This window comes from Silurus meridionalis, chromosome 17 (genome assembly GCF_014805685.1).
Source record: "Silurus meridionalis isolate SWU-2019-XX chromosome 17, ASM1480568v1, whole genome shotgun sequence".
Lineage (NCBI taxonomy): Eukaryota > Metazoa > Chordata > Actinopteri > Siluriformes > Siluridae > Silurus > Silurus meridionalis.
This window is the reverse complement of record NC_060900.1, coordinates 17,995,246-18,139,424: the sequence shown is the minus strand read 5'-3', so window position 1 is coordinate 18,139,424 and position 144,179 is coordinate 17,995,246. Positions and strand designations below refer to the sequence as shown.

At 37.0% G+C, this 144,179-nt stretch overlaps 3 protein-coding genes across 5 annotated transcripts; 1 reads left to right on the top strand and 2 right to left on the bottom strand.

The window, feature by feature from the left end:
• Positions 1-44,768: 44,768 nt before the first annotated feature.
• On the bottom strand, positions 44,769-47,673 carry dmrta2 (DMRT-like family A2). 2 transcript variants are annotated; one of them, XM_046870437.1, is made up of 2 exons: positions 46,611-47,673; positions 44,769-46,374 (listed from the first exon to the last, which is right to left on the bottom strand). In XM_046870437.1, exons 1-2 carry the CDS (start codon positions 47,059-47,061, stop codon positions 45,575-45,577), a joined length of 1,251 nt encoding a protein of 416 aa, XP_046726393.1. In that variant the 5' UTR covers positions 47,062-47,673; the 3' UTR covers positions 44,769-45,574. The 2 variants fall into 2 exon arrangements, with proteins under 2 accessions (XP_046726393.1, XP_046726392.1); XM_046870436.1 differs by having other exon boundaries at positions 44,769-46,422; positions 46,611-47,668.
• Positions 47,674-57,760: 10,087 nt separating this feature from the next.
• On the bottom strand, positions 57,761-125,997 carry faf1 (Fas (TNFRSF6) associated factor 1). Of its 2 annotated transcripts, none has more exons than XM_046871187.1 (19): positions 125,508-125,997; positions 124,432-124,500; positions 117,243-117,289; positions 110,669-110,904; positions 105,289-105,380; positions 105,024-105,115; positions 93,322-93,427; positions 87,969-88,055; positions 83,139-83,234; positions 80,975-81,101; positions 80,816-80,879; positions 79,316-79,397; positions 75,362-75,516; positions 72,615-72,751; positions 71,913-72,001; positions 68,740-68,820; positions 68,577-68,654; positions 64,683-64,898; positions 57,761-58,197 (listed from the first exon to the last, which is right to left on the bottom strand). In XM_046871187.1, the coding sequence occupies exons 1-19, from the start codon at positions 125,562-125,564 to the stop codon at positions 58,114-58,116; spliced, it is 1,995 nt and encodes a 664-aa protein (XP_046727143.1). In that variant the 5' UTR covers positions 125,565-125,997; the 3' UTR covers positions 57,761-58,113. The 2 variants fall into 2 exon arrangements, with proteins under 2 accessions (XP_046727143.1, XP_046727144.1); XM_046871188.1 differs by having other exon boundaries at positions 80,975-81,098.
• Positions 125,998-131,343: 5,346 nt separating this feature from the next.
• On the top strand, positions 131,344-136,304 carry cdkn2c (cyclin-dependent kinase inhibitor 2C (p18, inhibits CDK4)). The gene is made up of 2 exons (XM_046870379.1): positions 131,344-132,800; positions 134,696-136,304. The coding sequence occupies exons 1-2, from the start codon at positions 132,669-132,671 to the stop codon at positions 135,065-135,067; spliced, it is 504 nt and encodes a 167-aa protein (XP_046726335.1). The 5' UTR covers positions 131,344-132,668; the 3' UTR covers positions 135,068-136,304.
• Positions 136,305-144,179: the final 7,875 nt, after the last annotated feature.

Sequence of the window (144,179 nt, the reverse complement as noted above, 5' to 3'; positions counted from 1 at the left end):
CTCTCTCTTTACTTCCTTCCCAACTCTCGGCTTTGAGGCAAAATCCTTCTGGGTCCCAATTAAGACTCAAAGCTGCTGTTCTCTGTATGATAACAGCACCAAGTGCTGACAACATGCTACCTGTCAACAAGAGCATCAACAGCCACCATCTGTTCCTGGGAAAATTGTCTTTATTACACACAAACTCCAGAATGCAGTTCACACATGCACAGACATCCCAAATAGCAGATGATTCCAGGCCAAATATGGCTGAGTTCAGGCACATAAGGGCCAGTTATGGCAATGGAAAGTGAAGTGTGGGCCAAAAATGGGCCAACTATAAGGAGCTACAATCTGGGGAAAAAATTGCTCTTATGCATTTTAGATGTATTGAATAATACTCAGATTGGGCTGAGAAGGTCTGCACTGTAAATACATGTTCATGTATCATGCAGGAGATATTACCTCATCAAGATAGAATTGTGGCTAGCCACCTTTTATTCAGTTTATTGCCATCTATCCACAGGGGTATATAAGCCATAGGAAAGTAGCAAATGTGGGCAGACACTGGGTTATTACTCATTTATTATCTGGAATGCATATACTGAAAAAAGAGAAAACAGCTATTTAATTACAACAATTTTCTGTCTACTATATATTTTCTATGAACTATACCTTTAACATGTTTGTTTTGATTTGCATGGTTATTTCAGGGGGCAGTCTTTCTCATAATGCATCTGCAATTACTGACTGTGAAAAAAAGACAAGTCCCTCTTTGCAAATGGTAAAACAACAACTAATTAAAATACAGCCTTGCATCATAGGTAACCACAGTTGCACCCTCACACCCCTGTTACTCATAATAGCTTTCACAGTTGGAGCAAATTATCGTGAAGAGCTGATAATAGATTTTCTCCTCTAATTAAAACTGATTTTTTTCCCCTCTCTGGTCTATTAATCAGAGGATGAAAATGCTTTGTAAGGAAATATGGAGGAGCCACTGGCTCTAAATGGGGAGACTGCTCTCATCTCACCTTATAAAGAAACACGCAAGGAGGCCAGGCGAAACTTTTTATCCTTTGCCTTACTGAACAAATTAGTTTCAGGAGACTTATTTCACAGCTTTTCACACTTCTTACTGCCTACTTTTATATTCAGCTTCATGAAAAAATGAGTTTCAGTACTGACAAATGAATCAGAAACAGCACAATCAGAACATTCAGGTACTGTTAATAATAAAACTAATGCAGCTTTCGCTTATTTTTTGTAAGTATTTTTTAGAGGTCCATGTGCCTGGTGCTACTGGCCCAATGGAATATTGTTTATTCATGTGTAACCCATCTGATTAATCACTAAAGCAAAATAAAAGATATTTACCTTTACAAATATGCCCTTTACTTAGTTGTATCATTCTTTTTGCAAACATTCGGTGAAGTTACAAAATAATAATTGATTGAAAAATATTTATATAAAGATTTCTTTATTTTAAAGAAAATAATGACTGCAAAATAACACTAATTGAAAGTTTCTGAAAATGTAATGTAGTGAAACAGAGCTCAGACTAGATAGGGCATTCTTAGAGTGGTATAAATGTAAGCATACCACAGAGCATTTTGCTCTCAAAACATTTCACAAAATGGAAAATAACTATCATATAATTTTCTATTCAAATCAAATCCTATCAAATTTTATTTGTCACATACACATACATACCGAGTACGACATGCAGTGAAATGCTTTTTATCACGGTCCGGCATGGGGGAATAGGATGGGGAAAAAAAATAAACCAAGAAAAAAAGAAGGCAGATAAATAAAGAGTATAAACTAAATAAAATATAAAATATATATTAAAAAATATATATATATATATATATATATATATATATATATATATATATATATATATATATATATATATATATATATATATATATATATATGAGAAAAAAAGTGTATATACAAGGATGCTTATGACAATAAAACAGTAAAAATTTGAGGTGGTATTCACCTGATTACATTATATTTTAAACAATGTAAAATTATGTAAAATATTAGCTTTTTTTGTACTTTTTAGTACACAGGAAAAATTCTGCATAAATTGATAAATTTGGAGGTTAAATCCATAAGTAACCTGTATATAACAGTGTAATGTGTGGTATATGTTATTCTGTGTGAACTTTATTATGGCACTTCGCAACCAGATACATGACAAAAGTCAAAACAAATAAGTACAAGAAAGCAGGACATTAAAAATGAGACTAGGATTTATTGCTACTAAAATCACAATATTTGTATGTAATGAAACAGAAAACAGAGGGCACACATAAACAAATGAATCAAGAAATAACACAGTAGAGCATTAAACCAATGACAGGACAGGAATGTGGTCATGACTAACACAAAAAATAAACCCAGGCTTGTGACTTTGTCACTCTGGAAACCGAAAATTGGAAAACCTTTACACACAGTAGTGGATACTCTAAATTGAAAAGGTTATGAGCATGGATGAAAATTAAAACTACTTCGTTATTGTACTTAAGTAGATTTTTTGGTATTGGTACTTTACATCACTGTTTATTTTTCTGACAACTTTTTACTTTTACACATTAAATATTTACACAAATATCTGTACTTTCTACTTCTTACATTTTCAAACCAGGCTTGCTATTTTAGGTTTAATCTTTTTGGTGACATGATAAATATTTTTTCCTCTCACTGAGTGCTGTTTTCAAAGCATCAACCTATTTAGTGTCATTGTGTGGTTTTTTTAACCTACCACTGGTGTATCATTTCCTGGCTCTTACGCAACACAGACGTAGGTTATCTTACGAAGCTAACAACAAGCAAGGCAGAAGGTCTGGGTTAACATGGATGAGACAGAGGGAGTCAGCGATGTTAACATAACTGAAAACAGAGACATTCCTTATCAGGTTCCCTGAATCCCAATTAGGTTCCCTGGTAGTGGTTAGGATGTGGCACTCTCACCGCTGCGGCCCGGGTTCGATACCCGGTCAGGGAACCAACCCCAGCCATTAGTGTTGCACAAGCCTTAGTGCCGGTCCCAAGCCAGGATAAATGGGGAGGGTTGCATTAGGAAGGGCATCCAGCATAAAAACATGTGCCAAATCAAACATGCGGATGGTCCGCTGTGGCGACCTCTAATGGGAGAAGCCGAAAGAAAGGTTTTAGAGACATTCCTAATCACCTGATCATGTTTTCTCTGCTTGTTTTCCAAATGGTGGTTGTTCAGCCTGGATACATTCATTGGATAAAAAAATGTGAACTTTGTACTTAAGTACATGTCAGAGCCCAAAGTTATTTATTTAAACTTGAGTAAAAAAGTGTAGTCAGAAATAAAAAAAAAAAAACATGACTATCTCTACTTCTATTTGAGTGAAGGATGTGTGACTTTTGCCATCTCTGGTTATCAGCAATATCACTATATAAGTAGGGCTGATAAAAGTATTGGAACACCTGAGTCCCCAAACTTTAAATACATAAAAATTTCCCTTCACTTGAACTAGAAGACCCAAACCTGTTTTAGCATGATAATGACTTGGCACAAAGCGAGCTATATAAAGATATTGTTTACATGAGTTGAATTGAAAGATCTTAAAGACTAAATGCAGAATATGATGTTCAAAAAGTACATACAGATTTTATAGTCAGGTGTCCACAAACCTCTGTCAGTATAATGTGTGTTAAGGCATTAGCTACTGTGAACATGTAAAATGTAAAAAAAAAAAAAACAATGCCATGTCTGACTTTAAATGACAAAAGTAGATTAAAGAGTACCAAAAAATTATTTTTTCACCCAAAAACATTCACCCTATTGTCTGGTGAGTTCAAATCCCAACCATGCCACAACAATTCATATAGCTAGGAGAGCAATATTGACCTTGCTCTCTGGGTGTCATGGTGGTCAAACAGAATGGCACTGTGTGTGTGTGTGTGTGTGTGTGTGTGTGTGTGTGTGTGTGTGTGTGTGTAATGGTTTAGGGTTATGAGAAAGAGTAGACCTGATGAAGAGTAATTCAGGCATAATAAAATGATTAGTTTTGTGTGGTTTTTGTATGGTTTTAGAACAATGAATATAGTGGTGTATTAATCAATCAAAAAATAAAACCAATATAATATTAATCAAAACATATTTAACTAATATCTTGTGTAATAAACATATTTTGTACTCTGTAAACTATTAAGATGTGCAATATTAATAATATTAATATAATGTACAAACCCGATTCCAAAAAGTTGGGACACTGTACAAATTGTGAATAAAAAAGGAATGCAATAATTTACAAATCTCATAAACTTACATTTTATTTACATTAGGATATAGATAACATATCAAATGTTGAATGTGAGACATTTTGAAATGTCATGCCAAATATTGCCTCATTTTGGATTTCATGAGAGCTACACATTCCAAAAAAGTTGGGACAGGTAGCAATAAGAGGCCGGAAAAGTTTAATGTACATATAAGGAACAGCTGGAGGACCGATTTGCAACATATTAGGTCAATTGGCAACATGATTGGGTATAAAAAGAGCCTCTCAGAGTGGCAGTGTCTCTCAGAAGTCAAGATGGGCAGAGGATCACCAATATATTAGAAATATCAGAAAGGATTTTCTCAGAGAAAAATTGCAAAGAGTTTGAAGTTATCATCATCTACAGTGCATAATATCATCCAAAGATTCAGAGAATCTGGAACAAACTCTGCGCGTATGGGTCAAGGCCGGAAAACCATACTGGATGACTATGATCTTCGGGCCCTTAGACAGCACGGCATCACATACAGGAATGCTACTGTAATGGAAATCACAACATAGGCTCAGGAATACTTCCAGAAATCATTGTCAGTGAACACAATCCACCGTGCCATTCGCCGTTGCCGACTAAAACTCTATAGGTCAAAAAAGAAGCCATATCTGAACATGATCCAGAAGTGCAGGCGTTTTCTCTGAACGAAGGTTCTTTTAAAATGGACTGTGGCAAAGTGGAAAACTGTTCTGTGGTCAGACGAATCAAAATTTTAAATTATTTTTGGAAAACTGGGACGCCATGTCATCTGGACTAAAGAGGATAAGGACAACCCAAGTTGTTATCAGCGCTCAATTCAAAAGCCTGCATCTCTGATGGTATGGGGTTGCATGAGTGCATGTGGCATGGGCAGCTTACACATCTGGAAATGCACCATCAATGCTGAAAGGTATATCCAAGTTCTAGAACAAGAACAACATATGCTCCAATCTAGACATTGTCTCTTTCAGGGAAGACCTTTTTAAAAAAAATGACAATGCCAAACCACATACTGCATCAATTACAACATCATGGCTGCGTAGAAGAAGGATCCGGGTACTGAAACGGCTAGCCTGCAGTCCAGATCTTTCACCCATAGAAAACATTTGGCGCATAATAAAAAGGAAGATGCGACAAAGAAGACCTAAGACAGTTGAGCAACTAGAAGCCTGTATCAGACAAGAATGGGAAAACATTCCTCCTCAGTCCCCAGACATTTGCAGACTGTTATAAAAAGAAGAGGGGATGCCACACAGTGGTAAACATGACCTTGTCCCAACTTTTTAAAAATGTGTTGATGCCATGAAATTTAAAATCAACGTATTTTTCCCTAAAAAAATTATACATTTTCTCAGTTTAAACATTTGATATGTCATCTATGCTGTGTTCTGAATAAAATATTGAAATTTGAAACTTACACATCATTGCATTCTGCTTTTATTCACAATTTGTACAGTGTCCCAACCTTTTGGAATCGGGTTTGTATTTGTGGCATTCAGCGTGTTGGCTAAAAGTGACTTAAAAGCATCACTCTATATATTATGTTCGTATTAAAGTCTCGTCATGCGTTGAGATCGTGTCAATCATACCTGCTTATTCTACCCATTTATACATTAATAGTTACAGAGCAACTTCGATAGCTGACATCTACTTTTTGGCTTTAGTGGACTGACGCTAGCTCTTTAAATACCATCAAAACCCTAATGGTAGAAATCCTCGAATCTATCTTTAATGTCCTCCAGAATCATGCATTTGCCTACTTTACAATGAATTATGCATTTAAACTTGGGTAGCATTGTAGCATTGTAAAAATTCTATCCCCTAGATGCCCTTGTTCTTTGAGATGTCCTTATATGAGTTATGGATGGATTGCAGTGCCAAATGGACCGTGCAGGAGTCAAGCGCTGCGTTCTTCAGTGAGGAGTAAAAAGGAACACATCTGGCTGCCCTGCCATATGGAGAGCTCCTTGATTTTAATGCTCACGCTTGATGTTTTGGCTTCACTTCGTCCTTCACTGAGTGTTACTTTAAGGGGGTCAAACCTGGTGGGTTGGCAGTGTTTTGTGTTTTGGTTTTAAATACTCTTTTGTTTCTGTTTTTCCTAAATGCTTACCATGGCATGCTGTGTACCTCAGGATGTATGTTCTGTATTAAATCAAATATTTTTTTAAGAATATTTAATTTAGTACCACTTCTTTCCTTGTCATGGTAAATATATCCGAGAAGATACATCATTTTTACTTGGACACTTTAGAATTACCAATCCATCAACTGGTATGTTTTGGGAGGTGAGAGGAAACTACAGAACCTGAGGGAAGCCCATGTAGACATGAAGAGAACTTGAAAAAAACTCCAGACAGACAGTAACCCGCATGTAGGATTAAGCTCCAGGCCTTTTAGTTGTAAGATAGCAGTGCTACCTGTTGCAACAGTATGCCACATATTAAACATAAATTGCTTGCAATAATGTTTTATCTTAAAAAAATCTTACATTTAATCCATGTATGCAGTATTTTGGACTAAATGGTACATAGGAGGAGTTGTATGAGAAGTTGGACACAAAGGAGGGAGAAAAGGATTTGTTGCATTGGCCAGGCAGAGGGACTGAGCTGGAAGAATGTGCTGTTAGAGCAATAAAGGATGCAGATGAAAGTGTGTTGACTAGTGAGGAGACTGTGTTGAGAAGATGGAGGGAGTATTTTGAGCAGCTGATGAATGAGAGAGAAGGTTGGATGATGTGGAGATGGCGAGGTAGGATCTGGGAGCAGCTATTAAGAGGATGAAGACTGGAAAGTCGGTAACCCAGATGACATACCAGTAGAAGAGATGGCAGTGGAGTTTTTAGCAAGATTGTTTAACAAGATTCTGGAAGGTGAGAGGATGCCTGAGGAATGGAGAAGGAGTGTGCTGGTACCAATTTTTAAGAATATGGGAGACTGCAGACCTGCAGTAACTACAAGGGAATAAAGTTGATCAGTCACACCATTAAGTTAGGCTGAGAGGAGAAGTGACCATCTGTTAGCAACAGTATGGTTTCATGCCAAGGAAGAGCACTACATATGGAATATTTGCTTTGCTTCGAGGGTGTAAAGCGAAGGTCAAAAGAAATTGCATTGTGTGATTGTGGATCTAGAGAAAGCATACAACGGAGCAGCTGAAAGAAAAAGATGCCATTTTCATAAGTATAATCATAAACAATGTGATGAATGGTATATATACAGTATATGTATTATTGTATATGTGAGGACATTAAGGCCTAATACATATTAATTATGCATTCCTAAACACATGCTTTGGTATGAAAAAGCATTGCCTTCTTCTGTCAAGAAATAAAAGTAATGAGTTCTGCAGGTTTTACTGTCACAAAACAGAAATGTTGCTCATTGTAAATCTTACTATTGTTGTGACATTCTTATAAACACTCCCAGGACGATGCGGCAGGTTAACACGTTTTATGAAAAAAAATCTCTACATTACTTTAGCCTGTTTTGTGACTACATGCTGATGAGAATGGCATTCAGTTACAGTACACTGAAAACAACAATCAAGGGGCCTCATCAATATGCAGCAGCCCTAGTTCCAAAACTATTGCATGAATAATGAGCTAATTGGGCTGATCATGCATTACCGCTCATTCAACATCTGTTAGGGTATTTATATTTAGATTTTTTTTAAAGCTAAAATAATGCAAGACAATAAGAACATATGGGAGAGGCATAGCTGTACTGAATAGATAAACATGCAGGGTTCAGTCAAAATGTTTTACAAATACATTTATTTTTGGACTGCTTATGATTTAATATAATTGTGCTTGCAGCAGAGATTCACATTTATGGGGTAATTTTAATTCCTTTGGGTCAGACAGATTTTAAATATAGTATTATCTGTGTATGGAATAAACCCAACTGCTTCAAGGCAAAGATTTTTCTTTGCATGTATATAGTGATTAGCATATCAGTCAGATTAAATACAATTTATTTGTCTTTATAAAAACACGTTGATGACAACAACAACAGCAACAACAACAAAATATGTATTACTGTTTGCAAGCTTTAATGGTCCTTTTGCATATTTGATTTATTCCTGCTCGGCAATACAACATTAAAATTAGTCATAGGAATAAAATTGTATTGCTGTAGTACATAACTGTTGAATTCACTTCAGGGACACTTAGACCACACTATGATCTCACGCTCTTGAGCTGTAATAATTCATTAGCTAGTAAAAAATCCTGGCCTTAGTAACCTCTTCTAGGAGTCTCACTTTACTGCCATGCAGTAAACTCATTGGAACATGTCATTGCTTTGGGATAAAATACTATGTGGGTGGCCATAAATGGTGGGAGAATGTCCTGAGGTTTTCTCGATCTCTTCTGTCTCTAGATCTTATTTTTAATTAAAGAAAATGTAGCCCACTGCAGACATCCTTCACCGGCTTACATCGATAGACATTTTTATATTTTGGTCACTATTAGGCTGTAAAACTGGAGCTTGTATCTGGTCAGAAAATGGGAAAATACAGCACAGTGAAGGATTTTTTTTTTTTTTGAAAGAAGCAGCTCCAGCAGCCTTCTTCCCTCACCCGCTCCCTCCCCCTGTCTTTCTTTTCTTCCTACAATCGCTTCGATCTGTCATCCACTGGCATTTACAGCGCATTTCATTCAACCATTCCTTAAGGACAATTGGTTTTCTCCAATGATTCCATTAGCATAAAGTCGAGGCAAGGAGAGATGAGAGCAGTGCAAGAGCAGGAAAGGAGCTTACATTATACTTTAAACCTGCACACTTCATTCTAATGGCCTCATGTGATGATGCCTTTAATAAAAGTAAGCAATATTATACAAGATTCCCTTTGATTCTGACCATAAAACTTTCCTTACCCAAGTCCTAATCTTTTCAGTTATAAAATAAGCAAAAGTGTAAACGCAAAAAGAAAAAAAAAATATGTTTACTGTAAATGATTTTTTAATATAATTAATAAATGGTTAAAAATGTTTCATCTAATCTTAAAATAAGGTTTAGGGTTAGATTAATTAACTAAATATTAAATAATTGTAGTAAATATGACAATACACTGAGTGCTCAAATATAAAAGAAATTGTATGTAAAGTCTTGTATACAACCCAGCCTATATGGTTGCACAAGCCAGCTCTTAGTGTAGGTGCACACAGGTAGACTTTGTTCTATGCAGAAGATGCAACCTGAAGGAGATTGGAGACTGCAAGGTGTTGGCAGGGGACAGTGTAGCTAGACAGCATCGGACGGTGGTCTGTAGGATGGTTTGGAGGTAAAGAAGAAGAGAAGGAGAGCGATGGCTGAAAGCATAAGGAGAAAAAGGTTAGCAAAACAGGATTGGGATTGCCAGATGAGAAAAGTAGTAAGGAGTACAAGGAGAAGTGGCAGGAGGTAAAGAGGGATGTGACAAAAGCCAAGCAATGAGGAGCTGTATGTAAAGTTGGACACTCAGGAAAGAGAAAAGGATTTATACCGATTGGCCAGGAAAAGAGACAGAGCTGGGAAGGATGTGCTGCAAGTTAGAGTAATAAAAGATGGAGATGGAAATGTGTTGACTAGTGAGGAGAGTGTGTTGAGAAGAGGGAAGGAGTATTTTGAGCAGCTGATGAATGTGAAAAATGAAATAGAATTGGGGGGGGGTGGATGGTGAAGCAGAAAGTAAATAGGAAAGTACACTGGAACCCACTTATCTCGACCTCGGTTAACTCGCCAACCTTATTAAGTCGACGTTTTTAAAGTGGAACCGCCAAATTCTCGCTTTGTCTTAGCATTTTCTCATCGGTTATGTCGAATTTTTTATGTCGCCGAACCCTAATATCTCGAGCACAAGGGGGGGCAAATTTGCCACTTAACGTCGGTTATGTCAGGAATCCCCCTGCCACGCCCCCTTCGGCGGCTGTCAATTGCTGGCATTCCCCAAAGCACCCTGCTTCTTCTCCCGTGCGTGCCCCGACCACACGGAGCTCCTTGCAGTCATGCTGATCACACACACACCTGACTCTCATTCACACGCTCACCCCATCTTCTATTTAACCTCCACACACTCGGGTCCGTTATTGTTTGTGCATGATCGTATGTGTTGGTTCATGGCGGTCTGTGTAATCGCGTATATGTATTCCGCTACGTACACTTCTTCTCGGACTCTGCATTCTCCCCGGATTACCCCGATCCTGCTGTTTTCCATGTTCACGCTGTCTGCACCACGTTTATCCGTTGCTGCCCAGCGCTGCGCTTTCCATAGCGCGGATCCGTGGATTCTCTACACGAAATGTCTCTGCTTTCACAGAACTTTGTGGACCACGCTCCCGGAGCGCACCACTGGATATTACTGCTTCGCTACAAGTATTGGAGGATAATCTCCTGAGTATTCTCAGTAAACTTTGTTTGCATTTACATCGGCTTCCGCCTCCTTATCCGCATTACAGGTTATCTCGATCCGCATGACCAATCAAACAAATTGCGGCAAAGCTGTTGTGAAAAAAACCTCCAAAAACATGTGCATGTACATTCTTATTTAATAACGCACATCATGTACTACAGAAATTTCAAGCAAGTTAATATATTGCCGCCATATTGGTTTTTGTTTATCTCGATCATCGGTTATCTCGACGCTTTTTGGCTACGCCCCTAGGCCGGCGACATAACCGGGTTCCACTGTAATGGGAAATAGGAAAGTAGTAAGGAGGAAGTGAGAGCAGCAATTAAGAGGATGAAGACTGAAAAGTCAGTAGGACCAGGTGACATACCAATAAAAGCGTGGAGATGTTTAGGAGAGATGGCAGTGGAGTTTTTGTCCAGATTGTTTAACAAGATTCTGGAAAGTGCGAGGATGCCTGAGGAATGGAGAAGGAGTGTGCTGGTACTGGTTTTTGAAAATAGGCAGATGTCCAGACCTGCAGTAACTACAGAGGAATAAAGTTGATCAGCCACACAATGAAGTTATGGGAAAGAGTAGTGGAAGCCAGGCTGAGAGAAGAGGTGACCATCTGTGAGAAACAGAATGGTATCATGGAAGGATGAAGGTGCTTCGAGGAAGAGCACCACAGATGCATTATTTGCTTTGAGGATGTTGATGGAGAAGTATAGAGAAGGTCAGAAGGAGTTGCATTGTGTTTGTGGATTTAGAGAAAGTGTACGACAGGGTGCCGAGAGACAAGTTGTGGTATTTTATAAGAAGGGTCAGGTATATGTGAGGGTGGTGCAGGACATATATGAGGACTGTGTGACAGCAGTGTGCAGTAGGAAAGACAGACTGGTTCAAAGTGGATGTTGGACTGAATTAAGGATCGGCTCTGAGCCCTTTCCTGTTTGCAGTGGTCATGAACAGGTCGACAGACGAGGTAAGACAGAGTATATGTGTGTGAATGAGAGGGAGGGCAGTGGAGAGGTGCGGTTGCAGGGAGAAGAGATGGAGAAGGTGGAGGAGTTCAGGTACCTAGAATCAACAGTGCAAAGTAATGGAGAATGTGTTAGAGAAGTGAAGAAAAGAGTGCAGGCAGGGTGGAGTGGGTGGAGAAAAGTGGCAGGAGTGATTTGTGATAAAAGGGTATCTGCAAGAGTGAAAGGGAAAGTTTATAGGACTGTGATGAGACCTGCGATGTTGTATGGTTTAAAGACAGTGCATTGAGTAAAAGACAGGAGGTGGAGCTGGAGGTAGCAGAGCTGAAGATGTTGAGGTTTTCGTTTGGAGTGATGAGGATGGACAGGATTAGAAGCGAGTTTATTAGAGGGACCGCACATGTGGGTCATTTTGGAGACAAGGTGAGGGAGGCGAGATTGAGATGATGTACAAAAGAGGGACATGGGGTATATCAGTAGGAGAATGCTGAGCATGGAGCCACCAGGAAGGAGGTATAAAGGAAGGCCAAGGAGGAGGTTTATGGATGTGGTGAGGAAGACATACAGGTAATTGGTTTGAAAGAGGCAGATGTAGAGGACAGGGGATTATGGAGATAGATGATCTGAGAAGACCAAAAGATGAAAAGAAGAAGAAGAAGACGAAAAGAAGAAGAAGAAGAAGAAGAAGAAGAAGAAGAAGAATTTAAGTCTTGTATACAATTCAGAAAATAATTTATTATTATTCTTAAAAACTTGGCAGTTAAAAAATTTCTTGACTGATTATGATTTTTACATTATCATACCAATTCATGCTTTTAACTATGAGTCAAGAAATTTTGTAACATGAGTGAATTCATTCAAATAAATGTCAAGCAAGTTAATGTATCAAATATGTGAATTCATATGTCCAAGAATATATTTAAAACATTTTTAAATTTTAAAATTGTCTCTTAGCGATGCATACCTAAGTTAACTAATCTAATGTAATCTATTTATGTACATATTTTAATAGTAGTCAATTGCAGTATAAGTAGTATATGTGTATCAATACCCCATGTCGACAAACTGCATTCTTAAAATTACAGCACAAGTTGATCAAAAAATCCCTCAAAAGTACAATTAAAAGACATTCCATGTATATTTAAATGAAGCTTAATTAGAATTTAAACATATTTAAGTGTTACCTTAAAGATAAATTAGAACAACATTCATCATGTATTATTCTATGTATAAAGTAATAACATGTACTGGTCATATTACTTATTATAATTGCTTTTTAAAAATACACTTTTCTTTTACCAGAGTCTAAAGCCTAGAGAGACATTTTGCTGCATACTGAATGAAAGTCTGTTGTTAATAAATGTTTTTACTTTTTTAATTATAAGGACATTGCTGATCCAATTTCATCAGCTTTCACAATAGCTGTTTGTTTCATAGTAATTAGGGTAAAGCTTAGGAACAGGCCATGTTAAATAAACTCTGTATTTCACCAGTAACTTCTAGTGACTTCTTGTAAAAAAAAAAAAAACTGAAAAAAAAGGGTTGAAGGGAAAACACATTGTAAAGGTGAGGGCTCATTAAATGCTTGCTAAATGCCGGTTAGCTGAATAAGGCTATGAAATCAGCAGCTGATGTAGGTTGATTTTAGGTGAAATGGTCTAGGCAATCATATTCCTTCAAATTTAATCGTCTCATACTATGACTAACAGTGTTTTGAGAAAAAGTAAGGTGATAGTGAGGTCAGTAAACTGATCTCATGCTCAGGGTGCCCTGGACTTAATGGCCACTTGTGACAACACATGCACTCATGACAACCTGCTCCTAGAGCTCTTAGCATCAGATGAGGGAAGTTGGAAGTGTGCATCTTGTTGGCCATGATGGAAGTAATTACTCAGAGAAATGAAGGCATGAGAGTGAACGATCTTAAATGCTACAGTCCTCGTACTTTCAGCCTCACTGCCTAAGCAAATAACATTCTCTCCCTGCCTAATCAGGCACTTCCCTTTTCCTGGGAGCTCAAGGAGAAAATGGCCTTGCAGGGTAAAAAATGCTTAATGCGATACAGCTTTTTATTTCAAAGTGGCATAAAAAATGTCGAGACAAATAAGTGGCTTACCATTTTAATGGCATTCCCTCAGTGTGTGGAATAAAAATGACACATTTCAATGCATTGAAACATCTTAATGCACAATTTATCTGTCAGCTGCACTCCTGGCCCCAATAATAATCTTGCGGCTGCACAGGGAGCCAGCAGGCCTAAACTCACTTTATTCCAGGTATTTTCAGTGCACAGTTAAATCCTGCAGATGATTACCTAAATATTTTTATACTCTGACTTGCTCTGTAAAATTAGCTCTGGAGTTAGATTTTCTCATTCTCTTGCATACAGATAGTCAGCGTCTCATTGAGGATTTTGGGAGAAAAGAGACAATGAGGAAATATAGCGAAAGAGAGAGGGAGAGAGAGAAAAGCGAGAGAGAGAGAGAGAGAGAGAGAGAAAGAAAGGGAGGGAGAGAGAGAGAGAGAGAGAGAGAGAGAGAGAGAGAGAGAGAGAGAATCAGGAAACATAAAAGATGTTGAGAAAGAAGAATAAAGTAGCCAGTTTTGACTCAACATTGGAGGAAATTTTCAGCATCTCTCATGTTATCAGCATGAGATTAGGTCCTTTCAGACAAGCAGAGACTACAAATTGTTATACACATTCCTCTGTAAATTTTATAGTAGGAGAAAGTAGGGCAGAGTTGTGAATACTGACTTTTTTTCCTGAAAATCATAGGCTAGGTAGGTAAAGGAAGCAGGAAACAAACATTCACTTTTCAACCTCTAAACAATGAATCCAAACTAAAATGTGGTATGTAGGTATAAATAAATAAATAACCTGAGACATTACTGAATGATTATTTTCTATCAAAATGCTTTGTCTATAACCCTTCACCATTGCTTATGTGCATCTATCTTTCTGTCTATGCTTCATGGCATAAACAAACTTCACTGACTGGCTCAAGGTCTATTGACAAATCCTCTGTGGATTTGACTGAGTATTTTCAAAAACTGGGCAAGCAATATGAGGCTATTGATTTTCTGCCATATTCAAAAGGATTAAGGCTGCCATAAAGGCAACAGGAAAGGACTTAATGGGGTCATGTGTGCATGCTAAACTTTGATATCTATTACTTTTCCTTTTATTCAAACCCATTCATCATGGTTGTGCTCCGGTGGATGGATGGTTGATACCTGAAGGTTATCTGTCTTATAGATTTCAGAGGCCCAGCTCCTGCCACTGTGTCCTCAATAAGAAATGTCCATTATCACAGCTGAGCACAGCTTCACTCAATCACCACACGACAAGGTGAAGGAACTCGATCAAGGTATTAGGCTTTTTTTTTTTTAACATCCAAAGAGCAGTGGTTAAATCTTTGGATTTAGTACGCTCAGAACTTTTTAGAGCACCACATTTTGGTGTCCTAATGTTTGCATGATATATCTAATAGACTTCGAAGCAATAACTAAAATTGTGATGCCTTTAAATGCTCTAGCTCTTGCCATTTTAGAGATGCTTTAGATTTTGCTGTTACACGGTCCACTTGATATGAACTTTAAGATGTGCCAAGTGTTTAATGCATCAATATCACTGAGGAGTTCCACTTGAGCCACCTATACAGCCAGATCACTCTGAAGTGTGTGTGTGATTTGTTAAGGGGATAGTTGAGGATGGGGGGTGTTTTGCTTCTGTGTGCTATAATGCTGAGGCGCTGTAGCTCTCTGCTTGAATTGGTCTCCTTCGGCAGAACATGTCCAGTGCTCCATGAGAATTTGTAAACTGTTAAAAGGGATCTTTTTTGCTACAGGGTTGAATTCTGCCCTCATTTCCTGCCATGTAGTGACATTCGCACGCTTATGCTAAACTTCTCAGAGGCACACAAGGACAGGACCCCCATCCTTGACAACACAGCTGCCATCTGAGAAACAAAACAGCTTTTCTCCGCTTTAGATGCATGCCCAGAACCTAGCATATGGGAGACTAGAACACAAAACCCAGTGACTTACAGAAAATCTACTAGGGAGAATGAGTGTATGTGTGAGAGAGAGAGAGACAGAGGGAGAAACAGAAGGAGAGAAAGAAACAGAATCAGAAGAAAGAGAGAGAGAGAGAGAGAGAGAGAGAGAGAGAGAGAGAGAGAGAGAGATTGAGAGAGAGAGAGACCTGCGGCTCCCCCTGCAGCAGTGCTGTATTTTGTGGAAGTTGAATTGCAATATCTAATCCTATACTGCTGTCCCTGCTCTCTTGCAGATCCCCAACTCAGTCCCACACTGCCTTCCATCATCCATTCCAGCACTCTCCAGTTGAGATTAAACCACGGAGCCAGACAACTAATACTTCAAATAACTCCAGTACAGTGCAACAGTAGAGGATCCGGTTTTCCATCTGCTGAAACATCGCCTCCTTTTCCATCTCTGACTGGCTAATGAGGGATAGGTATGCCTCTCAGTAATGAAAGAAGCTTAAATTGCGTCAGCTCCGATTTGAAGGGTATCAGCGGCGTCTTTCCTTGGGTTTATACGGAAGATGTGTGCTCAGGGTATTAGAGTTTTGTTGAAGGAATTGCTCCTTCCTTTTCAGGGAAACTCTGAACACATACAACCAGCTGACACCCGCCTCCTGTCACTAACTTCTCTTTTCTCTGCTGCCTTGGCAACTAGGTGTGTGTGTGTGTGTGTGTGTGTGTGTGTGTGTGTGTGTGTGTGTGTGTGTGTGTGTGTGTGGAGAAAAACTGAGTTTTTCTAAAGCTGGCATCTATCCTATCAGACCACAACAGCTTCCATCCTGGTGTGCTCAAACTTAGCGCTTTCTCTCCTTTTTTTCCCCTCCACATGCAAATGAATACAAAAATCCCATTAAAAATTTCTGGCAAAATGTTGCAACATCTCAATTGACCCAAATGGATTAAAAGTCATCAGAACATGTTTATGGTATTGCCATGCTCATTTCCTCCAGGGTCGTGCCAAAAAATTAGACTGAGATTTCGAATGTGATGAGTTCTCCACTGCCTAAGTCCCTGCTGGAAGCCCCCAAAATATTTACTATTAGAATGCTTGGAGAAATCTCTCAGCTATGTGCTGTGAAGGAGTAAAAGATTTCATACAAGCTTCATGTCTTCAGATATATGAAGACATGGATATCCAGCTATTGGAGATTGCAATATCCCTTATTTGAGTTATTTTATAATATATTCATACTCCGCCTCTCACCATGTGAAACAGTTTGAAATCAGAGACAAATGTTTTGTGCAATTTTTTGGTAAATTTTACATATAAATTAGGTTCAACAAAACAGTTTAGGCAGATGGTATAGACAAAACGATAAGAGATTAATTAACAAAATATGAGTTGTAGATATAAATTTATGGTTAACAAAAAAAAACATCGACTTCTTACATTAAAAGCTTGTGTACTTTATATTGCTATGAAACTCTTTTCATCTTTGAATCATGTATACAGGTGCACTTTGCAGATAAACCATTACTGACTGTGGCCCATCTGTTGCTTTGAACAATTTCTCAGCTGTACTCTACCTTCACTAGTAGCCTAGAAAGCAACACAAAGAAATGCAAATCGCTATGTACGTGCGCAACACGGATTTCAGGGACAGCCGCATGTGACGAGTGTTATTAAATTGAAATTATTTAATTTTGATGCAGTGTAGTATAATGGTGGTTAAATGACACATCCAAACAATTGACTCAAATGATCCCTTACTTCCAACAATCCAAACTTTTGCCTTAATTAGTTTTGTGGTTTCATTTTATGATTAAGTAATCATAATAATAAAGATACATTACAGAGAAAAACATAGCTCAAGAAGCACTAATAGCCCAATAATCTATGTATCATGCATAACATTCAATATTCACACTTCACGCATTATTAATACACTACTAAACTTGTTTTATATATATATTTTTACATTTACATATATTTCCTGTACACATACATGTATATAGGCACAGGGCCTGTGTCTGTTCTTTGCTCAGAAGAGGCGGCTCTATGGCAACAGCGCAATCCAGCATTAGGATTCAGCTGATGTTCTAAGTGCCACAATACAAGCCACAGGTTTCTTGGGGAATCTCCTCCAAGCTGAGCTTCCAAGGTGAGCATGCTTGTGCGTCAGGAGTTGGGAATCAGAGATAGCAGCAAGAAGCTATTAAAATATGGGCAGGAATTTCTGTTATCAGCCTGACGGGCAGTAGCGAAGGAGGCTTTGTGTTATTACCAAGATAAAATGCAGCACAGGTGCGCAGACAGGAGCAGTGCAGACGTAGGAGGAGAAGGAGGAGAAGAAGAAAAGAAGAGAAGGGGGTGGTTGGAAGCCTAGATTTATAGAATGAGCAAAGCTTAAGTTTATTAAATCTGAAAATTACCAATGTGTGAAATTGTCCAAGTTTATTGTTCTGCAAAGTAAAGTGGTTTGGTGAGTATTAAACAGAGGGAATTACAGGCCAGTAATATTCAGGATTATTATCCCTTTGTTCTATGTCGCTTTTCTATTGTCTTTCTCCCTGTACTTTAATCTGTAAATGAATCTTATAAAATATGTTCTTAGTAACATTTCTTTGGTCCAGGCTCATTACATTTTCTTGCAAATTACAAGACCACATTTCAACTGAAATATCATGGATCCAGGAAATATAGTATATATAAAACATGGTTTAACATACTGTAACTCAGAAAAATGCACAACACTGGGATTTAGGCATGCCAAAATTATTATCATCCATCATCCAAATTAATATGTTCCATTCAATTTTGCAGTGTGGTTGTGGAGATTTGTGCTCATTCAGCCACTAGGACATTAGTAAAGTCAGGTACTGATTTAGGGGGTAGAGGCCTTGGGTGCAGTCAATGTCATAACAAAGGTGTTCACTATGGTCAGAATTCAAAAGCAGGCCACTCAAGATCTTCCAGTCTAATCCATATACCTTCATGCAGCTGGCTTTGTGCACAGGGGCATTATCATGCTGGAACAGGTTTGGGTCCCCTAGCTCAAATGAAGGGAAACTCTAATGCGACTACATCCAAAAGAACATATTATACAATTGTGTGCCTGCAACTTTGTGGTAACAAGTTAAGGAAGAACCGCATATGACTGGTAAATATATAAACAGTATAGCTACACTTTTTAAACTGATGGCATTATCATTTAAAGTTTAAAACTTTCCTGAAAGTAATCACAGAACAATGCATTCTTTACAATTCTTTTGGCAGCACATGGAATGCATTTATATATTGTTTGCATTTACTCATACACACAAATAGTGTACACACCAGGTACACATACTGTACACATACTGTTTATTCTGTAAATGAATTTATTAGCTTACAAATAAGCATAAATGTTTGGTTATTCACATATGAAAATTGTATTTGGCACTTTCATTTATTTATTCAGGATGTGAGAGTTCTATACAATAAAAAGGTTCCATACAAAGGTAAAGTGCTCCCTCCAGTCATAAATAACAAATGGAAATGCCTGGAATAGGATGCAGAGTACAAAAAGAAAGCATGTTTTCTCTCTCTCTCTCTCTCTCTCTCTCTCTCTCTCTCTCTCTCTCTCTCTCTCTCACACACACACACACACACACACACACACACACACACACACACACACACACACACACAAAGGTTGTGATACACTGACTTAGTAATTAAAATTCAAATTAAAACCTATGACGATATCTACACCCAACCAACGTAAGAAAATCTGTTCATGTTTCACAAGGTATGTGTGTGTATATGTGTGTCTTTGTGTATCAACTATATATAATTGTTCTATATTGTTTGTTAATGTGAGGCATATAGACCTTATAGGGCTTAAATGTGTTCACATGCATATACTATCTCTGAAGGACTTAAACAAAACTTTTTATTTATCAGCCCACACTTCTAGTATATCTGTTTAAAGGTGTCACACTCTTGTCATTACTACCTGTGTACATAAGATTAATACACACATATGACTAACCAGAGATAAAAAACAGGATTAGATGGGATAGTAGTAGCTCTGCATCCAGCATGTAATCTCTGACTGCTTACTAATAAAGCTTTTTTTTATTAGGATGCTACATGCAGGATGGAGAAAGCAGCAGGCTGATTCAACTCAGGTCACTGTTTGTGGCTTCTGTGTACGAAATTGTTATTTTATTGATTCAAGTAAGAACTCCAGATGAACCCCTAACTGTGACCTGAGAAAAGTTTTCAAATATATAAGAGGACTGTGTGTACGTGTGTGTATATGTGTGTATATGTGTGTCTTTGTGTATCAACTATATATAATTGTTCTATATTGTTTGTTAATGTGAGGCATATAGACCTTATAGGGCTAAAATGTGTTCACATGCATATACTATCTCTGAAGGACTTAAACAAAACCTTTTATTTATCAGCCCACACTTCTAGTATATCTGTTTAAAGGTGTCACACTCTTGTCATTACTACCTGTGCACATAAGATTAATACACACATATGACTAACCAGAGATAAAAAACAGGATTAGATGGGATAGTAGTAGCTCTGCATCCAGCATGTAATCTCTGACTGCTTACTAATAAAGCTTTTTTTTATTAGGATGCTACATGCAGGATGGAGAAAGCAGCAGGCTGATTCAACTCAGGTCACTGTTTGTGGCTTCTGTGTACGAAATTGTTATTTTATTGATTCAAGTAAGAACTCCAGATGAACCCCTAACTGTGACCTGAGAAAAGTTTTCAAATATATAAGAGGACTGTGTGTACGTGTGTGTATATGTGTGTATATGTGTGTGCATATGAGTGTGCATATGTGTGCATACGTAGGGGGTGTATGTTGACAGGGGAATTAAGGCGGAATTTGTTTACGTGCAAAACCTGCTCTCAGGCTGCCATCTCAAGATCCACTTGTTAATTTCTGCTGCTTTACTGAAGAAAAATTCATTAACCCTACAGACATCCAGTCATTTGGTGAAATGTGCATGTTTAATGTGGCTTAAAAGAGCTTTTTAAAGCTGTAAACACAGGCTAATTAGCAGGACTGTAAGCAGCCTGCCACATCATACACACCAGCTCACTCCTGAAGAATTGCTCCTGTCCACACGGTTTGCTCTGTACATGTCTTTAAATGTACACATAAATGCACACAAAAGCACACATCGTCGGGTATACACAAAGTATACGTACACATAAAACTGCAGGTGATTTTTGCTTTTTTTCATCAACATTGTACACAAATTTTCTAGAGAAACAATGCAGCAGTAAGGCAATGTAGTGAGGAAACATAAGGAAAGAGAGCTCATCTACATTATGGACCCCCCATGGAATTAATGTCGTGTTTTGACAACAGCTATTACACCATCAGCCATTTCAAACATCCAATAGTTTTGCCTCCTGCAGCCTTCAAAGCACTTTGCTTGCACAGCTGATAAAGGATTTTAGCATTAGGCTCCATTTTTTATCTATATTTATACAGTATATTACAGTATATTAATCCTTGAAGAAAACATAATTCGTCTTGGGTATTTGAGTATTGTTCTATGAGTTTATTAACTAAACCATACCCCATAACTAACTAAACCTTTTTTAAACCTGTTTTTAAAATGTCACACACGGCGTCATTAGTGCTGTGTTGTAAGTTGACCTAGCTATATTCAAGCTGGAACAGGAATATACAATACATATAATAATTCAGACCTGTGTTTTGCAAGTGCTTAATTAGATAAGAAACGATCATTCTATATCTTTGGTGGACATCCAAACAGCCAGAATCTTTAAAATAAAGTTCAAATAAACCTAAATAGAGGAACCCCAATACTGATTACAGGTTTTTCTTAAGTAGATGTCTAATGTTTTTTTTTTTTTAAATATGATTAAAACATATTGTCAGATGATGTGGTGTCATGGCATAGCACTTCATACAGCTTTTGACTGGAATGAATATCCTGCATGAACTTCAAAATCCTAATACTGGATACCTCACATATCTCTGTTTTGGGTCCGGAGTTAATTCTGATCTCAAAAACATAATGTGCACAAAGTTGCTATTTACACCTGAACTCACCCTGCATATGTCCCAATAGCTGATCCAAACTTCTCTTTCAACTCTGTATATACATGTAATGCTGTTTCCTCTGCATAGTGCACTAAGAGGAAATGAGTCACAGTCCACCACATATATGGTGCAAAATGCTTCTACTGTGGCACATTAAAACATAAATTCCCTGCCATTCTAAATCCACTCAGCATGTGGGCAAGGTCAAATAAAACCAACCGCATCCACAGAGAGAGAGAAAGAGAGAGATAGAGAGAGAGAGAGAGAGAGAGAGAGAGAGAGAGAGAGAGAGAGAGAGAGAGAGTTACTGAGATTGTATTAAAATTTAGGGGAAAAAACAAACAAACAAATGTACTGGTTTAAGGTTTGAGCCCTAGATCTCACTATAAGTCAATTGTGTGGCTCATTTGATTGACAATAAATGAAAGTGCCTGTTTATCCAACACTATAATAAGAGAGAAAAGAAAAATCAGTCCTTATAAATGTATTTATTTTAGTAGCGCAGGTTGTGAAAGGAGGTTTATTTGTATAAACTGAAAAAGATTTTCAAATATAATTTGTACTGCATTAGAGAGAAACTATAAAAGCAACTAATGTATTTTTGTCACAAAATATAATTTGTTGCACTGCTAAGGCCATCAGGTTACTGAAAGCAGCATTCTGACTCCTTTATAGTCAGCTTTTTATTTCATTTTGATTGTTTTCCAAGTAGGCTTCGCTTTGTTTTCTTGAATGTGCTTTCAATTCTGTCAAAAACAGTACTATTTAAACAATGACTCAGTTGATTTTGCACACTTATTAGTTGGTTATTTACTAGCAAAAGGTAAGAAATCTAAAAATGAGCATCTCAATGAGCATTATGACATATAAAAAATGCAAATGATGAGTGGATCTATAACAACAGAAGGAGGCTGTAGGATTTTTTTTTTTTAGAATCTTTATATAAATTTACAAAACCTGAGATTAAAGTAAGAAGCCAGTTTTTGAAACAATTGAGAGTCTTAGCATGGTCTTAGAAACAATCTGATTCAATGATTCAATGCAAAATTTAAAATTGGATTTAGGAGTGTAGACAGCATTTACACCATGTTTATTCATATATATAAAATAGATCAAAATGAAATCACGTAAAATTGATATAAATTATATATATATATATATATATATATATATATATATATATATATATATATATATATATATATATATCAATTTATATCAATTTTTACAGTTTGTATTTGGTGTCTGTGAAGTTATGTGTTACATCTGTAATTGTCTACTACTGTGACAAAAAAAATCCCTTAGAGATCAACAAAGCAATGGACTAAGACTGGGACTGTTTGTGTGTGTGTGTGTGTGTGTGTGTGTGTGTGTGTGTCAGAGGACAGAAGAGGCTGTGAAAGATTTAGGGACACTTGTTTACAGCAGTAAGGTGTTTGTGTATTCTGCTGTTTATGAGATGAGAAAAAATGGGTCAAAACAGGGACTGATTACCACAGTTCTAATTACGCTAATGGTTTCATTACAGGCATTAATTTAGCCCTCATCAGTCTTTTGCCAGTGATTAGTGTAAAGCCAAGGAGATGTTCAGTATGCTGTTCTCATAGAATATCATTTATTTAAATAAGCTAATTATTTACAACACATTTGCTTTCAGTTCACTAGAAAGTTATAAATGTCCAACTCTAATATTATTAGATATTATAAACATTAATTATATATGTGTGTGTGTGTGTGTGTGTGTGTGTGTGTGTGTGTGTGTGTGTGTGTGTGTGTGTGTGTACTGCAACACTTCCTGTCAGTCTGTTTGGTTGTTTTCAGTTTTTTTTATTTTAAACTTGAACTGGTATAAAAACATGAATTAACGACACCATGCACACACATTCCCACTGAGCCACTCTGTAGCCTATTCATTACAGAACCACTCCTCATATGCAGCACTGCTTTAGACACTGTGGTATTCCATTTTCTTTTGCAGGAAGCTCAAAATGAAAGATAGATACAAGAGAATGTGCAGAATAAATCTACACACACAGAACATCAAAGAGCTGACAATAAGCTCATACACATACACACTAGCATGTGCAGGCCTGAGAGCTCCTGAAGGGAAGCCTTTTCTCAGCAACAAATAACCCACACATATTTTTGTTCTATAGAGATTAGAAAATCCTTGTATAAAGCATGCTTCAAGAATGCTATTTGTTCTTGTATTCTTTAGTTGTTTACTAAAATGATAATATTACATCAACATAATGATTGATGCATGATCACATACTGTACATAACATTGCATGTTAAACAGAATGTTGTTCTCACAGTAGAAACATCACAAGCATGTTAAAAAATTATGAATGATCATTACTCTTATTGTCATATTGTTTTTTATGCACAGGACACTCTTTATAATAATGTTTGTTTGTATGTGGTGCATATAAAAAAGTATCAGACTTTTGATTTTAGATTGTCCACAGTTTATCTACAGCAGCAGGACATTGAAATTCTATATTATACTTTTGATTCATGTTCAAGCATGACTGTATGTGTTGTTATAAAAAGATAATCAGTAATCTTTTTCACAGTATTTTACATATTGTTCCATAAAACAGTGGCGTATGTTTTATTGAATGCCTGTAATTATAGAAATGAGCAGACTGGACAGAAACGATCTTAAAAATGCTCACATTTGCAGCACACATTTCATATCAGGTACGGTTAAATAAACTATTGTTAACAGTGAACAGGCCCATGTTATGTGTCAGGTGTGTGTTCAAGTATTTGCATTTGCTAAAGTTTGCTAGTAGCCTACCAAAAGTTTATCTCACCATTTAGGTAGTAAGCTAGGCTGACATTAACTAGTATGTCCCTATTCAGCACATAGTTATAAGCATCTAATGAGATATATATATATATATATATATATATATATATATATATATATATATATATATATATATATATATATATATATATATATATATATATTTCATATATATATATATATATATATATATATATATATATATATATATATATATATATATATATATATATATATATATATATATATATATATATATATATATATATATATATATATATATATATATATATATATATATATATATATATATATATATATATATATATATATATATATATATTTATATATATATATATATATATATATATATATTTATCAGAGATATTCTGTCGTTTGTAAGTTTTTAGGAGCTTTAATTAGCTTTTCAGAAGATAGCTTGAGAATGCTAACTGGACAGTTCTGCGCAAGAAGATAGAAGAAAAATCTTTAGATTTTTTATTCTGTGTTTTTCTTTTGTTTATATATAAGAATTACAACTAATTTGTCAGCTTTTATTTGGACATAAAAGGAGATTTAAATGGTTGCTCAGTGGTTAAGATGTTGGTCAAGCCCCTTAACCCTCAACCTTTTTATGCTGAAAAGCATAAATAAGATATTGTAAGTAACTGTGGATAAGGGAATCTACCAAATGCTGTAACTGTAGTATTTTATTTTTCTTTGCTGAAAAAAAAAAGTTTTGCTATGATGCAATTTATAATTATTTAATGACAAACAGTTCAATCAATAAGTATGCAATGAAAATAAATTATTACAGCATTCCTCTGTAAATAGAGGATGTATTGCTGTAGACAACACAGTATGCTGTATTTAGTGATAACAGTACTATTCTGTAATAGATTGGTGTGCTAAGAGTAAAATTTGAGTCTTTTCACATAAACTGAGTTGATTAAGCAAATAATCTTTTGACAAAAATGATAATAGGAACATTAAAGCCGTAATAAATCATAGTACTTTGGATGCTTAAGTAAATGTAAAGGCAAAAACATTTGAACTTTTACTCAAGCGAAAGTTTAAAGGGAATGCTTTTACTTTTATTGGAGTTACATTTTACTGAGTACATCTTAAATTTAACTCAAGTAGATGGTTTGTGTACTTCGTCCACCACTGATGATTATAAAAAAAACCTTGTAAGAGTTATTTAGAAATCTAGCCAACCTTTCAACTTAATGCCACATAACATAATGAAAAAATATATATATTTCTAAGGTTTTACAGACTAAGCTTTATATATCTGTCAATTTGACATGAATAATTGCTGAAAAGCAACAATATTGTTGCTTAAATATTGTTGATTATCTTGTCTTTTGTGTTTATTATAGGATAGCAAACAATCATACTGTATAATTATTTATTGTTAACAATAACCCAGAAACACTTTTTTCACTCAGCTCTATTTTGCATTTTTAATTTTCTTAATAATCTGTATACACACACTTAGATGCATATCTGTCATTTGAAATACTATTTAAAAACCAAACTTTCTATGGGGTACCTAAAGAAGGCCCTCAAAACTCCATCGATTTTCTTGGCCCAGCTTTAATACATTCCTTTAAGCCCAAATTCATCTCCCACCTACTCTCTCTCTCTCTCTCTCTCTCTCTCTCTCTCTCTCTCTCTCTCTCTCTCTCTCTCTCTCTCTCTCCCTTTAACTCTCTCTCTCTCTCTCTCCCTTTAACTCACTCTCTCTCTCTCCCTTTAACTCTCTCTCTCTCTCTCTCTCTCTCTCTCTCACTCTATCTGCCCCCATATTCCACTCTAAATCCCGATTCATCATTGTCCAGCAAATCAATAATCAATCTGCAGTGGGCTCCTCTGCTCTCAGTCCATCCATCTCCATTGGCCAGTGTGCTCCTCTCTGTCTGGATGGATCATAATTTGGTGGGCTGTAATTGCTAGTCAGATACGGGGAAGGCCATTAAGGTCAACACAGGCCAATGCTCCTCTAATCTCTTCTCTTTTTAGCTCTCCATCTTTCTATCTTTATTTCTTGGTCTCTGACTCACTTCATGTTTTCAATTACATCTTTTACTCACTCTGGCCCTCCACAAAACTGGTCAAGTATCAGTAAGAGAAAGTGTTAAATAGAATAATGTCTAAAGCAGGTAGAAACTTAATAATATAAATATGATTAATTATTATTAAAATACTGTATAATTAACCAGAATGATTTAGAGTAATATACAGGTATATGCTCATACCTATCTATAGCATTTATAACTACCATGTAATAAAAATGTAATAGCAGTATTTTACTATCATTTGTAATTAACCATATTTAAAACTTTCTTTCGGCTTCTCCCATTAGAGGTCGCCACAGCAGATCATCTCCATGTTTGATTTGGCACATGTTTTTACGCTGGACGCCCTTCCTAACGCATCCCTCCCCATTTATCCAGGCTATCTGGCACTAAGGCTTGTGCAACCCTAATGGCTGGGGTTGGTTCCCTGACCAGGGATTGAACCCGGGCCGCAGCGGTGAGAGTGCCGCATCCTAACCACTAGACCACCAGGGAACTAATAAACATTATAAACAAATAAACATTTTTCAATATTTGTGTTTAAACAGATATATTACTAAATGTACATTTTAAACTAATTAAAACACATCTGACAGAACATTTGTTTTTGCAGCTTGATAGTGTATTTTACAAATAGGAAATCATACAGCAGTGAGGAAATACACTGTCCATCTTCAGCTATTACGCAGCACATTATCACCTTTAAAATGCCGTTTGCATATTCTTGGCTAAATTAAATGCTGCCACACCTCCATTTTCAAAGATCTTGAGATGTAGTGTTCATGTAGTGTTAGTCCAGTGGTGAGAACCTGTCTTAGTATTGTATGTTTTAATCAGCTTCAAAGAACCCAATGAAAAGAGGTGCTGAATTGTTGCAGTAAATTATATAATAATAAACTTTTATAATTGTTGAAATGATCAGCCCTCGGGAACACTCACATTTTGGGGTCCAGGCAATTGCTTGCCTTGGCTGCCCTGTAGCTATGCCTCTGAGAAAAAGTTGGGTACTTTTATCATTTACTTAACAGAACAATAACAAGTTGTTCCCTCACACACATCTCCACACATTCCCAAAAAATACAACTTGTTATGTCTTCTGTCCTGAGGGATTTCCCATGCAGTGACCATTGCAAACCAGCCAATACTCCATCTATAAATGTAAATATATGTTTTTTAACAAATAACCTTACATTTACATGATTTTCTTTAATTGGCATATTATACGTTGTAGGTTATGTAAAGCATCCTCTGTACAATTCCCTTTGTATGAGCTGTTACTATAGTAACAAAAATGAGTTAGAACAAATGCATTAACATAAACTTTATTGTTCACAGCCAGAAATACTGTCTTCGCCACGCAGTTACACAAACACAATGCCCACCAATCAGATTTGAGAATTCAACTTTGCTGATGCTATAATTTGCTAGAGTGCATAGTTTCCAACTAGATTTGTTCCAATATAAATATTTCTGTATTGCAACAAACACAAAACTGTGAGGTTCTGGCTCTAAGCCTGTGTTGAATGGTCTGCTGGTGGGACTTCAGAATGCTTTCCTCGGAGAGCCATTTTTTCTCTGCTGTGCCACCGGGGGAAACAAAATCAGTGTGTTCTTTTCTGAAGAAGTGAAGCATTCAGCCACAACCAGTGCGTCAGCAGAGTGATGTGCTGTTAATTAATTTACTTGGAGAAAACAGCATCCCAGCACAGTGATTTTCTCACTGCTGTTGCCCATGCAAACACACAGCCTTACAAGCACCAATATCAGGCGTATTATCACATCTATAAAGGCTACTGTTGGATACAATATAGACAGGACAATGCCCAACATTCAAATGCCTTCTTTTTCAACTGCTCCGTTTTATACTTTTTATAAGGATCTATATATTTATATATTTCCTTTGGGTTCTGTTCAAACAGCCATGGACATCTCACAAAGTGTCCACACATGCACAGCTTCCAAGCTACGCAGCTGCTAATTTAACACCAATGAGTAGGAGAAGCCCTGGCCTTCACAATTCCTTCACAGCTAATTGGCTGCGACTAAAAGAGGTCCCCCAAGGAAAACAAAGGGCTTTTGAAATATTAATGCCCTTAACAAGTTTTGGAAAAGCACCCACTCCAAAAGCCACTGCCATCCAACTCCCACCCACTTTTTAGCTCTTTTTTCTTACTCTCCAACTCTCCCACTCTCTTTCTCGCTGTCTCTCACTTGTTCTGTGCACAGCTTGGGAGCCCAGTGAGTCATTGCAGACCCAGTACTGGCTGCTAAAAAAACAGCAAGGTAACATATGCCATGTCAGTGCACTAAGTATGCTATGTAGCAAGCCCCATATGCAGCATTGTAGACTTTTAGGTTGAAAGGATATCACCAGCTCAAGAACATTCACACATTTCTATTTGTCAAAAAGACAAATTTTTGTTTCAGTACCTAAAATATTTATCCTCATTTCAGACTGTATAAATTCCTTTTATTTTATTGGATCACCTATTGACAGAACAGTTGATATACATCTTAATTTAATCCCCTCATAAAGCAGGTGCAATGAAAATGGCCCATTCAGTCAAATAAAGTTTCACTATCAATCATCAGCTTTATATTTAAAATTATGAATTCATGCATCGAACAAAATGTCAGGCGCTTCATTTTTTTGGGGGGGGGTATTGTTTTAAAGCTTCTTGCTGTTACTCATCACTGCGTTCTGCTGAAATGTACTGTTTGCAATATGCAATTAATGAGTTGTTGAACGCTTTGAACGAATCCCATTCTAAATGTAATTGTCTCTGTTCCCCAGAGGCACGAGGACAAGCCTGGAGACGAAGCTGTCAGTGAAAAAGAACTGTCTTTAATCTTCATTTGATGACTTTCACTCACAATCACAAGCCATGCTATAATTTAACACAAGAGAGCAGTTGGGTTGTGTGGTGGGGGATGTTAGCAAGGTGGTGTGTGTATATGTGTGTGTGGGGGGTGGGGGGTTGTTGGGGGTTGTTGTTTGTGTATATGTGAAATATGTAAAGGAAAGAGAGTGGGCTTTAGGCAAGGAGGATGTTTCAGACAGACCTACTTCTGTCAGTCATGCCCCTCCTGCTTCCCACACTTAGCGTGGAACTGAAAGGTTAATTCTGAAAAGGTATGAAATTGTCCACACTGCTTATAATATAAAGGAGGAACTGAATATGAATACTTCATTTAGATTGAATAGATGTGTTCTAGTCAAATAGACACACAAATACAAATATAAAACACTATTTTTTTAGAAAGCTTGCCAGAATGGTTCAGAGACATCTGGTTAATACTAAGGTGTGCATCAAGAATGAGATCTCATAGCAAATATATTAAACAAGAGTTTTGTGCACACAAGAGAGAAGTAACATGAGGTTTATTGGTCAAAACCTCATGAATGTATGCACTCACTGCACAATGCATTCCCCTGTTCCTTAATTCCTTCTTAGTAACTACCCGGTCAGGCTACTAGTTTGTTTACATTTTGGGGAAAAAAATATTTCATTAAAAAATATAACTTGCAGGTAAAAATAAAAATAAATAAAACTATACATTCAGTATTTTAGTTTTGTCAGAAACACAGAGTCAGAAAACACAGCCCATGCCTACATTGAATCTTCTAATAATTTATTTCATAAATAAACATTTCGAGTTAGACTGTGCCCACTTCTTGTTTAAATCTGCATGCAAATAAATATACAGCTATTTGCATCACTAAACACATAAAGATCTATGGCATTTTGTTACACCTCTACTATAAGGATGAATGCAGGACAGAGTTGTTGGACTTCGAAATAGTAAGATAGGTGGAATGCCCCCAGAAAACAACCAACAAAACAACCTACCACCTGAATTTCCCAAAAGCATTGTAAATTTAACATAAAACCAAACTAAGAGATAGATTGTTTAATGCCTTCACTCACTACCATTTTATAACTATCTTTCTTCTGCATTGCTGTTTAGGGACTGTTTACACATTTTTTAGGAGATGGCAGGCTGAAGGTTTGTAAACAGTTGTTTGTGCATGTACAGAGAAAGAGCACAGATTATTGTGGATGGCAAAAAGATATGTAAGGACACTATATTCTGGTATACCTCAGTGGTAGGACCTTCATTTCTTTGAGCAGGTATTCACACACACACACACACACACACACACACACACACACACACACACACACACACACACACACACACACACACACACACACAAACACACACACACACACCACACACGTCTCCTTATCGGCAACCGCACAGTTGACAGTGGTCTCACTCTTGGAGTGAATTAATAACCTCATGCAGCACAGTCACAGCATGTCGTCCATTTAATCCCAAAACTCCAAGCAGCTTCGTTGCTCATGCCTACAGCCCTCCTTATCCAACCCAATGCTGATTTTATGACATTTAGATGGGGTCTGGATTCACAAAGCTTAAAAAAAATCTACTCCAGTAAAGTAGGCATATAAATCCTGCAAAAAATATGATGAAACATAGCAATGAAGTAGCTTCAAATTTTTCACAGTGCCTTAGGTGCTAAGGTATAAAACTACTCCTGTATGTGACTGAATCTGGTTCCAGCCAAAACTCACATGAACAAAATGTCAGTAAGTTTTACTGTGAATCACATTGATTTCTAATAATTGTCTCATTATTTTGGCATTTTTATCTGTACTGTGTTTATGTTTATGCAAAAACGCAATGACAATGTAAGCAGCTCCAAAAGCCCCCACGCTGGGAAGTGACAGAGAGAAGCGAACAGAAAGACTATGAGCCCGTGATTCATTCATGTAAGACTGAGTGGGAGACAAAAAAGATGGATATCTGCCCTCCTACTTCTGACAGTCTACAAGACCAAAGAATTAAAATTCCCCTACTGGTTCTCAGAGGACAGAACTAAAAACAATTTTTATTTTGAACAAATAGCAGTGTAGTACAGTTTAATATTCTAACCCATGTACTGTTATTGATTTTTATCAGATAGCAGTTTGTATATTTGTCACTGCATTGCAGGGCAGCCTGGTATAAATGGGCTAGAGGGGCTAAGGCTCTCTCTCTCTCTCTCTCTCTCTCTCTCTCTCTATCTCTATCTCTATCTATCTCTATTTCATGGAAAAATATCAATTTGAAGTTCCACAATTCAAATAAAAAATGGTTTGTTTTAACCAACCAAAAAAAAATTCAATGAAATGTCTGTTGTGTACATTTTCATTTGGTAGAAACACAGAAAAAGTTATAAAAATTACACATATATTGTACACATATATATTTTCAGTATCCATTGGGGCTAATGTATTTTACACCCATAAGCTGTTATGATTGAGAAAACGTGAAATAGTGCACTTTGTGTGATAAACACAATCAAGGTGGATTACTTTAGCATTTTTTCCATAGAAGTCAATATACTAAGCACATGTTGTCCACTCAAAGTGAAAAGGTTACCAATTGCTAAAAAGAAATTATAGTAAGTTTGTATTGCTTAGTTTAAATAAAGGCTGGATAATGGCAAACACAGCTTTTTTGTGTTGTGCCTGCTTTTCGAAAAAAAACCTTGTAGATTAAATACTCAGCTACAAGGCTCAACTCTAGATTTCACAATAGCATGGATTATTAAATAGTAAAATTGGTTTTAGTTCTCTCATTCAATATACCAACCAGACATCACTGCCTCCTAGAACATAGCATTATAGGGTTACATAAATGAAGTGCAGTGACATGCACATTGAATTGCAGCATGCATTGGGACATGACTGCACTGTATATCAGCCAAAAGACCAACAAGAGAATTGAAAATTGTTTTGTTGTTTTGCAGAAGGCTTCTATTAAAAAGGCCATGTTGTGTGGGTGAAATCAACAGCCCAAGGCATATAGGCATGCACACAACAGATGCTCTAATGAGATGCAGACCCCACTGGACATACAGGAGTCATGACTCTGAGCATTGGTCAGCTATAATACTCTGTATAACTAAACAGCTGACAGCGAGAGAGAGAGAAAAAGAGAGAGAGAGAGAGAGAGAGAGAGAGAGAGAGAGAGAGAGAGAGAGAGAGAGATCCAAAAGATCCAACAAACGTTTTCCTAGGGGCTGCGTTGAATTACTCCCTTAAACCAATCTATCAAATTAGACTCTTCAATCAATATTTGTCAAGATGTAACTATAAAAAGACTCAGGGTGCTGACCTCTGTTCACTCCGACTCTCTGATCTCCTTTCTTACCAAGACCCTTCACATAACATCTCTCTACAGCTTCTCTCAAACCCTATCTGAAACAGCAGTAATAGACACTGACAGAACTCAGCTGAGACCAAAAGCTTTGCTCCAGGAGGAGGACTTGCAAAGCCTCAGGCCTGCACACAACCACCTTCTCCCTGGGGACACAGACCACTTTTCTGCTATTCTTCATCAAGGCTGGTGAAAAGTAATTGTATTCTTTTTGTTTGTTTGTGTGTTATCTGTTTGTTATTCAGTGTGGACAGTGAAGGCAGCTCTTAGAGTGAAAATGGGTTTTATGTAAGGAGTAATAACCTAAATGGATTTCCTCAGCACCAGCAAGGCCTGTGGCTATTTATCTCCCCCCTACACTAATTATTCATTACAGCTCTGCCGGAGGAAAACAGGCAAAAACCCACAGCCAGATAACGGCACGAACAGCTTGCAAAAATTACTTTCTGCTTTCGCCTCTTAAAAAGATTCGCGCACTTCAGCGCCTTTCGTTCCAGAAGAGCTTTCTCGAGGAACGCCCACAGTTGATAGCTCTAACTTCTTTTCTCTATGCTGAGAAAAACAGATTTGCATTCATCACACAGACGCAAAGGGGGAGAGACGCGGTACTTTTCGTGATCGCTACCAGTAGGCTTAATGTGAAATGCGCACATGCTAATTGCCATCAAGCAAAGCGATGATTTGTTTAACTGTGTTCCAGCATCAGCCTACAGTGTAGCCTGAAGACATTGACGCTGTGCTATTAATCTCCACCCAGAAGGTGGAGCTGCTGCGCTGCTTTCATTGCATTGACTTGCTCCAACATTATGATTAACCTTCACCTCATGGGCCAAAGTGTGACTACTCTGACAATTTTGTCCGGTCATGTCCTCTGACCCTTGTGTAACCTTTCTGCGAAACACACACAAGTCCTGCTGCACCAGATACACCAATCAGCTCAGTGCTACAGTGTTGTCAGGGTGACAAATAGACATTGAGGGCTAAGACTCTACAGTAATAAAGTACTAAGTCTATGTTATAGAGATATGCCAGGCGATCTGTCATTTATGTTAAAGTAGACATGTATGATAATTTTTTTATCTATTTGAAAAACATACAAGACCATTAACATTTACTGACCTTGACAGTAAACTGCAAAAGACCTAGAAAAAAAAGAAACAGGCATTCAGTGCTCTGTCCCTGACACCAATGTTGATGCCTATGCTGGGTCTAGATTATCAAAATTAAAGTGAATGTTTGTGTCCTTATGTTTTAAGCTGAATTATGCAACATTGTAGGGAAAGCCTAAACAACCTGGCTACATGAGTCCTCTGAGAGGACTGACATCAATAACAAGCTTCTGGCAGTATGAGTGCTTGATCACCGTCCATAAAGCAGTGAACCGCAGGTATTTTCGCTGAACACAAGGTTGGGTTTGACCTTGTCTAAAAGCTCCTCAACCAGCATGAGTGCAGCTCTGTAGTGGACAAGTTTGCAAATTGCTCTCATGTAGCAATTCTGCCATCCAGTGTTTAAAAACTGACCTGCAACCATAACCATTATGCAGCTATTTTCTAACCAATGCATTTTAATAGATACAGTTTTTCACGCATGAATTGTGATCAGTATTTTGAAAATAAAAAATACAAAATTCATAACAGAAGTGCACTTGGTTATATAGTTTATATCCTAAATCAAATCTATAAAAGCCATTTGTAAAAAGAAATATTTTTGCCAATGTTCAGGAATATACTAACATATGGTAAATTCTCACATAATAATTTCAATACAATTCGCTGTACGAAGAAATTAACAAATATTTGTTTTGGGTTTTGTTGATTCTCTCTCTCTCTCTCTCTCTCTCTCTCTCTCTCTTTCTCTCTCTCGCTCTCCCTTTTTTAGATGCAATGTGTATGATTTCGAATATCACATTTAAAGCAGCAAGGACCAGCCCCCAAATGTCAGGTATGGCTTGAAAGTAAAGCCTTTCCACTTAAAGTATCTTTTAACCAAATATCTAATAAGAATCAGCCACAACAACACAAATATTCCTGCATGAAATAAAACGAGTTGTTCTTTCACATGATGGACATTCTGACAATCAAAAGACACGCACAAGATTTATTCTCAACATTTGTAAAGACCTGAGTGCCTTAGTGGTGTTCAAAAATGATGTCTAGGTAGTGCAGAGAAAAGAGTTTGAGACATACATTTTCAGTAAATGTTTATTACTTGACCCTCAGATTTCAGATGAAACTGCATGGTGGAGAAGAACAAGTCACAATCAACATTACAAACTCGTCTCAACAATATATTCACTATTTAAATAAATGTTTAACTTTCTTTTCTGCCTTTTAAACATTTGAGGCCATTTTTAATACAGTTTTTAGTTAGAGATTAATGTAAAAAGTAAATATTGTAGAGGCCTTTGTTGACTACATCTAAATGTTAAGTCAATATATCATTTTAAATATGAATGAAAATTGTTGCCAACATTGTCCTCAACGCAAAATTTCTAGAGGGAGGGGCAATTAGAGTATGAACTTTGAATGTAAGTTCAACATTTAACATTTACATTATTCAAACTACATTAAATATAATATTTAGATTATGTGCCATACATTCTATAGCAAATTGTTTGTAGACATCTGACCATTATACCAGTAAGAGGGCATTACAACTTCCCTTTGCTGGAACTAACAGGCCTTAATGTGTTCTAGCATGACAATGTCCCTAAGCACAAAGGAAGGTCCATAAAGATTTGCTGTGGAAGTGGAAGACCTCTAGTAGCTTGCTCAGAGCCCTGACCTCAACCCAACTGAACACCTTGGGGTAAAGTAAATAATCAGCATAGCCCAACCTTTTGAACAGACATCAGTCTTGAACTCACTAATGCTTTTGTAGCTGAATAAGCACAATTCCCCATCGCCACAGTCTAAAATTTAGAGGAAACCCTCCTTTGAAGAGCATGGGTTATTATAACAGGTCTCAGAACTCTGTTTCTCAGGTGAGTAAATCTGAAATGGGATGTTTTATACATTATGGCCAGGTGTCTAAAAACAGCTTGGACATTTTAGCAATATTATATAAGCAAAAAGATTGTTTGCACTTAAGCTACAAACCCTGTCCAGAATTAAGCAACAGCTGATCAAAATCAGCTATTCTGAGAAAACATTACACTTAAAAGATTTATGAGAATAGAATACCAATAAGGGTTCGATTTTGTTCAACACAACCTACCTTGAGCCCCTACTTTTAGCAAAATGCATCCTTTGAATTTAAAATGTAGGTTGTTATATGCTACAGGGTAGTAAAGTTAAACCACCACATTAAGACAATGTTGTATATTTAGTCAATGCTTGTGTCCTTGCAGACAGTGTTAAACATATTTTAAAAAATCTGAACAAGCTTCATGTTGCCCATTCATACGCTAGCTGATACAGCTTACAGCAAGCCTACACTATTGCAGTCAGTGAGGGGAACACTGTTATTTATTCATTACTGTATTCATTGCAATCCTGCACAGCAACACTGGATTTCATTAGGAAGGCACAACAGCTCTCAGTGCACAGAACTCAATTGTATACACTTGGATTAGAGTTTAATTTAGGAAAGCCACAAGGCCTAGACACTTGCTGCTGATGGTATATGGTGCAGGCAGTAATTGCACAGCGACACAATTTTAGTTGTGTTCTGTGCTCCAGCATATTGTATTTGAAATGAAACAATAACTATAGCGTTAATGTTCAAAATGTCAGTTTTGAAATTGAAAGTGTACACACAAATGATGCACAAAATGTGCACCAAACCCACCCTGGCTCCCTGGGGTTGATTATACAGTCTCTTGAATCAAGCAACACAAAAGTATATCCGTTAAACCCATGCATTTCTTTTACATCTAGAAGAAAAGGCAATATTTTTATTAAATGAATTATTCATTTCCTTTCTTACTCTTTTCCTTTAAATGTAGAAAAGTGTTGCTGTTCTTTGCACTGCAACATAAAGTAAGAGCAGTGCTGATCTAAGAATGACAGTCTGTGTGTATACACGTAAGTAGTCCGCCTACACATTTTTGTCGTAGGCAGACAGAACTGTCAAGCACCTTACTGGGCTTGGAGGAGGAGACCAGGAACTGTCACAACTATTTCAATTACCACTAGCTTCATCCATCACATAGCACTAGGACACCAGGACTGTCAACATTTGTGACTTGGTGTATCTGTATGCAAGCCAATTCACAGACAAATTTATTGAATGTTTTATGCAGTCATTTTTTAGCATCACATTAACACCAAAAAGACTGTGGTATATATAATATTAATAAGTATATTTAAAAAAAAGGTAAGAACACAAAAACATCCCAAAGATTTAAAAATCAAAAACTGTTTTTATTATACATTAAACTTCATAGTTTCAAATGGTGTAGTAATATACTAGTAAAAAAATATTTTATCAATAGTTTGATGATTCATAGGAAAAACCCTTGAACTGTTTAGGTTATTTGCTTTCTGAATACATTTTATATAGAACCCTTTCTAATAGTGAAACTGTAGTGACACTGTAGGATTCAACACAGAACAATAAAAGGTCTGTCCAGAGGAAAACCCTAAGTATCAAAGGGGATTCTAAATTGGATATTTCATCGGTTATCAGATGTTATCAGTTTTCTCCTCAATTTGGTTACCTGCCAAATCCTCCAATTATTAACAACCAGAGTTCTCTATCATATGACATGTAACAAGCAAGAAAGTAAGAAAGTTTAGCCTTTGAATAATTTAAAAGACACATCCTTTTGAACTACTGCTAAAGCTACGCCATAGGGCATCATAGCACACTCAGAGGAAAGTGCTATCTATCTTCTTCCACATGTGTGTGCTACAGTCACCTAAGATTGGCAGGTGCCATTCTGATTAAAAGGTGAGAAAAAGTAAGCCATCGATGCCCATGAAGACAGCAATAATTTTACAATTCTAAAACCATTTTTTATTAGACAAAGTACATCTGAGTCTATATGGAAAAACTCGTGAAATATCATCTGTCAAGAATAACTGAACTCTGAAATGCTTTTTGCAGGTTATTTTTCCTCTTGTGTAAAGTTTGAGGTTCCACCTAAGAGTTTATTTAAGAAGAAAATGAAAGTTGTACAGAAAGTTTTATTGTTTTATTCTCCCCACTGTCTTATTTCAAATCATTACACAGCAGAGTGATGATTTATAGGTTATGACTGATCTCCTTTTGGCTAGCAATGTTTCCAGTAGGAATGTCCTGGGAGATACATCATATTAAATGAAAATTTTTACAACCTCATTCCTACAATACAGGGCTTGACAGAAACCATACTCATTAATCCCAATCACAATTTAATAATGAGACAGTTAGGCCAATTGGAATATGCATCTTTTTTTATATATATAAATAAATAAAAAGCAAGCCCAGAGGTGTTGTCACAAGCAATTTGTTAACTAGTAATAGAGTGCTAAGAATGTCTCCTTTATTTATGCATGAAAAAATGTGTTCGTATTCAGTATAATAAGATAGTGCTTTGCTGTACTGGGTGTTGCCTTTAATATTTAATATTATATAAAGGTAAAAACAATGCAGTCTAAGATCAAGTAGATTAAATGACCAAGTTAGCTAACGGTGGAGAAAATCAGTTTAAAATCAGTTGCTTTCAGTTTATTAGTTTTCAGTTAAGTTTCAGTTTGTCACATACATCATGAGGGTCTACCAGATGTGCAAATATTTAGCAAAAACACAAAAAGCCATACTGACATTTTTATACCTTTAGGCTTGTTAACAAACTGATACGCCAAAAAAGGGTGACATTGTTTGGTTTGCAAACTGTGCACAATGCAGCAGTTAAGTTTTTTTAGTCACAATCAGGATTCATGCCCAGGAATATGGCATCCACTTAATTTTTAAATCCTCATAACAATTTTTTATCTAATTAATCTTATCCGTCATGCTGGTGCATATACTTATACTTTTATTGTTAGCTTTTTTCTTTCCTAAGAAGGATCTGAGTCACACCGCAAGGTAGCCACCAAGAACCTGGTTTCAGAACATTCTTACATTTACATTTGTTCCATTTGGTACATGCCCTTATCCAGAGTGACGTACAAAGCACTGTCAAGTCAACATCAGTAAATACATTATTATGCTGTTCATTAGAATTAAGAATGCTATCAGTCTGAAACTCTGAGGACTGGTGGAAAAGGTATATCTTTAGATGCAGTTAATGCCTGCTTCCTTGTTCAGAGAGATGGTGGGACCAGTCAATGGAGGATGAGGATTGGAGTGAGGATGGTGCAGTGTGGGGTGAGACAATAGCTTTGGTGCTAGTCCAATTTTGGCTTTTTAGGTGAGCACTGTTTTAAAACTGAAGTGGGCAGATACAGGCAGCTATGGGAAGCTTCCATCTTCTTCTTTGTTGACAGATATAAAGGATTGGAAGTAAAGAAAAGAATGGAAGTAAAGAAAAATATATATATATAACTAACAAAACAAGATAAAAAAGTAAAACAATTGGTTAAAAAAACAAATCCACAAGAAAACACAATTTGACAGCAGAACACAAATGCAGCAAAAGAAATACATTTAAAGAGAGGAAAAAAATGTACAATAGGCAGCATAATATGCTTCAAGTGATTGTTGTTAGGTCAGTAATGTTACAGAGTCACCGCTTAACTAACACTTATTTCCTATTGACCATAATGGTTATTTTTACTGTTGATATTCAGTATGTTACTTAACATCACGTTATTCTGTTAGCTGACCTAAAAGAAGAAGAAGAAGAATTTGTCAATGTATTCTTCTTTTGCATTTATGAGACATATTTTGGAGCTAAATTATGTGAAAGTAGCTTAGTAAGTAATATTTCAGATCATTCCTAGACCTTTGCAGCTCTACAGAGCTTTTCCTTGGCACATAATACGTACATGTATTGGTACAATGATTTCTCAACGTTCTAAATGAGATGGAACCCTTTATTATGAGGAGACACTGAGAATTCAACACCTTTATGCTTTTGCAAAGAAGTATTTGTATTAATGTATTAAAGGAGTATATCTAGAGGTTAAATTTAACTGGAAAGAGTAAACGTAGAAAGTGTTTATTTTTTAGAAATAAACAAAAAATAAAGTCGATTAAAACCTGTATAAATGTAATTAGCTGTAAATTTATTTATATAGTATAATCATGTTTTTATTTTATCATGTACATTATTCATCATTATGTACTTGTAAAGCAATAATGGACATAGGCATTTCTTTTTTTTTTCTTTTTACATTTTTATTCCACATGTTCATCTGTTTTTATATAAGAGATGCCCAAACTAGTTGTCATCAAATGCCATATATAAGATTTAAAAAATGGGGTGGGGGATGCCATAGACCCAAATCTTAATTTCTACTTTAACATTTAACTTAAAGTTTTTTGTTTTATTTTTAAGATGAAGAAACATTGGCAGTAAACTGTAAGTATAAAATGAGAAGCAAACTGACTCTTACCTACAAAATATCCTGACTATGTCAGTAAGTCAGCTGCAGCCCAAGTTGGGAATAAATATTATACAATTCTAAATGAGGACAACTTTAATTTTAATATAATATTGTTTGGAATAACAGTTTGTGAGTACAGTATGGTTTCATGCTGAGGAAGAGCACTACAGATGGAATATTTGCACTGAGGATGTTAATGGAGTAGTTTAGAGAAGGTCAGAAGCAGTTGCATTGTGTATTTGTGGATTTAGAGAAAGCATACGACAGGGTGGCAAGAGAGGAGTTGTGTGGGTGTATTGTATGTGGAAGTCAGGTGTGTCAGAGAAGTATGTGAGGGTGGTGCAGGACATGTATGAGGACAGTGTGACAGCAGTGAAGTTTGCAGTAGGAAACGACAGACTGGTTCATGGTGGAGGTTGGACTGCATCAAGGATTGGCTCTGAGCCCTTTCCTGTTTGCAGTGGTGATGGACAGGTTGACAGACGAGGTCAGACAGGAGTCTTCATGGACTATGATGTTTGCGGATGATATTGTGATTTGTGGTGAGAATAGAGAGCAGGTTGAGAAGAGCCTGGAGAGGTGGAGGTACACACTGGAGAGAAGGTTCAGGTACCTGGGGTCAACAGTGCAAAGTAATGGAGAGTGTGTTAGAGAAGTGAAGAAAAGAGTGCAGGCAGGGTGGAGTGGGTGGAGAAGAGTGGCAGGAGTGGTTTGTGATAGAAGGGTATCTGCAAGAGTGAAAGGTAAAGTTTATAGGACTGTGGTGAGACCTGCGATGTTGTATGGTTTAGAGACAATGGCATTGAGTAAAAACAGGAGGCAGACGGGCAATTGAGATGGTTTGGACATGTGCAGAGAAGGGGCATGGGGTATATCGGTAGGAGAATGCTGAGGATGGAGCCACCAGGAAAGAGAAAAGGGGAAGACCAAGGATGAGGTTTATGGATGTGGTGAGAGAAGACATGCAGGTAGTTGGTTTGAAAGAGGCAGATGTAGAGGACAAAGTAGTATGAAGATGGATGATCCGCTGTGGCGACCCCTAATGGGAGCAACCGAAAGAAGAAGTAGAACAGTGTTTGGTATAAAACATTATTTAATTTCTGCCTATGGCAGTTCATGGGACAAAGTTTGAGCACCTCTGCTTTAGATGTTCAGTAGCTCACTGATATCAGATACAATGAACAACTTTTAGCTTTAGGATCCCCTTCTGGTCCTCATAATTATATATGCAAAAAAATACAGCTACAGTTCTCACCATATCAACCAGGCTTCATGGACCATAAACAGCATATTCACATGCACACACACACACACACACACACACACACACACACACACACACACACACACACAGACATTATGAATCAGTTTAAAAGTAAACACATTTACAGATTTGTACTCATTACAGAATTTTTTGGCAGCTTTCTCTTGAGTATATTGGTAGTCCAGCAGATGGTGCTGTTGCTAACAAACAGATTATTCCCGAATAATATATTTTTAATTAGTATTTAATGTTATTATACACATTTTAAAATAATATCTAAATTAATTTTGTGGGCAGAAAGGTTTGAATTTCAGCAAAGCTTGTATTTATGTTCCATTCACAGATATATGACAAATGTACTCTCTTTATGCATATCACTTTAATACATTTCTGGGCAAGCTACATATTTTTGCATTTTAGGCTTGACTGTTTGTTTTTTTGTTGCAAAAGTGTAAAAGCCATAAAAATATTTTTGGCCTAGGCAGGAAAAGCAACTGTGCTGAATATATGTACAAATCTGAATCTTATTTTAGATAAATGGTACCACATAGCACAAACGTCCAGGCCCCTGTTTACCCCAAACCATTTATTAATTTTATCTTGCTAAAAATGTTTTTTTTATTATTATTATTATTATTATTAAGTTACATTTTTTTCCCTGTGATTATGAAGTGTGATATTTGACAAGAGCAGTTGTATGAGCTTATGGAACTAGAAGAACTTTGGCAGCTGGAGTTAGCTATCAAGATATATTCCTAAAATAAATTAGTAGTTTGATTAGATGATAACATAATTATTATTACATTAGTAGATGATAGTAAATCAGTAGATGATAACATACCTTAGACAATAGCAAAAATTATATTATTTACATTATCTCTATAAATACATAGTGTTATTTTGCCCAAATCAGAGCGTGAACAGGTTGTCAAAACAAAAGCAGTAGTCTGTTTGAAACTGTTTGAAGTATTATGGTATGAAAACAGATGGAGGCGATGGCACATACTCCATGGAAATGAGGTCAGGCATTTCTTTTCATCTTAATGTAATTTTTGGAGGATTTTGATTGAACGGTGTGTAGCAAAGTAATAACCTACTGCATCTTATGTGTGTGTGTGTGTGTGTGTGTGTGTGTGTGTGTGTGTGTGTGACTCATTCATTAAAACACCTCCAACAATCACATCATTTACATTTGTGGCATTTAGCAGACGCCCTTGTCCAGAGCGACATAAAAGTGCTTTGAGTCTCTAGCAATAAATGTACACCTTGTACGCCAGATTACAAACTTAAGATAAATCAGCCTACAACTCATATGAATATAAAAGCCCTAGATTACTGTGATGTCGTGCAGATAATCTACAGCAGTTCAGTAGCCCCCTTTAAGGAAGACAACCCACATTTCATTTTTTCTTTAGTGGAACAGTAAATAACGAAGGCCGCTTACTATCCAGATATTTATGTCAAAGAATAGATTTCATGGTTCGACAATAGCAAATCAATAAATTTTTCTTATCAGGCATCATTAACAAAGACCTTAACTGGCACTGCATGTGCCATGTCCTGAATAAATTGTTTCTATATCCTTGGAAAACTGAGCAGTACAGCCAATCTTTGGAAGTTCATTATTGTGGGTCCGGAAATATAAGACTACATAAAGTGTAAGTAATACCTGTGCTTCACCACATGGAGGCAGCACCATCAAAGAAAACTTTTAGGTCTCGCAAAAGCCATGCAATAATAATCTGACCTAAATGTTCACGTGGGTCTATTCTCCAGTGTAAATATTGTGCTGTATAATTATCAGGGTTTATCTCATTTTATCATTAACATTATAGAGTTAAAAGGAAAACAAATGATTTACTTTGGGGAGCCGCTGTTTGTTTTACTCAGAAAGGAAAACAAGCCTGTTGTGACAATGCTGAGTTGTATAGAATATCTATAGGATATGTGAGTGGTGTAGTGTTTATTGTGTTTATATTATGATTACTGGGTCAATGCAGTGTCCAGATGAGCAGGTAATGAACTGTAATGCGATACTCAGTATGTATGTTTAACTAAATTGCCCATCTTTCATACACAATAATTATTAGAGGCTAAAGAGAGTAATGGTTTATTAATATCTTTTATCTTTTCAATAAAATTAATGTCCAAGGCCAACCTTTAGTTATATTTATATAATTTTATGTTGTTCTAAAGATTTAAACAAGAAACAGGATGTAAACAATGGATTCGATGATGCGATTTTTACTGTGATTTTAAATGTTACATTCGCAAACGTATTTATTAAGAACCTGAACTATATTTATGATTATTGAAGCATTAAAAATATGCTTTAACGATTTACTCCAGTTGATTTTTTAAAGATGATAATCCTGTCACTGAAACATAACAAGAAAACAGCTGGCGTTCAGGTCAGTGCTGATTTGTTCCAGTTGTTTTTCACCCTCTCAGAGTTACAGGACTTATTTTTAGTATTTACTATTTACTTTTATATATTTATATTGTATAATATATTTTTGTGAGAATATAGTTTATAATAAAGTTATTAAAAGTTAATAGTAAAGTAGAAAAAAAATGCTATATATATATATATATATTGATTGTATATTTCCTTTTTCCCTTTTTCTCTATTTAGTGCACTTGATAAAAAAGCATATATTACAAAACTTCTCATGTTCATGGTAGAGGTGTTTTTTTTAACCTGCAAATGTAAGTAAGTGTCAGTTTCCTCTTCCATTAGCGCTGAAATGAGCGCACACTGTCAACACATGAACATATTTCGTGATATACACCTTCAGTATGACCACTGTATAGCAATGGTCATACAGAATACAAAAAGAATACAGCAATAATAATAATAATAATAATAATAATAATAATAATAATAATAACAACAATAATAATAATAATAATCTTAATGTCGAAATGAAATGCTTCACAAAATAATATCTTAGATTGTATGCTGAAATAATAAAATAATTATCGTTATTAATATTATTATTATTATTATTATTATTAATATGAATAATATTATTATTATTCATATAAATATTGTTATTATTATTATTATTATTATTATTATTATTATTATTATCAATCATCATCATCATCATCAGTATTGTTGTTACGGAAGCTGATAGTGATTAATGGCAGTGGTTGGATGTATCAGTAAAGACACAAGTTCACAATCTAAGTATAAAATAACATTTATTTCTATCAAAATTCACATAGATAAATGTACAGCAGTAACAACGAAGCAAGATATCATTCATCACGAACACGGTTTTCTGCGCAAATGACGTTGAATTTGATGATTATTGTTTACTGAATGTAACATTTAATTGCGGGAGCACAACATATCAACAGCACAAAAAGAGTCAAAGAATCTACTTTAGTCAGGATCTTTAACAATCATCTTAATAGAACTGTTCATGTCTTCGTAATGAAACATGGCACAATTTTACAGAGTGTCAGCTAAAAAAAAAATCGTTTGAAGACCGTATAATAATATTAGTATCGTACTTTATTTTCTTTCTTTAAAAAAATAATAAAAAGGAACATGACGGAGAAGAAATGTTTAAATTGCACCATTATCTCACGGAGACTTGATCCGCTCAGTAAATAATCTAATAGAATTGTAACAGATATGTCAAGAATTCAAAATACGCAATTTACATGAAAATACTGGTTACTCTTCAAATTGAACTCCATGTGATTAGTTTGATTCACCCGCAAGCGAGATCTGTTTAAATTAGAGTTTTTTTATGGTAACCATCATCAGCACAAGCGTCAACATCAACCTCAACAATGTCACTTTATGCCATCTGAATAATTCTGTCAGGTGAGTAAATCAGAAATCTACATGATGTACAGAACGTCATTAGGATAAGTATATACGAGGCTGAAGTATTTTAGACACAGAACACTTCTTGAGAATGGCTGCATGAGCCTTTTCACCTTTTTTTTTTCAGTCCTGTTTTTTCCAGATATAGCAGCTCACTGTTTTTCTGGAGTGTTGTTAACCAGGGGACCATAAAGTCCATTTGTGTAGCTCTGGTCCTTATGTAGGAGAGTCCTGTCTCTTATTAGATCACTGAAAGCATAGTCCATTGGTGGCCTAAATCCCAGAGTGGGCATCAGGCCTGTTGTGGAGTAAGGGGTCATAAAGGTGAGCCCTCTGCCATGTGCCGAGTAGGCCAGGCGAAGTGGGTTCAGGCCCAGAGGTGTGCCAAGAGGGTATGTGCTGGGGTCAGTGCCAAAGTGTGGACCATTGTGTTGCAGTGGAGAGAAGGCTGACCTGTTGCTGAGCGTCATGGTTCCAGGTATCGCAGGCCTTGGAGCAGAGGACAAATGCTGCTGGGCGGTCTGGAGCAATCTCTCAGCTGACCAGGCTTCCTCTGGAGGTTTGGGCTGTCCACTGTTGTTTAGGATTTGCTCAATGGCCTGGACGACATCTTTCCCACATCCCTGGAGAACGAGCTCTAGGACGCTGCGTTTGTGTGTCGGAAACACCCTGGTAAGGATGTCAATAGCATTCATGTGGCGAGATGAAGCAGAGGAGGGCGATGGCTCTTGCTCATCTTTGTCTGTGTCTGAGTCTGAGCCAAGTGGACTTATCGATGGTGGTGTCTCCTCGCCGTCTTTTATGGGTTTGGGAGCTGGAGAGCTGATGTATGACTCCCCATCCCCATTTTCAGACCCAGAGCCATGGTGTACATCTGGAGAAGAAATCCCAGCTACTGATTCAGTGTCAGCAGATACAGACTTTCCAGCTGTGGGCTGTGGGGTAACAGATCCTGAAAGTGGAGTTTTAGGAAATAATTCAAACTTCTGCATGTTAGATTCTGGAATAGAGAAAGTAAGAGAAAAGGGATATAAACACTGGTTAGATTATAGAAACTTTTGGTTTTAGTCGCAAAAGTCACTCATTTATCTAACACACTATTAATAAAAAATCAACAATAAAAGTATTTTTTAATAATAGTGTATTAGATAAGTGAGGTGATTAAGATAAAGATGCATTGTTACTCACCAGAATTATTGTCGTTGCTAACTTGGCCAAACACTTCGTAGTTCTGCCGGGGCGGGATGATGCCGTTGGCTGCTGCCAGCGCGAGTCCCTCTGCAGTACCGTAAAGAAGCTGAAGCTCTCGGGCTTCGTTTTCTTCCTGCGCCTGCTGTCTGCGGAGCGCCACCTGCGCGGCCATCACCCTCTGCCTCTCGGCTATGAGGGTGCACTTCGCGCACATGCAGTCCTTCCAGCGACAGTAGCGTTTGTGTCCTTTCAGCGCCGACACAACGCCGTGATTGCGGCAGCGGGCGCACTTGGGTGTGCGGGGATATTTCTCTGTAGGGCGCAGCAGCAGCGGTGGGCCTCTCAGCAGAGTGCTGGCCATGGACACGGGGATGGAGGCGGCTGCTGCGGCCCCGTGGTGAACCTGTGCGCCCGCCTGAGCGCCAGAAAGCTCCGGACGTAGATCCATGATCTTCTCCTAACGACTGATTGTCGAGCTTAAGAAGAAGCTGATTTCTTGAATTAAGACGCACGTCAAACAAATGAACTGCACAAGCATTCGATGCAATTCTAAAATGATCGGTGGGTTCAAAATTAATTTTGCAAAAAATTTTTGAAAAGAAAAAAACACGTCTTCAAAACGTTTTACTACAATTCTAGTTGTTGTTGTTTTTCTGCGCGATCAGTCCATTAGTGTGGAAAAAACGTTAACAGCAATTGCGTTCTATCATGTAAATAATTTGTAAAAACGAAGAAGTTCACTAAGAAAAGTTTCCAGCTAAAGAAATACAGCAAGAGATCGATGAGTAACGAGCTGAGGAAGTTCAGTAAATGTGAGCTGAGCTTGTTCTCCCTGCTCCAGCATGAGACACTAACTTCCTCGAGAGATCGCCAGTGGATACAGATCCCCCTCTCTCTCTATTGTTGCTCTCCTACGTTTTCATTAGACAAATTTGACAACAATGTGGCGCCTGTCATTGGCTAAAGGAGGACGGAGCAATCTGATTGGCTTGTCTGTTTTTCAACTGTGTCCACCTGCGTCCTTTTCTCAAATAACAAGCATCACGCAGAGCAAAGATATAAAACTTTTTTATCACAGAAATGACAATACTAATAAACAGGGCAGAAACGATTATTTTGTTTACACCAATAAATATCGAGGTTTATATTTTTTTTCTCCCAATGTTTTTAAGAAATTGAGTCTAATCCTAACTCCTAATTTTAACAGTTTCGACAGGAACAGAGAGCGAATTTTTTTATGTATCATTAAACAAGAGACGATAATAATAATAATAATAATAATAATAATAATAATAATAATTACTCGAAAGCTAATGACGTCAGAGCCAGACAATAAGGTAAGTCGGCAGTCATTTTTTTTATCTTTGAATTTACATTTAATAATCTTTTTTATTCAGTGTATTTGGTGTCGGTACGGTATGTACATCATTATACAATAACAACAGTATCATTTTTCATATGAAATGTAATTCATTTGTAGTTACTTACAATGTGCCCAATTGTATTTTGATATTTATCTCATTTATTTTATATGATTTAAAGCACAATATTTTTGTCTGTACAGTAAACTAAAAATTTTAAATCGTAATATATTTATATAAACAATTGAAATATTGAAATATTGATAGATTTTTTTTGATTGCATAGTTTTTCGTTTTTGTAATGCATTTAAAATGTTTTTATGATTGCGGATGAATGCGGCTTTGATTTTCGGTTATGTTTATGTTGTGCGAAGACATAAGAGCGATATTACACGCGTAATTTGTGGTTTATTATGACAAATATGCCTGTTAAGTGTCATAACAATTCTAAAGCCGCAGACCCAGCTGACTTTACACACATATCGACGGCTTAACACGCTCATTATTATTTTATTATTATTATTATTATTATTATTATTATAATTATTATTATTATTATTATTATTATTATTATTATTATTATTATTATTATTATTATTATTATTATTATTATTATTAATTTTAAACTTGCTTGTCGCAATAAATATAATAAGACATTATAAATACAACAAAATATAACAGCAAATAAAAACGTTAAAACCTAGTAAAACACTGAAGATTAATTTATAAATTGCAGATGAGAATTAAAATGATCTACTAAAAGTTGTATAATTTCAATCTTTTTTTTTTTTACTCGATATAAAACGTTACCGCCTTCCAGATTTCTGGATGATTGCTGTTTTTTTGTTTTTGTTTTTTTTTGTGAAAGAAAGCTTATTGGATGTATTTGTTGCTGAAGACAACAAACAGCTTGTTTTGGTAGCGAACTAAATATAAGTACGGATTTGTGGTTATTCTGAATTAAATTACACATTTGTTTTGTTTATATTCTGCACTCGAGACATTTTGACTTGGGTGTATTTTTTAAGGTTTTGGTGCAATGTGCATTTGTATCACCTAAACATTTTTGTGCTTTGATTGTATAAAGCATGTGATATGCAGCACATGTTTTTTTTTTTCTCGGCGATGATGCAAAAAAAGCAAACCATCACACTTTACGTTGCTCAGTTTTACACATGTCTCTAAAACATCTTATTTTTTGCTTTTCATTTTTATTTCCAACAATATAGACATATTTTTTGCATTGATCACGAGTGTATCAGAGCATCTTTTCCACTTGTGCACTTGGGTATGTTTTTAAAGCCTGAGCTGTATTCTGCACACTGCTCCTCAGTTCCTGCGCTCCTCTGCGCCTCCACTCGCTTCACTGTGTTTACATACGGAATCACAGTAAGCAAATGCCATCTGTCCCACCGCCACTTTCATCCACACCTTTAATTACTGAACCAGCACCACTAATAGAGACGATATTAAACTAAATCTTTCTGACATTCAAAGTAATTATCTCGGCAGCTCTCTCGCAAAGGCTGAAAATAGCCATCCGAAGAAGCAATTCGTCTTATTACAAAAACCACACGGAGCTGCTGACTGTTAAATTGAGTCTGACTCACTGGCAAACTGAGGGCAGATCTGTTTACAAACACTTCTAGCGAGTGTGAATCAATCAATCATTTAATCAATCAATCAATCAATCAATCAACCTATCTATCTATCTATCTATCTATCTATCTATCTATCTATCTATCTATCTATCTATCTATCTATCTATCAGGTTAGGTAAAGGAAACATGCTGATAGAATAGAATAGAATAGAACTCATTTTATATTTTTATATAACACACACACAATATATATATATATATATATATATATACACACACACACACACACACACACACACACACACACGTGTGTGTGTAAATTAATATAAAAGGTTGACACCCTACATTTTTAATGTATTTATTTTAAACACCATTCCAGATTAATAATTTGTAATTTGTTGCAAATAAATGTAGAAAATGTAAAAAACAAACAAATTATTTCACAGGCAAAATGCTGTTTTTAACAGTTCTCAGTCAACCAACATGTACAAAATTCGAGCTAAAGAAAGTCTTATTTGAATAATTATGGGTTATTAGATTCCAAGAAAATCTAGACGAAGAAACAGTGCTGTACCTTTCAAAATTCCCCCAGAGGCACAACCAAAAACTACCCTTATTAGTTCTACATTTTGTTAGACGCTGTGTGTGTGTGTGTGTGTGTGTGTGTGTGTGTGTGTGTGTGTGTGTGTGTGTGTGTGTATATATATATATAGATATGAGTCCAACACGGACTACTTCAAAACTTTCAACTGAATGGGTATCTTTGAATTCCAATTAAATGCCCCCGGGGCAATTAAAAGTGACTGTGAGCACTTAAGAAATTCAACATTCTTTTAAACAGTTCATCAGACCTGTGCATCAAAACCCCATACAGGCCTTTCATCCGCTTTAGAAACTCCACAGATGACTGAGTTTTACACCTTTTTGAAAGCGGCACAAAAGGGATGCTTGACCCAACATATGTAACAGCATGTCTCTGTTCCTCTAATACCCCGGCGAGCTTTTGTGCCGACCTTTCTCACCGCCGCTGTCCGGCCCGAGCGCGCCTGGAGCTGCACTGCCTCCCGGGATCTCCTGCTGAACCGCTGAGAGTGTGCGAAGCGCAGCAGAGGTTAGAGTAGCAGATCCAGGGGGTACACGAAGAACCGGTGCGCATTTACACGCTTCATCTCATCACCAAGTCCTCATTAGGTTGTTAACCTCTTGTTCAGAAGAAAAAAGCTGCCGCTCCGCTCAGGCCTCTCACCCGAGCTCAGGCATCCCCCTCGAGGCACAGCACACAGCACACAACACACAGCACACAGCTATTGTAAAGGATTATTTTGCGCAGATTTAATGGCTGTGTGCTAAGTTAAGATGAGTTAAATACCATGCAATTTTTATTTCCCGTGATTTTGTTCGAGTTTTAAAAAATGCATTCACTAAATGAGCAAATTATTTGCTCTTTGCACTGGTTCATGTTTTTTTATATTTTAATGATCGCACCTTACACTTCCTTTCCAAGCTAAACGCAGCATTGTGCATTTCGACTCTCTAAAAATGCTTGCGTTATTCTACAAAGTCAAACTACCTGCCATAGTATTTTTTTTGGAAAGCTTACTAAAATAGCAGCAAGAAAGCTGCGCGCCCGCGCGTGCGCGCGTGCGTTTCAGGTACCAGCTAATTAAAACTGTCCAGTCCTCCACATCTGCCTCCCTTTACAAAGCGCCGCGAACAGAAAAGAAGGAGGCCGGTGAAAGAACGCTCATTGAGATCACAGATGGAGTATAGGTTTTTGCTAGAAATTTGAGAAACACCATTGTCCTCAAATCCAAACTCAATGTGTTCCTGCACAATGGCTGCGGCTTTGAGCTCTGCCGACTCAATTGCCCTTGTTTTTTAAACTTGAAGTGTTCAGCACAAAGACTGGCCTCCTAAATGTCACAACCGCTCCGAGTGGGGCTCCGCTGCGCGATTCGCGCAAAAAAAAAAAAAAAAAAGGAAAAGAACACAATTATGAAGCAATAATTACTCTGCTTCAGTTCGCACGCCACTGCGTCCATTCAAACCTCTTTAGCCCCATTTAATGCTTTATCCACGCCGCCATAATCCGAATACCACAGCTTGATTTTCTTTCTCCTTTCCTTCCGCAGAATGTTCTCCCAAGATGAGATGGGAAAAGGGAACACAACCTGCAAGAAGGAAAGTTTCAGCTGCTGAGATTTCCTCGCAAAATGTTTAGTAGGTTATCTAAAAATAAATGCATACAAATGTAAAACTGCCAATTATCAAAAAGACAGAATAAAACCAATAACTTGTAATAACAGCAAAGACTTTTGACGTCACAAGTATGTTATTTGATAGTCATTGATTTTAGTATTGTTTAATTTGCATTGCATTGAACGACCACCTCTAATGAACTCATTTTTTCTGTTTTCATGCACAACAAAATGAGATTAGATTCGTTTTAAAAGACAATTTTTTTTTTACATTTTCAGAGATATCAGTCTGTCTGGCTGATTAAGAGTTAAGAGTTATTATAGTAATTTAAAGGGATTGTTAGTAAGATAAGTTAATAATACGGTTAGTATTTGTTCTATAGGATTATACAAGAAAAAAGATTTTAATGCCGAATGCACAAGTCTAGAATATTTATATATATATATATATATATATATATTTTATGAATAATACATTGCTTTCATACTAAGCATACCAAGCATTTTGTTTGCACATTTCTTTTTTTTGTTTGCACATTTTCTTTTCTTTGCTGCTGTAACACAGAAATTTCCCCACTGTGGGATGAATAAAGATATATATTATCTTATCTTATTCTATCCTTTGCAGTAAATTCACTAACACGCGAACACACTTACTTTATGTTTTGAACATATATTTCATATTTTTATATAGTTTAACTTACAACTACTTGCAGGCTAATAACTTTATTTAGCATTTTCTGAGAAATGCATTGCACTTATTGATTTATTTACATTGGTTTTAATAGGAAAAAAAAAACATTACAATAAAAGAAAAAAAATCTAAAATATTATGAAAACGTCGTATACTAAAAGCGGAATGTGTGAACGTGTTAAATATTTGTGTTAATTCGATATTGCCTCTAATATGAAACAGGAGAATGATAGTTGGGCTGTGCTTAACTGAGATTTACTGTTTTCTGAAGCAGCAAATTATGTTTTAGGCCCCAGACAGTGGTGTTTTTATTATTATTATTATTATTTATTTTCTTTTTTTTGAAAGATGTACATTCTGAAGAAGAGGATTAGTGCAGGGTACTATTGCACCATGGGTCAGTTAATTATTAGTTCAAACATTCACATTAAATAATAATTATTTAATCGCCGTGTTTAAAATATGTGACATGTTTAATTCATATGTTTTAAAGAGGAAACAAAAATGTTATTTCTCATGAGACAGAATGACACAGGTACGGTCATTTGGTAGATACACCCGCAATTGTGCTCATGAGATTAATTATACTAAATCGATCAATATCCACAGGATAGAAATCCTCTGCAGCAGGAACAACCTTCTATTTAACCGTGTTATTAGTTTGTGATTCTATTTGCATTTGGACCGAAGTCACCGTAGTGGAGCAGTTCAGCGTAATCGCTTCTCTGCATATTTCATTATTCAAAGACTGAGTTATGTTTACTTTTGTATTATAAGGAGTGTGTCACACACAGTATTTTTAAAGGAATGAATTGGTTATTATTATTATTATCAATTTTATTATTATTGTTATAGCAACACTATTTAATTTAATTTACTAATTTATTATTTAATTAAAAATATTATTATTATTATTATTATTATTAATACCTGCATAGTGAGACGCCAAAAACCCAAACCCATAGACTGAATAACAATATACATTTAGGTAAAAAATAAAATCAATAGAAATAACAAACCTCGAATTTAGTTTAATTCTCCTACTTAGAAAGAATGAGAGTCCACATCAACTCACGTCTGATAAAACATCTAACTTGTACATTTCACAGAATAACAAAATCTTTTTTTCTGCATAAAAGCGAGAAAGTCGCAGAAATATGGACTGCTTTATACACAGCAGTTTAAGCCGCGTAGATTCAGTTTCTTTGAGGGTCTTTGAGAACCAGCACGTCTGAGAAAGTAAACTTTGTGTGACCCACCAGGTTAGTTTAGTCTGGGATTTTAGCATGGCGGCCTGCGTGGATGTGAAAGGCGCGATGCTGTGGGATCAGGAAGCCGCTGCAAAGTGGGGAGCGCCTGCGTTAAGAATTGTGTTCTCGCACCGAGGGCCAGCATTCTTGACCCTTAAAGACTGGTTAAACATTATTGAACGCTTCCCCTTTGTCGTCAGAGCATCGCGCCACTACCCTCGATTTAACAGCGTTCAGATCCTGCTGAAGCAAACCGTAGCGTCGAACACAATTACATAGGCCAGGTAGTGGGCGGGGCCTACATATGATTGACAGGCGCTATTCTTTGCGGCTGATTGAGATGTTGAAGAGTTTGACTGCTGATCACTTCTAATATGAAAGAGAAGAGTAAAGGTCAACCAAGCTCAAAGAGTGCTTCTCCATAGGTTGAAGGAGCTTCTTGTTCTGCCATTGTGATTTAAAAAAAAAAAAAAAACATTGGTTCACGAAGTGGAAATGAGTTTTTCTTGATAGTAATTTCTGAAATGTAAAATTAGAGCCAACTTGAGCACTTCTTGTATTGTTCTTCTTAAGTTAGTTGACTCGCAGCTCTGTACATAGAAGTGGCAGAAAATGCAACTGCAGCATTTTTTCTTGAAACATTTTTTAAATATTCCTAATAAGAGTTAGTCAAGGCAATCAGTACAAACTGAAATCAAAATCAAAATGGTTACACAACGTGTTTAATCAATCACGTTGATTATATATGCTCAGTCTAGGCCTGTCATATGGGATTTACAATTATTAAATTACCAACACTATTTGAACAATTTAGGTTTTTGGTTGAATTCCCCTTTAATAATGTTTTTTTTTTAACACATCATTAAAAGTAGATTGTGACTTTTAAACACCAAGCTTATTAATAGAGGTGTGGAAATCTCTGGTCTCTTTTCACTTTCCTCAAAACACATCCCCCCTCCCTCCCTCCCTCCTCCCACTGTGAATATAAAGACAAGTTGGTTCAAGTTGAAAGTATCATCATCATTCTATCCCATTATCAGTACTTCCGCCCAACCCATTAATGCTCGTTGTGTCTGTACAAAGCCCACGTCTGAGCACATTAGTGAAACACTCAGTGATTGAAACAGTAATATCACACATCACAGAAGATGCACAATCAGCATTAGGGCCTCAGGTTAAAGGTGTTACCTGTCATTTCTGCCCCAGTAAGCATCAGTGAAACTTTATGACAAGCCGTGTGGCTTACATGCAACACCTTTCACTCTGCACGCAGACATGATACTCGGACACAAACTCTGACACTTTCTGAACCAGAACACAAGACTAACTAGGCAGAAGCAGGAAAGACAAGTCAAAGCTTAGGCTTTTGCGATTTTCAACATATAAACAAGCGGAAATCATCATGCAAGATTGAAAAATTCAATAACTATTTTTTCAAAAAAAGGGAAATGCTTCTTAAGGAACTATTATCAAGATTCTTTATACTAAAGTGCATCAGAAGGGCCACAGGATCTCTTCACCACTTGATATGGTCAGATTTTGGTCTCAAATACTGAGAGTAATACATACACTTCACATTTATAGACTATTTACTATTTGTAATTACCTTAAATCCATTGTTTTAGTTGGTCTTGCCCACCTGTTGAAACAGATATTAAGAAATGTAACACTGGGTTTGAGTCATGTGACTGTGAGAATGTAGGAAGTATAGGCACATGATGCAAGTTAAAAGGTAGAGTGTGAATAAATGTTGAAACTCTTTGCATGAGAATAAGAGCAGTCCTGAGGCAGCTTTGGAATGATGAAAGACATCAGGAACAACGATTTCTTTAAAAGAAGATACTACAAAATGACCAGTGAGATAATGACACCAGAAACTTAAAAAAAAAAAGATTAAATCTAACTAAAAAAATTAAATTAATGCTCTGATTTCTCTAAATTGAACAATAACGTATTTTGTGACACACTACCACATTTTCCCCCCTGATTTTCATAAATCATGCAAAGGTACTGCCACCCTTGATGAAGATGAACAAATAAGATAATGTGAATAGATGAAAAAGAAAAAACAAATAAAGAATAAAATAATCTAAATTGGAATAAAATTTTAAGAAGAAAAAAAACATTGTGGCAGTTTCTTAGGTCACAATGTGGTCTAAAAATTGCTTGATCCCGCATTTTTTCCACCCGTCACCACTGTGGACAGTCATTAAACTGATTATTAAAATGCTGGTAAAATTTTCAAACAAAAGCCCAAGCGCATGCTGCCTTACCTGGTAAGAGATCTGATTTAACATTAAAGAGTCTACAGGAAAGAGTTATGAAAATTTTTATCAGGTTACATGTTGGTGTTCACAAGTTTGACAGCTACATCATCACGTCCACTTCAACAAACCGTTAGGAAGAGTTGCCTAAAGAAAAGCTTTTATTGACAGTTACAAATAAACTAAAGTAGCTTGGATTGCCTAAATGCCACTGGGACTTTGGCTGAAAGGTTGTAAAATAACATCAAAATGAACTCCATTAAAAAAAAAAAAAAGTCACACTGTTACACAAACCAATTAATTTACAATACATACATTACAATATATGTGTTCTCATGTTGTGAAGTGTATCTTATGCTTACACACCACTTATGTTCATCTTTATCAAGAGTGTCAATAGTTTTGGCCCTCCCTGTATGAAACATTACGTGTAAAATAGTTCCACTGTGTAAGAAGGAGCACGCAGGATATATTACATTTTAGAACATTGACTATAATGTGTGCTGCATGCTAAATCGAAGCATCACCACACACAAGCTAATGTGCAGAATGCCCAAACATGTTTCCCCAACCTCTCTAAGCTCCACACAAGGTCGTTGAGACTGGCTGAGGACTCGCACTTCATTTCTCTGACTCAAACTTCTTCTATTTGGTTGTGCGATGAACGGCGCTGCAGATGGTGCGGTAAGCTTTTAATCTCAGAGCTGAACAGGGAAAATTAGCCTTTGTGGCAGATAATAGACAGAAGTCTGGAAAAACACAGCTGAAAAACAAGACAATGAATCAATTTTATCCAACCATTTGTTTGACTTTCATATGGGCATATCTGTCTAAACCCCTCTAGCATTATTGCAGTACATATACATATGTATATGTACTGCACATATATATATATACATATATATATATATATATATATATATATATATATATATATATATATATATATATATATATATATATGAGAGCAAAATCATCATTACGGGTCATAAATAAAACAAAGCTTCCATTCCAGGTTCGAATTTATACGGGACCCCAATACCCCCTTTCTCACCAGCTTTAAAAACAGACTTGTTTTTCAGAAGAAAAAAAAAAACATTGTCGCCTAGACTTGATGAACCAGTAAATGTGCACCTGTGAAGATAGAGGTTATAGCAAATAGAAATGCATTATTTCCTGCTCTCGAATCTTGTATGAAATACAACAAATGAACTTCAAAGATTTCACTTAGCTCATTTCCCAAGTGACACTATTTGATCCAAAAGTCACTGCATAACTTGTGATTGGAATCAAGTTACACAATTGACTATAAGCTAAGGCACAATAAACATTCATTTTCCTTTGCAAAACTTCAGCCTCAGACGGCCCCCTCAGTGCATACCTTGTGACTTGATTGAAGGAAACAACCCTTTTTTGGCATTCCCGAAATCCGAATTAATAGCGATCTCTAGACTCTTTTATTGTTACCAAATCCCACAGTGCCATTAAAAAAATAAGCACCATGAAATTGAAACATGTTCATATGTACATTTTATAATGTATCCAACTAAAACTAATACAGCATCAAACCTAAAAAGAGGAGGCAGAAACTTGACCATGAAGGATTTGGGAACAAAGCCATATCTGCTAATCAGTAAAGCGGAGCTGCAGATAGCTGGCACTCCAAAGGACTTGGTCATACAACAAGGGAATTAATGGAGTAACGAAGGGGAGGGGTTGGGGGTGTCCAGAGTTCTTCATGAAATATCTGTTTGCTTGTCACATACCACCATGTTTGGGTATTTATTTATTCATTTATTTATTTATTTACTTACTTTTTTGCTTGCACAAAACAGGTCTAAAAAGCAGCCATAGAGGATCTTCCTCACCTGTGATGCCGGTCCGAATCTCCACGACTGTATGTTTTTTAATTTTTTTGTTTCTTTTTATTTTCACCTTTTCAGAAGGTGGAGAAAAACATGACAGTTCTGAGTGTGTGAGTGAGTGTCAGTATCTCTGTGCTTGTGAAAGCTTCAGTGTGAATCATAAACACTCATTATTCATGTACAATGTACTGTGAGTGTGTTTGCGTGTGGCTGTTCTCTGTGGACACCATGCGAAAGTTCTTCATTGTTTGTGTGATTTGTCCAGTCCTACTCTTTGGCCTCCAGAAAGAGGGTCTCTTGAGGGAAGAGTTTGGCTTCCAACAACGTCCATGCCGGGTCTAGCTGAGTTATCTGGTGAGAAGGAGAGTGCAATCAATCAATCAAAACAATCTTGTAACAGTATTGTAACATGTCAGGTATTTACAAATAAAGTGAATATTCATTAATCATGTCCTTGCCAGCTTATTACTTTAGTAATGACTACTTCCCTTAAAATTTCAACTGAACGTGACAGAGATTTCCTGTTGTGTGTGGGCTATGGTGTTCACTGTGTGGGGTCTGTCTTTCTGAAACCATGAACCAGAGTTGCAGTAATCTGATCACATCACCATGAGTACCGAGTGTCCCATTTCCCTCTGAGATAGACCCTGTTTGTTATTACACATGCACCAGTCCAAAACAAACACACAGCCAGATAAAGGGGGGACCATGTGGTGGACATTTAAGGGTGAGGCTAGCCTACATGACAGCAACACTATGCTGGCGTGCATGATCACAGGGCCAAACTGTCTGGAGGAACATTTAAGATTAAAATTTCTCAGAATCTCTCAAAAGAGGAAGAGAAAAAAACAGAGGTGGGAGAGAGAGAGAGAGAGAGAGAGAGAGAGAGTCGTGAGTTGATTGTGGTGAGCTAATAGCGGGAGGTTCTCCTGTTACATAGAGCCTGTGTTCACACCTGTGTGTCCCAAACCGTGCGGTCACCGAGAGCTCATCACAGGGCATTAACTGCAGCCTGATTAAGACCTCCATTCCAAGCTCACCAGACCTCCTAGTTTTACCCCCCACTAACAATTAACACTGCGGCCTCAGAGTGGCAAAAAATGTGCAGTAAGCGGGAAGCCGCACAAAGATTGAACTCTACTTTCAGTGTTCCAGCTAACAATTAAAAAATAAAAATAAAAAAATACAAAACATTTGTAATGCTTTATTGTCTATTGATGCCAGATATGTTTGTTCATGACAATCAATACAATCTTTTTGACAAAGAAAATCGAACTGTCATTCTAGCTGGATCATCAGTCACATTATCCTGCACATTGTGTAGAATCTTTTTTTATTTTGGCAGCTAGGAATTACTAACTGGAACAAATAAACAGGTGGGAGTTAAAAAAAAAAAAAAAAAGTAAAATAAAAAGCTACTTCTGTTCCCTCACTCTCACACACTTAAAAAGAGCATCACTGCTTTCTATTTTTTTATTATTTTTTTGCATAAAACAAAAAGCTAAAACATTTACATGGCTGAATCTGCCTATTTAACCAGTTCTATTTGAATCGGAATAAATCCGATTTGTTTTGTCTGATTATTGTAGGTGTGAACAAAAGATTCGATAACAAATGTCTATGGGCAGTTGCTGAACTCCTTTAATAAATGTTTGAAATAAAACAAAAAACATCCAATTAGCTTCAGCTTGGTATGTAGATGTGTCTTGCTGATAAGAGAAATCTAAAAATAAAGGCTGGTGATTTGAGTTAACATAAAGGCTTAATAACACAAATAACTTTCAACAATCAAGAAGAGCAGCAACACATCTCAGGGTGCAAAAATCATCACTCCATGAGGGGAACAGTCTATACAATCGTATTGGGTTCTGCTCCCATCAGTTAAGAATAGATATCTGGGGCTATAATAAAACAGATTCTAAAAGTGAAATCGAAATAAGAAGAAAAAGAACCATATACATTACAGCAGAGTGAAATTCTTTTGTTCCATATCCCAGTTTGTCAAAAAGGTGGAGTCAGAGCACATGGTCAGCCACAGCCATGATACTGTACATCTGGAGTAGAGCGGCTTAGGGGCCTTGCTCAAGGACCCAACAATCACAGCTCGGTCCATGAGCAAGGACCTTGACCGAAGACTGGAAAATGTCCCCTGGATTATTGAATCTTGATTTGATCAACATGCAGCTTGAAGGGTCAGAATTTGAAGGTAAAAGCAAGGATCCATTCCAGTGGTGATGGTGTTGTAATGATGTGAAGAATGTTTTCCTGGCACGCATTGCGTTTTTTATCCTTTGAATACCACAGCATATCAGTTGTACATCTCTTAATATCTTCAATAGTACCCATCTGATAATGGCCACATCCAGCACATCGAACTGGTTTCATGAATAAGACAATGAATCAGTGTATGGGTCCTCAGAGTCACTGAATTTAATAGCACGTAGAGACCTAATAAAATGGGAGATCAATTTGCAGCTGACAAAACTGCAAAAATTATGTAATGCAATCACATCTACACGAACCAAAAGCTCAAAGAAATGCTTTCAACACCTGCTGAAATCCACGTGTTAAGGAATTGATGCTGCACTAAGAGCAAAAGGGGTTCTTATGCGTGTTATACTAATTTGGAAAGTTTTGACTATATAGTAAAATGTCAGGTAAACATTGGCGAGGTGGTTTTATAGAAATTCAAAATTTGCTGACTGGCCCAATCCCAGTTTCCCTTTCATAGCTCAAAATGTTTGCTGATTGAAATGATGCCATTACAATAACATCATCAAAACCACACACCTACACAAAACGACCCATTATTACTCTTGTTGTTTTCTAAACAGCCATAATATAGAATATATCATGTTCATGTCAAGATGTCAACAGCCAACAGCCTTGTAAGCACTCTGACAGAGTTGCAGTTCTGCACAGCCCTGATGGATGTCGGGAAGATCAGAGAGGCTCCCCAGCAGCTTGCGTCTCTCAAGGGACGTAAGTGAAAGTACACCAATAACAGCACATTTGCTTTGTTGCCCCAAAAGTCATCTAAGTGTGTGATAGCTGGCCTTTGTTCCTAAGCATGACCTGAGGGCGCAGTGCAACACGGGGAGGAGGTGGCACTCGACAGCGAGAAGGGTGAGACAACACCACCACAGGCTGGTAAAGGGGGAGAGAGAAATGAATATCCAAGAGAAGAGAGAGATAGGCAGGCAAGATGGCACTGCGGAAATAATAATAAAAAAAAAACCACACAGACAACTCCACACTTTCTCTCCCTCCTCCTGCGTACCACTTCACAAATACTGCCTATGTAAATGAACCTGAAATGCTGCTATAACACCCCAGCATCAGGTAGAAGCAAATGAGGGTACAGGGTGGCACAGGTGTGGCTCTGTGTTTTGATGACTGTTCTCTTTAACAGAAAGGGGGAAAGAAAAAAAAAAAAAGAGAGAAACATGGTGTCACTCTATGGCAGGAGACAGATGCCATGGGTGATTGTTTACATTGGTATCCAATTAACAGACCATAAGAGCAGAAGCATCTGTCAACAAACAAAGCTGTTGCTTTCCTCCCCTCTACGTGTCTCGCTCTTTATCTTCTCTTCTCCCTCTCTCCTCTCCTCATCACTTGTTTGTTTCTCCAGAACCTTCTGCTTGCCCTTCACCAATTATATTAGACTATTCTAGGTAACAATGATCATAGCAGGGTGACACACACACACATGCAGAGCAAACATATGAAGTGAGCTCATTTCAGGATGGGCTGATTCATCTGTCTGTAATCCTGTGAAGGGTTATTAAAAGGAAAGAAGTGGCTGTGTGAGTGAGGAGAGTCTTGCATGGCTGCTGGCTGTTTTCTTTAGGCTCTGATGATGTTGATGGCAGGTAATCCCCCTAAACCTTTAACAAACTCATCCTGAACGGCCCCACACAGGCCAACAAAAACATGACAGACAGCCACCCTGGTGACCCAGAAGGCTGAGAGAAACGGCAAGGTACAATTTAAAAGTAAAATAAAAATAAAAATAGAAGAAGAGTATTTGACATATTTGGGCAGGTATGTCAAGATTAGAGAAAAAGTGCACATATACCGACTCCTACTGAGTTCAATTTACATCGACAAAGTTTAATTAGGTTCAGCTCTGCTGGAGCTAATTCAGTGCTGCTAATTTCACCATGTAGACTGTGAAAAAGAGGTTTAATGAAGGCTGTATCTAGAATCTAAACACTGGTGTTAAAAAATATCATAGAATAAATGAGTGTGAATATTTGTTTTACAGAGAAAGGCAAACAATACACTTACACGCCAGTGACGTAGCTTATGTGCGGCAGAAACTGGATTTACTGCCATTATCTGCAGCTGGCAAAGTGGCTAAATTAATTTCAGTAAAAGAATGTTTAAGGATTAACATGGAACAAACTCATTAAAATCACAATGCGGCTCGTTCACAATAAAGCAGGTGGATGTTATGAAGACGAGTCTACAGAGCAAACCTACACAAGGCAGACTGAGCGAAAGACAAACTAAATTCAAATGGCACAGTTGAAGTGCACATAACATTTTAAACTAAATTAACAATGAAAGCAGCTGAGCTCTCAGTCATGTAATTCTGTCTTTGTTTAGCTCGGCGTCAAAACTTCAAAAGGCAGTCAGATAAATATTGCAGTTCATTAGTCTGAATCAAAAGAATTGGCTCATACACTGCAAGGAGTCAGGGGGAAAATAAACAGTGCACAAGCAATAAACCTGGCTTCGAAACTGGGCAAAAAAAAAAAAAAAAAAACGTGCAGCTGAAACAACGCGTTTGTAATGAAGCCATTTAGGGCCCTTCACCATTAATTAAAATCCAATAGCCAGGTTTGACTTAGCACCGTGTTGTGAAGTGTTTATTTGGCCAATTAGGAAAGCAGTGGGGGATCATTATCAGGCTGCAGGAGGGTAGCAAGGGTGTTAGCGTTAGCTGAAGTTGGTGCACGGCTAAAGCGGGGGTCACAGGCAAGAGAACTTGTTCCCTGGCAGAGTGCACAGCCCTGCCTCCTGGCTTGCCTTTAGCACGGCTGCGAGAGGGGCTATACACATCACAGGCGAAGGGCCAATCTAAACACACAAACAGAACAGAACGCCAACATCGGAGACGCCAACCTTAAAACACACATTGAATTGTGCTGGGATGGCTTCACTTTCAAACAGTGACCGTAGCTGAAAGGCAAAAAGGGTCGGATGAAAAGATTTCAAAAGCCACTACAGAAGTCATCATGGATGTGATGAAAAAAGAGAACATATATTGATTCCCAACATCAGCCTAGATTGCTGTGCCATGGTCTTGAGGCTAGCATGGATATGATGTGACGGCCTACAGAACTCTGGCATTGCATTAAAGAGCATATGAATAGATGGAGAACGGAGAAGCTAGTGCTAATCCCTCCTCTAGCTCTCCCCCAATGAAGGCAGGTGCTCAAAGAGAAGGAGAGAACAAACAGGACCTGACAAAGGACGAGCGCCAATGCCGCAAGGACGGATAGAGAAACGACAGCGTTCGGCTACCAGGTTCTTCCCCCACCTCACAGACCCTAGCTCTGTTTGTTCACCCACTTATTGCTGGCAATTAGCTTGGTTTTCTGGGTGTGGAGCCGAGAAAGAGAAAGAGGGCGAGATGAAGTTTAAACATTTGTGCTGAATTACAAATGCAATAGTGCTGCAAGCTCTAATCCTGAGGGAAGGATGGGGAGTCTGTGGAAGAGATGATTTTAATTACAGCAAAGAGGACTAGAGAGAGGGAGAGAGAGGAGGAGGATTAAACTTGGGCACTGTGTTCACAGTGAAAAACACTGCCAATCTTTCTGCGCTCAACTCTGTAAACTCACTCCAACGCTGGATACACTTTTCACGACACACAGCTCTCCTCTGGTTCCTCAGCTGAAAGCTCACGTGAAACGGTGGTTACGCTTTAATATACTTGCACATTATATGTGTATATGACTGTAAATATCAACTGTGGTCATATTTTGCTATATGATTACTCAAGTGCCTAATGAGTGTGTTTACTTGTGCCGCCTTTTTTTCTTTCCATGTATGCATTTTTTTTTTTTTTTTTGTGGGGACCGTCCTCCAGGTCCCCATGGGCTCAGATGGCATGCTGTCTGGGCAGGCCTGCACACTTCTCCTGATTAATGGAAAGCCCATTTCTGTTTCCATGCTGTTAATTAGTCAGGTCGTTAAGGGCAGTGCTTGTTATCTACCTGCCACAGAGCAAGCACACCCAGCTCTCTAACATCGGTGTGGCAGAAAAACACAATCGCATAGGAGAAATGTGCTGACTGTATCCTAAGTAGCCAGTGTGCCTTTCTGCATCAAAGACCCTAATTAATATTCTCAAAAATTATGCGTGCTCTTGTGGATAGATGTTTAAAATACAAAAACCCAAAAAACATGAAAATTACTCATTAGTGACGTGCGGATTTTAATTAACGTGCAGGTGTGTGAGTATTTGTAGAGTCCTACAGTAGAGAAACACATGCCCAAGCGTGCGCACAAACACTAAGGGATTAAAGTCGCGCAACAAACTCTAGCCACATGGTGGAATTAACTAGCCAATTATACACTCTATTTTTCCTGCTGAGCTGTAACACTCACACACAATGACCCCCCCAACACACACACACAAAATCTAGTGTCTGCACTTTAATTACTGCCCCACAGGTGGACAAGAATTAAAAGTGATTTTGCATTAAAAATAGACCTTCTTATATCACCATCGAGGATATAAAATTTGTTAAGGGTGAAGGAGGACTCGTGTGGAGAGCAATGGGGTGTGTGTGTGGGTAGGTGGGTGTATGTGGACTCACGTTTCTACGAGGGAAAGTGGTAAGCAGTTTAAACTCGTCTGAAGGGTAGCCTTTGGAAGCCACAAAGTCGAAAAGGACCTGGAGCTTGCAACTGCCCAGGAAACGCCTCTCCAGGAACTCTCCGCTGGGTGTCCGGACTCGCAGTTTACTGATTGGTTCTCCCGTTTCCTCCTTGGGCTCGGGTGGCAAGGTCTGCTCCAGTGAAAGACGAATGGCCTGAAGATAGGTATTAAGACAGCAAATCTCAGTTATTATATAATCAAATATTGCAGCATCATTAGAAAATAAAAGCCATGTTAATAATACTGTCAAAGGTGAGTCTGATGTATGAAATACATTGATACTATTTAACGTGGTTATTTATAGCACACACTTCAGCTGGATAGTGTGCAATATACTGAAAGAGGAGTTAGAAAGCAGATTTGTAAAATGAAAACACTAAACAGAGACAAATAGAGAGGAGCAGAAAAGTGATGTGGATAGAGATAGAAAGAATAGAGGAGGAGTATAACTGGGTCTCCTGTGGATTAGAGCGGGACCTTCTGCTCCTTGGGGATTTTCACCTCCAGCTTGTTGTTCCTGTTGTGACACTGGGTAGCATATGCTGTGACAACATGCGCCGCCTTTATTTACCCACCGTAATGCAATTATATTTCATCAAAGTGTACAACAGTAGCTCATTAGCAGCTGCAGGCTTTGTGTTGTGCGCGTGCCGTCCCTGCTCCCTCAGGTAGTGGCCCGCGTGGTAAGGGCTCTTTAGGGGATGGGCAGCATCCCTCCCTGGACCTAACCCTCTGTGTGAGAGAGTGTGTGTGTGTGTGTGTGTGTGTGTGTGTGTGTGTGGGGTGTCCACCAAAGCCTGCACACAAAGAGTGCTTCGGAGCATCTCTTTCAATGCACAAAACAAACAGAGCGTATCTGTGTGTTTGTGTAGCACCTGACATAGGGCAGAATAACGACATCACCACTCCCCTCTTCTTTTTCCTTCTTTCATCCGCATCGGACACAAAAGAGTCCGAATCAGAGACAGCATATCTCCTCTCTCTTGCCCCACACTGTTTGCCTGAATCCATTGTCACTGCACATATGTAGCGAGGGGGCTGCCGTGTGGGAGTGCATGTGTGTGCGCGTGTGTGTGTGTCAGTGTGTGCCGGCAAGTTTGGAGAGACTCCAGGTGGAGAGCATCATGCTGCTTTTGTTTATTCATGCACAATGTTAGAAAAATGAAGCATTAGGATAGCCAGAATGCACACACACCAAAAACCCAACAAAAAACAGTGCCTATAAGCAGCTGCTGCCCACTACACGCTATGCAGACTCCCTTTAATATCTTCCATCTTTATCCCTGGCACCAAAGCTAACGATTCAGAGAAACAGAATCTAGCATGGCTGGCTTAATTCCATTCGGAGTGATGCAGGTAAAATGGAGCCTTGGAGCATGTCTGAGTTCACCGCCAGGATTATTATGCCACGTGAACGAGGCCCGGGACGGTGAAGAACAGAAAACGAATTCATGAGATTTCAACCATTTCGCAGTCTCGGGATTCACATTTAAAAAGGCGTGAAATTGATGTCGTACGTGCGTGACAATGCAATATTTCACAAAACCGGCAAAGAATAAATAACTGCTGCAGGTGCTGCGTGCAGGTGATTTTTATCTGTGCGTGTGCACGTGTGTGTTTCCTCTGTGGTGAGCACTGTAGTGAGTCCCTTAGGGTTCATTACAGACAGCAGGTGAGCAGCCTTAAAAAGCCTCTTTCTCATTAGAGCGCATGCACACATATGCAGACAAACACAAAATGACCTGCCACAATTACTCCCGAACCATCTTTGTCTACATGCTTTCTACATTAAAAACGACGGGTCTAAATCAAGCTAATGCAAGCCATTGTGAGGTATCATATATCTGAAAATACACTGTTGCTTACACGGGGTTGAATACACCATGGCAATAGAGGGAGCACTGAATGTAAAAGAAAAAGAGAGACTGAACTGGACTAAGCTAATTATAAGTCTTTGTGAAAGCCTGTTTAACTAATGTGACAAATCATCTCATATAGCAGGTTCACATCGGCGGACAACACGCTTTATATTACTGAGTAAACAGACAATAAGCAGGCCGTGGGGAGGGCCAGGAAGTCTGGGTTATCAGCTTTCCCTTTAAACTCAAGTCTGCTTTGTGTGTGTGTGAGTGTAGTGTTGTGCTGCCATTGTGCAGCAGGGATTTAATATGAACCTGTGTGTTGTGCATTTCAATTCACTAAAGGAACAATAACATTTGTGTGTGCCACAAACAGTAGAATGGTGGCTTTCTTGGTCTATATGAGCCGCTTTTCCGGCCACAAGCGATTGCCTGAAAATCCTTTTCAGTCCCGGCTTTAATATGTACTTTTTAGTGCTACAGTCTTTGTTTAAAAAAATAAAATAAAAGGAATGTAAACAAACTGAGTATCATATACATTTAAACCTATAGAGAGATTTTGATGTCATAGTATATCAAGACTGTGCAGAAATATTTAATATCTCATTTGCCAAACATTTCAATTATTCAAAAGTGTCACTGTGTTGGCATACACCTATCATACACAATCTCCTTAAGAAAATAGCACCGTATGCATTTCACACACTGGAATTCTATTAAAAGGATCATAATGATCTCATTTCATGTATTGCTCTGACTGTGTAGATGGCATTTTGTTAGCCTGACCCACAGTACCTACTGCCTTCCAGTGTGCAGCGTGCATGGGTTCACATCGCTTAGAAAAGCTTAAAATCAATGCTGAATTTGAAACAGACCCGCTTCAAAAAAGATTCTGAAAGCGTTGGGTCTCTGATGTAATTCAGTGACTCAAAATCTCAAAATGTGTCACTTCCTGTAGAGACCTGCAAATATGATGGGAGATAAGTCCTTGAGAGATAAGTGCCAGTGTAAATCTAATAAAACTATACTATGAGAGTTATTTGTTTCCTAATAGAAAGTTTGGTCTTCTAAGATGACAAAGCCACAATCCACAGGACATTAAGGGATCACCAAATGATTGAATGGGGAAGAAATTGACCTTTACCAGATCTCAACCCAACTGTACACATATGGGGTTGATTTTAAGGCAGGATAAGTGACATCACTCTCACCACCATCACTAAAACACTAGTTGAGGGAATAAATTCTAAAAATCAATGCTTATTTCTCTAGGATGGTTCCAGAGGATCTATGCCAGGGTGCACTCAAGTTGTTCTGGCAGCTGGTTATCGTTACAAGCGTGACAATTGTGTTTCCATTTAAACAATTATCTCCCTATTTCAATACATTTAAATAATGACAAGAAAATATAAAGAAATCTGACTCAGATCATTTATACAGTGCTTTACCTTTAACGATGAACAAGCCAAAATTAACTCAGCAGTGTGTCCTGCTATTTCTTCTGTAGTGCTAGACATGTGCATCTGGACTGACATCATGCTGGACCCAGTGGAGTAGGGTGTGACATTAGCGGTCAAAAATGAATACCTCAATCTTCATACAGTTCTTTGTTTTTTTTTTTTTAAATAACTGCATTCCTCAATTCCTCCAGCAAAAAGCAGGCTTTTTAATTAGCCACCTTTTTGTATTCTATCAGCTTGAGCCTTCTGAGGTTCATTGATTTACAAGGCTAAAGTTCACCTAAGTGGTGAACTCAGGACTACGCACAATTAACTCTGCTAACAGAAGCAAATTCCTTCCCAACAGCTCCAAAAAAAACCTCTGCAGCAGAAAACCCTGAACATTTAAAGTTTCATTCTTGGGTAAATCCATGCTTAATAAGAAGTGCATGTCACTTTGCTTCATAGTAATATGATCTGGACATAAGCTTTATCTAAGGGAGGTAACTGTGAAAGCATTAAGTTGGTCCTCACCTCCCGTTCTTCCTCCTGCTCTTTCCTGATTTGTTCTTGACGTACTTGTTCTGCCTCTTCTCGCTCTTGTGCTTCTCTCTGTAAAAAGGTAGAATTGACTGATTCATATACCATTATATAACCACGTTGAGATGAAATAAGCTTCACAACAGCGTTCACAAACCTTTTTACGATCAGCCTCTAATGACAAGCGATATGCTTCGTCCTGCTCTCGCTTCACCAGTTCTCTTGCTTCGCGCTCATCCTATGAGAAGAAAATAGGCCTGTTATTTCAACAAATTCGTAATTGTTTATGTCAACACATCATAAACTAAACCATTCCTGATAGTGGAACACATCCAAGCCATAAATTATAATCGAAGTACAAGACAGGCTTTAATGGGATCCTTTGATGTAGGAAGCAGCATTGTGTGGTTTTATTGCTCACAATAGAGCAACATCTGAGTGACAAACTGAAAAACTGAGGAAGACTGAAAGAGTATCATATGGGTTCCACAACATACACTAGAGGGCCCTTTTATTCTATTGTGTGCGTGTGTCTATTGGAAAGATTCCTGTTTGTAAGGGGCCACCCAGCTGTGCGTTAGTCTGCTGAGTTGTAAAGAAGTGGAAACTCTACTGTTGCCTTCGTGCGGTCAAGCCCCTGCCATTGTTTCTAAACTCATGAAAAGCTGGCAGATTGGTTCTTCAGGCCCGACCTTGTGGTGATATGTGAAAGAGTGTGGCTATAGAGAATTGAGGAGGAGGGTGGGAGCATGCTGGGTGATCAAAGGCCAATACATCCTGAATTTTTTTTGAGCCAGGCGACCATGGCAAATGTGAGCTAATTTGGAAGGGCAGGGAATCATGTCATGAACTAGATATGACATGCTTATGGAGAATTTTTAAAGCCAGAAAAATGAAATAATCAGCAATTCAACAGAAACAAGTAAGAATCATCACCTTTTAATTACATGACAAACCTATGATGAAAAGCTAGTGGAAAATTCCCAAATCAAATGCTACACTGACAAGTGACATGGGTATGTGCCATTGTATTTCACAATAAGCTATTGTAGTCGGTGTAATAACAATTTTATTGTGAAGTACTGTCTAATTTGTGCGTTTAAGTCATTCTGCTCCAGGTCTTACCATGAACACGTCAGACAAGCTACCTGTTCACGCCTCTGTCTCTTAATTACCAAGTTGTCATCCTTCAACTTTCACTCACACAGCTAGAACACAGTTGGTGAACTTTGTCTTGACTGTCATGATTACTGTCATGTTTCAATATTGCTTGATGTTAAGGTTTCACTTTAGGTTGGGAACCTTTTAGTGAAAAAATCTTAGTTTAATGCTGAAGGATATCTCTTTAAAACAAGAGTATAGACATGGCATGGCTCGGTCATATTCACACAGACATTTTAAGAAAGCTGTGATTTTGGCAGGATGCGGTCTGGTTATGTTAGCTGGACAAATTTGCAAAAGACTACTTATGTCGCTACTGACTAGAACTCTACAGCTGAGCACCTGTTACTCAAACACGCATAAAAATAGCTTGTCTCAGTAAATATATTTCCCATTTCCAAATATGTGTTTATCCATTTTTGACAACGTTTATTGCACATACTGGTAAAAGCTGCACCACAACTCTACTAACACAAAGAGCTCTAAGCCCTAAGCAAAACTATCGGTTCACACCCAGTGCACTTTTACAGTTTAACTGCCAGCTGATGCTGGACTGAATGTGGCAGCTATATCATGTGCTGAAGGACTCTTGCGGTAATTACATCTGCTCCATTACCTAGATAACACTCCGGCATCATCTCTATCACTTCACATTCCCTTCCCAGCCAACTGAAGCCATTAATTACACCCAGAGAGAATATGCAGAGCCTGGGCAAGTGGAGCTGGGTGTTTCCATCACAAACCATCCATGTATCAATGTGTGTCAAAATCAAACTGCACTCTGAGGAAAGTTAGCCTGACAGCAGGGTAGCCAATGGGAGCTTTCAATAGCGTTGGTGCTAATGGCTTTAATGTTAATGAATAACACAAACAAATAGCTGAGTTGTGCTGACATTAAATTTATATATATATATATATATATATATATATATATATATATATATATATATATATATATATATATATATATATATATAAATAATTATATTAAATCATAATTACATAGTCAATCCCAGTGTATGATTAGACATTTAGTTGCCTTCGGCCACTTTCTATTTCATATTATAATGACAAGGTATTAATACAACAAATTTTATGAAAATGTTCTCAGTTTAAAGTCAGCTGTAATCAATCATTTTGTAATTTTTTTGTAATATGTTCTTGTACCATAAAATTTTCAGTTGTACATAATTATCCACAAAGCAAACACGGCTTCTGCTACTCTATATATGTATTGACTGTCTGAGAACTCATTCACTGTTGAGGTGTTTAAGACAGAAAGATGTCATCACAAATCAAGTCAGCCAAACAGCCAGAGGGCATGACGAACCCACGCTTGTTATGTGAATATTTCTCTGTAAACCACAGACAGCTCCAGTCAGCCACATGGTATGTAGACTGAATGAAAACACCTGTGCGCTTGTGGGTGGAAGCATTTAAATGAACAAGAAGTTTTCAACCCACGCTCCCTGGTTCCAACTGCTGGATAATATGGTTAGTGGTGACTTATTTTCTTAGCGATACTGTCAAAGATGCATCTCCAACGACAACAAATTGTGGTTTTGAAAGTTCAATTCTAGTATTTAGCATGACATGCAGAGAGAAGGGTCAGTTTCTTTTTGTAGTACTCCTCTGCAACAGACACAAAAGGGAAAAGCGGTTCTTTAAAAGCCCTTAACACAATTTTTTAAATGGACATCCCACATATGCCCTTCTTATCTTTTTGTGCAAGTTTGTTTGCACAGTGCCTATTGATTTAAAACAAGCGTTGACCATATGCTGCAAATGCATATAGAAATGACATCCTGTTCACTTTGTTATCACTACAGACCTCCACATGATACCAAAGTAGCTAATGCATTGTGCTTCCTAATACTCAGATGAAAAACACACATAAACAAATATTCAGGGCTTTTATACTTTCCCTCTGTATGACTGGGACAATTCAAATTCTTCAAAAAGGTTGCTCTTTGTTCCGACTTGCCTATAAAGCTGTTTTCTACTATACACTTGAATGCAAGCGCAGAACAAATACAACTATCTGCCTTTTGTCCCTCAGTTACATTAACTTAATTTATACAGTATATTTAGATCATTAGGAACACTCGTATTCAATCATTAGTCGGATACTTCTGAAAGGGTATGATAGCTGCTGTGTCTCTCTCTCACCTCATCTCGAATATCCTCCTGCTGCTGGGCTGTGAAGATCTCCATTGCGCCCATCAGTCTCATCATCAGGTCGTCCACTGTAGTGTTCCCTATAAAAAAAGAGAGTGGGCAAAAACACGTAGCACCACCCTTACTGAAATGACTAAATAGTGCTTTATCACAGGATAGCTACAGCACATTTTTTCAACCGTTTCCTATCACGTCTAAGTCTACTTCAACTTTTAAATGGAATTAAAAGTCTACATAATGAGACGTAACACAGTTCACTGAACAGAACTAACTCAAAAAGAATTCTACTGAAGATTCCTATGCTGTACTATTAACGCAAAATTCTAACACTTGATTCTAAACCTGATCATAACTCAAAAGTTCTAGCAAGGAACATAATGTACAAATATATGCATGTATTTTTTCAGACACTAAATAAAATGTATAATCAATTTAATTAATTTATTTATTTATTCTAGTACTACTGTCTTGCTGAAAGAATCAAGTATCAGGATATCTTCTATCATATCGCCAGCTTCTAATCCAAATTTTTATTTGGTAATATAAAAATATCATGGTATTATATTGCTTTCATAGAAAAGCAATAAAACACTACTTAGCAACCCTGTTTTAAATCATATGGAAAAATATGGAAAAGTGATTTGACTTGCTTGCATGAGAAACCTTTTTGCATTACCCACAGTGCGCAGTTACCTTGAATAACGTTTAAAACTTCATTTGATGTCCTTTTGCCCATGACTATCAGTAGCAGGGGGAACTGGTCGATTTTGTATGTCCTAATGGTCTGTGCAACAACGCTTCCAAAATGCCGCGTGCACATAGTGAGTAGTCTGGAAGGGAACGTGAGATAAGAACAGAGATGCGCATACTTCAGAGTCAATCTTGGTTTGGAATAAAGACAAGCAGCTGTAAAGAAATAGCATCGCAGAAAAACCACATATCTCGAGAAGAGAGCTCATTGTATTAAATAAAACAATTCTGGCTTGTCTCTTGAGTGACATCTCTCTCGCTCTAAATATACCACCGAGCCAAATTAGTATTCCGCTCCTGCCTTGTTGAATTTGATAGGCCAAGGAGGATTTCTTATTCCATTACAAAGACAGAACTTTAAATTAACATTTCACTGAAGGAAAAGGGTAGCGTGCAGGCTCGCAGAGCTCACAGTAAATGTCATAATATTAATGAATTGCTATAGACTGAATGCAAATATAGATTAGATTCTCTCTTCTTCCTTTATTAAGTGCAGCCTTAATAACAAGCTGATAAAATAGACTGATGGAACAGAGAAGTGCAAGGGGTCATGGAAAAAGACAGAACAAGCAAAGAGTACTTTATTATGGGAATGAATGGAACATCGGACGAAATTATTCAGCATTGCACTGAATGGGTATTTCGAAAATGCAAGAAAAAAGCCAGATAAAGTGTCAATAGTAGTGTAAAGCAATTGTTAAAAAGCATCTGTTACACAATTTTCTTTGAGATCATTCCTGTGAGCTAGTGTCTTCCTGTATACATTGTATATATTAGACACAGTTTGTCTCAGAATGGTTTTCACATACCTGAAAAAAAAAAACAAGCCATCAAACAAATACACTTGCAATATCTTCATGCATGCCAGCCACTGTAGACATTTCATTTTCATGACAGCGGAAGAAATATGTGAGAACTTGTGCGTTTTAAATGTCTCATCACGCATGACTTAGTGATGGAAATGACATCTTCCCCCTCTTTCTCATATTCTCATTTCCCAGGTACATATTTGTCTGACAACTGTGCCATGAACACTTTTCTGTACTGTTGCATGACAGAGTAGGGCCAATTACACTACAAAAAAACCTATACTACTAATGGATTAAATCAACTGTTCAAAAATATATACATGATACAAATATAAAAACAACTTAGCAATATATTATAACAAGCATTTTGTCTCAGGAGTGTTAATTACACAGGCATATACTCAGCAGATTTATGCATAATTAATCTGTGTTAGAAGAGACAGGTAAAGAAGCACAGCAGCTGTTCTTACAAAGATGAAACGCTGAGCCTCAGACTATTTCTTGTGCACACACACACACACACACACACACACACACACACACACACACACACACACACACACACAAACACAATCGCCAGCAACTCAGAACGCTGCCAATCATCGCTCAGTTAGACTCAACTCAGGAGCGTGAGAATGTGCAAGTGTGTGTCTTAAGACATGACTTTGTGTGTGTGTGTGCACACAAAAACACACAGTCGTGTGTGAGTGTGTGTCACCGTTCCCTTCATGAATAGGCCCAGATGTTGTCCGCCTTTAATCTGAGGTAGAAAGGCTCAGCTGGGGCAAAAAGCACTAGGGGAGAACGGGAGGAATGAAGGTAGGGGCCCTGCTAAAGGAGCTCCTGCAGGAGAAGGGTCACTCGCTGCCTTTCGGAGACAACCTGCTCCAGGAGGAGGCCTTTGGGGTGAAGCCTAGTGGAAAGAAAAAGCTTGGGCCTGCCCCGCAGCAAAGCCTGCTGGGGCCAATCAAGACTCCATCTGCTGCCTGACCAGGCCCTCCCTCCCTTTACCTCTCTCACCTTCCTTTTCCTTCGTCATAGGAGGGTAAAATTCCAAAATTAAAATGCAAATCCCAGTTAAAAAGTAGAACTGCCAGTAGCAAGCATTTAGGCACTGAACCTACAATTTCAAGAGGTCACAGTTTAAGACAAAAGATATAAAAAATTTTGTAGGTGCCAACTCATTAGACTCACAGAGAATTAAACAGATCGCCTCTGCTTTTCCAATTAGCTACAATTAATTTTTATGTAAAGAGAGATATTTAAAAAGAAGAAAATGCTTCATCATCAGAACTATAACCAGGGGTGACAAGTTGGAAGAATGTGCAAGTGCATATAGTGTATGTAGATATACAAGTACGTATTTGCTCTCTACGTATTTTTTCTACTGTAAACTGTATAATCCTGACACTTCTCAGTTTAAAAAATGTACACAAATTCGCATAACATTCGTAGTGATTATACGCTGTTACAAAATGGAGTATACCATAAAAAAAATACACTTAATCAACAACCATACTATAATTACAATTTCAAATGTTTGGTGGTGAAAAAACAATAATAATTCGTGGTACCCAAAAGTGTCACCCTCCTCCACTTTTGCCACAATGAAGAGTTTCACAGCGGTGCACTGAATAAAACCTTGGAGTATAAGTGACCCTTTACTGCGGCAGATTAGTGCAGATTGCCCTGTCAGGGCCTCGAAGAGTAAACACAACTGCTTTTGTCAAAGAGCCGAATAAGAAGCGAGAGGCGCGAGAGGATGATGGGAGGGTAACATCTCTCGTTAAGAGATCATCCGTTTTAGGTGGGAAAATGCTTCCGATCTGTATTTTGGAACGGGTCATCACCTCTGAGGAAGAATGAGGGTGCATGTGTTACCTGGCTTTGTTAGCTTCTTTAGTGACATCCCAGGCCCATGTGATGAAATTCTGGCTCAGATATGACACTATGGACTCTGCACACATCATTTGGGAGCAGAAGACATTGCTGAGAACACTTTCATCATTGTGGAGGTAGATGGCCAACAGCTTTCTCTGAGGAACAGAAAAACAGAACAATAAAAATCTCTCATTTATAACAGTCAAGGTGAAGGACTTTCATTTCACTAAGACCCTGTAGAGAGTCTCAACGGGCGTATGAAGACATTGCTTTCGCTAAGCCCGGCTCAGCGTTCCTCTTATTGTTGGAAGGGTTTTAAACAGCATCGTTGTGAACATGCTGCACTAGCATCCGTATGCAGACAGATAACCCCCAGCACCCACTGAGGCCAAGCAAAGAGTCAAGCTAATACCCAAACCAAATCAAATCAACACGAGGTAAATAAAACTTTCTTCAAAGGTGCCGGCGACAAAACAAAAAGCGAACAAATCACTTTATTTGTTTTGCATCAAATGCCAGTGCCCTTCCTCTGCGGCGCAGGTTAGCTGAGAGTGCTGCACATAATATTGACGGACACTGGAATCCGCACATGTTTACACCATCATGCGACAGACTGAACAACTAATTAAAAAACAAACACCGTCTCAAACATGAAAGGTTTCCCGGGACGATGCAGGGGAATAAAAACCGCCAAATTACAAAACACTGGATGGTTTTCTCTCGCTGACCCCCTGACGTTTTCTCTCAGTCACCGCTGAGGGATTTCCGAGTAGCACGGTGTGGAAAGCAGGTCTAGCCGAGACACGAGGGAGTGTGAAAGGAGAGGAGAAAGTTGGGGTATACAGTGGTATATATGGAGAGAGGGCTAGAGAGTGCTGCTGTGTTTGCACAGCGATTAGTGCTTCAGAATAAGCAGCATGGCTCCTAGTGGGAGAGAACTCGGGCCTCTTTCACTTCTTCAATTCATCACCCTGAAAAGATTAAACACTCATGCTGGGCAGACAAGCAAATGCAGTCTGGACAGAGAGAAAGTTTTTACACACACACACACACACACACACACACACACACACACACACAAAAAAAAAAAAGAAATCGCACACACACACACACACACACACACACACACACACACACACACACACACACACACACAGCCACTTCTTTCCTACTTGCTGCCTCCAACGTTTTCCTCCAAACCAAAAAGAAGTAGGTTCAGAGTGTGAGAGAATTTGTTCGCCTCGAGCTGTGAAGATGTTTTGACCTATTGAGGCTTCTAAGATTTCCTGAGCGGAGTGAGAAAAGGTATTCTCCTTAATAACAGTCTTTAGCTAGCTCCCCACATTTCACACCCCATTATTAGGACCGGCCCCTCCTCACCACTTTCATCACATTGTTGTGCCCAAGTCTCCGAGCTCATCTTTTGTAGGGCTTTTCTTAACCTGCAGAAATCAGGGCTCTGTGAAAATTACTAGGTCTGTGCAAGGCAAGAAAGTGACCCAAAAGCTCTCAGCCAAACCCTGACTTCCTCACACCTGCTCAAGACGGCGCAGGTAGAGGGGCTGTACAAGAGAAAGGAGGGAAGAGGGAAAGAAAAAAGGGTGGAGAGAAAAAAGAGGAAGTAAACCGATCTGCCTTGTGAGCGGCCGAGCACTAGTTTTCACACACAGCTGCCATCCGATAGTGTTCACTTCCCAAGGCCCCTTGAATAGCGGGCATCCTGAAAGTGCCAGTGGCAGTTAGGCTGCTTCAAGGATTTAAACCTAAAACAAAAACTCACTGCCAGGAGACTTTGCACCTCGAACACAGCTTATTATTATCTGCAACATGAGAGTGAATTCCCCCGTAACGGCACTAAGGCCAACTGAGCCAGCTAATTTGCAGAAGGGAAAAAAAAAGAAAGAAAAAAAAAAACAGTAAGTGTTTACATGCGAAGACATTGAAATGTACACTAAATAGCACTAAAGATCCTTTTAAAAACCTGCTTTATTGTCATTTTACCACAAGGCTTTAGTGTCCGTCTTGGAAGCCATCCAAATGTAAAGTATACATTTTCCCTTTCACTAGAAATAATGAAGGGAAAATATACACTAAAGACTCACTTTTACACACCTGCACAGATACACAAATCTGTGTTTTCTTTAACAGGTATCTCACCGAGCTGAGGACATTTTGAATTAGTCAGCACAGTGCAACGAGAGAAAGACCACGATGGGGGGCAGAAAAGCAAGCAGAAAAGCAAACAGTGGAAATTGAGGAGTTCATATTACTGCCATCTCATGACCTCAAACCAGCAAGTACACACGCTCTGATCGATCACGTTAACAGATGCTATTTGGAGCAGTGCAGGTAAAAACAAACAGCGGCCATCTAAAATCTAAGCATAGAGCTTTGGTCACTAGAGATGCAGATATATCAAAAACCTCAAGCATCACAGGGGGAAGACGCCTACCATGAGTTCAATTCTTATTAACGCAGCTGTCGAACGAAGAATGAAATACCCGTCCGGAGGAATTTCTTTTTCCGTCATCTGCCCTTATGGCTCTGTGAATGCAGATTCGTGTCTCGTGTATAACTGCGCCACTGAAGGAGCAATGAATTTTGATGCGTGTCTTTGTGTAAGCGAGAGTGGGGTTACTATGATTAGCTGGACGTTAAAGGGATTTGGGATGAAGCCTGCCTGCTGATGGGTGGCCTGATAGGAGAGCCTTACTGCTGATCCCCAGGGCTGAACTCAAGGGCCCTCAGCATTTTCATTAAGGGCGGATTGGGAGCATCTCTGCCTCTTCAGAAACACTTCATCAAATGTAGTGTTTTACTTAGTGATTAGCTTCACCAGCCTTTGAGAGCATGACAAGGACACCCACACGCACAATATATCCGTTTAATGAGCAATCGTAGGAGGACACGGTCTTTTATCGGGGGGGCTGGGGTAAAAGTTATTACTTGTTGTCGAGGGAAAGCATAAGGCTTGAGAGGAATGAGAGAGAAGAAATTTAAAGAGGGAAGATTGACAGGCAAGGAGAGAACAAAAAGAATAGGGATAGATGGTGAAACGGAAAATGATATAAAGGGTCAGAACACTGTTTTTTTCCCCGTCTGGTTTATTTTCATTGACACTGTGTACAGTTTCCTCAGAGAAGGCAGCGGCCATATTGAGGGCACTGCAGGAGTTCAGCTGGGTAGCAGGCAAAGCGCCAGTCTAGCCTCCCCCTTGTGCTCCGAAACCCCCCTAACATCTTGCTGCTTCCTCCCTGTCTAATAAAACTGTAATCCACACAAGCTGTCAGTTGATACAAGCCTCCTTTTGAGACCGCGGCCAGAGAAGCAGCACTGAGCCGCTATAAATAAAGCTTCATCTGTTCAAAAGGGAAACAGGCAAGTTTTAATGGGGAATTATCGCTGCGAGAGGGACTCGCTGTCAATCAAACCATCAGCAATGTTTATACACCTTAAAAGGTTAGGGAACTCCATATGTGTGAGGTGTAGGGATTTGAAAAGATTTGAGATTTTTTACTAAAGTTTGAGAAACACAGCATGCAAGTCAGTCTCTTTTTTATTTATTTTACAAACTCCTATCTTTGCTTGACAGGTTTGCCTCATGCCACATCATTAGCACTCAAAAATACTAGATTATTTATTTTTTATCTAAATGTTGTTATAGGAAAAAGTGAGATGAAGCTTCGAAATGAAAACTGTTCTGTTATACAGTAGAAGAGAAGATTTTTGCTGAAATCAGAAACACAACCACTCTGCTGCTCATGATTACTTTGGGGAAAATATATTCTTATATTAGAATATAGAATATTTTGAAAAATATTCTATATATTATTCATTTAGCTCATTTAAAACACCAATTCACTTCCAAACTAATTATGCAAAATTTAACAGACTGAATGCTCCCACTTACACAATTTCCTCAATTACATACGGAAGCTATCAGGATCTACTCACATCTCTGGCTTTGCCATAAAAGGCCTCTTGAGATGATGCCTCCAAGGAACCAATGAAGAAGACTGGATGGCATTCTCCATATCTAACACAGACACACACAGGTGAGACCCATGAGCTTTTAATCTAAAAAAAGGTTAATGAATGTAACATTCAACAATAACGAGATAAACACTGCCTTGTAAAATGTGTCAGATTCATGAAGTTATTAATTTAATGTTTTTTTTCACAAGTTATTTGTACACATTAATAATTTTAAAGACACAAAAAGACTCCAGTAATGTTCCTGCTCTTTAGCAGTGGTGGACAAAGTACACAAACCATATACTTGTGTTAAAGTAGAGATAAACTCAGTAAAATATTACTCCAGTAAAAGTAAAATTGCTCCCTTTCGACTTTCACTTGAGTAAAATTGCAAAAGAATTTGCCATTAAATGTTTTAAGTATCCAAAGTACAATTTTTTTTTAATAATGGCTAAAATGTATCCTTGCTCAATGTAAAAAGACTCTAATGTTACTCATAGCACATCAATCTATTAACAAAATGATATTAACACTAATTGATGTCATTATCAATTATCATGAGCCCAAAATGTTCTTTTCATCTACTTAAAAAAAAATTGCTCAAATAAGGACACAAGTGTTGTGGCAAGTTAAAGTCTGGAGTTTCTTCAATCATTTATTACGCTCAAAATGTTCTGCTTGCTGTTGAACTGACACTGAACTGTATGTTCATGCTATGCAAATACATAAAAAGGAACAACTGATTTTGCAAAATGTAGTAGAGTAAAAGTACGATATTGGATTTTAAAATGTAGTGAAGTTAAAGGAAAAATCTCCACAAATGAAAATACTCCATTAAAGAACAGATACGTGAAAAAGCTACTTATAAGTATAGTGATAAATTACATTTACTTTGTTACTGTCCACCACTGCTCTTTAGACAACAAACCGCTATATATTTATTCAATAACAATAATAATAATAATAATCTAAAGTTACTGACTACATACTTAAATTCCTATATATAATATCCAATATAATTGAATTATATGATCATATACTGTATAACTGGATATAATTCAAATGTACACCACATTTAATTTACTTAATTTCACTAAATATTAAAACAATAAAAAATAGTTTTGTTTTTTTTCCTCCTTCAGTCTAACTCAAATTTGCCTGTTTTTGTTATCTTTACATACTTACATAGGACATCCAATTAAATTGCATTACAAAACATATTTTAATGGATTACACATTACAAATTAAAGATGATTAAACATCAACATCAAATTACCCTTTTTTTGCTCTGCATTAATATAGCATCGCATATTCATATTATTAGACATACATACCATATATCTAATAATGCAATATTTGCATTACAACATTCGATCAAACATTTAATGATTCACATTTTAGTATATAACAAATTAATTTAATCTAAATTATATATATATAAAATGCAAGTATGTATGCCGACCTCTCTTGCAGACTTACCTTGATGAGAACTCGGAGGTAAAGTGCAGTAAAGCATCGCCCTCGTTTTCACTGTTCTCTGGCACTGAGAAGAGAAAAAAAAATACGCCGTATTTCTAAATACAGCAAGCTACCAGCACTGATGTTAATCAAAGAGAAGAACTGGAAGATATAATTTACTCATTGGAGACTTTCGACAACTCGAGCTTCCCATGCCGAAGATTTCAGACTCATCTACTCCAAATTCAGGAGCGTCCTCAAAGTCGTCTCCTTCACTGTCGCTGACCATATGGACATCTGTGCACTGCTACAAAACAGTTATCTGTTAACTTAAATCTGCATCAATTTGCATTCAAAGTATATATATATATATATATATATATATATATATATATATATATATATATATATATATATATATATATATATTTTTTTTTTTTTTTTGCTGATTTATCATATATGCTCTCAAATATTTTTAACCTTTTAAAAAAAAAAGACAAGCTATATTTGTATTCCATTGACATTCAAAGGCCACGGGGGAAAAAACTCCACAAGCTTTTGAAACTCTTGTGAATTGTAGTGTGAACACTGTGCAACTCAGCAGTGGATACATCATGTGCCCACTTCATAAACGCACTTTTTTCCCCACTGTCAGATTGCGAGTCAGTCTTGGTGCACCCTATACTAAAACAGGCTCAAATAATTGTGGTAGGCCCCCTGTTAATGACTAATTTAGATGGTCTGATAACTGCTTTTTTACCAATGCACACATCCGGTAATGAACACAGTGTGATGAAAGTGTAAGAAATACATGTGGTACATGTGGTAGGGGCAATATGTGTGTTTTCCTGAAGGAATATTCTGGAATGAGTAGAAATTTCTAAAAATAAAACTAAACACATAAAATTTCAGTTACTTCAGAAAGAACTAACTGGAATCAATAATATCTGCTGCTAAGTTTTTACACAGAGTATGGTGTAACACCAAAATCAGATATTGCAACTACAACATAATGAATTCCACTTTATTCATGAGAAAAATTCTACTGGGTCTTTATCTCAAATCTTTTCTCTAAGTTAAATTTCTGCTCCAGCATAATATTAAATATAATATAATATATATATATAAATATTATAAAAGACAACCGAGAACTCACAGGAATTATTTATTTACCTCAAAAACATCTGAGGCCATAAATAACCTGACCTACGAGACCAATGCTTTCAAGTAAAAAATTAAATCCTAATGTGAAACTAATCCTAACTTAAATTAATGCAAAATATATAGAAAGCAAAACTTATGCAGTCATGAATTTACAAGCATAATAATCATTAAGTCTCTATTTTCTATGCTCTACCTTATAAATAAATGTAAAGGCATTATGGTGGCTGTTGCTTTTTTGCAAACTAATGTGGCTCTATGCAAGTCCATTTTTCCCCTTTTATTATACATACACTTAGTTGCCATTTTTTGGGACTTCTCTAAAATCCTACCACAGATTAAACACAACTAAATAGACATTATCCCCTGCACAGCAGTGACACTGACATGGTAGTGGGTGTTGCAGTGGTAGGACTGTATCAGGTGCAGCAAGGTAAACACCTCATTATCACTGTTGGGCTGCCAGTCCATTGATTAAAAATAACTAGCCAGGTTGTTCTATGGTCAGAAACCAACCACTGAAAAAGGGATATGACATAATCAAAACAAATACCTCAGTAAAAGCCTTGTAAAATGGCAAAAGAAAATTGCTGCAATTCGTGCCATCACCACACACATCATTGTGTCATTACAATGATATTGTCGTGTTATTGCTGTGCTGAGAATGGTCCACCACCTTGTCAGGAGTGATGGCGGAGGGTAGAGAAAAACCCAAGAAGCTAAGTCATGATTGGAACTCTCAAAAAAGTAACAAGCTGAAAAACAAAAATGCTTCTATGCCAAAAGAGTATTGGGTTTAACATGGCCAACACTCCTGATGCTATTAAAAACCTGTACCGTGAACTGAGTAAAATAATTCACCTGAAAGATTCAGTTTTTTTGTGTTGTCATGCCGGTTTCACCGGATTATTGCAGGATTGCAATAATTGTGAAACTTTGCTTTTTTTTTTGCTTTACCAAGTGTGACTAAAATCACCAAGTGCTCTAATAATTCTGGTGACATCTAGATAGTATATTTTGCACCTGATCAAATTACCAGATATAACGTAAAACTCCCTAAAATAAAATCTGTCAACTAGAGGTATATATAAAAAAAAAAAACCTAAATTAAATTTAAAAAAAAAACAAAAAAAAAAAAATTAAATCACAGACATGTTGCTGAATGAGTGTCTATGCATCACACCTCCTCAGTTGGTTCCATAGTAGTGGCTGGTGAGGATCTCCTGCACACACTTAGCTGATGACATGGGTAGCTGATCCCAGAAGAGGCCAACGTCATCTACACAATAAACACATCACAGTCATTAGCTACACAGCAACACCAAGACGCACACACAAGCAATCAAAGCCCAAGCACATGCTTTGGGCTTAGAGACGGAAAACACTGGGGGTAACTAATCAATGTGTTAGATGACAAGGAGCTGACAACAGGTGGCCAGGGTCATGTAACCAAAATCCATACCCTTTAACTGAATGTTACTTAAGAACTTATTTATGGGCTTGGTTTTGATTTGATTGTTTGTATTAGAAACTTTATCATTGTTCTAAGCGGAGGTGAACAGGAGTTATATCTCGGTTGATTTACAGAGCAATATTTCTATCAGCTGGTCTGCCTGCAGCTAAAAGATGGAGGGGTGGGGTGGAAGTCTGGTTGTCTCATTAACTCCCCATCTGCAGTGGAAATGTCAGCAGGCCTGCGCACTACAGGGACTCATTAAGACCTGTCTGCCCCTCGCACCTCCCTGACACTGCGAAACAGAACGCTTCAATCTCTTAGTTCACATCAGCTTTATTAACACTTACCTGCCATTATGGTTTATCGGCTTTGGCGACACTCACCTGCTCGTTTTCAAAACTCTTGCTTAAACAGCGTGTCTGTGTATCGTAACTACAGAGCAAGCCCAATTAACTATATTGATTTGGGCTGTCATCTAAGAGCCTACCTGTACAGAAGAAAGTCCCTCACCCAGTATAAAGGAGTAAAAACTCTCCCAATTCATGCTTGTGGGCTTAACTAGTTAAAAGCTAACTGAGAAGCTGGCTGATTCCCATAGGGAGAGGTTGGATCCAATGGTGCAAATGAGAAAAGAAGGGATGGACAGCAGACAGCATGGGGTCGTAATCAGTCCTTTTGTAAAGTGCTTCAGCTAACATGGGCCAGCTGGGTACTGCAGATTCAGGAGGTAATTACAGCAGCAGCAAATTAATTGCTGGGTTTGAACTGAAAATACATTAAATCTACACTGTGATTTACTTCTTTTATGACCAAAATAGTATCCAACACCCTCTACAAATATTCTGCAGAGAATTATACTGCTGTTGTACTTCAAATAACAATTTTATCACCAAACAGATTCTGAGTGGGTAAAGCACATTTTAGCACAGGGGAAGCTGACTTATCTCCCCAAACAAATAAGATTTGTTTTTTCAGTATTTAATTTTTTTATCATCAGCTGAATCATGTTCAGGATCAGTTGGCTCAGGACCAGGATTGCATCCCTGGAAGATACACTAAGCAGTAATTCCGCTTGAGTAAAACAGTTGCAGAAGTATGTTGCTGTGGCCATTATTAAATTGAACAGAACTTTGCAGCACTCTAAATGGATGACTGCTTGATAATTACTCTCCTCCCTAAGCAATCAAAACACAAGAACACTGGTTTGGGCTTCTCAATAGCAGGCTTCCCCTCCTACCTTCATAAGAGTTTAAATCAAGTTTCATCACTTCACCACACAAAAGAGATTGAGAGAAAGGGCAAAAGGAGTTGGGTATATTGGAGACAGAACATATGAAGTAGCGCCCCATTCCATACTTAGTAGGCCTTTGCTGGCTAGTTGTGTGCTCAGAAGCCGCAGGCTACAGAGAGAGGTCACCCATCCACCCCTTTTCCTGAACCCCCGCTCCAGCAGGACACAATGAACTCTCCTCCCTTTGGATTCTCCTAATTACCACTTGCATCAAAAGCTCATGCACGGGGACGTATGCAGAAGAAGATTTCTTTCCCTCTCTCCAAACAAACCTAACAAACCTTGCAAACTACCTAATTCTTTACTTTTTTTTTTTACTATTTCATTCTTCTCTTTGAGTCTCTCTATCAGGCAGTAAAGATGAGATAATTGCTGTGGACAGCTGCACTTGTCTGATCTTGAGCCCTACCAACACTTACCTCTGTGTTCTTTCAAAAGAAGGCCACAACAGACTGTAGACAAGCAAAAAAAGAAAGGAAAAAAAAAGAGATAGAGAGAGAGAGAGATGGGCTATGGAGGAATAGAAAAAAAAAGAAAGAAAAGTAGACACCCCACCCCAAACACCTGTTGGAGCCTTTCAGGTTGCCAGTTGTGGAAATGGCCATCTTTGAGTTGGCTTTGGACTAGTCAATTTATATTAAGCCCTGCGTCATGACTGGGAGCTTTACCACATCTAAACCCCTAATCAGTCCAACAGAAGCCAATAACCACTGCCTATTAGGCAACCAGAACTTTAATATGGACTAAAAGAAAAGCAGGTGTGGGAGATCAGTAAACTCCAGCTTAAAGCTTGGCCTCAGACACCACAACATGCAAAAGGACATGTAAAGCCTGTTTAAAGTCACATGGCACAAGCATAAAAAAAAAAAAGTCCAAAGCGGCTGGTATGGTGGCGAGAACATGTATGAGGAAGTGTCTATCACCCTGCAGACAGCAATTTCAACTCAGGGCTCTGGGCAGCTTAGTGCTGAGCCCTGTCACTAAGGCAACCAACAGGCCCAATAAGCCTCCTACTCGACTCCACAAGGTGAAGATCCCATAAGAGAAGAGAGGCACATAACCCCTCTGAGAGCAGCCGCAGTAATACATTAGCAAACACCATGAAACACTGGATAAATGTCAGCAATTATGGTGGAAAGTACTCTAATAAGGATGTACCAGAGACTGTCAATCATTCCCTCAGGTGTTTCATAAAGCTGTCGGTCAGAAGTGATCATCAGTGAAGACACTCAGAAAAGACATAAACCTGGATCACAAACTTTGACTTGAAATGAAAGATCATAAAAAAGTGCTCATCAAGCAGTTTCAAAATCGCATTGACAATATTTAGTCTTAAACAGCGACAATCAATACGACTCAATGTTCAATAAAACTGGATCGAAAGTAAACACATGATATACTATGTTTTTCTCCGTTCAAACAGAGCTGCAGAAACGAGTTATATTTCTACATGAACATACAGCACAGCTGAACCAGATGCCACAAGTAACAGGTTGGGTTCAGCCAACAAAAATGGTTGCAGTATTATTTTCTTATGCATCTTCTTATATTCAAAAGAATTAATGTTTAATAGCAATAACATTTCAACTAGATTCCTGAAAGAATAAATGACCCCTATCTAACCCTAACCCTAACCCGTGTGTAATGGATGTTTTTCATCTTTAAAATCTATTCTTCAAGCTATTTTTTTTTAACCAACAGCAGCTCAAAATGAATAATGTAATCAAATAAACAGACCAAATGTGTTCAATCAAGCTTTCTTCTGGCAAGTAAATATTTGTGGAGGAGATAAACAGATACTAAATGGTGTGAGTGCAGATTTCTGTTTCTTCCAGAAAAATTTCATTTACTTAATTTTAACTATGTTAAGCTGGATACAAAAGAATAATAAAACAATAAAAAAAAACTAGGCTTATCAAGCAATTATAATCAAATAAAGAAATAATTCGATGAGGGAAAACGCAGACTCAAAGTGACTATAAATTCAATTATCGCTCCAATTTATCGAGAATGAAATAAAGAATAACGCAAGAAGTCGAGAAAACAATGAAAGCAGGCAGCCATTGATTCATACTTCTAGTAAATGTAATTCTAAGCCATAGCTGTGCTGTGTATTGGTATTAATCCTGGGAGATGAAACTGGGTTAATGAGATATGCACAGAAACATCCTGCCTGCCACACAGGAGCTTTTCATTTTAATACATGGCCAGTTATTCCAATATGAGCCTTGGCCAATATTAAGGGTCAATGTTTTTAATATCTTCTCCTAGTCAACGTGGTGCAGGGTGATCCAGAGATGTGGCCAAGCACGAGTCTGCCACACATAACCACTTACCAAACAGAGCCGGTATTAACGGTTTAATGTGGCCTAAAGTGTATTCATGAGTGGCAGGCCTCTTCACTCAAGCCAAGCTTGTGGCTTTAGGCCTTGACTGAGCGCACTTCAGCCCCTGAAGTGGTCAGGTTGAAGTGGGCCGCTTCTGTGGTAAGAGGGTGTATATTAAATGACCTCATTTCTGCTGTGCTTTTTGCTACTAGATGACCACTTCACACACACTTTAGCACACGTTAGCTATTTCATTTTTTCGCATGTATTGTTATCCAAAAGAAAGAACATGTAAAAATAACAAACCGTTCATTCATTATTGACATTCGAATGCAAACAAAGCAGAATTTAGAATGAAACCTCAATAGCTACACTCAGTAGGGTGTGTTTGGTTACACTACAATGTTTCAGGGGGGAAAAAACTGTGCATTTTCTTTGAAACTGTTCATGTAATAAGTTTTACTATGTGCATACAAACTTGTAATTCTTTTACTGTTACATATTAAGCAAGTTCTCTGAACATGCATAACACCGAATGATAGGGAAAATGTTCCCATGGTGTTTTATAGCTGATTGTTCTGCACCGCTTTCTCTGAATTTAGTGTTAAGACGTCTTGTGATCAGTGGGATTGTGTGAAATTGAAAGGCAAGGAGCAGTACCCAGGGTGGGAAAGGTCAGTGACACTCTACTACATGAGCTTAAATGTCCACAAGCAGAGAACAACTAGAGAGGGAGAAGATCTGTGACATCTTAATTAGTCTCTGAGTGGAAGATGCTTAAAGCAAAATATATATAAAAATCCAGACAAAGTTAAATTCTTATTTATACTTCTTTCATTAGTAAGTAAATAAAATTGATATGAACAATGTATTAGAGACTAGTTATACTCACATAGTTGATCAGTATTAATCACAGGATAAGAAAAAAAAAAGAATTACCGAGTCGTCTATGGCTGAAGCAGGCCAGCCATCCCACTGCTGATGTCGTACTGGGATGTTCGTCAAATCAGAGATGTTCCTCTTAACCTAAAAACAGTGAGCACAAACAATTCAGGTGAAAAACAGCCAATATATTTAGCCTCATATATTGTCTACATTTTTGGGCAAATTACTGCATAAACAGCAAAAAATAGTTTGCACCTCAGAGGGTGGAATGGTTTGAAAAATGTAAGGATTTGAAATTCCATGAGACCGGCATTCCATGGATATCTGACTAAATATCTGACCCTAACAACCCAATCTAAAATGGACAGTATTGCTCTTTGGAATGCATTTGCACTTAATAACATTGCGTGCTTTTAAACAGTTCGAGTCTGCTCTCGTCCCAAATGCCACTGTTGGTTTAAAACCCAATGCCATTCTGATGAGCAGCAGCGAAGGTGATCAAAGCATGTGCTGCTTAGATCTGGACTACAGCAGATTTGACTGCATTCCCCAAGAGAACCCGCTGCAGAAGCAGTGCAAACTTGCCATTGTGCTAGAAATCCCATGTTGCACATGGCCAAATCCCAATGCAGACACAAAGTAGACATGGAACCTTAGACAAGACACATACTTGTGTCAATGCAGGCAGAAAACTATTAACACATCAGAACTGGAAAAACAAAGTATATGGACTGCAATCTGGGGTGCGTCTGCCTGAAAACTCCTTTAAAGCATTGCAGCAATCTCAGTGGTTCAAGTAAAATAAATATACTTCTCCACTGCGAAACAAATGTGAACTGCTTTTTTTAATGCTCATTTATAAAAAAAAAAAAAAATGTTTTTCAAAGGAATGAGTCATGAGTGCTTTGGTCAGGTACATACTCGAGAAGTTCTAAAATTGAGTTCAGCATCCCAAGTTAATGTCTGGCCTACTACAGACACTTAAACAACCAGCAGCCCACACACTGGGCTGTGAGCAATGCTTTATGAAGTGAGCAGAGGTCAGCCAGGTTGGCCAGTGTTATTACAGAGTGTAATATCTGTGTTTGACCAGAGGGCTACAGGGATTTGGCTGCCCAGGCCTGACCAGCAGGCAGCAGTGAACACCCGCGCTCGGCTGTAATGAAGCGTTTGGGGTCAGAGGGCATCTTAGCCCAGGAGAAAGAAGAAACTAATGCTAAAGCAGAGGTCCTAGTTGAGAGGAGTTTAGCCGTTCAGGAACACGAATTCTCTATGGGGCGCTGCCATTTTACCGCTCACTTCCCTAGACCTCTCGTTATGAACACTAGCCCACTGTCAATATTGCCTCTACTCCCTCTGGCACAGGCTGTCCTATCACGATAAAGATCCAAATAGAAGCTGTTTATTAGTATTTGATTTAGGGTTTTAACATGGATGCAGGTGTATCAGATTGCAAAAACACTGGGGGGAAAAAAAATCTAATTTGGCTCATGCCTGCAAAAGATCTGATGGCATATTGACCAATTTTTTTTTCTTTTTCAAAGGCTGTGTGAATTTAAATGAAATTGATAGTGAAAGGCATTTACCCATTGCTGATTGTATATTCACAAACAGCAATGTCATTCACTATTCATAAGCAAGGAAATCAACCTTCGATATAAAACATACATTACAAAACTAAATTGGAAAATCTTTCCAATCAGTTTTCTCTATGTATGTATGTATGTATGTATGTATACAAGAAAAGATAAACAAAAAAAAAATTAATAAAAATCAACGATATTTAGATACCACTGATTCTAAATTAAAGAGATATCTGGATGAGATATTCTGAGCAGCTGGCATTTGTATCATGTCCTAAAGCAGTTTTTTGCAGGCGACAATGAGGTCTGATTAAAGCATAACAGAAAACAAGCAGACCTATTAAATTCTAGTTGCACTGACATTTAATTTTAAATGTCAAAATAGACTCTTCAGCAACAGGGGGGGGAACGGTTGATATTATCTCATAAATACTGTGTGAGCTCCTAGATAAAGGTATATGAGCTGCCATCAAGAAATTGCCTCCTCACTCTGCATGCAACACCAGGGATTGCATTGTGCATAGTGTGTGTAGTGCCATTTGTAAAAATCCAGAAATTTCTTTTCCACATAGCAGATCATTTAAAAAAAAAGTATACTGTGTATTCAAACAGGAAATTGGGAAACCACCTTTTCAAATGTGTATAAATGTGTAAGAGTTGTGTATGAAAATGCACACATTTTATTTGCCAAAGCCTCGTCTTTTACTGCCCCCTAACTGACAGAAGCAAAAATACACTATATCATGTATATATCTTAAATGAAGATTATTAGTTTCTTTGCTTTTCAGTGGATGAGGTGTGTGTGTGTGTGTGTGTGTGTGTGTAATAGAAATAAAGATATATATATATATATATATATATATATATATATATATATATATATATATATATATATATATATATATAAATATCTATATACTAAATATAAATATATATAAATATAAATAAATATATAAATATAAATAAATAAATATATATATATATATATATATATATATATATATATATATATATATATATATATATATATATATATATATTCAACAATATTGCACATTTTCCTATTTGCACACACACACACACACACACACACACACACACACACACACACACACACACACACACACACACAAATGATCCAGTCTCTCTAAATGCCAAGTACTGGTAATCCTTGGCTGGAGAGAAATCAAAGAGAAGAAAAGGTTGCCGTTAAACAGTCACAAGCTCTTCACCACCAGATGCCTTTTATTCACACTCTTTTACTCTCCATCTTTCTTTTCTTCCTCTCGGCTTGTCTCTCCAGCTGCGGGAGGGAAAAAAAACAGCAGTGACGGAGAAATCCCTGGGACAGCTCGTCTGGTCACGGACTGTGAAGCCCGATCGGCCGGCCCTATTCTCGCCACCACTTTTCTGGCAAACATTTGCTCTGAGGCTTAGCTCGGGCCGGCACTTAGGGTTTGGGAATGCCAATCAGAGGGGCCCAGGGACGAATGGAGGCAGGGAAAGGATGCGTTCCCTGGGAGCCACAAGGCAAAGCAAGAGCCTCTGGCAAAGACAAACAACAGGACACTCTGAGACTCTCTCTACTGCTATTGATATGCACAAGTAGAAAAGCATAGGCTGGTCTTCAGGAGAAAAAAAAAAAACAAAAAACAAAAGCCCAACAGAGAGCGAAAAGATGGCTCACGGGAACCTCCATATGTAGCTGTGTGCTACTGAATAGGCATGAGGGCAAAGCTAGGATTCAGGGAGCTCTGTGTTGCTGTTTTGTTGCTTTTTCACACAGGTCTTTATGGACAGTGACTGTAAAAAAAAAAAAACAACCCTTACTCTCAATAGTAACTTTTAAATATCAACAAAATGTTTAACATTATCACATCCTGCTAAATCTTTCTTTCTTACTCCTCTTTTCCCAGACTTTGTGTTATTCTATTTTTATAAAACTTCTAAAACTTTACTCATTAAAATCAAGAACGGAACATTATGTTCCATAAATCCAGGCAACCAGGTTTATAAAAAAAAAAAAAAAAAATCATCACAAGGCTTTATACACTTTCCTAATGTCGACACCATTCATGGTTGTAGTTACATGTCAAAAGGCATCACTATAACAAGTACGCTCTGTATATATGAGATCTCTCCCACCCCTACACTCCCCAATCCTTATCCTTCTTTCATGGGGTTTCAAGTAGGAAAGCCTGAAGACTACAGAACTGACGATTACTGCATGAGGTTGAAGCAGCCCATTTGATTCTGCTTTGTCCAGCAAGGCCTGGTCCTCCTTTCCCGGCAGGCTTCCCTCCCCAGTTGTTGTAATCCCAGCAGCAACACTTAAGGTTCACAGTGGGTGCTCATCAAAACCATCTGCTGGGGGAAGGGGAGCGCTCGCCGCTCACACTTTAATCTCTTCAATTAGCACCATTACAAACCTGTCAAGTAGTCTGATTACTGTAATGGTGACCAGCACCATCAAGGCGATCAAGAGATGCTATGCGTTTTTGTTTTAATCTGATAACAGAACGCGCAAACACAGCAAGTAAGGGCAAGAGATGATTGTTGAATTTGTCTTGACTCATAGTATCATCAGAGGTGTTTGGCGCAATTAACTTCATACGAATAAGAAGTCGTTTATTAAATTCATGAAAATATAATATTAAGCAAGACAATATAGACTGATTTAGGTGACGAGGTCTACATCAATTTTAATGAAAGAAATGATCGAATTTAATTTAAAAAAGTTGCTTTGAAATGTTGTTTTTCAAAATCACATTGGTCATCCAGCATGTTATAGTTAATTATTTTTTGCCAATCCGACAGAAATACAAACCCCAAATCTGTCTCGAATGAAGTTTACGAAAAGAAATGAACATCACAAATGTGTGTTTCTTTCTGGCCGCAGTGTGTAGGCCCAACGCGACTCCCCTTGCACAGGAGGGGGCTAAAACAGGCCGGTCGATCTGTGGGGAGCTTGTTACACTTGACGTAGAGCATGCTACCTGCTGAGAATAATTAATGGAGGCACCGGCTAAGCGCGGCATGCAGGTTACTGGGGCAGGCTGGGGAGAATGCGAGGGAGCCGAGGGTGGGGTTGTGTATTTGGAATGGAGGCAGTTGGGTTTTGTGTTCCTCACACACCAACTTGAAATACTTCAAGCTGCAGTCTGTTAAATGAAGACTATGAAAGACTGTTGTCCATACAGATCCAATGTGAGAGGGAAGGGAGTTGATTAGGCATTGGGAATGGGGGGTTTTGTGGTGCGAATCCACCTCCTTCTCTAAGTAGCCGCTCTGGCAATAGCAGCCACAGTGATGAGTGAAAGGCAAACACAGAACTGGAGTGCTCCGACATATTGATGAATATTTCATCTGCTTCCAAATCCACTGTTTAATTTCACAGAGAAATTAAGCATCTCGGTTGCAGCCCTACTCCACAAACACATTCCCCCCCAAATGTCTCTCCTATAGGCCAATTTGTCCTGTGATCAAACAGCTTTGGACTATTTAGGCAGATCGTAGATATGTGGACAGACTGGAGGGAAAAATCTGACCAGGAGAGAATCTGCTCAGTCTTATCCACATGGCAGGCAGACATACTGTTCAGAAATGCCAAACCAAACTAGAATCATGTAGTGAATGTAAGCGTTTTATTACATGGGAAGTCCAATTTAAAATGTGAAAGAAGTTGTGCATTACTGTCATTTGATACTCGTTTGTCTGTGTGCAAATATATTATAATAAAGACATATTATATATTCATTCCACCATTATTCCTCAAAATCCAGTGTGATCTACAAATCAGTGTGTTGTGTGTGTGGTTCTCTCACCTCCTGGATGGTTCTGCTGCCAGGGAAATTGAGGTTGTACTCCCTCTGTGCTTCCCGGTGGCTGACGATCAGCAGGTAGTTCTGATTTAACGACTCCTGCTGGACACTGCACAGCAGAGGGGAACAACAAGGGGGGAAAAAAAAAACAGTGAAAGTGAGATTGAGTCAAGCAGAGGGACGAGTCAGGGCTCGCATACTTTTTCTCCCTGCCGTGAGGAGAGCTTACTTCTGTCTCTCAAGAGCCTGTGTGCTCAGACACGCCCTAGGTACCTTGCAGCTCTCGCCACCTCTACCACGGATACCTGCGGCCTGTCAGCCCCAGCTCAGCAGGGAGGTAAAGAGCTAGGGGGAAATGTCTGCCAACACACCTCCATCACCAGGGCCATCTGGAGGACCGCTCAATTATATTGATCTGTGTTAAGAGGCCTAAACACCTCAAAAAGAGCCAGAGGGCCAGAAAGTGAGTCATAGATTCATGAGGGACAGCTCGCTGGCTTCGAAAGAGGTGACAGGAAAGCTCTTGGTTAATCACGAGCGTTGGAGGTCAAGTAGCATTTGGAGCAAACGGCCTGCTTGTGCGCATGAATATGAATCAACATCTTAGAGACGTGGTGGCCAGCTAATCACGGTTCAAACGCAAGCCGCAAGCAAGAGGAGAGTCGGGAATTAATGTGTGGCACACATTAATTATGCAACCGCTGTCTTAATCTGAGGAGCTTTGGACACGCTTATGTTAACAGAGGCTCACATTTACTGTAATGACAGCATATTTACATTGACTAAAACTGTGGAATCAATATGTAAATGTAATGTTTGTTGTAGCTAGCAGGGAAGATTGGAAATTGGCACAATCGGAGGAAGAAATGCATATGCGATGATGCACAGGCTGTGGAGTAAAAACAAGGCCAGAGCCTTTACAGACAAAGATGAAAAACTAAAGTAATACCTAGATGGGAAGGGGGAGGGGAAGGGAGAGAGAGAGAGAGAGAGAGAGATAGAGAGATAGATAGAGATAGAGATAGATAGAGATAGAGATAGAGATAGAGTACCAGCATTTAGTAGAAATTAGGAAAAATAAAAAATATTGAATTATTTTGTTATACGCAGTTCAATTATTTGTATGCAAACCTATGTACATATAAATGTATAGGATATGTATATATACAGTACAGACCAAAAGTTTGGACACACCGTCTCATTCAAAGAGTTTTCTTTATTTTCATGACTATGAAAATTGTAGAGTCATCAAAACTATGAATTAACACGTGGAATTATATACATAACAAAAAAGTGTGAAACAACTGAAAATATGTCATATTGTAGGTTCTTCAAAGTAGCCACCTTTTGCTTAGATTACTGTTTTGCACACTCTTGGCATTCTCTAGATGCCTACTTTGAAGAACCTACAATATGACATATTTTCAGTTGTTTCACAATTTTTTGTTATGTATATAATTCCACATGTGTTAATTCATAGTTTTGATGCCTTCAGTGTGACTCTACAATTTTCATAGTCATGAAAATAAAGAAAATGAGCAGGTGTGTCCAAACTTTTGGTCTGTACTGTATATCCTTTTTATGTGCAAAACATAGTTAAAATCTGAATTCCCTCAGGAACGGTGGCGGACTGCAATATTGTTTAGTCTTTGCCTTGCACTTTGAGTGCATGGGGGAAATAAAAATTAAAAAAACCCCGAAAATGTATTATTGTTGACCTTGAAACCATACACAACAATGCCAGAAGTATATAATAATAAAAAAAAAAACTAAACAAACGAAACTAGCGTGAGTCCAGTGTAACTGTGCCTACTCACTCTGTACCGAAAATATGATTTTTATGCACATGCATAAAAATGCTAAAGAAACTATAGAGCTAGAGTTATCCGCTAACCAGGAAGTAATTAGCGACTAATGCAAGCACTATGGCTTTTTTAGCATTTGTGTTTGTTATTAGTGAAACCAGACTCAATATAGAACAGGAAGACAAAACATTCTTGTAAAAGGTTTAAAGTAATTGTGTTGTTTTAAATGACATTGTACAATATTCAACAGGACACCAAACAGAACTTTTGCTAAGTTTCCACATGGACAGTTTTAATCAAACTAAAGAAAAAAGGATGTAAATAAATGTGTTGTGTTGAAAGGTTTTAATTTCACTTCATATATTTATTTATTTATTTTATTTATAAAAAAAAATGGTCAAACAAATACGCACTACATTGCACATGAATAAAATTCATGCTGTTAAATTTGCATTAACTAGTTAATTTTGGTACCACTAATTATATATATATATATATATATATATATATATATATATATATATATATATATATATATATATATATATATATATATACACACACACACACAAATATATAAATACATATATGATTTTTACTAATACAACAAATACATTTATTGACCTGCATACCACAGTCAAGGCTTTACTGACCCACATCCTATTTTATACTGTATTTTTTATATAAACTATTTCAGAAAGAAAGCAAGCTATCCCAGCTCAAACTAAGCCCCACTATTTACTCACACTTTGCTTTATTCATCTATTTCTACAAAAATACTCTTCAGGGTTTATCTAAACCTGATTTAAAATTTTCAAAGCATGACCTTCACAGGAACAACAAGTTTGATGCGAAGATTTAGGACTTGGGTTAGGGTTAGCAAGCAAGATTTAGGACATAAACTTTGCAGCTATGGTCGATATCCTAATTACAGTCCATCTATTATGTATGTGGATAAGTTTTAATTAAAAAAGCATTGCATAGCAGCATAGTATCTGTAATTATTTTTACAATCATCATGTGAATTATGATTACTGTAAATAAAAATGTAAACAAGTCTATTATTCCATACTGGGCAAAATAAAGATATGTTAAAGACAGAGGTCCTTTTCTTCTGACCACATTTGTAAAAGTGGTTATTTTGGTTATCAAAACCTTTGTGTGCATGATTTTTTTTTTACATGTTTTTGTAGCAACATTCTGTATGAACCACAGAGACTTTATGTTTAAAAAAAATGGTGGTGGTGATGGTGGCAATTGCAGGACAGGATTGCAGTCTATTTTCTAGTTAATACATGAGTCATGAATCTATATTACAGGTGTCCTAATACAAGAAAACAGCAGATACCTATCAGTCTGTCAGAACTATTTTCCACTGCCATGCTATAATTAGTTATAGAGGACAATATGTTGTCTCCTCCCAAAAGCTCAAGCAGCAGGTTAATCTGTTCAGGCTTAACAAAGTTCAGCCCTCGGAGCTCCCACCAGCACCTGGTCCTAAAACCCCCCACTACCATCACACGACACACTCTTAGCCCTTACTGCCACCGGCAAAGCTCCCAGACCACGCTGAGAATAAAATGTCACTGGCTGGTATAGACATAAAACAAACCTTGGTGTAAATGAGGAGCAGTCTTAACACATTTTATTTGCAGATGTGCCGAGCCACGGTCAGCATCTACACTTCAACACACAGGAATAAACTCGAGTAAATCCTGCCTCTCATTTCTTTAACTAAAACACAAAATGCACCCAGTCTCTGAAAACAATCGGGTAAATATACAATTATTTATTGCATATATTTGCAACAAAACGTCTAAACAGTGTTACACTGCAAGGAGCCCACATGCTAAATGTTATTAGACCATTTGTTATGTGCCAGGCCACCAGATTTGTGCATTTCAGCAGAGATCAGAGTTTAAAAATGTAGATAAACAGCAAATGTTCAAAGACTGAATTGTATTTGAAAAAGCTGGAGTTCAAATGAAAATAACCTTAGACACACACATCATCTGGAAGCAACAGAAATAGATGATTTGCTGTAAATTATTCAGCAGGCTCGATTATTTATGCTGGAGATTAACGCTTTGCATAATGCGCCGTTTTTCCGATATGAGAAAAGGGAGGCACGTGTTAGCACGGTCGGGTGTGTTCATTATGCTTGGCTCTCCACTGGATTTCTGTAACTACCTTGGACAGAGTCTCTCCTGAAAGTCTCGCAGCCGGCACTTTATTTGCATTCAAACAAGGGAGAGAAATGAGCAGGCTCAGAGATGCGCGGATATGTTTGATTAATATGTTTGGTGACGGCGAACCGAGATGTGCTTTGCCGTAATTGCCTACAGTGGCTTTTATTTGTTAAGTAATGTCCCATTTTCACAGCCTGCAACCCAATTATAACAGCGAGACGCCGTTTGTGATGATGAACTCTAAACAAGCTGAAAGAGTAACGGCTAATTTGCATCACGTTACTGTGGATGCAATTGTTGATGCAACCGACACCAAACACTTAACGCTGCAGGTGCAAGAAATTTTATATTAGCAAACATATTCGAACTAATCAACAATTTTTAAAAGGACATGACTTTTTTAGGGAATTCCTGTGTACAAGGTATTATCTGAAACACTGCCAGGTAGCGAGGAAAGGCAGTCAACATGCAGGATTTGGTTTAAGCTCCAGCTGCGCCATCTGCTGCCCATGGCCAAGACACCCAGGAAGGGGAGGAAGGACTAATGTGTGTTCAGAAAAAATCTTTATGACACACTGTGAAAAACTAACTACACTGAAAGGAGCATTATTATCAGTATTTTATGGCAATTACACCATAATAGCAGTTTAAATGTATGCCAGGATTTTGAATAAAAGAATAGATTAACATTATATATATATATATATATATATATATATATATATATATATATATATATATATATACACACACACACACACACACACTATATGTATACTATAAATATACTACAATGAACAGAAGTTTTTTGACACCTGACTATAAGAATGCTACATGTTTTTTTTGAATATCCAATTCAACACTTAGACCCTATTTGCTCTTATAATAGCTTCCTCTCTTCTGGGAAGATGTTTCACTAGATTCTGGAGTGTGCTATATTCTCATTCAGCCACTAGTAGGTATGGATAAAGGGTGTGGAGACCAGTGGTAGACAGTAAAATAAATAAATAAATAAATAAATAAATGTAAATAGTTACTGTGCTTAAGTAGATGATATAAAAAGACACTCAGGAGCCCAATTTAGAAAAAAGAGGTCAGAAGTAGGGGGGAAACGTGCAGATGATAGAGGTGTACATGCAGCTCTATCACTCATATTGTTATGGCGATAGTGCAGGCTAATGTATTTAATAAAATAAGCAAATAAAGTAAGTAAATTGTGCACAATGACATGTCAATTTAATTGTGCAATAAATGCATTTGGGGTGATATTTTTACATGAAAGGGAGCTCACAGAAATGTATCCACATTTGTGGACTGCTCTAATAATCTTACTCATCCAGTAACGGTAGCTGAAGCAGAGAGGAGCTTTTCAAATGGAAAAGCATCAACACATTTACCCAAAACTGCAGTGGTTGTCTTGTCAAAAAAGCAATTTACTACCAAGAGACAAATGTTCAATTCCTAAAACATTGTTGCTCCTTGCCATGTTTATTACACCTGTTAACTTTACAGACTAACAGCGAAGAATCATGCGTTTGGCAGATCACACATGCATACTCCTGCACACACTTGGTTGCTGCAATGCTATTATGAAACTGATGTCATGACAGCAAGAAGTATATGATTAATGTTGCAGCCATGTGAGCAATACAGTCCAGCACATCTTAACACCAGTGGCAGGCTGTCAGGGCCAGCAAAGCCTCCTCTGTTGGCCTAAACACTATCAGAAGCACTGACCTACATTTACAACATAAATTCTAATATTTGTTTCATGAAATTGTATTTATTTATTCCCAAAAGTATATTCTCTTCATTTCGTAGAATTTCTCTTGGCTGCACTGCTTCCAGTAAGTGTATGTGGATGTTAGAGGCTAAAATCTACATGCTGCCATGTCAATCTTATCTGCCCAGGGCCTTCAAAGCCTCTACTGATGGCCCTTTTACCATAGAGAATATTATCAATGAGTCTGTTTCTTTAACCAATTAGATTTCATATTCGCCTCACAGGGCAGCTATCTGGCCCAGAATAGCGTCCGCATTTTTCCGTCCTCTGATTGGTTGGTCAGAGGGAAACTGTTACAGCCAAGTTCGACTGGCAAAACACGTGTGTAGCTCTCTGCACACATGAATACTGAGAAGCTGAGATAGACTTTTTTTACACCTACAGAGGAAGAGAAATTGATTTGGTCTCGGACATACCTAAAAATACATTTTCAAGAAAAGCTAGAAATCGTGAGGTCGGCCAACCCCGAAGCTAGTTAGCTTGTCTCAGCCCCGGAAAGGGTTTGCTTACCACTTTCAGACCTGTGAATACGAGCGGTAGCACTGGTTTACAGCCTCTGAGGAGCGGTGCACATTATGACTATGCATGTCTGTTGAGTAGGGTGTATTTTATTTACATTTATATGATATTGTCATGTTATTAGACAAAAATTGATTCTGAACTGCTCCAGATGATGTACGTGGCACAGTTGTGGTTGTAGTGTAGAGGTTTGGAGTTGTGTTAACTGGGTTTCTTGCTTTAGTAAAATGGTCTTTATTCTCCATATGTGAAATGCCTCTCTCTCTGTAACGCCTCACATTGTTATATTGCGTTTTTGTATTGCTTTGATGGTTTCTATAATTGCGACGTGATGGTGGTATTAAGAGGTGGATTAAGCCGGGTAAGTCCCCACTAAAGGCCTAGGTAACAAATGCACGGCCCACCACTGCTTAACAACCATGACTCATCACAGACGCTCCGGTCATAACTGGTTAGTGCTCACAGCTGCAGATGCTGGTCTGGTGTGGCCACAGGAGCAAAGCTCTTTCACAGCTCCAGAGGACCATCTCACCTTCTCTCTATCCGGGTGTGACAGTTATTTATAATGGCAGCTAACAGCTTGCCTGCTCACTCGGTTGGAGATCCTCTCCTTATTACACCACAAGGCAACACGCTTACTGGTAACAACAGGGCCACTTACACATATAAGTCCCATGAGCACAGGCACACGCATACACACACACACACACCCCTGTTCTCTATGTACCCGGGATCCCACCCTGACTCCACAAAAATAGTTTCTAGGAGATAATGAGGTGCTGAGGCTGAAGAGGTCGTGGTCACTGGAAAGTGGGCTATTTAACGTGAGATTAGTAAAAAACACTCTAAAGGATAAACAGTGCTCTGCCTAACTGCAGGGTTTTAAGCAAAACCACTTAGTTTTCCAAACAAAATTACATAATTTTCAAAATGTTTGAGTTAAAAATTTGATTTCCTAGTTGCTTAGACCAGATAAATATCGAAAATATATTATTCCGCTAAAATTTGCTTTTCAAACAATGACATCAATATTTTGAAGTGTAACTATATTATTAAAGACACGGGTGAATTTGTGACTCGGTGTTCACAAAAGTAAGAAAACAATATAGCAAAAAATAATAACAATAATCGTTTCACTACTTTTGAATCTTTTGTGCAAATCTTTCGACAATTGTATATAACTACATGTTTATTTTGATCATACACTATAAAGACAAATGTTTGTGGACACCTGGCAATTAGAGCATAACATCCCATTCAATATTTTGTCTGCATTCAATGTTATAATGACTTCCAGTCTTTATAGTCCTTCCAGAAAGATGTTTTAATAGATTTTTTTATTGTAGTTGTGGAGATTTGTGCTAGTTCTGACAAAAAAGTGTTAGTAAAGTCATGTACTGATGTAGGTGAGGTGAGGAGGCCTGAGGTGTAGTCAGTGTCCCAATTCATCCCAAAGGCGTTCAACAGGGATATGGTCAGAGCTCTATAGAAGGAGATCTTTCACTCCAACCTATGTACATAATGCATAGAGAGATTTTAAACCAATTAACTCTGCAATTCTTGTATTTAATGCTACTGCATCCACTGGCATCCCTCTTATACAACTGTGTCCCTCCAATTGTGTGGGGGGAAAAAACACATAGTTGGAAAAGTCAAGTGTCACATATAGTCCCTTTTGTGCATATAGTGTATATTGGTTTTTCTGACTTTATGTGAACAAAAAGAGAGCTATATTCACACTTTCTAAACAAGAATAGGCACACTTCAAAAAAACAGGTCAAGATTTGAGTAGATTACTAGCAATTTTCTGCACTTTTAAGGCAAAAGCAATTAGAAAAACAGAAATTCCCTGGACCACAATATGTAACAATGTTACACAGTGTTATGTGGCATCCAGGATCATTTTAAATTGCTTTCTTTGACAGTTATCTTTAGCTAACCAGAAACAAAACGCAACTAAAAATTAATTTATAGCTTCATAGTTTAATAACAAAATGCCTTTTTTTTTGTTATTTTAGTTCAAAATATAATCACTCTGATGATTTTTTTGGTCTGACTTTTGTTTATATATAGTAGTTTCACAAATTGCACGAGTTATCCGTTATATAAGCAGCAGTCCATAAGCTCAACCAAAACCATCTGACCAATTGTGGGCTTTCTTAGTCCTTACGATAACAATAATTCTGGTGCTTTTGTAACTTTTTGCATGCGTAATCAGCCCTTTCATGCTAAAATAATAAAGAATGAATAACACTGATTTTTATGCAAAAAAAAAAAGAAAGTCAAGGTATGCTGAAGTCAGCCTTTACTTAATTTCTATCTAAAATCCAAACCTTCAAACACATTCCATTATGTAAATCTAAATGTCTAAACGTCTTGATTTAACAACAGTCAAGCAACAGAGACTACAATTCTAGCACAGCAACACTCAAATTCTGATCCACAAGAGTTGAAGTTACAACAGCATCAGGATCTAATGAAATGTTTAACACCTGACAAGAGGGGGAGAATATGCAAATGTGACTCGTTGACGTTTTGAACAGTGCAAGATTATCAATATGTTATGTTCAAGCGCATTAACTTTTCCTCTCGTGTCTGTTCACACGTCGGAGTACAGTGTCCACACAAGTTGACAGAGACGCTGGTTTACACACAGTCGCATGTCGCTACATCGCCGGCTGTCTCCCGCTGGGACTAACAGCAGCTCTAATCAACACGGATAATTCAACAGACACTCGCAAACACAAAACAAAAAAATCTGATGTCCTTCTCACACGGCTGCTTGTGCCCCTTTAAGCAGCCAGAGGGTTCAAAACACTACTCGCTATGTTGTGTTTAACGACTGTGAACAAGTTTCCAAAATATAATAACTGAGATAAATATAATACGATTTCAAATCCATAAATACAAAGCAATATTGAACCGTATGAACACCTGTGATTCTAAACAATAATTTGAGTTGTATATTAGATAATATAAAAATATTAAATATAGAATATAATACTGTATATTTACCACAGTTACAGAATTTCAGATGTTGAGCTGTTTATAAGCACATTGTCGTTTCTATAGAAACTGCGAATTTCGCAGAGATTTTCCATGTAATCTATGCCTTATAACAAACCGATATTAAACTGTGTTCTTATTTTATAAAGAAAAACATTTCAACGTCGGTAACATAGGGCTTTGTGTAAGAGAATGTATATTTAACATATCTTATTTTCCCCTAATAATAACACGCCTGCAAATGTCTACATAACAGTTTTTTAAGGAAACTTCTAGGTTTTTCTCCCAGACAGTTTAATTAGAAATAAACGTCAGTCAGAATAACTGCTGGGTTTTTCTGTCGGACGGAGATTGTGCAGTGTATGTCAATACAACGTTCACTACATGACTGATAATTACTATACAGATTTTCGTGTAATTTTCCAACACAACTGTCTGTCTTCTTTGACAAAACCAGCATGACTTCAGCTTATCTGTGTTACACTTTTAGCATCGAAAACAAAACAAGGATTAGTGGAGAAGTTACAGCTTATGCAAGTTCCCAGTTCCTTGCGCGTGCAGTGCCATCTAGTGTTACATAAAGTGCCATTCAACATCACTTGATTATAAAGGCACCCAATTTGATACATTCTAATGCCATTCTAACAATTTCAACTACATACAATTACCTGCTTTTGAACAATAGAAAAAGCATCTACCGTGAATGGAAGGAGTTAAAAGGTACTACTTAATGCTACTATTAATAACTAATTAATGGTCATTAATTTCTACCTTAAAACACATAGTATGGACAAAAGTATTGGAACACCTGACTTTTCAAGCAACTTTTGTACCTCTTTACCAAACATTTACAATGAAGCTGAAGGCACACAATTGTATAGGATGTCTCTTAAAATTGAAGTCCTTATCTTGAAACTATGAGATCCAAACATTATGACAATGTCCCTGTACATAGCAAACTCCATGAAGATATGGTTTACGTGGCTCAGAGTTAAATATATTGAGTGGCGTACTATGGAGCTCTGACCTCCACACTATTGAGCACATTTGGGATGAATTTGAACTTTGACAGCACTTCAGGGCTCCTCACTCTATATCAGAACCTGACTTCACTAATGCTCGTATAGCTAAATAAGCAAAAACCTCCATAGATACACTCCAAAATCTAAATCTTCCCTAGAAGTGGAGATTAAAGTAACGGCAAATGGGGACTGAATGCTGAATGTTGTATTCAAAAAGAATAAACAAATCCTATTGTAAGGTGTCCATAAATGTTTGTCCATAAAGTGTATAACAACATAGCAGTTTGGACTGCTTTCAATGCAGCACTTCCTGTAATCACAATGTCTCTCAAAAGCAACAGACGACTAAAGCAATCATATACCATGCATATTGTGTAATATGTTTTTGTATGCATCGTATTAATGCAGAATATCATGAAATATATATTATATAATATTATAGGTAGCAAACTGCGTTCTATAGATTTGTCAATCAATTTCAAAAGCCCTTTCTGTTCAACCTCGACTTCATCAATAGATTTACATTCCTTTGCCTTTAATAAGAAGACTGTTATAGTGAAGGACTAAAGATTTTTTTTTCTCCCTGATTGTGTTTGTTGTATAATATGACATATAGTACCAAATCTGGGTGATTTATTAAAATAGATATAGTGCTGCCAGATATTGGGTGATAAAGTCCACTGGCAGAGCCGTCTGAAAACATATAGCAGGGTTAAAGAATACTGTATCTACCTACACAAAGTCTATGGTGCAAAAAAAAAAAGAACTGCAAACAAGAAATATCCTGAGCTAGAAAAGCTGGCTGTAGATTTTAACATACATTTTGATTGATTACTTAATTTTATGCAGATTTTTTTTATTTCTGTCCCATTAAAAGTACGATAACAAATAATCATGCATGTACAGTACATGATTTAGTATTGACCTTTGGAAAAGCAGGTTTTTTTGTTGTTGTCGTCGCAATATGTTTCAATATAAATACATGCCCATTCAACAGTCATTCACAATTGTTTTGTTTTTGTCCAATGTATTATATAATCAATGCCATTATTTAATGAAAATACTCCCATTTGCTAAAACTGGAGTTGATTACTTATATTATTCTTAAAAAGTACAGTATTTGTTCACATCAATGATTTATTGTCCAAGTCAAGTTATTACATGATATGTTTTAGGCAGATAACTGAGTGTATATTTTCAGTGTTACACTCCTGCTACATTTATATTACTTTACATAACAAAGTTCCATAATCGCACAAAACTCCCTTAGACAGCGGGAGAGCTGTGGTTTGAAGCCCTAACGGTGTCTAAAAATTCCCACTCTTTCATTTGTGTCTGTGACTCATCTGTAATAAAAAGCCAGTCACCCACACATACATACCCGCTCTGGCTGCTGCTGGCAGAGGGAGCGATGTCTGGGGTCAATACATAGAGGCTGTTGTTCTTGGGCAGGTGTAAAGTCCTCAGTACCGTCTAAAAGAACAAAAAAAAAAGACCCAAACTCACTAAGAATAAACAAGGAAAATCCATGCTGTAATGAGTGAAGAGTAGGATCAATCAGTATTCAAATAAAGCTTAAGCTCAGCTAAATAAATGGTCTTAAAGTTGTCCGATTCTGAACACAACTTTATTTTGAAGAAACTCACACTGTCTGACACATCTGCACTCTTCCAACCTTTCAACTGCATTTTAGACACAGGAACCTGAAGCTCTGTCTCCAAAAAGGTTTTGATTTCTCCTGGAAAAAAAAAAGAAAAAAGAAGAAATACATGTCAAGTTATTTAAATTCATGATGAATTACACAGCGCAACCAGAAGAGGGCAGAAGCAACCAAAATTTTTTTTTTTATTAATGTAACACCATTTAATATAAGGTGTGAAAATAAAAAAAAAATACTCAGAAACTACTCAGTTGTAGATATAAAAAATAATTGTATAACTACCCATACATACTAGTTATAATGTACAATATAATCAGTTTCTTCTTCAGCTTATGTGTAGAAATATTCCATTTTAATTATTAGTTATTATATATTCTATTATTCTATTCTATATATATATATATATATATATATATATATATAAACTCACTAAGAATAAACAAGGAAAATCCATGCTGTAATGAGTGAAGAGTAGGATCAATCAGTATATATATATATATACATATATATATATATATATATATATATATATATATATATATATATATATATATATATATATATATATATATATATATATATATATATATATACACATATGTTGTGCGTTTACTTAAAGATTATATACTGAAGGTTTTCTGGAGGTAGTCTTCTTATCTAGGATTTCATTCCAGGTTTTTATGGAGTCAACATGGATGGACAAAAGTGAACAAAAGAGCACTTCTTGCCTGTACATGAGTCATGCTTCCAGTAAATGCAACCATTTCCCTCAGATCAATCGCCATACAGACATAATTCCTTGCCACATCAAAATCACTATATAGTTTGTTAAGTGTTGGCTGCCGGTTAGGAAATAAAAAAGAAAACAGCACCACGGCACCTAAAAGAACCTTTTTCTCCTTGGCTTTTAAATTAAATCTTACCCGCAGGTCTATCAACTTGTTAGATTTTTATCAGCCACATCCTATTATTTAATTCTTTCCTTAGAAGTAAGCAAAAAAAAAAAAAAGCGGCAAAATATTTTTCGAAAATCCGGCCAACAATAACAGAGTCTGTCATTAAGTGCCAAAAAGCACCTAAGCTGTTAGCTAAAAGAGAAAGAAATACACTATATGGAGACAGTTATTGGGACACCCGACTTTTCCAGCCATGACGTTGGAGGCACACTATAGAATGTGGAATGAGGTAGAATTAAATTTTTCCATTTAATTGAACTAGGAGAACCAAACCTAGATAAGATATCTCCATTAAGATATGATGTACATAGGTTGGAGTAATACATCTCCAATATAATAGTGTGTGTGTATATGTATGTATGTATGTATATATATATATATATATATATATATATATATATATATATATATATATATATATATATATATATATATATATATATACACACACACACACACACACACACATATACATACACATATACATACACACACACACATATACACATATACATATATACATATATATACACACACACATACATATACACACACACACACACACACACACACACACACACACACACACACACACACACACACATATACATATACATATATTGCTTTAAGATTAGAAGCATTCCAAGTTTGCATATTTTGGAGAAAAATATAGATCACTAGTCGCAACTAACAACTAATGAAACACGGAAGTGTCCATTTTTTTCCCTCTTCCTATGTCGAATGCACCGAGGATAAAAATAATCTTATTCTGACCGACAAATTTTTACATGCTATATCAAATACAGCCTTATCTCTTGCTTCCTATCCCCCTAAAGAGAGTAACGCAACGGTTGCTTTAATCCTTTGGTCTCACTTCTTCAAACCATCATGGTTATTATTTCACAGACTTCTAACTCTCTAAGTCTCAAACCATTATCCCATATGTCTGAAATGTAGCCAGATGAATTTTTTCCCTATTAAAGGCACTAAATGCACTAGCAAAAAAAACAAACAAACAACATAGAGGCTGAATTGCTAAGCACATAGCAAATATTTCAATATTAAAATTATTTTACATGGTTTCAGGGTAAATTTGCCCTTTAACATTTATTAAAAATGCACCGCGTGTCAAACGAAGACAAAGATTTTACAACGATCTATCAACACATTTACTTGAAATGAAAACTGTCTGACCAACATCAGTAGCAGAATGACTGAGCAGCTCCGATTTCATGGAAATAAACACGCAAAAAAATACACCTCTAAGAATTTTTACAATACGTGCCACTATGGCCTTCTTGCCGTATAAGATGCAATAGACATATTCACTGTGCATTATATTACTGTTCTTTCAGGACTTCTAGATTTGTGACGCAAGTAAACTTTTTTGCTGGATTTGCCGGGGTAAAGTGGACTATCGATCAGTAAACACTGGATGGAGAAAATGTTTGTTCACCACCAGGTTCACGATATAAAAAGAGAATCCTAACTTAAGACTGTGATATAATAATCTCTTGCTGCCTGAGAACACCAAAATCCCACATCGGTTAAAAGTAGGTTAAATAGAAGCCAATGTAATAAAGTCAACCAATCTGCATCTAGAATCACTATCTAGTACTACTAATACCACTGATCTGTTACTACTACTACTACTCTCACTGATTAATATAATCTATAAAGTACCTACATGCTTCACAACATTAACTGCTCTGAAGTTATACCACCCTGAAATAAATGATATAATATAAATCATATAAAGTGTATAATGACCTATATTAATACGTCAGTGTGTCAGTGTCTAGTAGCTTCTTCATGTCATGTTGCGGAGTGTCCGTGAAACATATTACATTAAAAGACCCCTCACCAGCCTCTTTGTATTTAATAACCAGCAACATGACGAGCATCAACATTATTCAGTTAACAGTAATCGATAATATAAAGGGCAGAAGAGTCCGTTACTGAAATAAATGTTTGTAAGGCAGATTCGTATTCTAGGATCATCAGGACCCTAGAGCTGAGACTACTCAGAAAAACCACATTGTATTTGTGTGATTTCTGAGAAGTAAAATTCATTGTAAGTGCAGGAAGCCCTTGATAGGAATATGAAAGTATTACAGGGTGCGTGGGCAACAAAAACAAACACGGGGCTTTTATATTATCGAGAAGCTAAGAAATAAGAAATAAATAATTTATTTTTTAAATAACAATTCAACAAATTTTAGAAAAGTATAATATACAACACATACTTAAAAATCTATTCGAAAGTATTTTGTAATAAATAATCGAATCGGGTTTGAAATCGAAGCTGCAGGTAGAATTTCAAGTCCAACACCAGGCCTTTAGGTTCTGTTACAGAGCGTGTTTCCTTGAGGGAGAAACAACCCAGAGGCCCTGACAAACACACAGAACTCCACACAGAGACAAAAAGAAGCTGAAGGGAGTACTTTGGATGTACTATCCTTGAAGAACCAAAGAATGAAAGAACCCTCAACAAACTTCTCATGAGAAACCATGATGGTGTGAACATCAGCTTTTTTGCTTATTTGCTCCACTGAAATTCATGGAAAAAAAAGTTTCCCCTACATTCCAGCAGACTACAGAACTTCAGAGTGGATTTGTGGTAAATATTTAGTTACTTAAGAGGCCATCAGCATCCAATCACATTTCAGATTTAGCTCTGGTATTCTAATATACATTAATTTACCCTCACGTCAATATTATTGCTTTTTGATGACTATGTGTGCGTGTGTGTGTGTGTGTGTGTGTGTGTGTGTGTGTGTGTGTGTGTGTGTGTGTGTATATATACACTCCTGAACAAAATCTTAATACTGGGGAAGCATTCCAAGTATTTGCATTTGAAGCTGGTGGATTATAACCAGGTTGTAAGAACTGCTTCAAAATGTCAAACGAAGAAACAAGAGCAAGAGACAAAAAAAAGTGAGTACGAATTTTTTTTTAAAAACTGCATTTAAACTCAAACAGGCTGATCAAAAGTTTAAAACCATAGTATTTAAAGGTTAAAATCTGTGCAAAATATGGCTTTAATATCAGTGTCCTTCAGACAGTCACACTGTCATGATCTCCTGATAGTAAAAGCAAAAAAGCTTTTTGTTTTGGACCGTGACAGGATTGTTGAGCTGCAATGGGCCATTGCTGCCGAGGTTGAAGATCGGACGGGCTCTCCGTGAAGACACAGGCAGATCCTGGACCTAAATTAAGACCCTCACTGATACTGACCACAGCCCAATAACCATAAGACGGTATCTGAGAGCGAAGGGTTTAAGGACCAAAAAGTCTTTGAAAGCCACGTCTCCACCCACACCACAAACTTGCCCATTTGGAATTTGCAAGGGAACACCAAACATGGGACATTGAAAGATGGAAGAAAGTTTCATTCTAGGATGAGAAAAAAATGTAACCTGGGGTGGTCCTGATGTCTTCCAACGATACTGGCATGATGAGGAGATCGCACTGTTTTCTACACGGCACAGTGGAGGAGGCTCCGTCATGAGGTGCTTTTTCTCAGGAATCCCCCTTGACTGAGGGCACTCGTCTGTGTGGTAATGACTCTGCCTTTCAACAGGACAACTGTTGACAAGCTTGACAAAAAAACTTTTTCCAGGACAAAAACATTGCACTTATGGACCATCTTGCATGTTCCTCTAATCTAAATCCCCTTAAGAATGTTTGGGGATGGATGGCAAGGGTAGTTTACAAAAACAGACGTCATTTCCAGACTGTGGATGCCCTTCGTGAAGCCATCTTCACAACATGGAGCAACGTTCCCACCAGCCTCCTGGAAACAGCTGCATCAAGCATGCCGAAATGAGTGTTTAAAGTTATGAACAACTTACTACTGAGTTCTTTTTTGACACTTTTAGGTCTGTTTTGGGTATTTTTGGGCTGTGGTCTTAAACTTTTGATCAGCATATTAACAGCGTGTTTGATTTTAAATGCAGTTTTCAAGTGCAAATGTCAGTCATCTTCTTTCAAATCTCATCTTTTTTTCTCAGTCTCTTGCCCCTTTTTTTTCTTTTGACATTTTGAAGCAGTTCTTACAACCTGGTTAAGATAAGATATACCTTTATTCGTCCCACAGTAGGGAAATTTCTTACGATGCACCAGCACGAAATGTGAATACTTGGAATGTTTCCCCGGTCTTAAGATTTGTTCAGGACTGTGTGTGTGTGTGTGTATGTGTGTGTATATATATATATATATATATATATATATATATATATATATATATATATATATATATATATATATATATATATAGATAGATAGATAGATAGATAGATAGATAGATAGATAGATAGATAGATAGATAGATAGATAGATAGATAGATAGATAGACACACACACATATATAATATTACTGTGTGCGTGTGCGCATATTTCCATACTCACCCACTGTGGAAGTATCCTCTAATACCACATCTACAGAGCGTGTGCGGTACTCTACGCGGAAGTTGATCATGCGTGGCTGTCGCTCTACAATTTGCCGGGAGGGAAGAACAGGGCAGAAAGCAGAGGAAGAAGATGACGGCGGTGAGGATGGGGACGACATGGCTGAAGGTTCCGTTGCTGCTGACTGGCCGTCAGCTCCTATCGGGCTTGTCTGAGAGCCCTCACTGCTGAAATTGCTGCAGAAGACACAATTCATACAGAACAGTGTCCATAAACAGAGACCTAAAAATATAGCCTATTAATATCTAACACACTCATTATCCATTTTTTTTAATAATAGCTCATTCATGTAATTTTTTTATGAGTCAGTTAAGCAGCAAGAAAAAAAAAACATTTAATACAGTGTATGAAAAGAAAATGATAGACATCAGATTTTCTAATAGAAATATTTCTCTAAATCTATTACATACAGCAAGAGAGATTTGTTGTGGTGTTTGCGCTGGCAGAAACATCACTAACGGACAACCAGAAACAAGCGAGGTGGTATTCAAACAGTACAGGACAGCAGAAAACCACTCTGCCTCTGATCCCAACTTCACAATGGCAGCAGCGCAACTATCCAAACAGTATCCAAAGTCAATGTAAACAACCTTTACTGCAGAGATAATATGTGTTGGGCTCAACAGAAGCTCAATTGTTTAGCATAGAGGAAACCTCTCTCTCCTCTTTTTTTTTTAAAACTCCTTTCTATTCATACTGCTTGTGTCTGGAGACACAAAACAGCTTTTTCTGCCTCTCTCTTGCTCTCTCGGTGGCTGATGGTAGAATTCCCCCATGCCCCCATCCCCCTGTAGCAGTAAATAATGTCTTTTCTGTGGCAGCGGGCAGGACAAAAGCTCTACTCTTCTCTTCTAGGGTCAGCACATATCGCACTGAGAAAAGGAGCAGGGTGCCAGGAGCTGCGCACAAAGAATGGATTTATTCCACCTTATTATAATACCAAAGGTTAAAAACGTTAGGGTCCTGGGGCAGCCAGAGCACAAAAATAATAAACCCACAACAACAGTCTTTTCCGTTAAAATAATAACGGTCATTACATTTTTTTCTCGCCAACACAATAACACGTGCCATAATAACCGAATAACTGAGTCTAACGTGTAACTGTCCATATCTTAATATTTAACATAATTTCCTGACTCAACTCCTGGTGCTGACAAAATGCTCCGAATTTATTATCTATAGAACAGTCGTATTAAAACGGAAATCTGATGCACTATTTAATTTCCCCCAGACATTTTCAAGCGCACAGCAAAAAAAAAGCATCAGCATTTACACGCTCAAAGCAGTGTATAATAAATGCTTCTAAACTAAACTGATAACACATTCCATGGCTCAAATTATATTACAATTTGATCTATAAGTAATAATTTGATCAGAGGGCAAGATTTATTATGCTGTAGCAATTGCCACACCGTATCATTTGCAGCTCACGCAAAGCTTCATATTAGCCTGAATTTTTCCCAACAAAATGACTGTATTACTGTACAGAAGTTCCATTAAAGGCATTTTCCCCACACAAACTTAATTTAATAGATTGTTAGTTGTAATGCAGAATCCTCTATAGTCCACAAAGAGTGGTGTAAAATACAAAAAACATCCAGCAGCATTTCTGTGAGCAATGGGGAACAGCCAGACTGGTTTGGGCTGAAAGGCTATGCTAAAAAAAAAAACCACTCGATAACCATGGTGAGTAGAAAAGCATCTGACAATAAACAACCTGGAGGTGGATGGGCAACAAGAGCAGAAGGCCACATCAGTTTCCGTTCATTTCTGCTCAGAACTGAAAACTGAAACTACAGTGGGTGCATGCTCACTAAAACTGGAAGCTTAAGACTGGAAAAACATCACCGGGTCTGATGAATCTCCATTTCTGCTGTAACGTAAATATTAAGGTCAGAATCTAGCAGCAACAAAATGAATCCTTGGCTGCAACCAGCCACGTGCATGGTTTAGGCTGCCGGTGTGACAAATCTGCAGCGGTGATGTGATATAGTCATGTCAACATGAACCACATTCTCAAAAGAATGTTTCCAACACCTTGCCGAGCCCTACATCGAGCACCCTGTGCTTTAGTTAAATATCACACTTGCACACGAACACTTAGCACATACATGCTCAAGTGTCAAGGTGTTCAGGCTACAATGTGGGTAAAAGTCTGTAGTGCACAGAAATCATATTTATTTATTTTAAAGAAAAAAAAAAAGGTAAAAATGAGATAAGGATCTGGTCGCTGACTATTGATACTCATGACTTCGATTCGGAAACTGAGAAAAGCAGAACTAGAACGCAACAAAACAGACAACACCATTATTTCAAAATACGATGGAATTGAATCAGAGATAAAGGCTCGATTATCTAGTATGTGACAGCCATCTCAGAGCAGAAACGTACGTCATTCATTCTTCTAAAATTTTTCCTTTTTGTCAGTTTGGACATATAATGCATATATAATTAGCTATAAATAATTAACCGTAAATGTTTGAATGAAATGCATACCTCATTCTTACCTTAGTAGCAAAATGAGAGCAAACCACACACATGACTGCAGTAATCCCATTTTCAGGATCATAAAAAAAACTTCAGCTAGTTCTTAGTTAGAACCTCATTTACATCAAGCAAAGTCAATCATTCAGGCGCGTCATTCAATACAAAAACTAAATCTAAAAGTGCGTTTTCTTCTATCAATAAACAGATTTGTGGTGTGTAAACAATCTTTAAATGCCCTCTACTCAACTGCCCACTCTAGGCTTAAAAAGATTACAATTATACAAACTTTTCACCCCATAGACCATTTCAAGTAAGATGATACTGCGCATGTCTGGTCCTAAAGCATAGGCGCTATTTTTAAAGCGCGGAGCTGTCACAACAAAATGACTAACGCATACTTTTTAATTTTATGAAAAACAGAACAGATATTTATAAAATCTAAAAAAATAGATGATACCTTTTACCGTACATTGATGCGATAACTTTTCACTCAGAACATTAAACGTTTACCTGAAGTACCGTGTGCAGGCGTGTATTATTATCCGCTAAAGAATGATCGTAGTCTGACTGTCTACAATTACCTCCTGAAAAAGTGCAGAAAAGTTAAAGAAATTCAGTCATACAAGGGGATGATGTTTATCTTGTGTTTGTTTGGTGAGTGTTGGAGCATCCTGTTAAAAAAACGTTTTCTGTTGGTTTGTTGCTATGGCAACTGTGGAGGTTATTAGTGCGCATTGCACTTGCAAGTCCCGGTGAGTCTGTATGTCCACGCGAATAATACAAATCACATTACTAACTGAATTCTATTCAACTGTATGGAGTGAAATTTAAGGTTGATGTGCTACAACTTTAAATAAGTTCTGAAAAAGTAATAGCGCAAGAATTTGGAATCGTGAGAAAGAAGAATGTGTGTGGGAGTTGTGAGAGGGTCTAACGTAGGAGTTTCAGCTCCCGATGTTCAATAAACCGAGTGTGGTGATCTCCCGAGCTCCTTGTCGGTGTCCGAACTGAAGTGGTGATAAACCGATCAGCCAGACAAAGGTAAGAACGGTGAATCTAGCATATAACTCATTTAATCTAGCGTACACTAAATTAATTGTATTCCATCATAATTGATTACATACATAATTATTTCATATGATCCTTGTTGCGGTGGAACAGTGCTTGTGTGAGAGGGTTTGGATGCTCCACCTGAGCAGTGTGTGTGGTCACGAACAAATAAGAAATTCTAATTCATAATGTGTTTTAGATCATATCCTCGAGTTGCCAATCAGCCTTCTGTCTCTCCACTGCTGAAGTCCGAGCATCACGTTGTGTTTTGCTTTGATGAAATTTAAACACTTACATTTCCGACAGCAAGCTAGTTCCTGGTCTGAGAGAGCATGAACAACTTGGTAGTAGTTTTTGACATTTTTAATCGAAAGAATAAATAAACTGTTACAATATCATTGTGTATAAGCCGGCTCCCACCTAAGTTTGAAATGTGCGCGTTAGCTAACCGGGATCGTCCTGGGACCAAAGAGGTCACCTCTTTAAATGGACGAATAGCCGTTGAATAGGTTTATAAAAAAAAAAAATAAAAAATAAAAAATAAAAAATAAAAATCAGAAACTGTTGTTCCATTGTTTGCACCTAGATGGCAGCCTCCACCCAGGCAAAAGTTGGCAGTGGACGCCTAGGCCTCAAAGCTCGGAGTCTGGAGCCAGCTGGCAACGTGCGCCTCAATGGGGTCACATCAGCGAGCCATGCCACCCTCCAGCCTGCAGCACTGTGCCAGCCTCCAACTAAAAGAGATGGCTGGACGTCGTGCTGCCAGACTCCATTCATAATTATGGGCCTTAAAGAAAAAACATGTCCCAGTGCCCAGAGCCTTTGCACAGCCTCCCTCTCTCTCTCTCTCTCTTTCTTTCTCTCTCCCTCTTTCACTCACTCACTCACTCACACACACACACACACACACACACACACACACACACACACACACACACACACACACACGACACACAAATTAAACTGTCAGACAGAGTTTGTACTGCTTGAATATATCTGTTCTTAAGTCTCAGCTGCATTCATGAGCGCTAGCCGTTGGAGAGAGACACGGGCTGAGGACACAAGGCCTTCACACAGGCTGCTTTTGTCAGCAATAGTTTCAATTCCCGTTTGTTACTGCTGTTGTCCATTTCTCTTCTAAAACAAAACTGTATGGGAATACTCATTTAGCCTCATAAGAAATGCAAAACAAACTGTCAGAACGTCTAAGAACGAGTTTGTCGCATTGCTTGGTGTCAGCAGTTCAATTGTTTATGACTGTGCGAATCTGGGTGCTCGTGTAACCTTTCAGAGGCAAAGGAAGAAATTGCAATCATCTTGTCGAGTAACTGACAGAGCCAAGTTTAACATCTCCATTGTCAAAGGCCTCAACTTGTGGTTTAACCCCCCAGCAGTCATTATTCAAAGAAGGAAGCAGGAGGGAGCTAATATTTAAATGCAACCATGAGTTCTATGCGTTTATAGATGACATATTCAAGGAATAGCAGCGCAGTATAGTGTGTGACTGCTCCATTAAAGCCCTTAGCTGACTACATCAGGTCAAAGTCTGATAAAAGGCTGGCCACATTGTTTTTCGTTCCCCACCATTACCAAGATTATCAACTAACCATCACATAAGTGCCCACAGCAAAGCTGCCATTGAGATTTCCCTTTATTTTAGTGCTGAAATGTTGAAGATGAGAACTCTGTAAGAGAAAGTGGATCAAGGCTAACATATTTTCTCTTCCCTATCGCTTAGGTGTTTATTCACTTACTTCAAATATCTGCTGTGCTTGTACTCCTACATGTGATTCAAACGTTTTTGAGACTTAACAAAGAAACTAATGTGGAGTACTAACGGCACTCCTGCTTCAGATCATCGTTACAGATAACAGCACAGAGCGTCTACTCCAGTCACTAGAGAAACGTACGGTGTGTGCGCTGATTATAGAGAACACCATGAGACGGCTGCTTAACTTTCATTCAACGCCCACAGCTGGACATTATTAAAAGTAAACAAGAAAAAAAAATTCCGGCTGCCATTATTAAGAAAAGGACAATTTCATTTCTCATGCATTCAAATAGTAACCATTTATTTTCATGGTGAGTCACTCCATCTGGTTACATTAAATGAAATGTGCCATTTCTTGCATGTACAGTGGGTTCAGAAAGTATTCAGACCCCCTTCACTTTTTTCTTATTCAAATATATATATATATATATATATATATATATATATATATATATATATATATATATATATTTATTTATTTATTTTGATTTGAACCCATTGGTCACTCTGATCTGATAATACAGATCACATTGATCTGGGCTTCATGGCAGAGAAGTTAGACCATGGAAGCCCAGATGGAGTTTGCAAAAAAAAAAAAGCACCTGAAGGACTCTCGAACTGTGAGGAACAAGATTCTCTGGTCTGAGGAAACCAAGACTGAACTGTTTGGCCTCGTTATAAAAGTGTTTACCGACAATCCCCATCCAAACTGACCCAGCCTGAGAGGATTTGCCATGAATAATGGCAATCCAGGTGTGCAAAGCATGTTGTGTCATACGCAAACATTAAAAAAAACTCGAGGCTGTAACAGCTACTAAAGGTGTTTCAACAAAGTACTGAGTAAAGGGTCTGGATACTTATGTACATGTGATTTTTCAGTTTTTATTTTTTATTTTAACAAATTAATAGACATTTCTAGAATTCTGTTTTCACTTTGTCATTATAGGGTACTGATTGTAGATTAATTAGAAAAAAATATAAAATAAAACGATTGTAATATCAGGCTGCAACATAAAATAATTTTAAAAAAGTGAAGGGGGTCTAAATACTTCCTGAATGCATTGTAGATGCTCATGCACTGCCTTCATAAACAGGCTCTACACTCTTTTTACTCTAGCTGTGTAATCTAATAAAATCATGTAATAAAGAATATCAACAAAACTTTCTTTAGGATTAAATTCGGAAAATGATGTTTGTAACAGGTACCTTTGCAAGATGCCATTTTCTTGAGGTATCACACCGTTAATGGCTGCCTGTAAGGGGAAAAAAAGATTGACAACAATTAAAGCAGATTTACAGACAATCATACAAAATAAAAATGTCACTATTTATAACCAGACTTTAATGTGAAATTTTTGTTGTTAGAACATTTCTAATAAAATATATAAAAAAAAAAAAAAAAGGAAAGAACATACTCTCATTAAACTGAATAAACCGTGTGTGTGACTATATAAAGGTTGCTCGGCTCTTCTAACGTACAAAGAAAGTCAGCTATTTGAGTTAATTGAATAATAATAAAAAACCACTTTGCTGTTGACTTGTGAAAAATGTTTTTTGTTATGCATTAAACAAAAAACACAAATAACAGTGATACTTCCTGTATTCTCTAAGTATTCTGACTAATCCTTTAGGTTCTGCAAAGTCACAGTTTTCTCTCAGGGTTAAAAAATTGTTCATGTAGGACAGGCTTTAACCGTTAAACATCAGGACAGAACAAAATACTAAAAATAATTTATTATTGGTACATTTATAGAATATAGAATAGCCTTTATTTGTCACATATACATTACAGCACAGTGAAATTTGTCTTCGCATATCCGAGCTTGCTCAGAAGCTGGGGTCAGAGCGCAGGGTCGGCCATGATACGGCACCCCTGAAGCACAGACTGTTAAGGGCCTTGCTCAAGGGCCCAAAAGTGGCAGCTTGGTGATACCGGGTCTTAAACCCCCGACCTTACGATCAGTAACCCAGCACCTTAACAACTCCCTATTCAAGTATTTATTCCATTATAAGTTGAAAAATATTAAACAGGTGTTTATCAATTCAGTTACACAATAACTTGCGATGTATTTGTGTATATAGTCACAAACATAGGAGGAGCTTATACACAGTACATTCAGTAGAAGTGACTGAATTACAAAAACAGGAAAAAAAAAAAATCTGATATTCTACCAAGCCCGCAGATTATGTATGTGCAGAATGCAGAGACGTGGGCTGCACATTTCCTTCCCTATCTGAGCCGGAATGCAATGGACTTCTGCTAGTGTGTTTGCGTGCGTGCGTGTGTGTGTGTGTGTGTGTGTGTGTGTGTGTGTGTGTGACAAAGGGGGCGCATGTGAACGGTTGGTCAAATGTAGAGCAGAGGAAATTCGAATCCAATGAGAACTAAATTCTCTGTAATCAAATAATGTAATTTATTTTAGATCATAGAAAAGGTCTTTAATCCAATATTTGTTCTTACTTCTAAACAAGTTTCATAGGAAAAAAGATCACTGGCTATAGGACTTTTTCACATTCAATAATAGAAGTTTACTCATTAACCTACTTATACAGATTGATGACAAATAAACAGTGGTGGACTTACTGTACATAAGGACCTTTTTTTTTTTTTTTTTTTTTTTTTAAGAGTCTTGTGACAAAAATGATAATAGGAACATTACAGCCTTAATAAATCACAGTACTTTGGACACTTAAGTGCATTTAAAGGCAAATACTTTTGTATTTGAACTCAAATTAAAATAGTAAGTAATATTTTACCTAGTGTACTTAATCTACCACTGCTTATCAAATTAAAAATATAAAATGTATCTGGTAGGTGTTTACTTGTCCCCTACAGGAAACCAATCAATAAAGGATTATTCACCGACTAGACTTAGACTCATTAGCACCATAAAATGTAATCAGGTGCGTCACAAAAAGATAAGCCATTTGATTATATGGACAAAATAACTTTTTCAAGTATATGTGAATCTGTAACTTCTATAAATTGATGAGTAGGAAATAAATTGAGGTAAAAACTGCCCTGTTGTATTGATACAGCCCAGAAATATTATTTTCAGTCAGTTGTTGATCTACTAGAGTGAGTACAGCCAACAGAGCAGTAAGGCAATAATTAGGATCATTTAAATTTGTAATAGAAACGCAACAATGATGGCAATATTCTAATAAATGTATGTGTAAATCAACAGCTATTGTTTTTTTTTTTTAAATAAGTATTTTTGGACACAGCACATACAACCTTTGAACTAATACATAAACATGAAATACATCCTCAAACTTCAGTCATTTTAAACACCATAATAAATTTCTATACAATCTTTGCTTAGCTACAGCATGCAATTGTGTGTTTTCCTGGCTGAAATTTGCACTACTTGCTCTACTCCTGTATACAGGAGCTCTTTTCTATCTTTCATCCAGCTTCCAGGTCCACACACACACACACAGGAAGTCATCACATTTACAGGTAACAACTAAACACTGCAAGGGCACAGCGATGGATGTTTGAACAGCTGCCAAATATACTGGCGGTGTGTTGCTAAATATATTGAAACGCCACCCAAGCATATGAGAACGGCGATTTTGTTGGGGGGGAAACCTACCATTTTTTTGTTTTGTCTCTCCTTAAACTTGACTCTTTAGATCTTTTCTAACGTTGCACATAAATATAGGTTAGATGGAACAGGAAGCAGGAGTAGCAGCAGTGTTTTACCTCGGGCGCATGTTGCTGAGTCACTTGGTACCAGAGGAGGAATAACAGCACACTGCATCTGTTATCAGTGACATTTCTGATAAACCAAATAGATGATGTATAAAAGCATTGTGTAGATAACTTCACAATCACAAGCTGATTTGCAGATATGGTATAATCAAGATAATCATTTTGATTTATGTCAACAATGGCCATGACAGTAAATTATAAACACAATATAGTCAAAAGTATTGGGACGCTTGATTTTTCCAGCCAAACCACATAGGTAAAGAAAACACAATTGTATAGGATGCCTTTAGATACTGCAGCAGTATATTTTTTTTCTGCACTTAAACTAAGAGACCCAAATCTGTTCTAGCATGACAATGGCCCTGTGCACAAAGCAAGCTTCATTAGGATATGCTTTATGTGGATTGGAGCAGAAAATCTTGTGTGGTCTGCTAAATAAATGGGAATGCTGATTGTACCCCAGGCCTACTCACCCTACAACAGTACCGGACTTTGCCAAATCTCCTCAACAACAATCCAAAATCAAGTGAAACATCTTCCCAGAGGAGTGGAGGTTATAATAACAGCAATTATGGACTAAATGTGGAATAATCTGTTCAAAAAGCGCATAACAATCTTATGGTCAGGTGTCCACAAACGTTTGTCCATATAGTCTACATCAATATATGGGTTTGGACTGCTTTCAATGTAGCACAAATTTCCACAAGCATACTCCAAAATCTAGTCTTTAATGAGCATTACTAAAGAGGTTACTTTAACAGCAAATGGGAACTTTTACCTTTGAACAAATTGTAAGATATGATGTCCAAAAAACCTTTGTCTATATAGTAGGGTTGTAATGGCACACAAAACCGGCGGTTCGGTACGTACCTCAGTTTTTAAGTCACGGTTCGGTTACATTTTGGTACGGTTGGGGGTAAGAAATGCAAAACATAAAATTGATTGTCTTTTATTTTTTTATTAACGGTTTATTATTGTTAAAATTCGTGAACAACAGTTTACTTTTTTTTTTAAACAATTTTAAATAAAATGCCTGCTTGGTAAAAGAAATATATAAAATATTTGATAATATTTGATAAAAAAAACTAAATATATATAAAATAGTATAAATTAATGCAATTCATTTTTTTATTATAGTGAATATTTGAAATCGAGTAATTGATGAAATTGCAACAAATCAAACTGATTGAATAAAATTTAAAAAATGTTATTAATTAGTTTGTATTTATTAGACCGCCTAGATTGGGTGATACAGATGTGTATATAAGTGTGGGTGTTTTAGACTTAAATATTTAATTTCCTAAAGATTTGTTCTACATAACTGTTATTTCAGCATACTTTTATAAATGTCTTTATTCCTTCCATATTTCATTTATTTACTCCCTCGATATGCGAAATTTGTCCCTGGCATTGTTGTGTATGTTTTTGAAGTTTAATATTACTAATAATAAAAATCATTTAAAAAAAAAACTTTGCAAGGCGGAGAGTAAACAAACTTACGGTAGGCCACTTAAAATGTCCCTCATATTTTAATCATGTTCTGCATTCGATATACATGTGCATCAAACCCCATTCTGTGTACCGTTACACCCCTTTCATATAGTGTATTTCCGTTTGCTTGAGCAAAAAAAAAGAACTTCATAGACCATAAGACTAACACAATAAACAGTGAATGTATAGCCATTGTATCCAGATGAATAATTCGCAAAGCTTTTCTGTGAACGAAGCAAAGCATGCAGCAGCATTGATAAACCTTTTAAAAAAATGGCAATGGTTCAGCAACTGCAGTTTTCTAAGCACGAACCAGAACGTTGCAAATCCTAGCGTGTCCAATCACAAGAATGAATTACTAACTAAGCTAAAAATAGATTTTAAAAAAGCAGCTAATTGCAGCAGAAACTAGTTGTAATGCTACAGCTGAACACCAGGACAGTTTTCTCATATTTTTCATACTTCAATTCTCTGGTCTTATTAACAAACTCATGAAATGACTGATGAAATGAAAAAGTTTTTAAATGAATAATTGCCTATTGTTCTCAATAAATCAAATCAAATCAAAAAGACGTATCTCAACTGTTCAGAGTACATGGTCTTAGTCATAATTGGTAGCATGAAGCCACAAACTAACCATGAAGGGTTAAGCATTAAATAATAACCACATTTTCATTTAGAACTCCCCAGGCCTAGACCAACCCAAATGACTAATCAAATCAACAGAAAACCCAACAATTCAAAGCTGTTGCATGTTTGATACTTTTGCTTGGGGCACAATTAAAGAAATTTTTAATGGATGTACAATCATGCACATGTGAAAAACTCAAGCAGCACTACTGCTGTAATATGAGTAGACTTGTTTATTTATACCAACAGATGTGGTTCTTCCACAAACATTAAAGTGTTATTTAAGTAGCATTTTTCCCTTCAATTAAACTAGGAGACCAAAATCTGTTCCAAATCTGTGCACAAATTGAACTCCATGAAGATTTGACTTACATGGGCTGAAGTTGAAGATCTCTTGCTATAGAGCTCTGACCTCAACCTTAATACACTGACTGCACCCCAGGCCCCCTCACCCTACATCAAAACTAACACCCTTGAGGCTGTATAAGCACAAATCTCCACAACCACACTCCAAAATGTAGTGGAACATCTTCCTAAGAGAGAGAAGGATATTATTACATTGGAATGTGCAAAAAGCACATACAACTCTTATGGTCAGGTGTCCACAAACCTTTGCCCATATAGTATATCAGCTATAGGTTATAAGACTGCTGTCATTTGAGAAATAAAATGTATGCGGTAAATCCAACAGGAATCTGCTGTAATCTTGATTATTGGTGCAAAAGACAAAGATCAACGTCACCAACTAATATGAAAGACTTCATAGGTTCAATGTTGGTCCTGTGAACAGTGTTTGAGTGTGTGTGTGTGTGTCTGTGTCTGTGTGTGTGTGTGTGTGTCCAATTTTAAGGGTCTTGTACAAATAAAAATACTGCAAAACCAGTCACGGTGGAATAATCTAAGCAAACTGATTTCGTTTCTGAGCACAAAGTTGTGATTTTGCCTACGTCAACACATAACCAGCAGATGTGAAAAACTGTGCTAGAACTTTCTGTGGTCTAAACAGACAATAGAGCCATGAGATAGTCATGTCAGCCCAATGAACACTGAGGCTTTGTTGCACTGTGGCCCTGCTCAGACCTGGTATAAACATCCTTCATGGGTGTTCCAAGTGAACAGAGAAGACAATCAAACGTTCACACCTGGCATTATACTGTGTTTCAAGTGCATCTCTATAAACCATCCATGAATCACTTTTTGACTAAGCTGCTTAATCTGCTGAACCAAATAAAAACATAAAAAATACTAGCAAGAGCGAAACAAAAACGTTCAGTTTAGTCATTAAACTATTAAAAGCAAAGGTGTGTTAGATTGAGAATTAGGATTTTTATTTCAGAGTTCAAAGGATATACACAAAAAAATCTGTCCTTTATCAATGCAACTGTAGCAAAACTTGATATTGAATAAAAATATTTTATTCAATATCAAATATATTAGCAGTGTTCCTGTATTTGTGTTTTAAACACACGTAATAATAATTCTGTAGTCCAAAATTATGTGGACTCCTGCCCATCCCCCTATACGTGCCTATCAAACATCCCATTCTAGATTTAATTTGTTCTTTGCTTTTATAATAACCTCTAATCTTCTGAGCATTAGTGATGTCAGGAAAAAAAAGACCTTGAGCATTGTCAGCATTGCAGTTCACCTCAAATGTATTCAGTGGTGGTGAAGCCAGGGTTCTGTGCAGACCACTGAATTTCTTCCACACCTGAAAATCCCTGTCTTAATGGTGTTCACACACACTGTCATGCTGGAACATGCCTGGGGCTTTTAGTTCCGGTGAAGGGAAATTGCAGTGCTACAGCATACAAAGACATCCTATACACTTGTGTGCTTCCAACAGCTTTGGGAAAGAATCGCATTCAGGTGTGATGGTCAGGTGTCCACATACTATTGGACGTGTATACGTATATAGACGTATAATGTTTTCAACGTTAGCCTTTAACCGTGCTGTGGCCCCAGCTATAGCAAATTCTTCCTCTTCCAATGTCTATACATGCTGAAGCCCATCACAATGTGACACCATACTAGAATATCAATAGCTTTGCATACACATGGACAATCTCAGGAAATCGATTGTGTGCCTTATATACGAATGCAAATGACTGAAATTTGATTAATAGAATTGATTCAAAATGCCTAAGCTTTTGCTTCCAAAGATCAATGTTTTACGTGCAACAGCAGCATGGCTGCGCAACGGAAATACAATTCCACGTGAAAACTGCAAAGCTAGCAAAACAGGTCACTAGATCTCTTGCCGTTGGTGCAGTTGCATAATGCACATAGTGAACGACACAACAAATATAGTGTGTCCACATGCATCCCACACCACCTCCCAAGCTGCACTACAACCTGTTCACAGCTGTATTTAGCACTGTCCGCTTGTGATCCAATCACGCAAGACTAAAGAATATCGTACAAAGAATTAACAGGTCCAATGATCTTAACTACATTCTCTTAGCAGGAAACGTGAAAGGATTCTGGATGCTTGAACTGGCCATGATCACAGCTTTTAAATCCTAATGTTTTACAGTTGGTGTGGGCGAAACTTACCACCAAGTCCCAGTTGTTCAGTTCTAGAAGAGTGATTGCCTCTGCAATATTGTCAATCCCAGTGCAAGCCTGAAACAACAAGCAGGTGTGATGTCACATAAAGTACAGCAGAGCTCGATAAGGAATTTGTTCACTCTTTCTAGCTCATAATGATCTACACTTAGAATTTGCAATATAACCCCTAAACTTTGAAATACAATTGTTTTATTAGATTTTAGCAGGTTTTAGCAGCAGTCCGCAGCTCTAAGGTGTCCTTTGTTATAGATAAAGTTGGCTGAGAGATGGAAACCTGCATCCTGCCTTTTTTTTTCCAGACTTTCTACACCAGTTGTTTTCGTGTGGTCACGTGACCGGGTGTCGCGATTTCAAGCGACTGAAACCTTGTCCGAATATCCCAACATGCCAATTTATTTCAGCCACCTACACACAATCAGCCTGTCGAGGTGATCATCAAAGAGCAATCATTCCATCCACGAAGCAATTTCGCTTTAATGATCCTATTCAAAGAGCAGATCTGAAGGAAGCAGGACTGTCTTATCTCTAAACAGTGTTCTGGCTATGCTAGCTAAAATGTCCAGTCATAGCTAGCATTCTTTTATAATCTCTCCTATACTTTACTCCACGGATTGACTTTGTAACCCATGTGGTGCTAGTGATATTTCAGTCTCATTGAAAGCTACAGGAAAGCTTTACAGCAAACTGAATTAAGTGAGGAGCGCTAGTCGGTTCGCCGGGTGCTGTCAAAGCCCCAACAATGAAACGCTTAGCCATGAGCGCTAGGTCCAGAGCTTTCTGAAAGTCAATACTTTAAGTATATTACAGTCCGGTTCGGTAGTGATGTATTGAAGATATTTCTTAGTTTTATAAGTGACAAGGTTTCGAGCGCTAATATAAAGCATACAGACTGTAAGTCAATACACGTTAGCTTGATAGCTGCTAACAAATGAACTGTCAGTGACATAGCACCTGATTAGCTGCCTATGAGGTCTTCTCACACAGTTAGTGTCAGTGTTACCGGACTGTACAGACGACAAACACGAGTCTTGTCCGTTTCCAGTCCACCGAGAAAAACCCACCTGAAAGTCAGCCAGAATCATCTCTCTGTCCATGTTGCTACCAGTGTCGGAGGCCATTGCAGTGACTGGCTAACGCTAAGCAGATCTATGGTGCCGCTACAGCTGTGCTCTGTTCGCTTACTACACAAACGGGCTGAGACGCACAGGGGAACAGGGACGGAAAACAATATCGGCTTTAAATTTCAAATCACATAGGACCCCGAGACTTTGGTACAACAGAAAACTCAAGAGCAAAAACCCACACTTTAGGTCTCACTTATTAAATCTGTGTATTCTTAAAAAAAACAGATTTTTTTTCAGTTACTGTCACTTTTTAACCCAGGCAACGGATTAACAACATACGACTGTCGCAAAACTGTCGCAAAATGAACCAAGGCCCAAGCCAGGGATGTTCGATCACATGTAACTGCTGAAGGTCCTTCGTTCCTAAAAAAAATCATTCATATTTCCTGCATATGCTCATAACAAATGACATAAAACATAATAAAATCTGCACAATAGTTTGCTGTTCTTGCATGTTTTGTGAAAGGTCAATCACATTTGCTGAAGGTAGGCCTTAACCTGTCTGGTAGAAAGACACTGAAGGAATAATACACTTTAGAAAATTTCTCTGGTAACAAAATACTGTCTACTTTGTTAAATCTAAAGTCTTTGCTTTCTATTTAGTTTGAAACAAGGACGTGTTAAATTATCTATTTTCAGGCACATTATTTACCACTTATGATACCATGATACTATAAATGCTTTATTACAGTGCAATATACACATTACAGTTATTGTTTCCTTTCATAATTACTGCAACTATCATCTTATATGATTACCATAATACCACAATTTTACTATAGTGCCTTTTGATAATTTTTACACCTCAGCAGAGTAAAATTATTATAGTACCATGGCTAAATATACAATAAACTTACTGCTAAAAAATGCTTTTGCTACATATTTACCCATTACAGAATTACAGTAATTTTACACGTGTCTCACTTATCACTTACATATCTAAGTACATAACAAAAGTTTTACTCTGATGTAGTACAGCTTTCTGTTTATTAAATAATTAAGTCTATTAAAGTAGATTTACTTTTGTGCAATATTTTACTCTAAATATTATTTAATCGTTTTACTCTGGTGTAGTTGGTGATATATCTCTGCTGGTATATATTTAATATATTCTTATATATAAATATTCTAATTCTATTCTAAATATATCTATATTCTGTTTATTCTGGTATGGTACAGTGCTTTGCTTGTTATATGTGTAAATATATGGGAATATTTTGACTCTGGTGTAGTATGCTACACTGCATGTTATATAATTAAATATATAATATCTTGACTCTGGTGTAGTATGCTACACTACATGTTATATAATAAATATATAATATTTTTACTCTGGTGTAGTATGCTACACTGCTTGTTATATAATAAATATATAATATTTTGACTTTGGTGTAGTATGCTACACTGCTTGTTATATAATAAATATATAATATTTTGACTTTGGTGTAGTATGCTACACTGCATGTTATATAATTGAATATATAATATTTTTAGTCTAGTGTAGTATGCTACACTGCTTGTTATATAATAAATATATAATATTTTGACTTTGGTGTAGTATGCTACACTGCTTGTTATATAATAAATATATAATATTTTTACTCTGGTGTAGTATGCTACACTGCTTGTTATATAATAAATATATAATATTTTGACTTTGGTGTAGTATGCTACACTGCTTGTTATATAATAAATATATAATATTTTCACTCTGGTGTAGTATGCTACACTGCATGTTATATAATTAAATATATAATATTTTCACTCTGGTGTAGTATGCTACACTGCTTGTTATATAATTAAATATATACTATTTTGACTCTGGTGTGTTATGGTACACTGCATGTTATATAATAAATATATAATATTTTGACTCTGGTGTAGTATGCTACACTGCATGTTATATAATAAATATATAATATTTTGACTCTGGTGTAGTATACACTGCATGTTATATAATAACTATATAATATTTTGACTCTGGTGTAGTATGCTACACTGCATGTTATATAATAAATATATAATATTTTGACTCTGGTGTAGTATGGTACACTGCATGTTATATAATAAATATATAATATTTTGTCTTTGGTGTGTTATGCTACACTGCTTGTTATATAATTAAATATATAATATTTTGACTCTGGTGTAGTATGCTACACTACATGTTATATAATAAATATATAATATTTTGTCTTTGGTGTGTTATGCTACACTGCTTGTTATATAATTAAATATATAATATTTTGACTCTGGTGTAGTATGCTACACTGCATGTTATATAATAAATATAAAATATTTTGACTTTGGTGTGTTATGGTACACTGCATGTTATATAATAAATATATAATATTTTGACTCTGGTGTAGTATGCTACACTGCTTGTTATAATAAATATATAATATTTTGACTTTGGTGTAGTATGCTACACTGCTTGTTATATAATAAATATATAATATTTTGACTTTGGTGTAGTATGCTACACTGCATGTTATATAATTGAATATATAATATTTTTAGTCTAGTGTAGTATGCTACACTGCTTGTTATATAATAAATATATAATATTTTGACTTTGGTGTAGTATGCTACACTGCTTGTTATATAATAAATATATAATATTTTGACTCTGGTGTAGTATGCTACACTGCTTGTTATATAATAAATATATAATATTTTGACTTTGGTGTAGTATGCTACACTGCTTGTTATATAATAAATATATAATATTTTCACTCTGGTGTAGTATGCTACACTGCATGTTATATAATTAAATATATAATATTTTCACTCTGGTGTAGTATGCTACACTGCTTGTTATATAATTAAATATATAATATTTTGACTCTGGTGTAGTATGGTACACTGCATGTTATATAATAAATATATAATATTTTGACTCTGGTGTAGTATGCTACACTGCATGTTATATAATAAATATATAATATTTTGACTCTGGTGTGTTATGGTACACTGCATGTTATATAATAACTATATAATATTTTGACTCTGGTGTAGTATGCTACACTGCATGTTATATAATAAATATATAATATTTTGACTCTGGTGTAGTATGGTACACTGCATGTTATATAATAAATATATAATATTTTGTCTTTGGTGTAGTATGCTACACTGCATGTTATATAATAAATATATAATATTTTGACTCTGGTGTAGTATGGTACACTGCATGTTATATAATAAATATATAATATTTTGTCTTTGGTGTGTTATGCTACACTGTTTGTTATATAATTAAATATATAATATTTTGACTCTGGTGTAGTATGCTACACTGTTTGTTATATAATTAAATATATAATATTTTGACTCTGGTGTAGTATGCTACACTGCTTGTTATATAATTAAATATATAATATTTTGACTCTGGTGTAGTATGCTACACTGCATGTTATATAATAAATATAAAATATTTTGACTTTGGTGTGTTATGGTACACTGCATGTTATATAATAAATATATAATATTTTGACTCTGGTGTAGTATGCTACACTGCATGTTATATAATTAAATATATGGGAATATTTTGACTCTGGTGTAGTATGCTACACTGCTTGTTGTAAAAGTAAATATATTATAGTTTTACTCTGGTGTAGTATGCCACATTGCTTGTTATATGTGTAAATATTAGTTATTACTCTGATGTGGTATGGTTTTCTGCTAATCAAATAATTGAACCTACTGCAATAGATTTACTTTAGTGCATTAGGTAATTTTGAATATGACACCGCAATGTATTTATTCTGATGCGGTAGGTTATATATCTCTGCTTAGTATATATTTAAATATATTTTTTACTCTGGTGTAGTATGGTATTTTTCTTGGTTATATGCATACATATATGGAAATATTTTTACTCTGGTATGGTATGGTACTTTGCTTATTATATATTTAAGTATACTACAAAGTTTTACTTTAGTGTAGTATGTAATTCTGTTCAAACACCACAGCAGTCTTACTTAAGTATAAAAGTAAATATATTTTATCTGTATTACTCTGTTGAAGTATGGTACACTGCTTGATATATAAGTAAATATATTTTATTTGTATTAGTCTGATGTAGTATGGTACACTGCTTATTGTATAAGTATTTTTATTTTTTTTTACTCTGGTATAGTATTGTACACTGCTTATTGTATAAGTAAATATATTTTATTTGTATTACTCTGGTGTGGTATTGTACACTACTTGATGTATAAGTAAATATATTTTATTTGTATTACTCTGGTGTGGTATTGTACACTACTTGTTATGTAAGTAAAAAGGTATGATAATACTTTTACTCTGCTGCAGTATGGTACACTGCTCGGTATATAAATACATATAATAGTCTTACATTGGTGTAGTATGTTACAATGCTGATATATAAGTAAATATATATGATTAGTTTTACTCTGTTGTATGGTACACATATTGTTATATGTGTAAATGTATGGTAATTTTTTCACTCTGGTGAAGTATAGTACACTGCTTGTTATATAATATATAATGGGGTCACTCTATTGCAGTACGGCACACTTGTTATATGTGTATATACATTTTAATAGTTTTACTCCGGCATAGTATGGTACACTGCATGTTATATAACATGATAGTTTTACTTTGGTGTAGTATGGTACACTGCTTTTTATATGTGCAAACATATTATAATAGTTTTGCTCTGGTATAGTATTGTACACTGCTAATTATATATCTACAAATGTATTATTATAGTTTTATTCTGGTAAAGTTGTACAGTGCGCTGCTTGTTATATGTGTAAATATATTATTTTACTCTGGTGCAGTATGGTACACTGGATGTTATATGGGTAAATATATCATAATTTTACTCTGGTGTAGTATGGTATACTGCTTGTTATATGTATAAATATATGGTAATTGTTTTACTCTGGTGTAGTATGCTACACTGCTTGTTATGAGTAAATATATCATATTTCTACTCTGATGTAGTATGTAGTATTTATGGTACACTGCTGGTTATATATAATATAATTTTACTCTGATGTAGTATGCTACACTGCTTGCTATATAGTATAATCATTTTACTCTGCTGTAGTATGCTACACTGCTTGGTATATGTGTAAATATAACAGTTTTACTCTGTGTCATATGGTACACTGCATGTTATATAGGTAAATATAATCATAATTTTACTGTGGTACACTGTATGTTATCTGGGTTAATATAATATATTAGTTTTACTCTGGTGTAGTATGGTAGATGTGATATGTGTAAATATATGGTAAAAATTTTACTCTGGTGTAGTATGCTACACTGGTTGTTATATGTGTAAATATGTGGTATTAATTTTACTCTGGTGTAGTATGGTAGATGTGATATGTGTAAATATATGGTAATAATTTTACTCTGGTGTAGTATGCTACACTGGTTGTTATATGTGTAAATATGTGGTAATAATTTCACTCTGAAGTATGGTACACTGCTTATAAAGCTGCATGTTGAACCATTTTCCTCGTCTGCAGTGTAAATGTATAATTATTATTAAAATCGACGTTTTGCTCAAATCACAATGGGTGAATGATTTGCTGCTTCTCGGGCGTAAAAGAGCTTCGTGTGAATTCGTGCTTGACATTTTATCTTCCTGAGAGTTTGAAAGGCAACAGTGCTGCGCATCTCAACGTCTTCTTGACGTAGCACAGTTCCGAGTCCCGCGTCCCGCCTCTCCGCGTCTGTTAGTCAAAGTGGGCGGAAGTTAAGTCCTTTATTTCAAAAAATGAGTGATGTCAAACAACAGGAGCGGACACGCACACACACACACACACACACACACAGCGTCAAGTGCGTTGAAAAGCAGCTTGCCGGTTTAACTACAATTGAGACGTGGCTCCCGCGACCCTCCGTTGTGCAGTAGGTTATATGATGCTTGTGGCGCGTTCAGGTGCCCGGGACGGTCTGATATATCAGATTGACTCCGCACGGGACGGTGTTACGATATTCGCCGTGCTGCGTGACGTAGCAAAAGCGGCGTGACCACGCGTGCTCCGCGTCCTCATGCTCGCGTTACAGCCAATCAAGCACTTTTTTATTTTTTTGCCCGGACCAATGAGGCACTCGTTTTTCTTTTTTGCTTCAGGACCGAGCTGTTTTTATTATCTTTGTTATTTACATGCCGTCCTGCTCTCTCGAGCGTGCGCGCGTCAAAACGCGTCGTGACGCGAGTCCTCGCCGCGAGCGCGAGCGCCGCTGCCGCTTAACGACGCTCAACCGACTGCGGCTCAGTTTGAAATGGGCGGGAAGCTGCACGAAACTCTTCGAGCTCGTCCCTCCTGAAAGGCATTGGACGGCTGCAGCTCGGCGGCGCTCGTAGCCTCGTTTTGCTCTTTCATTCGTTTTCCGACGCGCGATTTGGAAGGCACCGATCGCCTCTTGTCTGCACTACAGAACAACAACTGGATGGCAGGGTTTTTTTTTCTTTTCTTTTTAACACCGTGCACCTGCATATCAGACTATTTGAAGTGTATTTGTGACCCACAGATAAGCTGAAGCACTTTCAGTGCTGCCTGAGGGGCGCCAATACTTAATCGTCTCTGCGTCACTCCGACTTGACATTCGGATCTCATCTGGAGCGATTTGCTTTCTAGATGGTATCCAGCACTCCTTTTTTTCCCCCAACAGAGATCATCAAGTGGATGCAAATTCAACCCCGACCAGGTCCTACCAGGATCCAGTAAGGCTGCTGTGGATTAGAGACCAGGAGGCAGGAGCATGCTGAAGTTGGCTCGTGTGTGATCGTACGGCACGTTTTCGGCTGATGGGGACTAAAAAGCCTCCTCCTCGGATAGAGATGGCGTGATATCCCTGTTTTTTCCGCGCTGAGAGCGGTCGCTACAGTGGGACGATATTAAAAGCTGAGGTGGGCGGACCTTGGCATTGCACCATCTTTTTTTTGTTGGGCTGGAAGAAGAGACTATTTACTACAGATCCGTGTTGATTTGCGTTACATGCAGAGTTGCTCTTCAAAAGCAACATCACGGGGGTCTGAGTCTGTTGAGGCTGTTTGTTTGGGTTTTTGTTTTATCTTCTCCTTCACACGCTGAATATCTTGTGAAGATCATGGCCGAAGCCCCAGATATAAACACCTTGGCCAATGCTGCTGCAAGAGGAGACTTGGAAGAAACCAAGAAGCTGCTGGAGTGCAATATTGACGTGAACACCAAGAACAAATACGACAGGACACCACTGCAGGTTGGAGACCATCACAAACCATCTAGCTTTATAAACCCCGAATGCTTCCATCTTACTGCTTTTCTTCCATTTTTTAATCTAGGCTCTCAAACCTTTAGTATCCTGTTCACTTTTATTTAAACACCAGTCTAAACCTCGACCACTTTAACTAAATAAACAGCTTCTCTAAAAACTGAATATTAATATCACATCAGCTCGAGATCTCAGATGCCTTATTTGCTTATTCCTTTTCTTTTCTTTTCTTTTTTTTGTTATGACCAGATATTTCCTTCTCACCTTTTCATTTCTATTCTAACAGCAGGAAAAAATAGTAAATATCATCACATGTGCTAATCTCATTTATATTATTTTTTATTACAAAATATTTGACATCAAATATCTCCGATTGAGGGCTGTTCAGTTCTGCTGGACTGCACAATTATAGTTCAAGGCCGTATGTTTCGAAACTAAATCCTTAAAAATACTTTACATGTCTTCTCACTAAAACACTCGGATAATCATTAAAACGGCCATATAAATGTTAATATCTCACTGGTTTTTATATAAACATTTGTAAATAATTTTGGCTGCTTAGTTTGTTTGTGGCCTACATTAAAATAATTTAGAGAACCATTAAGATCATCCAATACCACAGTCCCTAATCATTATAATTGCCTAAAGTATGAATTGTATATATACATATTTTTATTTAGTTTATAAGTTCATATTGTGCATTTATTTTGCTCTATTATTACTATCAAATTAATGAAAGGTCGCACGTGTCCAACCCCATGTATTCTGTTGATAAACCCTGGACAATATGGAATAAGGGGCTGCTTCTTACTCATATTTATATACAGTATTTATACAAATGTTTTGTTTCAGCTTCAAAATGACTAGATTTGTAGACACATATGTTTAGGGGAATCCCGCATGTCGTCTCATCGAATATGCAGCTTGTGTAGGCTATGCTAACAGCTTGGAAGCAAAGTAGCTTTCTTACAGCACACATTCGAGTTTTTTATTATCTTCTACAAATATACCAATGAATAATAACTCGAATAGTGCTTTTTTAATTATTGCAAAGTAATTTTTTTCAACCAAAGTCAGCAAAGCCTTAAATGGATTTTTACCAGAAAACCACCAGAAAGTGTGCAAACCTAATTTTATAAGGTGAAAGTACATTTTCTTAGGCCTAAAAGTATAAAGTCCGACATTTTGCTTTGATAAGAAGTGACCCTTTTTGTTAAAAATAAAAAATAAGGACCATTTAATAACAAAACAAAGTAAGAATACATTCTAAAAGCAAACCTGCTTATTTCCTGATGAAGTCGGGTGCAACCTACATGTCATGGTCGCATTGCCATTTATTACTACCATCGTATATGGATAATGTTATTTCTAGGAACAAAATGTATAAATTCATATAATTTTTGGTAGGTAAAAATATTTCCCTGTTGACCATTTTTCTTTATCCGCAAATAAAAACAAATGGGATCATATATTTAAGTTAATATGATGATCAATTTGTTTAAGATAGACAATTGCGCACTCGTCGAGACATTTGTTCCGGTTTTCTAGGAAAAATGTGTGGAATTGTACCATTACTGTGTGTAAAACAATTAATAAATAACTATCATAGTAAGCCTACTTATTCTGAAATAGGTTGCACTTGTGCATTTTAAATATTGGGTTTTTTTTATATAGCCATATAATATAGTACACAACGTTCACGTGAACATGAACAAAAAAGATGCTTCTAAACAAAAAGATTATCACAGAGGAAGGTGTGACCCGGAAAATGCAGTTTATTCTTTTTGTTTTGTTTTATATGTGAGGTTTGCGCATCCCACCCAGTGTGTGTAATTTGTGCTGTTTTAACCTCACGTGCTGTGATATCTGTGTCTATTCTGCAGGTGGGGAAACTTGGTAATCCTGAGATAACGGAGGCCCTGTTGCGCGCGGGCGCGGACCCGAATGTACGCGACCGGTGCAAACAACTGACGCTGATGCACGACGCGGCGCGCGATGGACACGCGGACACGGTCCACGTGCTTCTTCAGTACGGCGCAGACGCAAACCTCCGAGACACCGACGGCAACCTGCCCCTGCATTTGGCGGCGCGCGAGGGACACCGCGGCACTGTGGAGCTCCTGGCGCCGCACACCCATCACCCTTTCTCCTCCAATCATGCGGGTTTCACGCCCGTGCAACTGGCAACACAACATCACAGAGACGATACGGCCCGCTGGCTAGAGAGCTACAGGCAGGTGCCTTCATCCGAGTAGGTAGACCCCGCGTTTGTGCTGTGACAGAGGTAGAGAAGAAATGCATGCTGAATGGAAGGTTTAGTAGTATTATATTCAGCTAACTACCTCTTTTTATATTTAAAAAAATTAATAACTTGAACGAATATTATTATGTACGTATAAAATGGCCAAGCTGCTGTTGTAATCAGTCAACAAAATATTTCTTTTGTATTAGAATTTTGATATCTAAATATCAATTTTTAATGTGAACACGTCAGTAGATGGAGAGGAGTCACTTCTTCACTCTCAGAAATAAAAGGAACGAACTTGGACTTTTTCTCTTTGGTGTCTGGTACCATCAAATGCTTGAATTTCCCTTGAGCGTGTATAGAAAAGTGTATAGTAAAGTTACTGTAGAGTCACTTCTTTTAGCTGTTTTACATTTAACATAGTACTAAACTGTAGTTTCCGTTCGTTCTGTCAAATGTTTTAACGTAAATACAAAATATAATGAAAAAAGGTATTGCAAAATGTATTATTTACACGTTTCTAGATAAATAATGTACACGAAATTATCACACAAGCGACGAGAAAATGCACAGTGTACTACCAATCCATTCTGAGAGTAAGGAGCAATTATGAACCTCAATGAATTTTATAAAAATAAGATATTTTCTAGTTAAAGCATACACACTTAACGTACAAAATGTGTCCCCCGGATGGTTATACTACACAAACTCAGAAAAAAAAGTGTGTACACACAGAAAGCAGTAATGATAGAAATTGACCATATCCATCAAATTACCTGAGAATATTATATGATTGGAATTGTGGGGTTTTTAATGTCTTCAGTTGCTTCAGTTTGTTAAATAATTTGCACTTTTGCTTGTAGATAATTTAGCATTTTGATATTTGTAAAAAAAAAAAAGAAAAAAAAAAGAATTACTGTGAACAAATCTTTTTTTTTTGTTGTTTGATTTTGTTTGATGTTTTTTTGTTTAGATTTTTTTTTTTGCAAACTACATATTCTCTCAAATACAGTCCAAAGAGAAAACCAAAGACTAAGATTATTATCAACAACAACAACAAAAAAAGAGTATCTCCATTTTTTGTCTTGTGTTAGTTTCAGTGCAGTTCATATAATTTAACACATCTGATTCCCAACATTGCATATCAAGTCAAAGTGCCATCTATTCACTTGGATTATGTCTTTTTTTGAACGTTACTAATGTCTGTATTGTTTCATTATATAAAGAAATAAAACGTGCTAAACGTGTCTGTGTGTGATTAATAATATTATCGTTCATATCCGTCATGAGGAATTGGTTGGTGATGAATTAGTAAAGCTGTGTCAAATGAAAATGTCGTGTTTTTATGATGATATAATGTGTCGTGTTATGCGTATTGACTGAAATAATTTGCACTGTTTTGTTCTGAATGTTTTGCTGAATCACATCAAAAGCTTCGACGCCTCAATCGAGTTGTCACACTTTTGTTTTTACACAACACGATTCCACCAGCGCAAATTATCCATTTTTTGTTGATGATACAAAACGAAAACAGTCCTAAATTAAAATGTTTGGGCTCTCATTCTTTAATGAAAAACAAACAAACAACAAAAAAGGCAGATTAGCATGTGGTCATCCTGCACCAGATGCAAACTTGCTCATTTTGTCAGAAACACTGTCTTTTTTATCTGATATCCGGCAATAGTCTAAAACCCCTAATTTAAAAAAAAATTAAGCTGTTTGTTTTTTGTACGTTTTAAAAATCAAAAGAAATAAAAAAAAGTATAGCATTTTTTTTCAACGAGAGTTTATGGCTGAGGAAGTAAAACAAAAGAAGAAGCCCGTTAGATGTGACTGAGGAAATAACCCTAGCATCAAGCTACAGCCTGCCGTTCAATGCCAAGCCATTTCTGCTGCTGTGGAGTAAATATAACTACACGGGTTGTTCGGGGAAACTGAGAAAATGATTACAGAATGCGCATTGAAGCTGGGCCTTTTTTTTATTACAATGGCTGTGTAATAGTAAAGATGTAAAAGAGCCTCTTCCTGGTTGCGATAAGGATTCTGAGGTAAATCGGTTAAGAGACACAAGACCTCTCACCTCTCGTGTCCTAACACTGATTATTATACACACCAACAATCAAAAAGACTCATAATGGTAAGTTTTATGTCATAATTTTATATATGCGTGAATGTTATTACTATATTAATTGATTTAATTGAAACCCGAACTGGCAAAATCTCCTATAATAACTGTTTGCTGGCTATAATACAATCTCCAGTTTTAGAGTTAGCTTGTGGCTAACCATATTTTAGTCAGAAAACACGTTTTTTATTTCCAAACGTTATGGAAACGAATGTTTTTGGTCAAATATTGGCATATTTACAGTGATGAATCCTTCATGTAAATGGTATTTACTTGACCCTTCATATATTTGTAACATGTCTCATATTTTATGTCTCATTTATATAATCCAGTCACTTCAGTTAACTTTGTCCATACTTGTAAAAAATGACTGAGGTCTTATATAATAATATAATATGAATAAGATGATTTTAATGCAGACATGCAAGGACCAGGTCATTTGTCATTTCTAATTTTGTCAACATTTTGTATTTAAAGTGTATGACTTGATTTACGCTGACTGTTATATATTTCTCAATACACTTTCTAAAAACTGTACCATTGCTTGTGTAGTGCCCTGAAATGGACAACCTTTATATCCTTACTCTTTATCTTTTTACTAGAAATAAGCATATGACGTAGTGTGTCGTATAAAACTTCACTTTAAAAAGTAATAATAATAGTAATTATGTGCCTTGATGGTTTTTAACATGATATAAGCATTTTGATGTAAAAGCTATATATTGATGATACAATAGGCACTGGAGCCACCCATGAAAAAAAATGTTTATGGTCACAGTGTAATCACTCTTTTTGTGAATGTGGGGTTATTTTTTATTGACTCAAAACCAGAATGCTTTGGTTTCACTGAATACTGATCTGGTTTCACACTTGTGTTCATTTCCACTTTTTACATGATGTCAACTGGAGATTTTCCCCTTTCTTGGGGTATAAATTTTACTGGAACAATTTCAGCATAATTGCTCAATGTTCTTTTGTCTTGTCTTAATATTTACTTTATGTTTCTCCAAGTCTCAAAAAATTATGAAAGCTCCAGTACAAAAAAAAAAAGATATAACATTAAAAACATAAAAAAGTACGCCATGGTAATCAAAATGCATATTTTTTTTATATACATATATAATAAGCGACAACGACTCCCGTTCATCTTGAGTGTAGACCTGCAAAAGGCCTAAATTCAGATTTAGCTGCAGATAACAAAGTAAAATGATTTAGGGACCTAAAAAGATCTCTGGTTATTATCTTTCAGAGCCGTCCTCCTTCAGCTTACAGATACGCAGTCGAAAACCTTCTTTGTTTCGGGAAATGTGATATGCCAGTCAAGTAGCTATGAGTTGGTAAAGTATTGCACAATTAACACAGTTAATAATCTCTAAAGACTGTAGAGACCGCACATGTGCCTGCTTCATCCCAGAGTCAATTGTGGTCAAACGATTGACAGAACACCAAGTAGTTCAAGTACTGTGCTTCCTCTCTTATATACAGGCATGTGTGCAACAAGTAGAGAAGACTGTGGAGGCAACGACGCAGATGGTATGTTGGCTTATTATGTTAAAAAATATATATTTAATCCGTCTATCTTTATCCGATTTATTATTATTAGTAGAAGTAGCAGTAGTAGTAATTAAAGTGTTAAATATTTAACAAAAACAGCACATGCTTATGTGGCATGTGAACATTATATTTCAAATATATATATATATTACAATATAGCTCAAAATACATTAATGATGTTTCAAATATATATTGTTGTAATGTATCAGATGCATTATTTGATTAAATAGTTAAACATATGGCCAAAAATACGTGGACACCCATTCGTCACAACCAAATCTGTTTCTGATTCAAACTGTTGCAACAAAGCTGGAGGCACACAAGTGTGTAGGATGTATTTGTTTATTGTAGCATTACAATTTCCTTTCACTGAAGCTAAGAGGCCAAAACTTGTTCCAGCATGGCAATGCCTTTGTGAAAGTAACTTCTGTAAAGACAGAAGATGGAGTGGAAGAACTTCATAGAGGGAGACTGCATAGAGCCCTGACCTTAACCTATGTGACCACATTTGGGGTGAATATTGTAGAAGAAGAATAGCCCTTATGTCACATATACATTACTGTGAAATCTTTTTCTTTGCTTGTTCAGAAGCTTGGGTCAGAGCACAGGTTCAGCCACGATACAGCATGATGCAGCTTGGCGATACCGAGGTTTGAACCCCCCGCCTTCCGATCAGTATCACAGTGCTTTAACCACTGAGCTATCATAAATCTCAAGCCTTGTCACCCTGACCTCACTAATGCTCGTGTAGATGAATGAGCAAAACCAAAGTATACAACTCCAAAAGGACATTAATGTAAAGAGATGCCATGTGATTTTGCATGCAGTGTAGAGGAAGATTAATAGATAGGCTTTCTGATGTTACTCTAATCATATTATTATCATTAAACTAGTAATGAGATAATATAGGCCCTATGATAAAGTAATTGTGGCAAAAAAAAAGCAACTTGATGTCAGAATAAGATTCTCTTCCACCATCCCTTTGTAAAATTACAGGTCTGACAACAATTATATTGAATGTTACTTTGCCAAAAGGATCAAATATGGTGGCACTGATTCTGGAAGGGGGGTTGAACTGAAACAGTCAATCTAACAAGATGGCAGTCAGATCATAGGTCAGACTGCTAGCATCAAGAAAGGCTTTTTTTTTTTTCTTTTTCTTTTTCTTTAAAAAACAATATGCAAATAAAAAATAAGACTCCTTTGCAGCTGCACTCTCACAATGAATGAATTGGATGAAGAAAAAAGGCAGGAAATGGATCTAAACATCAAAAACACCTCAGCAGAAAGCAGTATAACAGCACACCCATCTCCATCTAGTGAATGTTACAGGCTACTACAGTTAGAGGCAAGAACAAGTTTAAATCATAACAGAAACTGACCAATGCCGTAAAGAAGAGCCGTTTACATAGCAATCACATGAAATACACATCGCTGTAACATTAATCAAATAAATGCTTTTCTAGTAAACATATGCAATACATGTGTGTGTGTGTGTGTATATATATATATATATATATATATATATATATATATATATATATATATATATATATATATATATATATATATATATATATATATATATATATATATATATATATATATATATATATATATACATACTTTAGATGACAGGAAGGCTTAAATGCAATATATTTGTGTGTCATATCTATATATATCTATATCTATATCTATATCTATATCTATCTATCTATCTATCTATCTATCTATCTATATATATATATATATATATATATATATATATACACACACACACACACACATACATACACAGTTTTTATTGTTTGTTTAGAATTGTTTTTATACTACAGTGGTAGCAATGCATGTGTGCCTTGTGAAAGCAAGCCGAGGTCTATGCAGCAGTGTTGTTGGTCTCACTTTTGTTCCTCTGCCCTCCTGATGCCAATCTCAGAGCTCCAGGAAACAACACATTGCTCAACTGCTGTGTGAAGAAACAGAACAAAACATGCTCGGGAAAATAAGGAAATTTTATTTTGCATAAGCGACCAGATGAACGAACCTGTTACTTGAAGTAGGCATTAATTAGGTGACACAGCAATGTGCTCATGTAAATGACTAGAGTATTAGAACACTCAATGATTGATTATTTCTGAGAAACATGGACCCACATTCCATAGGTTGCAGAAACTTGAGTCTACATTTAGCTGGCCATTAATAAGGAATGAACACATCAAAACCGCACACATACCCACATATTTGCTCATGCTCAAGAAAAGGACAAAAATGGAAAAACTTAAATTTAATAGCAGCCACATTTGTGTTTTGGGTTTGTTTACACGTTTGGGGAGATTTAGGGATGGAGTTTGGAGCAGGACAAAGAAAACCCCTATCTCATGAGCAGAGAAACAGCACATATAATCAGGTTCCACTTCCTTCAGCATGACAATGACCATCTTTAACAGAACTGACACCACCACAGTTAGAAAAATAGAACGTGTCTTTTGTGCTTCACCATCAACTATAGAAGAAATTTGGAAGGGTTTATACCTGAACAAAACAAAAATATCAAGGGACAGTTCAGATAAAAAGGTGAATTGAATTTTTTGTCATTCTATGTCCATATCATTCAGATTTCAATTTGGCTTTTTTTTAACAACAACAAAAAAAGGGTCAGATGGGGACACAGAATAGAGTTCAAAGGAAGTACTGCTTTCTGCTGCTGGTTAAACCAGAACCATGGTGATGAGTCCAACTTTCCTTTTTTATTTTTTTCAGCGTAATATCACTTCTTAAAAAAGTCATATAGATTTGCACTCTTTATGGTAATGCTTAATAAACATTTGATTAAAAGATTAGTCATAAAATAATCTATATGTACAACAATAACAACAAAAGTGTAATGTATATGGTTTAACATGAATCCAGATGCACACAGAAATAAGAATAAAAAAAACCAAACACACGACACTGCAAAAAAAAGAAAAAGGAAAAAAAAGTGACGGTTTATCACGTGATAACTGCACTCATTTCCGGATTGAGTAATTATGGTGTAGGTTTAGCCAATTATGGATGACAAGGTTTAGATTAGGCAAAAAGGGCTTTTTAATGCACACCAGCTTTTTATTGCACCTAGTAATCGCTGACTAACAAACAACTAACTTCAAACACTACAACATTTCCATACTTAAAAAAAAAATAATAATAAAATCCTAATAATTACAACTTATTCTTGAATGATTATTAATGCTCGTAGCAAAAAAAAAAAAAGAAACAAAGGAACAAACAAAAACGCTCCAACCCAGTGCCACAACTGAATTACATTACTGTTCTTACATTTAAATAAATTATTTGGTTCTGGTAAATAGACAAGCTGTAGTATAATTAAAAGAAAAATATAGACGCAAAATGAAAGAAAACAAAATGCTGAGCTAATCTAACAGCACTACAGAGCAGTGCATGAGAGTCTTTACTGTATTTTGAGACAATATATTAATACACACACACACAAAAAAAACCTTGACATGCAGCTTGTATGTAACTGGCTGGTGACAGACAGCTATAATGGACTAATCATACAGGACTCATTGCCCAATTATAATCAAGTTGTTTGGTCCTTTGATTGAATAAAATAAATGAATGTTAGAATACCATCCATAGTGTTCACTATATGCTCTAAGTTCTTATAGAACGCTCTCAGATTTTACGTGTTTGCCTTCTTTCTTAATAAATGATATACTCATTCAGACACAGGCAAAGTGATCCATTAGAACAGCTAAGAAAACGCCATCATTTGGCTGTGATAGACTCATAAACCGCTTTAGCAAAGCACTTTTTCAGGGTAGGTACATTTTAAGGTGTTTGGTAGGATTTATCTAGACCCCGTCATTCGGCATGATGCATTTTATCCCCAATACCGAATTCTAAAAGATGGTTTCAACTATTTGGCCTACCAGTAAAGCAGGAAATGTTTTAAGGTTTCAAAGCATGCTTTTAACTTCAAACACTTTTACAGTGTCTGAATGTGGCAGTACTGGATACAGGCATACAAAAAGGAAATAGAGGCTTTGTGGTTTGAGCTATCCCATGCAACCAACAGAGCATCACTTCTCCATTTCATAAACATTCAAACAATAAGATTCATATACTGAGGCTAAAATATAAACATTTCAGCATGTGATGAACACATCCAGTATTGTTACACCAAAGCAAATTTATGAATTTGTTCCCTAGACATCTATATCTAGGTGAACATAACTGAGCAACAAGCCATGAATAAATAAAATCAGTGGATTCTCTACGGATTAGTGAGCAAACTCATGATAGTGGGCAAATACACTTGTTCCACATTTCTCCTTTCCTCGTTTCCTTTCTTTGCACCCTTCCATCAGTTCCTCAGAAGGAGGAGCTAGAACGCATGAATAGGAAATGTTGCAGTATACTTAATAAAAAAAAAAAAAAGGATAAAAAAATTTAAATGTAGAACCACTTAATCACGATAAATAGCTCATTACACTACATACTCACTCTTCTCACACTAACCTCTGCCTATTTAATCACTGATCACCATCTTGTATCATCTCATCACACCTGTATCACTGATAAGCCCACCTTAATGCAAAGTTTCCACCTATTGGACATAATTTGACCCACAAGAGTAAACTGGTAACATTGTTTAATCTTATGAAAGTAATTATATAGCTCAAATAGTTTATTTAAAAGCCTATCAAATGGTGAGCCACTGGGTGTAGCTAACCCATGAAACCATGCATTTCCTTTGTCAATAATATTTTCTTTGTACATAAACTTTGAGTAAACTATAACCTGTCCCCCTAAAGCGACTAGCTCACTAGGTCACTATAAAAAGGGCTAGAAATCCTAGATTCTTGATCCAATATGGCTGGTATGTGTACATGCACACATATTATATATATAGTAATCCCCCGCATTACCGCGTTTCAAATCTCACACCCCAGGTTTATTAAGGAATTGCATTTGCCACATAACCAATTTGTTTGGCTGATTTTCCCGGTCTCTTGCGGATAGCACGATAGACCATAAAACTTATACGGAATTGTTTTTATGGAGTTATATGTTAAAATAATAAAACTCATTAATAAAAAATATAATTATTAATTATAAAATGAAGTATAATGTTAATACAGTACTGTTTACATAAAATAGCATTTTTGGGGTGGCGTCCGTTTATCACGTTTTTTTGTTTATCGCGGGGGATTACTGTATACATACATATATACATACACATACACACAGCTCAACAAAAATTAAAGGAACACTTGAATAAAAAACACATCAGATATCAATGGGAAAAAACTCAGGCCAGATACCTATACTGATATGGACTGGATAATCTGTTAGGAATAAAAGGATGCCACAACATTTGATGGAAATTAAAAGTATCAACTTACAGAGGGCTGAATTCAGAGACACCCCCACAAAC

Bases quoted from the DNA above. Each gene is read 5' to 3' on its own strand.
- dmrta2 (XM_046870436.1), bottom strand. From the start codon at position 47,061: ATGGATCTACGTCCGGAGCTTTCTGGCGCTCAGGCGGGCGCACAGGTT. The intron at 46,423-46,610 runs GTGAGTAACAAT...TCTCTATTCCAG, and splicing joins TAGCAACGACAATAATTCTG to AATCTAACATGCAGAAGTTT.
- faf1 (XM_046871187.1), bottom strand. From the start codon at position 125,564: ATGGCCTCCGACACTGGTAGCAACATGGACAGAGAGATGATTCTGGCT. The intron at 68,821-71,912 runs GTGAGAGAGAGA...TTCTTCTCATAG, and splicing joins AGGAGGATATTCGAGATGAG to GATGAGCGCGAAGCAAGAGA. The intron at 58,198-64,682 runs GTGAGTCCACAT...CCTTCTCACCAG, and splicing joins CCACTTTCCCTCGTAGAAAC to ATAACTCAGCTAGACCCGGC.
- cdkn2c (XM_046870379.1), top strand. From the start codon at position 132,669: ATGGCCGAAGCCCCAGATATAAACACCTTGGCCAATGCTGCTGCAAGA. The intron at 132,801-134,695 runs GTTGGAGACCAT...TCTATTCTGCAG, and splicing joins ACGACAGGACACCACTGCAG to GTGGGGAAACTTGGTAATCC.